The sequence below is a fragment of the Canis aureus genome, chromosome 12 (genome assembly GCF_053574225.1).
Source record: "Canis aureus isolate CA01 chromosome 12, VMU_Caureus_v.1.0, whole genome shotgun sequence".
Classification (NCBI taxonomy): Eukaryota; Metazoa; Chordata; class Mammalia; order Carnivora; family Canidae; genus Canis; species Canis aureus.
This window is the reverse complement of record NC_135622.1, coordinates 60899792-61043970: the sequence shown is the minus strand read 5'-3', so window position 1 is coordinate 61043970 and position 144179 is coordinate 60899792. Positions and strand designations below refer to the sequence as shown.

General features: G+C 41.1%; 1 protein-coding gene and 2 long non-coding RNA genes across 9 annotated transcripts; 2 read left to right on the top strand and 1 right to left on the bottom strand.

Moving 5' to 3' along the window:
• Window positions 1-2917: 2917 nt before the first annotated feature.
• LOC144324733 (uncharacterized) lies at window positions 2918-18042 on the top strand. 3 transcript variants are annotated; one of them, XR_013390163.1, is made up of 3 exons: window positions 2918-3046; window positions 5170-5512; window positions 16418-18042. It is a non-coding gene; the product is annotated as an uncharacterized LOC144324733 (long non-coding RNA). The 3 variants fall into 3 exon arrangements; XR_013390164.1 differs by having other exon boundaries at window positions 16421-18041; XR_013390165.1 differs by lacking the exon at window positions 16418-18042 and adding an exon at window positions 7230-8748.
• A 32546-nt stretch (window positions 18043-50588) lies between these two features.
• LOC144324732 (uncharacterized) lies at window positions 50589-123227 on the top strand. 5 transcript variants are annotated; one of them, XR_013390161.1, is made up of 8 exons: window positions 50589-50644; window positions 57013-57069; window positions 65697-65758; window positions 67461-67664; window positions 70551-70769; window positions 102042-102171; window positions 108649-108779; window positions 123009-123227. XR_013390161.1 is itself a non-coding variant. In XM_077916053.1 (8 exons), the coding sequence occupies exons 1-4, from the start codon at window positions 51119-51121 to the stop codon at window positions 67599-67601; spliced, it is 312 nt and encodes a 103-aa protein (XP_077772179.1). In that variant the 5' UTR covers window positions 51079-51118; the 3' UTR covers window positions 67602-67664; window positions 70619-70769; window positions 102042-102171; window positions 108649-108779; window positions 123009-123227. The 5 variants fall into 5 exon arrangements, 3 of the variants coding, with proteins under 3 accessions (XP_077772179.1, XP_077772177.1, XP_077772178.1); XR_013390162.1 differs by having other exon boundaries at window positions 50601-50644; window positions 57013-57065; XM_077916053.1 differs by lacking the exon at window positions 50589-50644 and adding an exon at window positions 51079-51170 and having other exon boundaries at window positions 70619-70769.
• On the bottom strand, window positions 88373-99673 carry LOC144324731 (uncharacterized). Its single transcript, XR_013390160.1, has 4 exons — window positions 99516-99673; window positions 93343-93484; window positions 91933-92002; window positions 88373-88455 (listed from the first exon to the last, which is right to left on the bottom strand). It is a non-coding gene; the product is annotated as an uncharacterized LOC144324731 (long non-coding RNA).
• Window positions 123228-144179: the final 20952 nt, after the last annotated feature.

Genomic DNA, 144179 nt, shown 5'->3' with positions numbered 1-144179 from the left:
GCAAATGGAAAAGCTGATCTGGGCCCAGTGACTGACAATCCAGGTGGCATCTCCGCCCCACACTAAATCAGGGTAGGTCATTAATATGCTAAAAACGCCGCAGCCAATCGGCTCCCATGGTGACAGCTCGGAAGCCTTCATGAATAATCCATCCAGCACCTGGAGGCATGAAATTTTCATAGGCAGCCACTGTCGCTGGTCGTAGGAGGGCGGGTGTGGAGAAGCCGGTGTCCCCGCCTGGTCTCCGAGGGGGCCGGGGAGGGGGCCCGGAGGCCAGGGCCGCCTTCTGACCCTTGGCGGGGCGCAGGGAGCCACAGAGTCACATGTGCCTCCGTCTCTGCATTAAAAACCAAAGGAAAAAAACCCTGAAATTTTATTTCCTAAGCACAGCTGGGAACCTGCCTTCTGCAGCGGGGCGGGTACATCCCCTCTGCGTCCCTGGCCCAGCCCTGCTCAAGGTCACTGCTCTGCTCAGGGTCACTGTTCTGTAGGCAGGCCCTATTCCGAACGGCTCCTCTGGTAAGTCGGAGACCCCTGCTTGCAGGCCTGGCCCTTCTGCCCTTGATCCTTGTTTGACTTCTCTGAACCTCCATTTCACTCTTTGTAAAACAGGCCGAGACCACCTGCCCTGGGGGCAGGGATGGGATGATGGACTCAGAAGCCTCCGCAGGCACATGTTTCAAACATGAGGTCTCCTTTTGCTCCATCATCTGTTACCCAGGAAGTCTGTCCTGCTGCCAGTTAGGCCCGCCTCTCTCTCCTCGAGGAGGAAAGTCTTTTAAATCAGAATTTGACTCCAGACTCAGTCTGCTTGCTGGGCAGTGGGGTCTGAAAGGGTTTTAAGTGATTGAAAAGTAGAAGGTGGCTGTTTCCAAGAGAGTTAAAACAGAATTTGGAGTCTATCACATTAATGAGTATTTGTATTTAAGTGTGTTGAGCTTTTATGTTCAGGTGCTGATTTAAATCACTGCTAGTCTCTCTAATTTGCTCCATTATCCCATTAATTCTCCTTTGGTTTAATGATTCGTTTGTTTTCTCCGTTGTTCATTTTGACTTGATGTATTTTGATATTTCAGGGGCTTGCATCCTTTGTTTACCCACTTCAAATTTTATAAACACAAGTCACTCAGTAGATGGGGAGTGCCTTCTATTTCCAAATGAGAGACTGTTCTGTAATGGGAGCTCCCACCACCACCACTCTTATGTCTCTAGGGAGTAAGATGCAGTTTGGGAAATATGAAACTGAGGCACAAAATCATTTAAAACACATTAGTTTTATAAAAAATGTTGTCTGTTTACCAAATACAACTATTGAAAGAACACTAACTGCTTTGGGTAGAAGCCTGGGGGTTGTCAGGGAGAGACAAGTGCGGGCCACTCGGGCTTGGGGATGACCATGTTTCTATTTTCTCATATTTTTCAGCAGCTCCCTCCCAGATTTAGGAAGAAACCATTGTCTTATATGCACCATCTAGACAGCTTCTCCCATCCCTTATTGTGGGACTCTCCTTGGCTTTGCATGGCATTAGGTCAATCTCCTGGACAGAGTCCCAGAGTTTAGCCCCTGAGGGTCCACCTCCCAGGTTACAGCTCCACTATCCACTCAGTTGCCCGGGTCAAATATGTGGGCATCATCCTGGCCTTTCCTTCATTGCTGGCAGATGGTAAGTCTTTGGGACTTCACTCCCTGAATATTTGACATAATCTCTCCTGTTCTCACTTTGCATGCTTCCTCCCCTTTACTTTCTCAGGGACTACCAACTGTTGTTTGCACAAGACATATATTTATCGTCCTCTTTACTCAACCTTGTGATATCCATTCTCTCTTTCGCTGACAGTCATGTTTCTAAAACTCAAACTCAATCCTGTCACTTGCTTGTTGAGAGTCTTACAAAGGTTACCTTTTATCTTCAAGAGAATCCAAAAATCCTGAGCGGCCAGACAAGCCCTTTCTGATCTCAGTCCTAATCTTGGCTGTCCTTACCTTGGCCTCTGTCACACTCTGTGCCCTCAGCATAATCTTCCTACTGCTTTGGGTATCCCACCCACCCACCCCCAACTGCTGGCTGGCAAACTTCTACTCAAGATCTACCTCAGGAATCAGCCCCCTCCCCAGGTCCTCCAGGTCCTCACTGACACCCTGCCACCTGTTTCACACAGTCCTTTGGTACCCTCTGCTTTCCTTTTTGTTTTACATACTATTTAAGTGTATTTTTTGTTTTAATTTACTGAACATCTCACTAGAACCTGAACTCCTTAAGGGGAGTGACGATCATAGTGTTTCCCCTTTATTCCTGTAACAGCCCGTTCCTGTGGGAGGTTTTCCATAAATATTTGTATGAAAGAATAAGGCAACATGCTGAACATCATTAATGTGAAGGACATTGCTTATTTTGGGTTTCTTGTTTTGTTTTGCTTTCAAATACTTCATCACACTTAACCTCTCAGTGGCTTCACAAGACCTCTTCCTCATTCTAGTTTGAGAACTGGGACAGCTGAGGCTGAGACGTCATGTAAGTTGGCTACTGCCATCCAGGTAATAGTACAAAGACCCTAGCCCACACTTTTTACACGGTATCAAAATATGATACAGAGTATCTCACATTTTTCATTAGTATTTGAAATACTTTAAGTTGGGATCAAATAAAAAAGTCTAATTTGGGGAAAAGGTGAAAATTCAGCTTCGTTGGAAGAAGAGAAAGCATGACTTCATGTTTAACTAATAATTATCCATTGCCCCATAATTAAATTCAATACTCCAAGCCTTAGTGGCTTAAACCTACAACAAACACTTATAGACGTGCAAGTTTCTGTGGATCGAGAATTTGAGAGTTGCCATTTTGGGTAGTTGTGACTCAATCTTTCATAAAATTGAAGTCACAATGTTGGCCATAGCAACAGTCACTTGACAGGGACTGGAGATGCTGCTTGCTGGAGTGCTTATTCACATGACGGCAAGCTGGGGCTAACTATTGGCGGGAATCTTGGTTCTTCACCACATGGACCTCTCCGTAGGGCTAGCTGAGCATCCTTATGATGTGATAAGGTACGGCAACTGACTTCTCCCAGAAAGAGTGATGGAGAGAGAACAAGGTGGAAGCCACAATTTCCTTTGTGATCTCACCTTGCAAATCTTATTCCATCATTTCCACAATGTTCTTGTAGTTTAACAGGTTGGGTCTGTTCAGTGTGGGATAGGAATATGTAAGGGCGTGAATACCAAGAACCAAGAATCCTCTGGTGCCATCTTGGAAGCTAACTACCCCTCTATGAGAAGACTGGAGAAACCATGAGAGACAATGACAGCAGCCAGTGCTGCAGGTCCCTCAGATCCTATAGATTTTCATTCATGTGTACACACGTATTCAATGGTGAACACTTCCCACCTAAAGCATCATTATGTTAGAGCTGCTCTGAGTTCATGTACCATGTGGTGACCAACAGATTCAGTGAGCTTACAGTCCAAACAAAGGGAGGTGTGGGCACAGAAGGGATAGTAGTCATTAGAATAAATGGCTCAAATTAGATTTAGAGACTTTACGGTATTGCTTTCTGGTTCATCTTCCTCGATGAACTGAAAGCAAGGATGACATGTGGAATTTGGTCACTAAACATATGTACTGATTTTTTTTGAAATTCTTATTATTTAAGAATTATGTGGACAAGATACTGTGTCCACAATTTCTTGGTAATAAGTCTATTTAGCAGGACATTTTTCCTTCTCTTTTTCTTTTCTTTTTATGTGGGACACATACAAAATGAGATATCTAACATGTATACATTATAATAAATTGAGACCTCTAAATCCCATCACACAAATTAAATCTAAGAAAATTTTAATACATGTGCCTTTACTTGCACATTCCTCCAGTTCATGACTTCTTCCACGGGGGGCTTATGTCATGACTTTTGTATCTGTTTCTCTTGGAGTTTTAAAATATCTTTATGGATGTATTTATGTTTATGCCTTAAAGGAATATTTGTTTCATGCATTTAGTTTGAGATGTAGAGTTTTGTATATGCTCATTCAATCCAGTTTGATAACTGGATTATTCATATCTTCCATAATATTACTAATATTTTATCTGCTTGACTTATAAATCAAACTTAGCCTGAAAATTTCTAAATATGGTCCAGTCAAACAGTTATTATAGCTTTATCAATGAAAGAATATATTTGAGGGTGCTGGGGTGGCTCAGTGGTTGAGCCACCTTTGGCTTAGGTTGTAATCCTGGGGTCCTGGGATTGAGTCACATCAGGTACCTCACAGGGAGCCTGCTTCTTGCCTATGTCTCTGCCTCTCTCTGTGTTTCTCATGAATAAATTAACAAAAATCTTTAAAAAATATATTTGAGACTTTTCTGAAGTACATTCAAGTTTAGCATTATTATATCTTAATTTAAAAAATCTTCTATTACTATATATTCACTTGTTATACCCTTAATTGTGTATATATAATTGCATAATTATAGTTATAATATATATATATATGCATACACTAAGACTTACTTGGTTTGACTTTAATAAAATTATCCTGAATTTCTTTTGTTCTTATTTTCTGTTATAAACATTTTCAAATTCTTTTTCTTTCGAACTTTCTATATAGTCTTTCTCATAAACAGAAAAAAATGGATTTCTTACATAACTTGAAGTCTAAAAATATATTCTAACCAGTAAGTTTAGGCAATTTATATTTATCAATAAAATTATAAGTAATAACATTTTGAATGTTTCTTCTTCATTTTTGCTTTCTACCTCTGTTTTTAATTATTGCTTCTTGCTTATTTTCCAAATTATTGTTTTTATTTTCTTTTGTTATTTTATCTTTCTTATTTCCTTATTCCATATTCCCTCATGATGATTGGATATTTATGTACTCCACATCTATTTTTCTAGTGGCTACTCAAATTTTTACTCTTAATGTTTCAGTTAAGAGTATCCAAATTTATGTATACCCTAAAAAAGAAACTTAGAGTAGTCTATCTCCCTCTTCTTGACTAACATCTATTATTGTCATGTATTTTATTAGGTTTGCAACTGCAAGTGCATAATAGTATTGTCATATTATACCTACTTTTTTGTTTTGTTTTATACATTGCCCCCATTTCTTTGTAACCCACCTCTTCTACCTCAGACCTTATTCTGAGTGCTTCCTCTTCTTTTTGACAGGTCCAGGCAGCTTCCAGTTTGATTCTTAGACCTGCTGCATCAACACTATAAGGGAGCTTGCTGGAGACATGATTTATCAGCCCCTAAATCTAGTGAAACAGATTCTCACAAGTGGACCCGGAAATCTATGCTATTATAGTTTCACAAGCAGGCTACATAATTTGTGGAACCCAATAGAAATGAAAATGAAGAGCTTCCCTTTGTTCAAAATTAAGAATTCTGAGACAGTGGCAGAGGAGCATTAAACCAAGTGTGGGGTGCTTGTAAGTGTAAGGACCAGTTCTGATCTCCACATGATATCTACAATTATTCAATTAGGAAGGTTTGTCTCTTCTCCTTTCAGGTAAGTAATTGTTTATTTATGTCACTATGGACTCATTATTTATTTTGTCATTTCATCTATATTACATTTCTGTTATTATTTTGTGCCCAAAGTTGTTCTAGCTTGGGTCATTGGGAGCTTTTCCCTGTTATTCTTCCATAGTCTTTTAAGGTGAAATTAGTGGAGTAAGTTGGAGTCCTTTGGAGGGTCTTCCAAACCCTCCAGCATTCCTCTTCATATAGTCAAGGTCACCGGACACACATAAGAGAGAAGGCTAGAGTTTTCAGGAGTTTTCTGTCACATTTGCAGGCAAGATGAGGCCTCCAAGGCCCCACATGAGAAGTTTATCCACAATCAGGGTTATTGCACCTGTCCTTCCCCAACATTCCCTTGGGTCAGCACGAGTTGCCAGGAACTGCTTTGGTGTTAGGTGGAATGCTCACCTATGTTGTCTAGCATCTGCTGTCCTTGACAGAGTCCTAGTAACTTGAGGTGACACAGTATTGGAGGATCTGCTGGCTTCCATGATGCTCTGTGTTGCACCTTTTCAGGAGCTGCTGGACTAAGTAGGGGACAGTGTGGCCAAGGAATATTATATCAGGTCCATATCCCCATGGATCTTTATGGGATATGGGGGTGGTGACAGTCATAATCATGTTTTTAATTATTAAGACACTATTTTACTCAAGAAGAGGCAAACTAGCTATAGAAATTCCACCTTCCTGGAAAAAAAAACAATATTTTTTAGAAGTTCAATATTTACTGAAAACATATTAGGTATCCAAAGGAGTTGAAAACAGATGTGCACACAAAACCCTGCACACAAATATTTATAGCAGCTTTATTCGTAATTCTCAAAACTTGGAAACAATCAAGATGTCTTTTAATAGATGAGTGGAGGCACCTGGGTAGTGCAGTCAGTTAAGCATCCAAACCTTGGTTTCAGTTCAGGACATGATCTCAGGGTCAGGATCTTGGGATCAAGCACTGCATTAGTCTCTGGACTCAGTGTGGAGTCTGCTTAAGATTCTCTTTCTCCCTCTCCCTCTGCTCCTCCACCTGTGCGCTCTCTCTATATAAGATAAATAAATAAATCTTAAAAATAAATGAATGAATAATTAAACTACTGCGTAGCCAGACAATGGAATATTATTCAATGGTAAAAAGAAATGAGCTATTAAGGCAAGAAAAGACATGGAGAAAACTTAAATACATATTGCAAGTGAGAGAAACCAATCAGAAAAGACTAAAAACTGTGTGATTCCAATGACATGACATTCTGGAAAAGGCAAACACATGGAGACTGTAAAAAGATCAGTGGTTGCTAGAGTTTATAGATGGGGGAGGAAAAGGGAGGAATGAAGAAATGGAACCCAGGGGATTTTCAGGGTAGTGACACTCTTCTATATGATGCTATAATGGTGGATGCATGACATTATGTATTTGGCAAAACCTAAAGAATGTACAATGCAAAGAGCAAACTCCAATTTATAAACTTACTTAATAATAATTTATCAATTTTGATGTTCATCAGTTGTAACAAATGCACCATACTGATGTAAGACAATAATCTGGGAGAGTGTGTGCATGTGGTAGAAAGGGAGGAGGGACAGGGAGTGGATGGGAAATGTCTCTACTTTCTGCTTAATTCTCCTATAAAACTAAAGCTATTCTAAGAAATAAGTTTACTAATTTTATTTTTTTTTAATTTTTTTAAATTTTTATTTATTTATGATAGTCACAGAGAGAGAAAGAGAGAGGCAGAGACATAGGCAGAGGGAGAAGCAGGCTCCATGCACCGGAAGCCCGATGTGGGACTCGATCCCAGGTCTCCAGGATCGCACCCTGGGCCAAAGGCAGGCGCCAAACTGCTGCGCCACCCAGGGATCCCATAAGTTTACTAATTTTAAAGGAAAAAAAACATACTTGGAAACTTCGAGTCAACTTCAGTGTAAACTAAACCAGAGAACAACTCATTAGAAACAACTAAAACATCAATAAGGAGCTAGAAATCTCCCTTTACTTGGGTTTAGCATAGACACCCTTTGAAAAGGGCTAGAAGGAGACAAATCTCAACACTTTGAACACATTGAGTAGATGACTGACATTACAGGGAAGTTTTAGCCTTTACAAGATGTATCAGAACACATCCGTTTCAAATAGCTGCGATGAAAATATCCTCCCAAATCCATCAGATCAATGAGGAACAGTTTCCCACAGCAGTGAAAGAGGCTTTGGAGGAAAATCCCAGTGTTCTGGGGGAGTCTAAAGCTGCTTTCACTAGAAGCTGAAGGATGGAAAAAGGAGAGTGAATGAAGTTATTATACTGAAAAAAAAGTTCTAAAACTCTGAGGAAAGTCAAATTGAGCCTTTGGATGGATACTTGCAAAAAATTAGAGTTTGGGCTGCTGTTCTTGGAAAAGACAACATGGAGAGTGGGAACCTGAAAATAGATGTAATCAAGGCTCCAGAAAAGAGAGCCCTCCGAGAAGATGAATCAAAGAAATTTCAAAGAAACTGATTGATGCAGCTGAATTAAATATTTATTTTAAAACTTTTGAAGAAGAAACCAAATGTATACCAAGTTAACTAAAGAAGAGGAAATCACCAATGCACTTAAAGATCCCAAGAAGTCTCCAAACTGAGAAAGCACCACTGTAGTTAGAAAAAGAAAAAAAAAAAAAGAAAAGGAAAGTAGAAGCAACCACTCCACTGGAAACTTCAAATCTTCTCAGAAATGCATCAAGAAGACAACATGAATTTTCACCACAAATCCAATTTAAGAGAATTTGCTGTGTAAAGATAAAGGAAAAGAAAAAAAAGAAAGAAAGAAAGAAAGAAAGAAAGAAAGAAAGAAAGAAAGAAAGAAAGAAAGAAAAGATGTCCAAAGTCAGTGAAATAGCAGTGCATGCAAAAATCTGGATATCCATAAAACACAAGCCATTTTTTTTTACAAGCCAAAATTAACTCAGAAATACTTGAAAGCATCCCTGACTTGTACCAAAGGCAGCTTACTTCTCATGGGAGAAAAGATGATGATAATGTGTTGAGAGTTCTGTTAGCTGAGAGATATCTCAGTTATCTTAAGTTAATTAAAGAGTGACTCCTGAGTAGCTCAATCTGATAAGCATCCAACTCTTAATTTCAGCTCAGGTCATGATCATGTGATTGTGAGATCCAACCCTGCATCAGGCTTTGCTCTCAGTGGGGAGTCTACTTCTCTCTCTCTCTCTTTTTCTCCCCCCCTTCATCTGCCCCCCCCCACTCAAGCATGCTCTCTCTCTAAAATAAATAAAGCTTTTAAAAATTTAAAAATATTATTAAAATGCATCAAACAAGGTAATATTAAGAAAGAGTGAAAAATTTTCAAATAGTATCCATAAAGTTGATATTACAAATCAGGTATTTGGCAGCAAGGTAACCCTTAGTTTGATGAGATCCCCAGAAAAGAGGAGCCCCAAGCTGTGATGGTTTCTGAATCCAGTGTCCTTCTCCCCACGTGGACCAGGCACTACCTTCTCAGAACCTCTGTCAGGTCAACCCCATCCTGATGGATCAACTCTCCCACAAGAGCAAAAAAGAATTTGTTCCAGTGCACCTGCCAATGGCAGGGACTTGGGTCTTTCTTTCATTTCAACCTTCCCACTTGAACAGGGTGCTCCCAGCCCAGGCTCAGGTCCTCCCCTTCATCCCCTTGTCAGATATGTCAGAGAGCTCCCAGGGATCAGCACCTGAGAGTAGGACCTCTCTCCATCCCCCTATTCCAGAAATTGAGACATAATGTCTCCAGGTATGCCCTCCACTGAGGGGCTTGCTTAGCTTGCACATCTTCCACTGGTCACATGAGATGACTACACCAAGCACTGTTCACACATCCTGAAAAAAGAAATGAGCCATCTTCACGTTGATCCCATCTCTAAAAGAATCTACTTCTAAAAATCCAGAACCATAGCAAAGTGTTTTTTCCTCTCACTATTAAAATCAATTAGATTTTTTTCTTTTAGTTTTGTTGCTTTTAAGTGATTATAATGGATCAAATGGAAATATGATAAGATTATAGTTATTAGATAATGTTTTAAGCTACAGTTTTTAAATGTGACTCTTATAAGTTGTTTTCATTTATTTATTCTTCATTTAGGTAAATATACATAGTATTTTTATTGTGGTCAACAAGTCCACTAATAATCTGAACACAGCAAGATTTCAACATTGTATTTCTTACAAAATAATTTTGATTTTTTTCTGTTTCAGTTTTATTGGTGCTATTTAAATAATGGCACAATATCTCAAGTGGAGACATATTAGAGAAGTTTTTGTAAATGTTCATTCTGTAAATGTGCATCTTATTAGTAAAATGGGTTGGTTTTGTCTCTAAAGAATATAAATATTGCATTTTTGCCATTGATATTTAATAATATTTCTACTGACCTAGAAACATAAAGATTATTTTCTTTTTAAGCTTTTATTTATTTAGGGATGCCTGGGTGGCTCAGCGGCCGAACATATGCCTTTGGCTCAGAGCATGATCCTGGAGTCAGTCTCTCTCTCTCTTTTAATTGATCTAAAAGAATTTTTTTTTAAGATTTTATTTATTTATGTATTTATGAAAGATACACAGAGAGAGAGGCAGAGACATAGGCAGAGGGAGAAGCAGGCTCCATGCAGGGAGCTCAATGCAGAACTCGATCCCGGGACTCCAGGATCACATCCTGTGCCAAAGGCAGACACTAAACCACTGAGCCACCCAGGCATCCCAACATAAAGATAATTTTTGTCTCCAAAAGTAGTTTCAAATTTTCTCTGATTTAATTTCATGATAGATAGTAATTTCATAATTACTCAAGTGAAAACTCTATTGAATTTTAATTCTTAGGTTAGTGTTTTATATTTTATCTTCCTTAAATGTGAATTTCATGAGTAAATTACATCTTTTTCAAATTTTGTCAAATGTTTTTTTTTTTTCCAGCTGTTGATATAATTATATTTTTTTTCTCCTTTTGGAGAAATGCATTAATTGATTTATAGATATTTGACTAGCCTTGATTCCTATAACAGGTAAATTAGGCTAAGATGTATTATCCTTTTATTATATTACAGGGTTTAATTGGCTAGTTTTTAAAGATTTTTTTTTGTTGTATTTTCATAAAGAACATTGATCTCTAGTTTTCCTGTAATATTTTTGACAAACGTTGGTCCTGGGTTACAAAGCTTTTTAAACACATTAAAAAATTCTGTATCTACCTGTATTATCTGAGTTTGTGTCCAAAGTTTAATATTTCTTCCCTAAATGTTTGAAGGAATTTATAAAGATTCCATCCATGCCTTAATTTTTTGAGTCCCTTGAATGCTTTTGATTTAGAGTTACATTTCTATTAACAGACAAGGGAATATTCAGGCTTTTAGTTTCTTCTTTTGTCAGTTTTAATAAGTCATGATTTTTAAGGAATTTATTTTTTCTGCAATTTTTATATTAATGTTACATATTTACTTATAATATTCTTTATCCTCTAAACTTTGTATAATCTCTAGTGCCATCTTCTATTTTATGCCTCATGTTAATTTTCTCTGTTTTTTAATCCATCAATCTCAATTAGACTCTACTATTTTATTAATCCTTTTATGAAACAAACCTTTGGCTATCTGAAACCTCTCCATTTACCTCCTTTACCTAGAGAAATCCCATAAATTCTCCTGCCCCACCTTCCTCTCTATGCTCTAGCTCCAGACTCTGCCTTGTTAGCTGAGACCTCTCTGTTCTGCTTGGGCCCCTTCCTCCACATCGGACAAGTGCTTCCAGGGAGAAATCCTGATCATTGGCCTCACTTTCTGTATTTCTTCACCCTCATAGATCAGAGTCCTATGCTGCCTGTCACCCAAAGTCTAAAACTGTTGCTTCATATTTTTTCCCCAATTGCATGGTTGTTTACAGTAGAAGTAACAGTTAACTTCATGGTGGCTAGAGCTAGAAGGTTCTTCCTAGTACTTGTGGGTAGTCTCTTGTTTGCTTGCTTTTATGACTAGGCTTTTATTATTTTTAAACATTGCATACATAAATACTGATACTCTATATCTTATAATTTTAACACCTATATTATCCGTGATCTAAAACTATGAGTTCACATTTGATTGACTAGAATATCTAAAAATCCCAAGGTCTTAAACTGAGAGTGCCTTCTTCCAAAAGAAAATTTTTGTATCAGAGATTCTGCTCACCTAGGATCACATTAGACTACTTCTAGGGTCTCAGGCTCAATGTAAGAATCCTAAATTCAATACATCTATCTATGGCCCAATATTCTGGTCACAATCAGAATCTGACACTGGCATTTGCCTTCAGTATAATCTGTTCCCCATTTGGCTCAATGCTTCTCCTTGGAGAAGGTCTACATTTGCCCTACGTTCATTTTAACCCACGGGTAAGGGAGATCCTTAAAATCATTTCTTACTTCCTGAAAGCCCAATGGTCTGTCTAAAAGCATGTTTGATCAAATGTTTAGTTGTTTTATACTTGGAGAACTCCTTCCAGTCTCAAATAGACCACAGAAAGGCCAGAGACAGGAAAACCTTGTAGCCTCAGTCAATGTAGGTACAATTACCATGAAACGGGAACATTAGATAACTTGCTCATATTTGTCTGCTCGAAAGTTCTGTGGTTGCATTAAGTTAGTTTGATTCCAGATCCTATGATTTAATGACTACATTGGAATGCTTTGTGTGGAAGGCATGCTCTATTAATGTCTATTGAGTTAAAAAACAGAATGATGGATGAATAGATAAATGTTTCCATATATAAATCCTGTCATTGAAATAACATAAGTGCATGAAGAAAGAAATTGGTTCTTTTTAATAAATTCTTCCACAAGTAACAAGATTAACAAAGTTGATAAAACACCATTGTACATTTCACCTGGAGGCATGCCTAACTACTAAATACAGTTTGTGGATCAGGAGAGTTAGAGGCAAAATAAGCACACAGTTGATACCAAGCAGACCCTACAGTCAATCTGTGATGGGGATGCAGGAGCGTGCTATCATTACACAATTTATGCTATAAATAAACCACCAATTACACTTCCCTTGTATTTCCTACTCCGTTTATTTTCCCTACATTCTCCACTCTTGAACATAAATGTCCCTCTGCATTCCTCAGTGCCCAGGCACACAAGAGGACACTCCCTCCATTGTGGTATACACTTTCTATTTTGTCTTATCTTGATGCTCCGATGAGGGCCAAGGCAAAGTTAGCAGGGTTACAAGTCATATAAAATCACAGCTGTGTGTATGAGACAGTTTAGGGTGTCCCATCAGCAAATATGGTGGAAAGGAACAGTCATCCATGAAAGATTCAGCATGACCACCGCCCCTGACACTGAGTCGGGCACAAGAGGAAGAGGCAATAGGGAGCAGTGGTAGCTTGGACTCAGGAAAGGTCTGGATTTGTGGCTTGCCTTGGGTGTTCAATGAATCTGAGTGTGATTTGGGCAAAGACATTCTCTTTCTCTGGTGACGGTTTAAAAATTACAGGGGTAGCAAGTCCCAAAGTTCCATAAACATGAATCCTTTCTTTCTTCTCCACACAGAAATTGTATTTTTTTTTCTACCAAACAAATACCACGATTATTTTGTTTGCGTTGTTTTTTGTGTTTCTGTGAGTTAGCCTTGGTACATTAAATTAGTATGACTTATGTCAAAGGCAAAAATGTCTAATGTCTTTCATCATTGTTTCATCATTGTTCCATAACAACTCAAGAATAGATGTTATGTAAAGTAAATTTCAGCATTAAATACTCCATTTTTGTGACTAGGTGTAACCCAGACTCTACGGTGACTATTGTATCTCTATCCATTGTGTAATTCATAAAGGCCCTTTATGAGATTAGCTAAAGTTTTATCTACAATCATGAATTTAAGTGAGCTATGCATTATTACCACTCAACATTAGTCTTTTTAGTAGTTATGTGACTTACTAAAAGTATCATTCCTAACTCAATGGCAAACCTGAAGCTAGAAACCATGGGTCTCATTGAGAATTAGAAGTAATGTTTCAAAATCATTACTTATTGAGTCTCTACTAGATACCAGGCACTGTACTAAGGATTTTCAAGGTTTATTTAATTTATTCCTAGAAATTGCAAGGTGAATGGCATCATCGCAGTATTACAGGTGAAGAAATTGAAGTTTAGAAAGGTTAACTAGCTTGCCCAATGGCAGGGTAAGGATTTGAAGCCAAATGGATCTGACTATAAAACCTATTCTCTTTGCATTTTGTCAAGCTGTCTCTAATCCAACAGTACTTTCATTGATTAAATATCTTCTCTTGCGTCGTTTGATTTTATTTTGTGCCAGGCACTTTCACATACAAATAGGAATTTCACTGAACCCCAAGGAAATACTGTGAAAATAGCATTACCTCACAATTTCCAGATAGGAAAACTGCAGCTCCATGAGGGAGGACTAGGTTCTGAACGTCTAGTGACTATGAGGTAGTGAAGCCAAAATTCAGACATCGCCATCCTATAATGCACTATACACTGCATCACATGACATTTTCTGTTGTTTTCTACTCATTAGTGCAGGTCTGTTATTATATTGTCAGAGATCGTTGCATGCAGAAAATGTCATCCAGCTTAATGGTGAATTCATCATCGATGTTCAGTAAGCAAACGGGAAAAGTATAGGGCTGAGAAACCCTTTTCCAAAAATGTCCAAGAAAGGGATCATGTGCAAGATATCTTGCTCCCTGCAGACTCTCTCTGTCCATGTCCACACTGCTCTCCACCCCAGGAGGCCGACCACATGGACTCCATAAATCAGCCCTCTGGCAGGACCCCATCTTTGCTTTGTTCAGCCCATGCCCAACCAGCCCTTTCCCTTTGGCACTGCCACAAGCAGTGGAAAGAACATTAGTTTTGAGTTAGACACACCTAATTCTCTTGTCAGAGATCGATGCTCATGGGCCAACCATGGACCAGGCAGTGTGCTGGTTCCATTGCTGTGAAATCAATAACTCATCATCCCTACTTTCTGTAAGCTGGAGGTCTGCCTAGCACTGCCCAGTAGAACTGGAAAGCAAGCCACGCATGTAATGTTAAGTGTACTAGGACCTACAGTAAAAGAGTAAAAAGCAAGCCCAATCATTTTAATGATGTATCTTATTTAACCCAATAGATCCTAAATATCACTTCTGTGATATCAATATAAAATTATTGATGAGATGTTTTAATCATCTTTTCATGCCAAGTCTTTAAAAGGTGGTTTGTATTTTACATTTACAATCTGAGTTATCCACATCGAAGGGCTCTGCGTGGCCAGTGGCTACTCTATAGGACAACACGGTTCAGTGGGAGAAGAAAAACACATAAACACATAAGTGTAACATATGCATGCTGAGACAACTCATATCTTTGTGTTGTGTTGTACATTAGCTCATGTACGTTTGGTAAGGGAGAGAATATTACCAGCATAATATTCTCTATTGGTTCATATTATTATATTAATAATACAATATTATGGATTATATTGAATATGAATAATATAATTCATATTATATATTGTGAATTATATTTTTCATATTAATATGAATAATATATTAGTAATATTAATATTAATATTTGATTAATATTATATATACTATTCATGTAAATTATACTCATATAATATAATTTTAATATTAATATTCATAATATTCCTTTGGTTCATATATAACTAGTGTTTGTGGTGATACAGAATGAGAGGGGGCAAGCTTACAATTAGAGATGCTTAACAAACATGGAGACTAAGGAATATGCTCAAAATCCTCTAGAATTGCCTCCCTTTGGTACAAGCAGCATGTGGCTGACTGGCTCCAAGCACTGCTCTGTTTTCCATGTTGTTATGTTTTCTAGTAAAGCTGAGAAGACATTTCGCACATTGTTTAAAAAAGTAATAAATTCCCAGTGGAGACATAATTGTGTGTGTGTGAGTGTGTATGTGTGTATGTATGTGTGTTTACTAAGATTGCTGGAGTTTCTTTTTTTTTTAATAATTTTTTTAGCTCTTTGGTTTGAAGCTGCATTGGTGCTGGGTGTTGGGAACACCCACACTGACATAATCCCTGTTGTTTTTACTGTACAGTTTTATGGGACAAGAGATTTTTCAGTAAGGCAAACTGTATTTAGTAGAAACACCCGTGTTTCAAGCAGGATGGTAGAAACACATTGGATTTTATCTGTAGGTTCAGGAAATGTTTCAGACAGGAGGACACTGTTCAGCTAAACTTGACATGGGATCAAATCCTAGCTCTACCGATTTCTACCTAAGAGGTGAGGGCTCATTTCATCACCTTCCTGGGCTGTTTTCCCATTTGTAAATATTTTCCTGGCAAGGTTTGCCTCCTGTACAGGATAGCTATGAATTAAATGAAAGTCTGTGGGGCTCCTGACCCGGTGTAAATACTTTAAAAACGTGAGTTCTCCTTTCCCGGTCCCCACGGGAGCCCAGGGCATGTCACACCTCTGCCGCTCACCCACCTCCCTCGAGGGCAGAGGCCAGCCTTACGCAACTTCTTCTTGAGCCATTAGATTAGGGAGGTCTGCTCTATTCCATAGCATGGTAGAGACAGAGGTCACCTCCTTCTGATAGCCAGCACCAAGCAAACTCTTGGTTTGATTCTGTGTGATTGCACCAGAACACAAACACACAAGAAGACAAACAAATTTAAAACACACACACGCACACACAGCTTCTTTAGATATTTTGTATATTTGTGACCTTCCAAAAGTGTGGACAAAGAAGGAAAGTGCAGATCTAGGAATACGTGCTATTGCTCTTGAGCAAATAGCTGGAACTGAGTACATGGTAGGCACCAGGGGAAACACCATTTTTTTAAAAAAATTCTCATGAGTTGTGTTTCATTATAGTTAACTTCTGTCCCTAATTCACCCCTAGCAGCAGATCAGGCTGCTCGAAATTCAAAACAATGGTGCATGGTGGCCAACGACAGAACCATCAGTGCTTCCCACCCTTGCACAAGATGGGGAAGCTCAGATGACATCAGTGAACACAGGCTTGTCAGCTAGAGGACAGGGCACTTTCGGAAGAGGACCCTGAGGCAGAGAGCCCTGGAAAACACAGCTGGCTGCAGACTGAGGAGGCTTGTTCTCCTCCCTGTGGATGCTACTCCCCCAGAGGATCCAGTGTTGTGCCGTCTCTTCCTTCAGCCAAGCGTCCCAGCCTAGCGGGGACAGGGCCAGACTCTACAATGCAAACACAGCATGATTGGGAAGACCATGGTGTCTCCTCAGTCATCCCCCAAGAACCATTTTCGGGAGTTTCTTATCTGGACAACTGTTTTAATGATTTTGCCCCCCTGAGTTCAGACTTAGTAATCAATTCAGAGGCTTCATTAACTATTGTAATTATCTATGCTTTGGTTGGGGTTGAGTGGGGGTGTATTCAAGAATTTTCCTTCTCTCTATTGAAAGCTCGAGGAGGCTCCTGGGGGTGGTTTGTGTCTGGCCTGTGAGAAGAGCCTTCTCTTGTGCCTGGGGTGTGCTGGCTCTGAGCTTCATAGGCTCCAGTAGTTGGCAGGTGAGCTCCTCGAGGTGCCAGGAGCTGGGAACCAAAATGGTCTGAGTCCTGCCCTTGCTTGTGCGCAAAGCAGACCCTGTCAGAACCTCCTAGCTCTTGGCTCACTCATGACAGAAGACTACAAAATGTCATCTTGACCTTTGCTGTCACCAGGAGGCACTCCTTGACTAATGTGCAAAGGCAAGAGGGCTCCTCTGCCATCTGACAGATGCTGCAACAGTGGCCCCTCTGGTGTCGTCCCCATGAGTGTCTTGCTCCGGAAGCCCCACAAGGCCCTGCTAGGACCCCAACAGGCAGCTCCAATGGGGGCTCTGTCTCCGCAGACAACCTCCCTGTGATTCTTTAAGCATTTTTGGAGGTTCAGGCTTGCCTTTGGTCCTTAATCCCCTCATTTAATTAGTTTATTTAAATCTTGAACTTCTCTAGTTATTAAAAGTAGTAGTAATGACAGTGGGAAATTAATCCAGCCGAAGAAGAAAATGTAGAGAAAAGTTGAGCTTCACTTTCAGGGCATTAACGTTCACAGAGCTCTGCATTCCAATTATCCATAATATGATTTTAATTTTTTTAAAGTTTATATCTGACTTAGTATTCAAGGCAGACAATGGTTCTGTGGAAGGAAAAAAAAAAAAAAGAAATGTAGGACAACTATAGAAGTTAGTACAGGCCCTCAGGCCCAAAGTCTTTCCAAGAAATTAGGCCAGGCTCAAACAAACTCAGGCTCTGGAAAGGTAAGAGATAAACAGGACTGTGAAAATGCATCTCTGTGCTCAAGCACAGTAGAAATCCCAGCTCAGAATCACTGCCAGGAGAAGCCACCTTGCTTTTTCTTGATTGTTTAGTTTGTTTCCTCTTATTTCCCCATTGTAGTTACCAACTCTTAAAATTGTATCATGTAGCATTTGTCTTGTAGCATTTTTGTTTTTTGTTTGTTTGTTTTTGTTTTTAAATTTTCAGAAAATTGGTTGAAAAGGAAGCCCTCTGGAAATTGGGGTGAGCAGGGAAGGCATCTTGCACAGGTCTCCCCAGAACTGTTGTTCTCGGGCCTCTTAGGCACCTCCTCGAGGTTTTCACGCAGGATCTCAGGCACACAGGTATGTCTCTCCATGCGCCTATGCTGCTGTGGCCTGACTTGGCCACCCCCCAACCCAGCGATGTCCTCTCCTCTGAACCAGCACTAGTGACTGACTCTCAAATCACATTCACAACTCCTGTGCACAGTCTCCATGTTGCAAGCACCTGTCTGGCTCTCGCGATGCTGGCACTAACGCCTGTGAAGTGGTGTTTCCACCATTTACAAACATCTTTCATGTCATCTCTTTGGATAGTCTCAACTCCAAGAGTTGAGGAAGGTCAGAGAACTACCATAAAGTGTAGCGGTGTACATAGCGGCCACGCTTCTCTGGCTCACACATCTATGATGTGGACAGGGCTGAGCAAGGCAGCTGGTCTCTGCTCCAGTCGTTCCAGTGGGGAGGGGAGGGCTGAAGGGGACTGGAGGTCTCCATTCACTCCATGTCATTCAGTGTATGGTCCAGGCTAGAGTGCAGACCCCATGGTGTAGAAGAGCAGGAGTAAGGTAGGCAGCCATCTTTCACAAAGCCAGTGCCCTTAGCAGGTATTCATATATACCCATTTCACTGATAAGGAGATCAAGACATGGTGCAGGTAAGGGGCTGTTCAAGTTCCCTCAGAGATAAGAAAACATTCAAACTCAGATCAATTTGCTTCAAAGAGTTCCCCCCTTTCCTTTCACTTCCTTTGTTGGTTTTTGGACTATTTTTTGTTTGTTTGTTTTATTGGTTGGTTTGTTATTGTTTCTTTGCATCATGACACTGGCAAGTAGCCCTACCAGGATGTAAACTATAGTTATTCTGACACTGAATCCAAATGGACACTTGAGATCTAGACCATCTTCCTTATTTTGCAACTGAAGGTAGAGACATTTATCAGAAGCCAAAGAGCCTACCTTTTGTCATGTCCACTTTGTCTCATGGCCCTTCCTGCTTAGGGGCAAAGGCTGTGTCTTCAATGGCAGAGCACAGGTCTAGGGTCTGGACTTGGCTCAACAGGTCCTGGCTCTGACTCAACAGCCTTAGGTAAGTTATGTAACTTCTCAGCGAGATGGATGGGCAACCACAACACCTACCTCCTCCCTCTGTGGGGAGATGGAGGACTTCACGGGGGAGCCCAGGTAGTGCCCTCTGGGAGGCTGCATTCCATCCAGCACAGCGGCTTCCACAGCTGCTTCCACAGCAGCACATACCTGCACCTTGACCTGTCAGAGAAGAACCAGCTGCCTTCAAGGAGCTGTTCAAGCCAAGACGAGGAAGATACCAGCAGTGATTCGGATGGGGGAGACAGGACACCTGCCAACATCCTCAGGGCCATGCAAGTTGCCCACACACTTATTTGATTCTCTTTGTAAGACAGAGGAACTTGCAGAACGATGGAGGTTGACTATCCGCATGCCAGGTAGGAGTGGGTTCATAGGCAGGTTCAATTTAATTTAAAGGAAATATAGTCATGAGACTTTTCTTTTTTGTAACCATATTTTACGGTAAGAATCATGCAGTGGAGTCATCCATACTTCTCCACTAACATCACAAAATATCAGGTCTCCTTGAAAAGCAACTTTTGAAGTCAGTGACAGAATCATAACTCTGACCCCTGTACATAGGTTGTTCCTTGAGTTTACTGTACCTCGTTTACATCCAGATTCATTCTATCCTTCAAGATATGTACCAGCCAATCTCTCAATATATATTGAATCTCTCTGTGGCAGGCAAAGTGCCAGATACGTTACTTATACTGTCTCATTTTGTCTTTGTGGCAGCTCTGCAAAGGAGATATGATGCTCATAATATAGACACTAGACAAGGAAATCAAGGCTAATTTCAGCTGAATGGCTTGCCCAAAGTAATGGGTGTAGAAAGAAAAGATTTAGACCCCTTGGGTCCACAATTCATGGTCTTTTTTAAAAAGGATCTCTATTACTTACTTCCTTTATTTGAGATAATTTCCCACCAAACTGTTATAGACCATCTTGAGTCAAATAATATTTAGGAGGCTCAGCAGCCCCAAAGAGGTGCTTATACATGTGCCTGGTGGAGTGAGGGTGGACGATTCTGGGGGTGTAGGCAAGGCAGGAAGATGTGGATTCCACATACAGGTTATAGGTTAGTCACTCAAGAACCTGGACTTCACGAAATTTAAATTCTTTGCATACAAATTCTAATTCTGTGACAAGTATTCATCTCCACTTGGACCTCACCTGGGCCTCATCTGAGCTTGAAGAATGAAGCCATCAGACATGGGAAAGGTGGGAAGTGCCCACCCCTGGTGGGCCCTCTCAAGACCTGGGCAGATATCTTGGGATGAAGCCACCAATAGAAGACCCCAGTATAACTCTCTGAGAGCACTATAGCTCCTGTTTCTTTCTTTTTCCTTTTTTTTAAATTATTTTATTATTTTTTTTTATTCATGAGAGACAGAGAGAGAGAGAGAGGCAGAGACACAGGCAGAGGGAGAAGCAGGCTCCATGCAGGGAGCCCGATGTGGGACTCGATCCCCAGTCCCCGGGATCACGATGTGGGCCAAAGGCAGGTGCCAAACTGCTGAGCCACCCAGGTGTCCCATAGCTCCTGTGTCCAACCCTGTCTGGGCCTATTTTCTCAAATCCCTGTGTGATCCTGTCCCCTTGCTGCACCCATCCTCAGTCAGGAGTACCATAGATTGTGCAAAGCCAACTCATGTTAGGACCGCAGCTTCCCCAAGCCCTGCTTCCACCTTCACCGGTGTGTTCTGCCCCAGCCTGCAGAAGAGGAGGGAAGCACACTGTCTGCCAGGTGACATGTTTTTGGGGACTTCCTCCTCATAAGTCCTTACAACATCCCTTCCACATAAGCAGATTGAGTATCTCATTTCAGACATAGGAAACAGTCTCCACACGGTGAACTGAGTCTCTCAGCATAACCCAGAGCAAGGGGCAGAGGTGAGGTTCAGAACCGCCTGTGTCTGGCACAAAGCAGCTCCTCTGTGCTTGGCTAAGCCCGCCGAAGGGCCGCGCCAGTGGGTCCCTGCAGTGATTACTGTCCACGCACTGATTTTAAAGCTTGATTAAGGACCTGCTCTCTAATTACTACACATATTTAAGTCTTTTCTCCTCAATGAGATAAGGAGTTGAAGCAGATATTCCCACGATTGCAGATTTTTCTTGAATTCTGTTCTTGGACTCTTAGCTGGCCATAGTGCAGTACTCAATAATTATTCATTATAGGGCCACTCAGGTTTTTAAATGGCTTTCTTTTAGATGTGAAGAGGATTTTTGCTATCCTCCAGGCACTGCATTTAAAAAGTCAAGTGTCTGTGAAAGATAAAATAAAAAGAAGTGTTATTATGTCTGCTTCCCAGTGTGCACGGCCAAAGCACCAAGAGGTCAGGTGGCATGCCACGTTGACCCAACAGCAAACAGATGTTGCTTTCTTGCCCACTTCATCACAGAAAGCCAAATAGCTAAGTTTATGAGGCCAATTATAACTCAGAGTACTTGCAGAAATTATTGACAAAGTGTTCATCCTTGGCCCTTTGTGTTAGTTAGAGTTCATTTGTCATTAGTCCGTGTTTTGCCATCTTCAACATTATTTATCCAGAACAATTCTTTCCTCTAAGATGAAGGAATCGTTGAAGATGTGATAGAGATATATTTAAACTTCCTCTGCCTTAGTTTTCTCATCTGTAAAGTGGGGGTCCTTACACCTGCCACCCGGGCAATAGAACCTACTTTGCGCAGTTGTGAAACTATATGCATAGCCATATGAACATATGAACACAATTTAGCACAGCACCCAGAGTATTGTGAACATGAAGGAAATAGTTGCTCTAAGGTCTCGTTCTATGTTTGCCTTAAAGCACTGAGTAAGCATTAACTCTGCAATAATTTTTTGAGATGAAGACATTACTTTTTTTCCCCCTCCTTATATTCAATTATTTCTTTTTTCTCCTATTAGCATCTAAGCTTAGGTTTTTTTTGTAGTTGTTAAACACGAAGAAGTAACCTTTTCTATCACATTGAGAGATGAAAAGGAGCAGAAGACAACACAAATCAGGTTGAGATATGCATGCTATCAAGCCAGGTGGGTTTCTTCACTACTCAAGTGGATTTTGAAATAAAATGCATGAGATCCCCCAGTGTACAGCTGGAAGGAAATAACAGGAGCACTATGCATACTTACTTCCATCCAATGGCTGAAAACACATTGAGCTTACTGAGAGCTCATGTATAGATTGATAAAAATATAGGTTGAAAAAGAATGAAGGAATAAATTTATGTATTAGGAATGTATGCTTGTTCTGTCTTCACTCCTTGAGCTGCATGACTTGTCTGAGGATTGCAGACCAGAGGGATGGGCACTCACCCTATGGGTGGGATTCACACTCACGCTTTGGCAAAATGGCACAGATGCAGCTGAGTGCCTAGGTCACTGGTGGACATGGTGAGTTCTGAATGCTGCTTTGCAGAGGTGCTATTTTCATTACGATCCGCAAGGCCATATGTTAAGTGCCCTGTGTTGTTATTTTTATGTCAGTTTCACAACATTTATCCAATGTTATGCAACATTATCCTGTTTCAGGAGAGGACATTAAGGTCCAGGGAGATCATGGGATTTCCTCAACTTCCTACAACTCCTACTGCTCTAGAACTGCAGCTGAAACCTGTGTGTCAGCTCCACAGGCCAGGTTCTCCCAGCTTCACCCCTCACACAAGTAGAGCCCGAGCAGGGAAGGAGCTGCTGTACGGTAGACTCGGATATGTGGTGAGAAGGCCCTGAGTGGTCCCATCTACTCACTGGGCTACCTGGAAAAGTTCAAAATCTCCCTGACCTTCATAGGACTGATTTGCGGATTAAATTTAAAACAAGAAGCATGTATGATTGCATTTGGTAAGTTACCCCCTGAGCCCTTCTTAGCTCCAGCCATCCCGGCTTGAAACTGAGAGAATGTAGGCTTCAGAGCACAGACCCAGGTGCACCTGGATCGCTGCCCTCCACTCACTTGGAAACCTGAGTCTTTCTTGCTTTCTCAGCCTCTGAATGACGATAATATCTAGCCCATAGGTACTTCAAGACAATTCAAAATAATACAAGCTCCTTATATATAGCAGATCTCTGAAAAATTAAATAACTACTATCCCATTTCATCTTTTTTTTTAAGGCAAAATATGTTCTCACTCCAGCTATGATAGTTACTTCTTGAATCATGGAAGACGAGTGAGTTATTTGCAAAAGCCAGAAATCCTATCCCAAGTGGAAAGGCTCATGACTCTTACTCTATGTCCCGTTCTTAATGCCTCTAAATAAATTATAGACCCAAAGGGGACAGTGGGGACCCTAGCCCTTCCTCATTTCTCATCTTCAGGAATTGAGGTCACAGGGTCTATGTCTCCTGGCCAGAAGCCCCGATGCTGGGACTCTTCCTTCAGATGGTTCTCCTCTCTCCCCTCCTGCTCCCACTCATCTGCCTCATTCCTGACTCTAGGCTTGCTCACCTGATGCTTGTTCCCTGTCCACCTGTCCTGAGACTCCAAACTTTCAATGAGCCATCGCAGAAAGTGACACGCATGGCGCCCCATTAATCCTCTGCTAGTGTCTCCTGTGGGCATCTCTTGACCATTGTCTTTATGCTTCCTTCCACAGCCTCTGCTTTATGATCCAGGACCTCTTGGGTCCAAACAGTTCCCGATGGTGTGTGCAAACCACTTGGAAACGTTTTAGGACTTGAGTGGACTTCGAGCATGCATACACAAAAGCACACACAACTCACACATGTGCACTTACACACACATGTACACGCACATCCTCACACACACACAGCTCATATAGGGCACACAGCATTCACACAGCACAGACCCACAGGTACTTTCACATACACAGCTCACACAGCACCCCACACACATACAGGTGTGCATACACACGTGTGCATGCACATACATACACACACACACATGCATGCACACTGCTTCCAAGCTGTGTTATCTACATTGCAACCTAGCGGGAGTGATGGATTAGATGAAATAAAAATCATGTGGGGGCTCTGTCTCGTCTGAACACTACCTATGAGACACAATTTCCCTGAGATTTTGAAACTGTCTGCCATCTGCAGACTTTGAAACCACTTATAGATATTATAAAACCAGCTCTGATTGTGTCATGATGATTGCTGACATTTAGTGTCTGTCAGCCAGGGGGAAAAAAAAAGATAAGAAAAGAAAAGAAAAGAAAGGCTTTGCCCCCCGCTAGGATTTCTCCAGCTGGCGGGGCTGAGGCCCTGGCTGTCAGGGAAGGGCTCTCCATCTTGTCCGCCTTGACGCTCCACTGAACCCCTCCGGGCCGCTGGCTTCTCATTCCCCCTTCCCACCCCGGTTCCTGCGTCCCTCACACCTGACCCTTCTGACTGACGAGCTGCAAGAGTACCTGGGAACAAAGACAGTTACATAAAATCCAAGGCAGCATTATTAATATTTCATTAGCATTTCTTTTCTCTCTGAGGCTGACTGGCAGCTCAGTCAAGATAGTGGCAAAGCTGATTTTAATTATTTTTTTTCAACCTGCATAGCTCCTCACTGCCTCTTCCTGCTGTAAATCAGTCAGAATGTTTTCCTTCGTTATTACCATAAGCGCTCAGCAGTCTCTAATTACTCTAAAGAATTTCTTATCTTTTATTGCTAAAGCTGAAATTTTAAAGAGAGAGGGAGAAAGAGGGAGAGAGCCATAATTAACCATGCAGCTGTTGGTAGTCTGCCCGGGTCTAGAAATACGGCGGGCCCCCCTCCCGGTTTGAGCGGCTGCTTGGGGAGACAGGGTACAATAATGACATGACTGTCCTCGAAGCAGGAGAGCAATGCATGCGACTCAGAATACTCGGGGATGCTCCCCAGAATCCATTTTTGAAACTGAGATGATTTAGGAGCAGATTGGGAAAGCGTGGTGCACTGGTGCCCACATGCATAGCACCCATGGCCCTGGTCCCTGGTCCCTGGTCCTCTGCTACCTAGCAGTCTCCAGCTGCAGGTATGAGGCTATGTGCACCTTTGCAGTCACTCCCCATCACCTGAGATCACAGCCTGGAAACCCAGCTGAGGGCGTCCCATGCCATGAGACCTTTAGGAACACCCATCATGGGTGTTTCTGCTGGGCAGACCTCAAGCAGTTTGCCTCCCCAGGAAACGTTGGTCTTCCCTCCTTGTGAGAGTACCAACCAGAGAAGGAGCATGAACATTTCAGATGAGTGATGAAAAATAGATAATCTCACAACCCTGGAGGCATATAGCCTTGTCATTAGATATAAAGAGCTTCTTTCATGGGGACTGCATTAGCTTCCTGGTATTATGACTTACAAGGAGAGCAAAATGCAAATTGAGGGTTTTCATGATAACTGGTCTTTTCTATATTTCCCCAGAATTAAATCTGCCTCTGGCTGGCTCTTTGAGTTTTATTGTGTTGAGGAGTCTCAAAATGATTATTCCTCAGAAACAAGGAAATAAATAGAAGCGAAGATAGAACACAGAGTATACAACTAATAGAAATATTACTTATACCCAGAATCCAGAGAATGTTTAGTTTCATGTTCTCTTTTGGGTGACACTCCCATCTGGGCAGCTGGGGTCCGTGTAAATGGAAGAGATGAGAAAAGCTCTGAAATTAAGCCACGGGTCCCTTCCAGACCAGCTGTGCTATAAAGCGGTTCAACACCAGCGGCCCTCGTACAGGCTGAATAGGAGCCTCACTTCTGATGTGGGGAGGCCACCTGCACTAATGAGCCAGTGATTATTCAGCCCCTTGAATGGCTCACATGGGCATCCCTTCTGGAGAGCAGTGCTGGGTTTTAATGAAGGATGTGCTGAGGATTTATGATGTGGAAAGCACCCCCTCAGGGATTAGCCAAATCCCTGCAACTCATTCAAATCTTGATGACCAAGGGTTCAAAATGCAGTTTGAAAAGGAGAGGCCACCCTCACCTCTCTGATTTCCTGGCCAGCACATGGAAAGGCACACCTAATGGATCTGGGCTCCCATTGATGCTATAAGCCAGAGCGCCATGTCAGTTATATATACCCCCAGATTCAGGAATCCTTCTGGGTCCTCATTTGGGAGCTGATCAGAGTTCAAGCTGCAGAGTCTGTGGGAAAACCAAAAGCATGGTGGTAGGGAATACAGGACGTCTCACTCTGGCACTAACTAGGCACATGGCATTGGGGAAAGCCCCTCACCACCTTGCTCTTCTCTTTCATTCCTCAAATGAACTAGGTGCTGCCACACCTGCCCCACAATGTACATGTAAACACCATGGGACCAGAAGAAAAGACAGTGCAAATAAACATCGTGGATTTTTACAAATAGAAAGTTATATAGACTTGCCTCCATGCAATGTTTGGTTTGAATCTACACATAGGTAAAGGCAAGCTTGATCTTGGTAAGATGATCTTATTCTCGGAATCAATCACCTTGCTATTTAAAGAATATGTTCTTATCTATTCCCTAGTCCGCTGAATTCTTGTTTAATGAGATCCTGTGCCTTTACTAGGATCTGGGGTACCATTCCTCCTAAAACCAGTTTTGATTTGATATATGACATAGAAATGTAATTTCTCACTCCTTCATGAATTAAGCATAGTGTCTGCAGAACTTTCATGAGCACACAGTTCCATAGTGGTTGTAAAAAATAGCATGATCGGTTAGGGACTCCCTGGCTCTCCCTCTGTGATTTAAAGGCAGAGGCACTGACCCGGGCATTAATAAGCTGATGAGTCAGCACAGCCACGTAGAAAGGCGAAGCTCTGGTTTCTCCATCTGTAAAATGAGATTGATAACCTCTTGCAACCATTACTCCTGAAAAGGATGTGTGAGCATGACAGAGATGATATCTGCTGAGAGCTTTGCCTACTGGGAGAAGATATGTAACAATGTCCAATGGGTCCAGCAAACTACTAATTAACATTAAATATCCATAATAGAATCAGAATAGTGTAGCTTTCACCTGCCTAACACTTCAGTGGTTTCCAGAGCAACTATGCCTGTATCTGTATTTATAGGGAGGAAGTGGAGGTGGAAGGAGTCTAAGTCATTTCTAAGGTGATGGAGCTGGTAAATGGCAGTCCACAGCTGGTGTCTAGGAAGTCTACTCCCCCCACTTGGTTTTCCACCCTGTTCCATATTATGTCCTTGTTCAGGCCTGACTCTGCCAACCTGAAACATTTTCTTGTCCTCCTGGGAGACTGGAGATTGAATCATAAGCCAGGAGACCTATTCCAGGAGTCTATTCCAGGACTTTCTTGGGAAATCTCTTCATATCTAAAGATGTGAGGCTGTTCATCTATAGGAGTTCGATTCTATCTGAAATTCAAGGAGGCTCTTCTAGTTCTAAAAATGCATTCCATGCCATCAGATAAGAATTTTTTAAGAGGGGGGTAGAATGAGATGCCATTTTTTTGAAACTATTGTATATGAAAATTTTACTATATATTATTTTCTTCTATCAATTAGATAGTATGTAATATTTACTACATTTAAAAATATTGTATATGTAGAGCAAGATTTATTTCTGAGAAGAATTATTTCTAAAACCAAATAACAAAACAACAGAAAAACATGACCTGATTTATAAGTGTGATTTAGATTCTTTCAAGACTATTATTTTTATTAAGGGACACAATACTACACTATGGATAAGGAAGGCTCTCAGGCTAAAAGAGTGATGGACAGCTTTTTTTTTTTTTAAGCTAAACTTAGTTTTTAAATGTTGACAAGTTTCCATTTTTAAAAACAGGTGTTAAGATATTCTAATTCCAGGTAAGAACAAGCAGATTGGTATAAAATATGCACCAAAAACATAACTATCTGAAAATGTCTTTCTTACTTTCCAGAAAGGTGTCCCTTTTTTTTCACTGTTAATTTGCTAAAGGCCTTCTGTCTTTCAAGATTCCTATCAAAATGCAAATCTATTATGTGAGAAGACTATACTCTCTCACTAGATTTTCCTATCATTAATTTATCATATTCCCTGACCATTCACTGAGTTCTGGGAAAACATGTTCACATGTTTTAAGCTAAACTTAATTTTCACTTCACCAAGTGATTGGTGAAGAAGAAGGTAGAGAGAGAAGGAAATATTGGGGAGGGTAGAGCATACTGGAGTCCAGGTGTTCTCAGCGGGCAAAATGAAAGCCTGAGAGAATTGCTGAGGGAGGGAACTCACCAAAATTCCTTCCCATTTTCATCTGGAGCTGAGCTTGAGCTCCAAGGTGGCAAAGCACTTACAACACTGAGAATCATAAACAACAAGACTTATGTAAAAGAGCTGATTTTCTAATGGGAAAACCAAGATGTTTACAGCTATTATCCAATCTTTTAAAGGAAAGGGTTAAATTAGAGTCAACTCAAGACTGTGTGCTGTGCACATGTTCATGACTAGAGTTGATGACAAAGGCCATGCTAGAAACAAGAATACAAAGACACAGGTGCTTTCTCACCTTCAGGTTTCAGTTCACAAAGGAGATTGAAAAGCATGCTCCTGTCCCACTGAACACAGTGTAATCAGCTCTTTGCCCTTTAATTGCTTGTTTATACTTGCAAGCTCCTGGAAAACAAAGATCATGTTTTAATTTTTGAAGCCTCTGTCTGCTGATTTTGCTGTTCCATATACTAAAATACAGTTAATCAATATTGTTTTTTTCAATGTTGGAAGTACTAAACCATGGAACATAGAGTTGAGAGCAATTAATTAGGTGGGACAGATATCATAGAACTTCCTCAGGGGTCAGTAGTCACTGGGGTGGGCTTTAAATGCTGTGTAAGATGGCTGCTAGCAAAGCTATGTGGGGTGGGGTATCTATGCTCATATACAACCTCAACAGTTTCTTGACAGGGATTTTTATGAATCACTAAACATGGAGTGTTGCCTCTTCCTTTTCCCAAGAAACAATTTTTAAAGCTTCAATGTGTCTAATCTAGAAGAAACCACTACTCCTACACTTCAGTTAGCCGAGCTACCAAGAATGCTTGCCTGGAGGCCAGGATGGAAAACTCTTCCCCCAACTTTGTGCTTCCCACATCTTCAGTGGTGGTCACCCAGGCAAGTAAGAGGATAATGTAGGTGGCAGATCTGTTAGTTCTGGTGCAGCTGGGCACTGGTATCTAACAGGGAGGAAAGATGTCAACAATTTGTGAAGCATAGCACCTGGAATAGGGATCCAGCTGCCCGTACTTAAAGTCTCAACAGGAATTAAATGCATGAAACAAATATAATAACACAAATTTCAACTGGTATAAACCCTTTTCAACACTGAATCTCACACTGCTTGAATGCTCTCCAGCTTTGAAAGACAGAGAAATAGAAGCATAGAGAATGATTTGAGAAACGGAATGCAAAGCAAGCCAAGTGTTCACAGAGCTGTGAAGCATCATGGCTGAAAATAATTCTATGGATCAGTGTTTCTCAAAAAATGGATTAGAGACCCACATCATTCTCACAGGTTTGGGTCCTCCCTACCCAGATTTTCTGGCTCTCTCTAAAAGGTGTAACAAACCTGGGGTAGGTCCCAGAAATCTGCATTTTTAACAAGCCCCGTTTTTTTTCCACTGATTCACCTCTCTCATATGGTAGAGCTCTGTGAAATTTGATGCCCAGCGGGGAAGTCCATTCACAGTGAGGGAAATGGGCTTTGGAAAAGCTCGCCATATGAAATTGATTATGGACTAGGGCAGTTGTATTGTACTAAGAGGTTTCCCAAAGAGTCATCAACATTTACCTCAACGATGAGTGGCTTTAATGGGAACAACTTACTGGATTTTCAAGCTTCGTCAGCATTCAGAACAGAGGGTGGGTAGCAGCATAAACTAGAATACACTTTTCATCATACAGGCAAAAGCTACGCCATAGAAATGGTGTGAGTGTTTTAGAACATGTAAGGTGTTGGGGAAGCAGCTGCTCTGGAATATAGGATATTAGCCTGGTCTTTCTATTAAGGTGTGGCTGCTAATTCGTAAACAAACACCTGACAAACAAAGAAATTAAGAGGTGACTTTTTTATCTTTACAAAGGTTCAGATAGTGAATCTTTTAGATGTTGAGTCCATGTCACAACTGCTCAATTGTAGCTTGAAAGCAGTCATACATAATACACAAACTGACAAGTGTACCTCTGTCTCAATAAAACAGTATTTACAAAAACAGACAATGGGCCAACTTGACCCACAGACAATGGGCCAACTTGACCCATGGGCTGGAGTTTGACAATCCTGAATTTGTAGCTTTAATACCATAAGCTTGGGATCCCTGGGTGGCGCAGCAGTTTGGCGCCTGCCTTTGGCCCAGGGCGCGATCCTGGAGACCCGGGATCGAATCCCACGTCGGACTCCCTGCATGGAGCCTGCTTCTCCCTCTGCCTGTGTCGCTGCCTCTCTCTCTCTCTGTGATTATCATTAATAAATAAATAAATAAAATCTTTAAAAAAAAATACCATAAGCTTTTATAGTCTGTTGTTCTTCACTTGTCTGTTTAGCAAAAAAAAAAAAAAAAAAAAATGAGGTTCATGGTTTTACAGTATACCCCCACCTTTTCTTAGAAAGAAAGGCATGACGTGTTAATAATATCATGAATGGGGACACCTAGGTAGCTCAGCAGTTAAGCTCCTGCCTTCAGCTCAGGGCTCTAGGATCAAGTCCCGTATCAGGCTCCCTGCATGGAGCCTGCTTCTCCCTCTGCTTCTGTCTCTGCCTCTCTCCCTCTGTCTCTCATGAATAAATAAAATCTTAAAAAAAATAATATCATGAATGGAGCCAAGCCTTCTTACCTGATATTCTCCATTCTTTTCTTAGTATCTTAGACTATGGGAACATCTTTATGAATAGATTTTGTTCAAAAATAACTAGCATAAGCCTTTTAGTTTAAATCAATATATATAAATTTGTTCTGCATGTGTTATTCCATCAATTTTACTAGCTTTCCTCAAACTTTTCATGCAAGAACATGTCCACTTCCATAGCCCTCCCATCCTAGACTTTTCTGAGTGACTACCTCTCACATGCTTATGTGTACATTCGTTCTACAACTAAATGGCATCTGGCAACTCCCTGCCTCTTCTGCTCTGGTATTCACCCACAGGGTACTTCATGTTGACCACTGCAAATGGGTCTTTATCTCTTTGCTACACATGGACATGACCTATCCTCTGAGCACCAAGTCCACTTCTGCTGGGAATCCCTACTTTGGTTTGATAACTGCACTTCACTGAGCATATCTTTTCCTTTCACTTTCACTGAGTACCTCCATTGCCATCTTGGTTGGCTGAGTTTGAGGGGCTACAAAATGGTCTGAGGTAAAGTGAGGAGGATGTCTTTCTGTTTTTGTGTTACAATCTGTCCTAAAGGTTTTGATAGAGCCTTACATCATGTCTGGATATTTTCCACAGTTTTTAAAGAAGCACCTTCTTAGCTTTTACCAATAGCACTCTCCTTCTCTGTGGAATCCAAACCTTGACAAATATAATTTTGCACCAAGGCAAAAACTATTTAGAAACATTTTGATACCCTCCCCTTTTCTTTTTTTATTCTTTTTTTTTTTAACCCTCCCCTTTTCTGACTACATCTTTGCAAATGGTGGTCAAGCTCGCATACTCTGTAGTTGTTTCTCTGAGGAAGAATTTTCATTTACAAGTCTACTCAGCTCCTCTACAAACAGGTGTATAGTGCCTGTTCCAGACAAGGACAGACCCCAAGATTCAGCTTCACTGACCATTCTTCTATTCAGAAGCATTTCCTTATCCACAGTCTGGCTCCTTTGTGTCAACTTTTTTTTTTTTTTTTTTTAATTTAGGCTTTCTCAGGCTAAAGCACCTTTCTCAACCGCATTTACCTGGAACTTTCTACTCACTCTTACTACTCAAGATTAGTTCAAATATTTGCTTACTTGAAAAAAATAGATTAAAAACTACATATTTCATTATTGTTACTGCTGTAGTTAAAAAGTAACACACGGGGTAAAGTATGCAAGCACACACAACAAAACTGAGTGGAATTTTTCAAATGACTCTTTTTATTTTATTATATTGTTTTCTACAGTAAGTGTATATTAGTTATAGGACATATTTTAGGGTTCAACTTAGGAATTTTAAATCCCGTGGAGGCAATTTCCTCTGAATCTTGATTTAACCCATCCCTAATTTTTATTTTGCATACTTCCTCAAAACTCCTCAAAGCCAAAGCATTCTGAGCTCATCCTACTGTAACAATTCATTATTACTCTGTGATGGTTTCTCCAAAAGTCTATTTTGGTAGTCAGACCATGCGCCCAGTTAGGGACGGGTACTTGTTTTTCTCCTGTGCCAGAGTTCTGGCACCTACCGTCGTGCCTGGTACAGTACTCAGAAACTGGTGAATAGAAGAATGACATGCAACATGAAAACCTACCAGAAGCAGGGCCAGCTTATACAAGAGTGTCTTTTCCTATCCTCACCTGGATGGGTGGGCAGAGGGTAGTTTCCACCCAGACGAGAAATCATTACCATCACCATCCCCAGCACAAACATCCTGGCACTCTCAGCATGAAAGCTGTCTAGGAAAATCTAAGTAATAGTGGAGTGTGGATAGATCTTATGAATATTCATGAATCAAGGGTCTCAGCAGCCAAGCTAAGCACAGAATTACAGCAATTATCTGAATGATTTACACACACACAAAGCCAGCCCTAAGCAAAATTGTCAAGGAGGCTGGAAGTCGGCTGTCCCTCCTGCCTGGCACGCCCTGCTTCCTTTCAGTGTGCCCGGCAGGGGCTCATGCTCTCTGCCTGCCTGGGAGTCCCTTGTGCCAACCTTCTCCAACCAACCCTCTTCCCATAACCACCCCTACTGACAGTTCTCATGTGACTCAAGCCTTTCCCTCCAAACTCAACTGGCTCTATTCCCTCAGAGCTTAAGTAGTTAACCAGCCAACTGGCTAACAAATCTGACATTCCAGTTCATGTTAAGGTATAAATCTGTCTTGCTTTTCCATCTCACTATCTGTTATTGACATTTAGCCTTATTTAAAGGCCTTTGGTTATAAGTTTCCTTAACTCAATTTCAGGTGTAGAAGACTGTAAATAGATTTAGTAAATAATTAAATAGATGTTGAAGGGTGGCAAGAGCCTGATGATGTACCTCAATATCACAGATCAGGGAGGAACTATATTTAATTCAATGTTCCCCACATTAAGTTTCATGTGACATTAGTAGATGATTGAGTGAGTAATAAAGTATCTATGACCAAAGCAAAAGGGCATCTGATAGGTTAAAAGTTATTTACAGAAAGATTATTAAAATCATTATTGTGAATCTCTAAAATGTAGGCATATCTACATTTCCTAAATTTGAGTTAATCATGTACACAATAAACTTGTGTTAATCATTTCCTAAATTTGAGTATAAAAATTCTTCATCACAATATAGCTATTACTTTAAAAAATTCTCTTCTATAGAACTCTATTTGGAAAATGCTATTTTAATCCAACTCTTTATTATCTAGGTGAGGAAACACACTAGAAAGGGAAAATATCTGACCAAAGGAACACACTTGGGAATAGAGTACAGATTACCTGTCAAGTAGATGCCCCATCACCCCATCCAGCCACTGTTCTCTTTAATTTGCTTTATTTTAACAAGAGATTTAAAGGCCTTAATTTAAAGTGTACATTTGTGACAAAGTCTGCTAGTTGTACTCCCAAATCCATTCTCTTACTTAAATGGTACAATAACATTTTTCTGGGCACACAGTCACCTTGACTACACTTCTTAAGCATCTTATTACCAGATGGGATCTTGTGACTAAGCTGTAACAATCAGATGAGAATGGGAATAACCAGCCTGACATTGTAGTTATTTCATCAAAAGGAAAGAGCACATCTTCTCATTCTCTCTTCCTCCTGAATGCTTCCTGGAATGAAGATCTATTGGTAGAAGCTGGACCAAAAAAAAAAAAAAAGGAAACATATGTAGGAAATACAGAGAACAACAATAACAAAAAGGAATCTTGCCTAACAGTTCATTTGGTTAATCCTGGCTGATTTTAGCAAAATCGTGTAAAAGAAAGATAAATTCATGTGAAATCTAGGTGATCTGTATGCAAAGAGTAAATGCAATGAAAAAAATATGGAAATGTTTTCCTTTTGCTTCAGATGGCTCCAAGTTAACCATAATTTAGTGATGAGACGTTGGGTAGACAGAATTCAGAGACCAGTAAATACAATGAGCCAAAACTACAGCTCTATCTACCAATGGGTCTTGACAATAATTACTGCATGTGGAAATTACCAGAAGAAAACAGTCCAGAAGATGCCATTATGGGTTGAAATATGTCTCCCTACAAAAATTCATACATCTATGTCTCATCCCCCAGTACCTCAGAGTGTGACCTTATTTGCAAATAGGGTTCTTGCACAGGTAATTTGTTAAAGAGTTATTTATTTGAGAGAGAAAAAAATAGAGCAAGTTATGGGGGGAGGAAGAGAGAAAGAGAGAGAGAGAGGACCTCAAGCAGACTCCCCACTGAGTGTGGAGCCTGATGTAGGGCTTGACATGGGTCTTGACATAGGGCTATATCCCACAATCCTGAGGTTGGGCCTAAGACAAAAACAAAAGTCAGATGCTTAACCAACTGAGCCCCCCAGGAGCCTCTGCAGGGATAATTGGTTAAGATGAAGTCATGCTGAATTACGGTGGGACCCTAGTCCAATACGACTGGTGTCCTTATAGAAAATGGGAATTTGGACATATGCAAGCTTTGGGTTAAAGTTGAATTGCCACAAGCTAAAGAACTAGCAGAAACTAGAAAAGAAGCCGATAACCAAGCCTTCCCTAGAGTTCTGAGAGTGAGCATGGATGACACTTGATTTCAGAATTCTGGTCCCCAGGTTTGTGAGACAATAAATGATGTTGTTTAACATCACTCAGTTTGTGGTACATCAATAAGGCACGTTGAGAAAGCTCCTACACCTACCAAGTTTTTGAGGAAATAATATTTTAAAAGATGAAGCCTTCACAAGTGTGTAGTTGGTGACAATGCACCTCTCAGCTGCCGTGCAACAGCAGTCAGCTTGGCAGATGGGGCAGCCCTTCAGAAGTGCATATTCCCCAATGAGAGAAGGAACTGGACAATGAGGAACTTCCCTGGGGGCAAAGCTAGGACATCAAAGGATGACTCATACATTTGTTCTTTTCAGTGAAGTACCAGGATCTTTCAGATGGGTTTCCCAAAGAGCTTTCTTTGCTGCCAGGCCAGGGAGTCATTTACAAGAGTGGCCCAATACAACCTGATTATAGTGATAGATAGTGACCACTATGGGTGTGTCTCAATGTTTTTTTTTTAAATATTTTATTTATTCATTCATGAGAGACACACAGAGAGAGAGACAGAGACACAGGCAAAGGGAGAAGTATGTGGGGAGCCCAATGTGGGACTCGATCCCAGGACCTGGGGATCATGACCTGAGCCAAAGGCAGGTGTTTAAGCACTGAACCATCCAGGTGTCCCTTAAAGTTTTCTTTTCTGAATAGGATTTTATATCATGAGTATTTCTTTCCTCATATGCCATGGACTACTGGATATAAATAGTAGATCATTGACAATTTGGTTTACAGCTGGCTAAATGTGAGAAGCCACATTCAAGCCATATTCAAGCTTGGGTAATGGACAATCCTGTGAGGATATTCCATCACCCAGAGACCATGGGATTTGATCTAGATGAAGTAGTGGGGTACTTAGGTGTTCTTTAGGGGAGAGAATGAGTGTGTCCTATGTGGAAAGGGGCAAGCATAGATAGTTGGATGGCTAAAGGGGTAGACTATGGTAAATACTTCCAATTGCCTCCTAATAATCCATACAGCTAAATCCGTACAGCTAACTAATCCACACAGCTTCTATTAAGAACTATATATGGCTTGTGACTTACTTACACTCCATGGGGCATGTGCAGAAGATACACATTCAACTACAAGATCCTGCCCTCATCTTTGCCTTGTATGAGCCCATTCTCTGCAATGTGGGCATGCTGGGAAATGCTGGAGTAGTCACCATGGGCCACAGGATAGAAATCAAGCACTAGGGGCACCTGGGTGGCTCACTGGTTGAGCATCTGCCTTTGGCTTAGGTCACGATCCTGGGGTCCTGAGATCGAGTCCTGTATTGGGCTCCCTGCAGGGAGCTACTTCTCCCTCTGTCTGTGTCTCTGCCTCTCTCTGTGTGTCTCTCATAAATAAATAAATAAAATATTTAAAAAATCAGGTGTTGAATCTGGGAGCCAACATCAGAGGACCCTATTCCAAAGCAATATTCAGAGGAGAAAAGATTAGGTCAGATGTCTCAACAAGGTTAAAAAATTGTCCATGCCAATTAGAAGTGTCAGACCTGGGTTGGACTCTGGTTCTTTTTCTTATTGATTCTCTCTACACCATATAAAGCAGTGGTTCTTCTAAAAATAACTACATCGTGAAAATGAATTTAAAGTGGATTCCAACATTTAAGAACAACAGTCTTTGAAAGAAAATATAGTCTTATATATAACCAATCAATGGTTATTTGTTATATACATGGAATTGGTGCATATGGAAAGTGCTAATTTTCAAGTAAGTAAGTGAAAATAAAAATATCTGAATAGGTAATTAACAACAGGAGAAACACAAATGGCCAATAAGCCTATGAAATATACAAAAATCTATAAACACAAAAATATCAATGTCATTGCTACTTATATTGACAGATAAATCGGAAATCATCTAAATGTCACAAAAATAATGCAATGATTAATTTGTGATTCACAGATGAATGCAACAGTATTTGTTTATTAAAAATATGGTTATAAAGACAAATCAATAATACAAAGAATCGTTTATCTTACGATTTTAAATGAAGAAATTGAAAAATAATATACATTACATCTTGTATGGAGTTGTTTTTACACCACTGTGGAATAAAAGACGTGAAGGGAAATTTCCCAAATATTTTGCATCCCCTAATGGTCTTACAAGGGGTTTTTATTTACCTCTGTCTCTATTTTTCCACATTTGCTGTAATAGCACATAATCAATTCATGTCAGAAAAACAATATTTAAACTCACCAATGCTTCCAAATTCAGAGCAAAGAGAATGTCACCCTGACATTTGGAGCTTTCACAGTCTGACTCCTACACGTTTCCCTCAGACCTGCACCAATCTCTTCCAGAACTTCCACTCCCCTGGCAATTATGCGATATTTGATCTCTACTCAGTCTGAACTGTCCATATGCTCTTGGCTGCCTCAGCCATCTTCTCTCCCCTCCTCTGAGGAAACTACTTGAAGGGTAATGGTCGCCAGGAAGGAAGAAGGAAGTAAGTGTTAAATATGGGAGGCAGGTGCCGTGGATCACTCTGGCAGCGCTCACTGTTCGAGTCCTTGTCTGCAAACCCAGCCTCAATGCTCCAAACCTAAGTGTGCAAGTGGGATTGACAGGTTAGTTTGACTCTAAACTCCAATAATGATGATGGCGGGGATGGTGATACAGTTAGTGCTCTGCCATTGTATTCAAATTTGAATTTTCAATATAGTTCATTGGGATTGTATTTTATAAGCGTTATCTGTCCACACAGACTGAAATTTAAAAATAAATAACAAAAGACTAAGGCACACACATACCTCAATGCAGATACTCAGAGGCGCAGCGATGAGAGCACCAACTTTGTGAGGCCAGAAGGAGGGAACCCTTCTGATTAGATGGCCCTGGGCCTAGAAGATGCCGCAGAGGACAACCCAGGCCAAGGAGGGCTGGGAGGGAACCAGAAGAATGTGGCTTTCTCGGGAGGCTTTTGCCAGTGGGCAAATGGGGTCTGACCAGCCATTCCGTTCAAAATAGAAATCCACTAGCAACCAAGGAATCTTTCTTTCCTTAACTCTTTCAACCACGTCTTTCTAAAAGCACTCTTTACCGTTGTTAAGAGTGAAGTGAGTGCCCAGATGTGCAGAGAGATCGGGTTACCCTCACAGCCCCCAGCACACACCCTGTCCCCTGGAAAAGTGATACCGGATGCCGTTCAGGGGGAAACACAGGAATGATTTCATGTTTGTGTCCCTGGGGCGCCGGCAGAGTAGGTGCTTCCTACGTGTTTGTTAAAAAGAATCTTCTATTTTAGCAAAAACAAGAAACACCAGCACTCTCTGTGTGAGCCCCTCATTTCCCTTGCACTGCACAATGGTTCAGTTAGAACACAACTAAGATTGTGTTGCCAAATCAAACTGGGAGAATGTGTAAGATTTTATCTTAAAGAAGAATAGTCAGAGCGTTATGACTTAACGATGGAGGTTTTCCGGACCCCCGAGATTGGAGTAATCCCTGTATTTTGTCATGGGATTAAGTGTGAATCCATATTCTTTGCTTCCTTTGGAGTTTTGAGGCATCACAGTTTTTGTTTTTTAGTGCCTACTTTTATCAGCTAGGAAGTATTCTAATGCCTTCTCTGCTTTCCTGTCATGCTGTCACTGTATTTAAATCAGTGAATTTTGTGTACCCCCTGAAAACTGGCAAGGGGAAGGTACTTGAGATTACACACACAAGTTGGGCACCAGTGGCCCTGACCCCCAGAAATACAAAGAAAAGTGTGCTAACAAAGGGCGCCTTATAGCTGGTCTGTCCCTTTCACCAGAGGATCAAGTTAATGAGTCCAAGGTCAGGGGATCAATCACCATATGAGCCACTTAAGCTGAGGCTGGAGCAGGGCTCTGTCCCCCAGCAAGAGCTGCGCCCTGTCATAGCCATCTTGTAAATGTCAGCCACCAGCCACAAATGGAACCAGGAAAGAAAACAAGGGTACTTTTAAACAGTTTCTAGCCAACAACTATGAGATAATTATAAAATAATAACCGTCACAATCATACTTCCTCCCAGCTACGAGATGTCCCATTTTGTAAAATATACGTGTACACATTTCTTCATTTTCTTCAGATACCGGCTATCATGATAGCCCCCCCAAGGAGGTAAGTGAGGCATTATTATTTAATTTAAGAAATGAAGAGAATGAAACAAAAGAAAAAAAAAAGGTTACTCAAGTGATAAGTGTAAAATCCGGGACTCCATTCACACACACGTGGATAAATATGGCCCAGAAATTAATGTTTCAGCAAAAGGAAAAGGAGGAATGTATTTTGTGCATTAAAGATGAATGTCTCTGGTTGGTACAGCTTTATCACAAGGCAGGTGGAGATCATCACAGAAGGTGAGGGGAATGTATGTCTGGGGGAGACCCTGTGGGCTACACGAGGGTGGTCTCAGTCACTTGACTGTGAGGGCCATGGATGGGCTGATGGGGACAAGAATTTGCTGCTTTGGCACAGATGGACAGGGGCATCCCGTAACTCCCCTTGGACATCGCTTCAGCACTCGAGACAGGGGGATCTGGAGAAGGTGTTCTTTCTAGTACTTGTCCCTGAGAAGTAGCTATAGTCCTATTTCTAATGTTCAAATAGGAACACGCAGGCCTGGCTTGGATAAAAAATTAGTATTAGGAGAACATTAATCACAGACTGGGCTCTCTGGAAGCCAACTCAGCATTTGGACAAAATTTCAACTAGGGGTCACCTTTGTAAAGAAGGGGGAGGAGCAGAACTTGGCCAACGAAAAAGTAACGCTCTCGGGCAAACATCACACAGCTTTGGCCAGCCCTTCAGGGAGCCCTGAACAATAATGCTCATTGTACTGAAATGCCTGGGCCTCTACACCCTACCAGTTTCAACCACCAACTGAGGACTACCCTGGGACACATGACCCAGATGAGGAAATTCTCCTTAGCTGAGGCCAATCCTGAAGGAGGAAAGAACTGGGGACTGTCGGCTGACCACAGTCACGTCAGGTGGCAACACGGTGGGATCCAAGCTAGCATGTCTCAGTGGATTCATCCCAACTGGTGGGGCAGACCTGAAGGAACCAGGAAGAACAAAATATTTAAACTCATATAAGTGGCAGAGAAATTTGAAAGTAAATCCAGACACAGCAAGATAAAATCTAGATATGCAAATCCAGGAGAGACAAAAGAAAACAAAACCAAGATTTAGTGGCCCCAGACAAAAGTTTTGGAAGTTAAGTCCAAAGCCAAGCCATGAACCATGGTAGCAAGACAGAGGGTCCAAAGGGATGCACAGGGCTCTTCCTCAATACAAAAATACCAAGATGTTTATGAAAACAAGCCTAATTTCTTAACCCAATCCCAATATACTCCCATCTTCATTGAGACTGGCTGAATAACACAGGCGCTGGAGCCTGAAAGAGGAGACCCACATGATAGAACTCAGGAAGCCGGTGAACAATGGGATCTTCTATTTTTTTTAAGACTAATGTAGAATATCCATTGCCATATTCTTCTTTATAGGAATAGAGAAGACGAGATCCATACATCTTTACCATATTTCCTTCCTTTCAAGAAGTTAACAAGTTATGATTTTTCTACTTAAGAGACTTACTCTAAGATCTGGCTCATGTTTCCTAGAAGGATCTGTCCACAGCCTGCAACAAGTAGAATATGTACAATTGTGAAATTTCTGTGAAACATTTCTGCCCTACATTGTGTCCACCAGCTATGTAATGTCGATTGTCATGAAACAGAGTAGAATCATGGTAAGCGATAAAATGAGGCCATCAAACTGGAGTTTACCAAAGTCCAATTGGACCTCATCACAAACTAACAACTTCGTCTTCAGAGAAATTGCACATGGGTTAGAAATTTCCCCCTTTTCTTCACGAAAATCATCCAATGCTGGAGAGAATCCTGTGTCCGTTATTCTTCCCCTTGATGAAGGAAGTGGAACATGCAGATCGTCTAGATTTTGGGATAATTTGCTTCACTAGCAGACAGAGGGCTGACATCACGCAGCCAAAAGCTAAAATCCATGGGGAAAAGCTGAAGGCACCTCTATTTGATTTCCAGGCAAAAGTTAATGGTCAATGGAGCAGCCCTTTGACAGATCTCTACATGTCTCTGAGTCTTAGAATTTCAATTATTTGGTAATTTTTTAAAAATTGAATTTAGTCTCATCTCTACAAGTGGGTAGCCTTTCTATTTGTAATCAAAGAAGACTTAGAGGTCATTACAAGAAGAAAATGTGCTACCACTGAATGAGTGCTTAGCAGATGCCCTTCAGAGTGCATAAATTCATTTGATAGATGTCCTTGAAAAAGGACTCCGCTCCATGGCTTCAATTTTCTATTGATCAAGCAAGCTTCCCATTCCTGCTTGTTTTTTAAGAAGTATTTTCCTGAGTGAATTGACAGCTTCACATGAGCATACTGCTCATTCATATTATTTGTTTTTAGCTAACACATACAGAATGCCTCCCATGTGCTAGGTACTAGAATAAGTGCTTTTACAGTGATCAACTCCAGGACCTACCTTTGAGGCCCTAAAACACTCGGTGCTCTGCACCCAGGAAAAAAAACAATGAAGAGTAACGTGCCTCACAAAATTTGGGTGGATCCAGACACCTGCTGATTCACATAAGTGATCATACAGACACATTCTGGTCTAAGTTTTTACAAGTCACACAAATACTTCCTCCCATTGCAGTACTTCACTGTCCTCTATCTTTGCCATAACAACTCACATCACATGTGGTTGCCATGACAAGCAGAGGAGGCATTATTAGCAAAGGTAAGAGCGGAGACCTTCACATCTAATTCAACCTTGATAGTTTATTTTTTTTTTCTCTTGAGTTCTTAGTGTTTTATGACCTGCTTCATTTGCCCATGAACTCCAAATGGTTTCCAGATGGATCTGGACTTTATCAGATATCTGGGCAACAAAGGTACTCCTCATTTTCCTGCATATCCCACAGCAATAGATAAAACCAGTACCGACACCACAGAATCTGTGGACCAATTATGAAAATGTGGTGCAAAATTATTATAAGACAAAAGAAGAACAGATTTAAGCACCATTGGCTTTATAAAGGTTTGTAAGGGGGTTTAATAATGGAAAAACAAGTAAGAAAAAATAACAAATGTTAATCAATAAAGATTTGGCTCTAGATTTAAGTAGGGAATTCCAAATAGCTCTTCTCAATTCCAATTAAAAGCACTTGGCAAATATGAATATGTCAGCTACTTTAATAGAGTAAAATTGCAACCCTGCAGCAAGGCTGGTACTGTCACATCCACCTTTAAGTAAAATAACTGTAGTTCAGGATACGTAAGCATACTTGCTCAGGATTGTTCCAGGTGACAAACAATAGACTCAGCTCTCCAGGCCCCGAGTCTGGCACACTGCACAGCATTTCCTGCTGTCTCAGCAATATTTTTCTTCATAGATTAATAATTTCCATTTGGTGCAAGGTGGTCTTTTGCCAGTTTGAATGGCATGAGCAAGATTTGCTTTTGCAAAACCATCCCTGGGGATGTCTCTGCCATGCAGAGCTGTGATATTACACTCCTTATCCAAGCTTCTGTAAGTGCAGCCAGAAAGGACCCTTTGCCTTGCACATTTTATCCCAAGTCTACTTGCTGCACATTGGAAGCACCTGTTAGGATCTAAAAATAGTGACTCCTTGGTCCTGACCTCTTAGATTCAGATTTAATTGGTATAGAGTATAGTTTGGGCACCAGGCTTTCTGAAAATTCCCCAGACAATTCTAATATGAAGCAAGGTTATGGAAGCATAGCTCCAAAAGTTTTAAGACAGGTTAGGTTCTATAATAGAAACTCAGAAGTGCATTGGAATCTCTGGGATACCCAGGAAAAATACACATTTCCAGGACTATCCTGCTGATATCAATTCAGTGGGCTTGGGATGAAAACCTGATGACTCTGATATAGCTACCCAATAGTTGGTATTTGGGAAACTAGTGATCTTTGGCTCCTAAAATGTGGACAAATTAGACACATGGATTATCTCAGATCCCTATAATCAATGGACCCTCATAATCACAAGGACTTCTAAGCAGGTTTATTTCTGAAACTTAATAGCAATCACACATACTCTCCTCATCATAACTTGGCAGATCTCTCAGAGAAGGAGTGTATCATGTACCCACCAACCAGCATGGAGAGAAACACCCTGTGCCAGCAGCTGTCAGTCCATGGTTCCTAGTCCATCCAACCCTGGAAAACTGTATAAAATCCACATCACTGCCCAGAAATTGCTTTTTCTCCAAAATGCTTGCTAATTTCCTTTTTTTCTCTCAACTGCTTCTTTATTCTAATTATTTTGACAGGAGCTACTAGTGACATTAAATTGAGGCAAAAATTGTGGCCAAGCTCATTATCTCTAAACAAAGACTTCTAGAACAAGAATCAGTGTCTGGATTGCTACTAAAATGTCAATTGAATCCTGTCAAAACTTGGGCAATTAAAAAGGTCTATCATCACCTCTGCTTTCTTTGCCTCTTTTATTTTTAATGTTGGAACCAACACGTGCTCCCCTTTCCATCCAGTGCCCAAGGCTGGATTAACTGATTTCCCTCATCAAATTAAAATCTATTCTAAAGAAAAGAGCTAAAACTTGATCTGTGATATGAGATCTTGAGAATAGCTTGAAACATGGCCTCTCTTGGTGAAGTTCACATCTATACTTAATTTGCAAAAAGATGTACAAGAAAGTTGAACACAAATTAAATATTTACTATGTACCAATATATACTGTATGAGAGACTAGAAAGAAAAGAATACGGCAAAGCTCTGTTTTCAAGAAGCTTACAACTTGCAGAAGATAAGTATTAAAGGAATGCATTCCATATGGTGAACTCAAACGGGAAAAGTTTTAAGGGCCGTGGTGTTTGGTCAGCAATATCGCTGCTTTCTCACCTTGGAAACCCTTGACTTCACACTGCCTCTGATCCTGTAAGATAGATAAACAAGTTTTTCTCCATGTAGTGTTCAGCACTTGATGAGTCAAGCTGCGGTAGGCCAAAAGCTCTTTAGAGTCTTGGGCCTGTTCTCATTCCGACTTTGTCCCTACTCACCCAGATCTTTTGATTGTATTAATCAAAAGACCATATCATCCCTTGGTCCTTTGGACTTGATGTCAGTATTTGGTACCCTAGCTTCTTGCACCTTGACTCCAATTACTTCCTCATAGACTTTGCTGGCAAACTTCCTGTACCCCTCTTCTTCCAGCCTTCCTAGCTCTTCCTGCAAGGTCCCCATAGGTTCCAGCCATGGTCAGATTCAAACAGCTCCTATTGGAGGATTGCTTAAAGGGTCTAGATAAGCACTTGTTACGGAAGTTGAAATAGGTTGTCCTCCCTTGCCAATTCAATTTGCAATAGAGGATTCCACTGAGTGACCCTAAAGAGGTCATTCCAATATGGAGAACCTGGGTTCTAGGGCAGATTTAGTGACCAAGGAAAGAACTTTTATCAATTAATTCAAATTATTTCTGCCCAAAACATACACAGATGTTCCTTAAAAATCTAGATGAAGGGGATCCCTGGGTGGCTCAGTGGTTTAGCGCCTGCCTTTGGCTCAGGGCACGATCCTGGAGTCCCGGGATCAAGTCCATGTCGGGCTCCTGGCAAGGAGCCGGTTTCTCCCTCCTCCTGTGTCTCTGCCTCTCTCTCTCTCTCTCTCTCTGTCTATCATAAATAAATAAATAAATAAATAAATAAATAAATAAATAAATAAATAGGTCTTTTAAAAAAATCTAGATGAATTACCATCTTAATGTTTTTTTTTGAATTCAGGAAATTCATGCTATATTATTATATCCTATTACTCAGAAATGTGACAATAATAGAGTAAATTACATCTAAAGCTAAAATACTTCCTGAGAAATGAGATATCCTATAGGATGAATTGTGCCCCTCCCCCTAAGATTCACATAATGAAGTCCTAACCCCCAATGTGATGATGTTTGGAAATGGAGACTTGGGGAAATAATTAGGTTCAGATAAGATCACGAGAGTAGGATCCTCATGAGATTAGCGTCCTTATAGTAGGAGACACCAAAGAGCTTGCTTTCTTTCTCTCTTTCCCCCATGTGTGTGTGTATGCGTGTGTGTGTGTGTGTGTGTGTGCAAGCCCAGAGATAGGGCCACGTGAGGACATGGTGAAAAAGTGGGCACATGCAAGTTAGAAATTGGATCAGGAATTGAATCAGCTGCCACTTTGCTCTTGGTCTTTCCAGCCTTCAGAACTATGAGAAATACATTTCCATTTTTAAGCCACTCCATCTATGCTCTTTTGTTATGGTAGCCTGAACTGACTACTACAAACAGTAAACAAAAGTCACATCTTCTGTGACAAGTCTGACTCAATTTCCAATATTCCCATTTATTAGAGTTTGGTGAAAATAGAACCTTTGGCGTTCTTTTGCTTTAGAATATTTCATTTAGGAACCAATGTACCTGTGCTCAGTCATATTGTACTGCACTCATTCATCACCTGTCTTTAATGAAAAAGAAATTTAAGTAAGTGAATGGTAAGATGGATCAAATTATTCTCTAGAGCTGTGGAGGGTGTTTCATGCTCCCTAGATGGTATATAAATGCCTGAACATTTGTATACAAATTGAGCAAACATGCAAATCAGTAATCTGAGACGAAAAAGACACAGAAATGATCTTGGAAATTGCATTTAAGAAAAAAAATGACAGTATCAAGTTGATAGACACAAAGGAATTTGATGAAAGCAGCTGTTAAATTGTTAATTTAACATAAAGATGGAGCTGATGATTCAAAAATGATCAACTAGGTTGCAGATATTCTGCACTCTGAATAGCATACACTATGCAGCATTCAGCCCCAGCCACTGCTATAATTTGGGGTTGCATTCTATCTGCATTAGCAGAACTGTTAATAAATCACAGAAGCAAGAAATGAGGAATTGAAAATCTCCAGGTGTTTGATAATGCCTCAAATATCCTCACCACATGTTCTGTAGGAGTCATGTGAGTTCATAGACATGACTTGGTGATTACTCTCTATATTGCTCTGGCTATTGCCTAGTTCTTCTCTATAAGATAAATTAAAATGCAGGTTAGGATGATTATGGTGATTTCTTTCGCCCAACTCTCAGGACATTCTTAAATCCTTTGTATACATTACATATCTGGGCCCACTGATCAATTCACTATTCCTTCCTTGATATTTTTCTTTCAATAGCAAATTCACACACACACAGAGGGATATTTTAGCTGAAAGTAGAATGGTGAAGGAGCTGGTTATAAGAGATGTGTTTGATGGAGAAGCTATTATTCAAAGAACCATACTTTGTGTTGTAATTGAGAAAGTAGGAGGTGAAGCCTGTGATTAGAATGTAAACTCAAGCCTTGGGACATGGTAGTAACTGATTAATTGGGCATCAGAAGTGAAAAGATTCCTCAATCTTACAAAGTAGGTATGGTTTTCTATGAGATCTGAAAGACAAGGGACATAGGGACATTTAAAATGTAAGTCTTGAAATATTGGGGTTTGGGTATGGTGTCTGATGAGTTTCAATATTCTAGGAGCAAAACATGGTAAGGGCAGAGATGACTGACCGTTACACGAAAGTGGTCTGACCATTAGGATGATGTTCTTATTCTTATCCAACAATCATGTTAATGGTAAATCCTCCTTTTCTTTCTCCAACCAGTTTCTGAATAGAGATAATCCATCCTTGTTCTATATTTCCCAATGATCTTTATTTAATACTTTTTAAATGACCAGGGAACAGGAGCATCCTTAATAGTTCTCGAAAAATGTAAAGATATATAAATCAACATTCTTGACAAGCTACTATACATAGTGCTTTCCACCAAGGAAGTCCCCACCAAGGAAGGGGACATCATGTAATGTTAGCACAGGGTTCATCCTGCCTTTAGACAGAGAGGGCAACTGCCAAATGCCTAGTTTTGAGAAAAGACTGGGGGTCCCACCTGTCCACAGCTGTGCCTACCAACATGTAGGTCTCAGCTTAGTCTTTTTCTCTTAAAAATTCCAAGACTTATAATAGATTCAAGAAGTGATGATATTACCACTGAAGGACCCTCTAAATTAATTGGAAGTGGAAGAAGGAGTCATCCTACTGACAATAGTTTTTGGTGTAGAAGACACTCAAACACTTCTGTCAGCACTCCCAAACGTAGCTGATGCAACTACCATTTTCCTGGTGGTATGACATATATGGAACAATGAGTGAAAGGTAAACATATTTTGACCCTAAGAATATCTCATTGAGTGAAGAGATGACTATGAAGAAGTTGTCAGGAGCCCAGGATTCTGAGGCAAACTGCTGGTCTTATCTCCCAAAACCTCAATATTCTCATTTTCTCATTGTAGAATGGGAACAATAACTGGTTTTGTATTATAAAGTGGTTGTGGGGATCATATAATGCATGTAAAGTATCTACTGCAAAAAAGTACACCCAAAATATTATTGGTGTTCTCTCTCTCTCTCTCTCTCTCAATTTCATATATCCTTTTGCTCTATCATCTATTTATTAGGGACAGATGTAAAATTCTATATTTAGTTGTGCTCCCCCAAATTACAAGAATACTGTCAAGATAACCATGTTAAGAAAAGCTAGGGTTCTATTTAAAAGAAATCATTTTGATGTAACACAGAGATGTGATTTTAGAAGTAGCCAAATATATGTGAATAGTATTACTAGCATTAGTAGAAAAATTGTATGAGAGCAATAGAAATGATAGTTCTCTTTATTTTAGCTAAACATATTACCTCAGAGTACTACATCCAATTTTGATTTCTACTTATTAAGATATATTTAAGAGATATCTGCAAGAGCATGTTCAAGAAGAACGATGACGATAATTAAATTTAAAAGCAAGATATGAAGAAACTGGTGGTGAGAATAAGGGTATAGAAAAATATTAGGAAGCACAATATAATTATTGAATTGAATGGGAGAATGGGTAGACACACTTTAAATGGTTTTATGCAGTAAATGATCTGGTGGAAAATGAAAGAAGCAGAAATGATCTTAAAATAGGGAGAATATTTCTAATATTTGAAAATATCCAAGATAATACAAGACACCTTAATGATACAACATCTGCTCATTGTCAGTCTAGGCAACAAGAATTTGTTGGATGCCTATTCTTCTCAAGGCACCAATTTAGCCACTGTAAGAATTCCAAGAAATCTGTAAGATATTGTTTTTGTCCTGAGGAAGTTGAGTCTTGCCCTGACATGGGCACTGTATGATTCTGTGATAAGGTAGGAGATGCTAACTGATGTACACAAGGTAGACAGACAGTGTTGAAGGAGTAGAAAGAAGATGCTTCTTCTTGTAGTTATTAAAATGGCATCATTCTCTCCCTAGTCCCCAAAAGAAAAGTCTCTGAATTTTAGGTGAGAAAAAAAATCATTTTATTTGGGATAGAAAAAGATAAATGCTGAAGTCAGACATAAGAATAAGACTCAACAATTAACAAGAATAGAAGAAAGATAAGTATCTTCTATTCTACATTGTTCACTATGCATTTTCAAAGAATGCCTTTCAAAGGCTGTAATTAGGGGTAATGAGGTGCAAAATTTCATGTACAAAAATGATCTTGTTAAGGGCAGTTTAGGCAGACAGTGCAACTAAAAATGAATTTTAACTCTCTGTTAACTCAATACCAATACTATGTACTCTTGACTTTTCCAGGTCCAGTGGGATTTTAAGAAAATCAGGACTTTAAGTAAATCTGCCATACTGCCATACAAATTTTCATCTAATCACAATTATTTGTCTGCTTTTCTTCTCTTTTTTTTCTAATTTAAGAAGTGGCCAAATCTTACTACAATCTTGAATAATCACAATCTTGAATTATACAATGCCTATTGTTCAACATGTATTGGCCATCCACTTTCTTATCCACATTTATCAAGTTCAAAGGCTTGGACAAAATAAATGCTCATCACAGAAATTCTTCCTCCCCAACTGCCATTATGGAGGAAGTCAGCCTGCGTAAATCCCTGGAGGTGAGCTCAACAACTTAACTCTCCATATCAAAAGACAGAATAACAAATGAGCTGACTCCACACAGGGATGATTCCAGAACTTTTAGTTTCTAAGACATGTATCTGGACTCTAACCTTGTAGCTTCTGCCAATGGAAAGCTAAATATTGCAACACATAAAGTCAAATTAGAATGCAAATAGTTTTAAGCATTTTAGGGAAGCAAGCAAGGTAGTAATGCAAGATTATAGAGGTAGGAACATGGAAAATGTTTTCAAAATACCTTTAGAATTCTCATATTAAGTTTAGTCTCTATCGTAATAAATCTAATGAAACCCAAAATGGTCCTTATTTTAACATTAATTTCAATAAAGATTTTATGGAATGTTTACAATGTGCGAGGATTTGCGAGGTGCCAGATAAATTCTCACAAATGCTTTTAGGCTAAGGAGAAACAAACAAGGAGACCAATGGCTCCTCTGCAGTATGGTTTGTTGTTCATCAGAGATTTCATACAGTGTTGAGGCAACAGAAGGGAATCTAACTCCCTTGGGACTTGTATGACAAACTCTCCTGAAAGTGGTTTACACACGCTAGCTTTCGGAGGTGGTGAGGGGGAGTGACCAGAACTTAAAAAGAAAAAAAAAAAAGACAAAGATGAGGGACTCTTATTCCTTCATGGACTATAGCCATTTCTGACTCAGAATATTCACTTGCAAAAATCACTATTTACTCAAATCAGATGGGACCCTGTCCTCTGTTTGTTAGAATGCATTACATTGGGGGAGGGTACTCATTCCAAAGATGGAGGCTGATTTTCATTTTATGATTTTGTTCATGGGATGACACACAAAACAATTGAGATGTAAGACTGTTACATTATATTTCTAATTATTTCATGTTTAGAATTACCTTATGTTTTAAATTATCTTGTATTTAGAATTATTTAGCATTCAGGATTTCTTATGTTCGAATTATTTTACATTTACATTTATTTTATTTAGGATTACTTTGTTCTGGATCATTTTCTGTTTAGAATTACTCTATGTTTAGAATCACTTTTGGGATCCCTGGGTGGCACAGTGGTTTAGCGCCTGCCTTTGGCCCAGGGCGCAATCCTGAAGATCTGAGATCAAATCCCACGTCGGGCTCCCGGTGCATGAAGCCTGCTTCTCCCTCTGCCTGTGTCTCTGCCTCTCTCTCTCTCTCACTGTGTGCCTATCATAAATAAATAAAAATTAAAAAAAAAGAATCACTTTGTATCTAGAATGCCTCTTCACGGCCAGAGTACAGTGTGTGCAGGACTGCTGAGAGAAGAGACTGGACAAGCAGTGCCAGGTGAGGTTGTGAAGCATTGTGGACTAAAGGTTTGGACTTTATCTAAAAGCTATGAGGAGGTAATGAGAGGAGCTCCAAGGCTGAAGAGCACTTCATGGCAAGTAAAAATAACTTCAAACTAAGACCAAATTGTGGAGATAGTGAAAAGATCAGTGGTTGCCAGGAGTTGGGGGAGGCGATGAGCAGATGAACCACAGAGGAGTTTTAGGGCATTGAAAAGACTCTGTGTGATGCCATAAAGGTGGATGCGTGTCATTATCCATTTGTCCAAACCTACAGAATGTACAACACCAGGAATGAGCCATTAAGTAAACTACGGACTTGAGGTAATTATGATGGGTCAATTTAAGTTCCTCAGTTGTAACAAATGTGATAATCTGGCAGCAGATGTTGAAAATGGGGAACCCTGTGGATGGGTAGGGCAGAGGGAATGTGGAAAATCGTAGTATCTGCCTCTCAATTTCGCCATGAGCACAAAGCTACTCTTAAAAAAAAAAAAATGTCTTTAAAAAGCAACCCTAAGGGACCCAGGGTGGCTCAGTTGATGAAGCATCTGCCTTTGGCTCAGGTCATGATCCTGGGGTCATGGAACCAAGCTCCACATTGGGCCCCCTGTTCAGTGGGGAGTCTGCTTCTCCCTCTGCTCCACCCCTCCCCTTCTCTCTCTCTCTCTCTCTCTCAATCTTTCTTTAATAAATAAATAGCAACACTAAATAATTTCAAGCTTACTAGAATATGTGCTCTCACTTTTGATTTGGAAAGCATGAGCTGCATGGCTGTTCTCCTTGACTCTTAGTCATATGTGCCCTGCTGCCTCCTTCAGATTCCCTGCTCCCTGCCCTCACCTAGGAGGTGAGTGCCATTCCCACCTACCAGTCTACCAGTGGTATATGGCTAGGATCCTTTTCTCTTCATGAAATTTTTTCCCTTGACTAGGTTCAGCTGATCATCTCCTTCACAAGCATACCTAGATGCGGTATTTTATGATTTTTGTTAACAATGGAAAACTTAGAGGGTAAAAATGTGGTTTTCTCTTCTCAACTGATCTGTAAGTACAGGTTGGAGGCTCAGTCTTTGGGGGGAAGAGAGATGGTCATGTTAAGTAGGAACTAAGATAGAAAAAATGCATCAACAATGTCATTTCAATAATATGAAGGTCGCCATCTCTAATTTTCTCCACTTGCTGTCCCTTCTGTGCAACTTGAGAAGAGGAGGAGGGAACATCCGAGCTGTTAAGAGAGCTCACCTGCCATGAGTGTCAGCTTTTTACAAATCGAAGCCATAACGACACATACAGGTTTACAGTAAAATATGTCCATCTTGGAAAGGAAAGAAGTTGACAGCCAACCTTCTGGCTGTGCTCACTGCTTGCTGAAATGTGCCTGGTATGGACATTTTCTGAGAATCTATAGAGTTTGGGTAAAATATGAAATGATGATGATTTCAAATCCCAGGAGACGATAGTCATGTGACCTGTGGATCCGTAGAGATAGAAGCCACACACCCAGTATGGAGAGGCTTGGAATGCACCAATATTTAAAACAAGCAGAGACTCAAATTGAGGCCCTTATCTGTCTTGCTCTGCCCTTCTCCCTTTTCAAGTTCAGTAAAGAGAAACAAACAAACAAACAAACAAAAAAACCAACAGGGTGACCTTGAGTTACAGACCTGGGTTCAAATAAAAGATCTGCTATACTCAATGCTATTGTGGCATTGTGCAAGTTTGTTTTTTTTTTTTTTTTTTTTTTTTTTTGGGATCCCTGGGTGGCGCAGCGGTTTGGCGCCTGCCTCTGGCCCGGGGCGCGATCCTGGAGACCCGGGATCGAATCCCACGTCGGGCTCCCTGCATGGCGCCTGCTTCTCCCTCTGCCTGTGTCTCTGCCTCTCTGTCTCTCTCTGTGTGACTATCATGAATAAATAAATAAAATCTTTAAAAAAAAAAAAAGATTTATTTATTTATTTGGAGGGAAAGAGAGGTTGAGAAAGAGCATGAGTGGGAGGGGCAGAGGGAAAGAGAGAGAGTCCTCAAGCAGATTTCCCACTGAGTGTGGCCCACTGTGGGGCTCAATTCCAGGACGCTGAGATCATGATCTGAGCCAAAATCAAGACTTAACCAACTGAGCCACCCAGAAGCCCCAACATTGTGCAAATTATCTAACCTCTCTGAGACTCGCCCCCCTGATCTGAGAGACAGAGATAATAAAACTTCTTTCAAAGAGTTGGTATAAAATAAAATAATGAGCTTAAGGAACTTAGAATCTAGAACATTTCAAGCACACAATAATTTTTAGTTTTCTGTCCATTTCTCTATACCTTTCTCATTTGCTATAACTGAGAACAAAGAAAGTGAAGGTTTTAACCTTGGGATATATAATTTTTTACAAGGTCTTTGCCCATTTGTTTGTTCTCGGAGGTATATAGAAAACAAAACAAAAAAGAAAGAAAGAAAAATAATTCTACTGTTTGCTTTCCTAGAAAAAAAAAATAAAATTCAAAACAAATTCATGGCTTTCTCTCCATGGGTAACCAAGTAGGAAGGATCCAGCTAGTTCTCATCTCTGGAGAATAATAGGTAGATCCACAATACCCCATAGTGACCTGGGTAACAATGGGCTCTTTGAGTGAGTACCCACTGACCCAATACAAGCAGTCATTGACCTTCAAAATGCTGCAACCCATGAAGAATGACTAAACTGTTGGGGTTTCAAGTAAAAATTAAACAAAAATAATTGTGGATATATTACATTATTCTGAGGAAAGCTATACATTTTTTTTAAGTTGAGGCATTGTTTAAAACGGACTGTTAATTATATTTTCAGTTAATCAATTGGAATATATTTTATATTGACCTAAACTTTGGGCCCCATTCCCTGGTAGCATCTCTTTGTATAAATTGTATAAATTTGGCATGTATTTAATACTACACGCTCTATAAATTCTATAAAATCCTCTTTTGCTAGCAGGATGAATGTATATTAAAACATGTATATATTTATAGCTGAATTAAGTGGAGTCTCATGCATTACCTTTTCTCTCTGGATATCTCCAGGAGGAAAATATAACATTTTTATAAACACACGCAATGTTTTACTCATCACTACAAACAATGTTAAGAATAAATACCTATTTTTAAATATTGTTTGTTCAATTAAAAAATGCAATAAGATGAGAAGCCAAGTATCTGTAGAACCCAACAGTGCTACAAAATTCATTTTGTACACAAACCACAGACCTCATAAAGGTTCCAACTATTCTAGATGCACATGCTGTGCATACCTGCCAAGACCCTCAGTGCCACTGCTTACTTGCCATCCACCTTCTTTTATGAATTTTACTTGCAAACATCAGACCTGTTTCAGTGTGAACTTTGGGTAGGGTTAAAGGTCTTTGCTATTACATTCTCTGGTTTTCTCACACACAAATTTCCAGAAATACAAAAATGCTCATGCTGAACTCTATGAATATCAAGTGCTTCTGTTAGTAGCATTCTTGGCTATCCATTAGAACTGTCAAGGGGATTCCAATAGACAGTCAGCTTTGAGGAACACTGATTTAGAAGAAGGAAGACAGACACCAGCTGGAAGACACCTTGGTACTGGTCACTCCTTCAGTCAAGTGGATCCCAAATATGAAGACCGAGCTATTTCTTTCAAAGAATGTTCACTGGTTTCATTTTTTATTTGCTTGGCTTTTAGTTTTCTGAAGGATCCCATTTTAAACCTAACCTTAAGAATCTATTTTGGTTACAAAGCTAAATTCACATTTTCCAAAGGGACTATCATGAAAGTATATTGATAGTGGTAGGCCTAAAACTAGAGATTAGAAAGAAAACTAGAGATTAAAAAAAAAAAAAAAAAGAAAGAAAAAGAAAACTAGAGATTAGATGTGCCCTTGAACTGACCTTCCTGGGTAGACCAAAGTGAACCTAGACACTGAGGCCTTCTAAAAGGTCAAAAGATTACCTACCGGAGACACTGCCTCACTGATGACGAATAAGATAAAATAGAATAGAACAAACTAATTAAAATGTAAAATATATACATTAAAATCAAGTCAAACCCCTCGGGCTGCCTGCAGGCCCCAGGATGCCAGGATAGAGAAGTTCCCAAGCCTGCCACAAGGTGGCAGGTGGGCCTTGCAGGCAGCCCTCCAACTGGTCCCCGGGGAGCATCCCAGCTAAAGAAGCCAGAAGTGCACGGGAAATTGAAGGACGCCCTTGGCAAGTCCCAGAGCATTGGTAACCAAAGAAGGAAACAGAAACCCTACCATTCTGCAAAGCAGGAACGAGAGTTAGAAGCTCAGGTCTGAGCATGCTACACTGGGGGCTGCGTGTTTTGGAAAAAACAATTTCAGTGGAACCGTGGGGATGGCATAGACAGGAGATGGGCTCAGTCCCAGATTCATCGTGTTTTTAAAGAGACAAAGCCCAAATGGATTAGTTCTAACTTTACTTCAAAACATAATAATAATATTAGGTAGATCTAAGTTTTTTAAACCTTTAAAGGGAATATGAGTTTGAATCTTGATTCAAACACCATATTTTTCCAAGTATTACCTAATAATCAGCACATAACAGAAGTTTGATTAGTATCTGGGCTTAAATGAAACTAGTTCCCAAAATACTACCATAACGTAAACAATGACGAAGGTATGATTTGAGTTGTCTTGGGCCAGCCTGAGATACAATTTAAAAACACATAAATTTTAAGCCAAGGTAGATTTAGGTTCTAATCCCTACTTTATCACTTATCTAGATCTTGGGCAAGATACCTAATGACCCTAAGATTGTTTATTTAGCTTTAGAGTGTGGGCTAGTATGTGTAATAATGCTGTATCTCAGACTTGTTGCAAAAATTAAAGAAAACAGGAGGCAAAACACAATAGTGTGTAGTAAGTGCTCAAAAACCATGAGACACCTCCTCTCCATAATTTCTACCTGAGAAATTCATTCTATCATGCTAAACAACCATCTTTGACTTTGAGGCCAGAGACATTCAAAATTGTTCTGTGACCTGAAAACACATTTCCAGATTGTGAGAATCACTGGAACATATGCTATGGTCATCTGGCAAATTCTCATTATACCGCATTTGCAAGTGAGTACCCCTTTTAGTACCTCAAAGAAGCCCTGGAAGTTGGAATCACACAGGTTTCCAACCAAGCATTCTATGAATACAGTGGGGTCAGGACATCCTGTGGAAAATCATGGTGTCCCCAGCAATTTGTAAAGAGTTAACCAAAATCTATGCAACACAAGTCTCCTGTAATCACAAAGTCGGACTGAGATGATTGGTTCTGTCAAAAGTATAAATGCTGAGGCTCTTCTATGAATAAAATATACCTTCGGTAGTTTCCATCTAATAAAATATTACATTCAAGAATTTAGAGGCTCCTGCATAATTTATCATTTTGCAAGTATAAGTGATCACTAATAATATTGCATTGTTATTTATTAACATTTATGCCCACCACAATTCTATTATGTAAATAATATAACAGATTGTTCAACTACATATTTAATACTTGGGGTATTTATTACTAATAACTGAGCATATATGACATGATGTTCAGTGAGGAATGAAGATGAATGAGGATTTCAGCCTAGTGAATGTTTTATAGATGCAACGTGCATTAGGTATTTTGGGAGAGATGTCTAGGCAATATCAATGGTGGATTTTGTTTTTCCAGGAGAGAAGTAAAAGACAAAGTATGATTTGTTTAAGAGTCATAATAAGTTCTACAAATACACAGGGGCATTATGGAAATAAAATATGGACTTTAGGTCATCAGTGTTATATATTTGTCATTCGTTCATTCATCCCAGGAAGTTTTACTTGTTATGGGCTAGGCACTAAGAATATAATAATTATTAAAACAGACAGAGTCACCAGGAAACACCAAATAAAATACGGAAGCAATGACAATAAGGAAAGTGAAGAAGATATGCAGAGGAACTATGGAAGGTCTGTGTGAACTATGGAAGGTCTGTGTAAGGAAGTGGCTGACATTTGAAGCATAGCTAGAGATGAAATAATGAAAGGAATAAGGAAGGTATGTTTCAGGCCTGAGATGGAGCACAGTGTCCTTTATTATTAGGAAGATCCAGACACACTTGGTTAAATATTATGTCCACTACGTACTAGCTTTGTCACCTAAAAACATACATAGTCTCTTAGCCTCATCTTCCAAATCTGTGAAAAACAGGACTGATCATAGCAATCTTGAAGGACATGGGGGATAATTCAAGAAAATAAGATGTACTAATTTGTCTAGTAAAATGTCTGGCACATAGTATGTATCCAGTGATGATTACTCCAAGTTTTCCTCCTTCCTAACTTCTTCAACCCATCCCTCATCCCCCACTACACAGCACCCTCCTTTTCTCCAGTTATTCACGTGAATAGTACATTTGGGCAAGTATGGAATGTGGATATTTCTCCTGTCTACACTTTCTATTGAGTTTCAGGTTAACCTTAAAAAGGCTTGATTATGCATAAAAGGCTTGTGATAAAGAAGAGAATTTGCTGATGTGAATTGCAGTATCTTGTGGAAGCCCACTTCCCCAGATGTGAATAAGCCATCCCTGTGATGAAGTCTGACTGCAGTGCTTCATTTGGGGGCAGTGGAAATTCATGCCAAGCCAGAGGGAGGTTTCCTCTCAGCCTCAGTCTCTCGGCTGTTTTATCACCTACAGGTCCTCACGGAGCTTCCAAGGGGCTGGTGGAGCCTGAAAGAAGACACACCAAAGTAGGTGAGCCTCCATTCAGTAGGGTGGGGTGGCCCTGGGCCACCTGCCTCTGTCTGACTGCTTGGTTGAACACTGGGTCCTCAGCTGGCTCAAGCAAAATGATTCTCAATGATAGAGTCTCAATTATTTCAAATGATCGGACCCACACTCACTGGAATCCTGGTGGTAGATAAGAAGGCCATCTTCCTCCAGCCCCTCTCCTGGGCTTGAAGACAGAAAACTGGTGAACCCTCTTCTTGGGCACTCCCTCATTCCTTCTTAGCATCAGGTAGACACTATTAAGCCCATGACCAAGACTCCATCAGCACCAGGCCAAGGAAAATGTGACTTGGCGGCTGCCTTAACAATAAATCAGACACCCACAAGCTGCAAAGTCCCTGAAAGAACCAAGTCTCTGCAAATGGAAACATAAAAACAAGTGAGCTGAGCGTAAGTTCTCTAACCTTTGGTGTGATGGAGGACATCTGCTGGCAGGATATCAAATTCCTTTTTTTTTTTTTTTTTTAAGATTAGTTATTTATTTATTTGTCAGAGAGAAAGAGCATGTGAGCAGGGAGGAGGGGCAGAGGAGGAAGCAGACTCCCCACTGAGCAGGGAGCCCCACATGGGGCTCGATCCCAGGATGCCAGGATCATGACCTGAGTTGAAAGCAGATGTTTCACTGACTGAGCCACCCAGGTGCCCCAGGAAATAAAATTCTGCATTAAAGATTTCTCTTTGGGAGATTTTAAAGGCATCAATCCAAGGCCTTTGACATAGTTAAATGGACTTATTTTGCTTGGGAGGGAAAACAGAGGGCACTTTGGGTGACACAGCATTCCTTTGGGGCTCCGTGTGCCCCACCACACGGGACAAGCATCCTGGTGAAGGAGATTTCTGTGTGTCTACAGGGGCATACATTTGGTACTGTGCCCTCAAATGGTTCAATATGTTACGAGTTGAATTAGGACTTTTCAAGTCCTTTTAGCTATATTTTTCCAGTACTTGATATCATATAAACTTTAAGTGATATGGTTGCTTCCCCCCCATCACTTTTGTCCCATCCAGACTGGTGCTATTTCATTGTTCTTTGTATTCCTTCTGAGCTCTGGTCCTACTCCTAAGGGTGTCACAGTTGCTGTGGCCATCCTGTTCTGTGCTTTTATTCATCATGGCTCATTTAAGGGAAGTGGCAGGAACATGCATGGCACCCTAAACGTGAGGGAGATGATGCATTTATTTTCACAAACTCAATCACTTTGTAAGGAGAATAAGGGGGCTGTGTGGCCTCCTGCTTTTCCACCAGCCTCTGCCCTCACTTTGGGATCTTCCAGAGGACACTCACTGCCTCTCATAGTTTCTTTTGAGCTAAGCCATGTGCTTCCACCAGCACCAGTTCAACGTGGCTTCCCTGGGCCATCCCCTCATTTGTTAGCCTTTACTCCATTGATGAAGTTGTGTGAATGGAGCAACATTTTCTCTTCTTGCTGCTCTCAGATATTTATAGTTGTCTGCCCTCTTCTTTAGCTTTTTACTGGTTCTTTCCCCCTCCTCTGTTTTTCTTACCCTTTACCAAAACTCCTGCAAATTCTCACTGCCTCATCAATTATTTGAGATTTCTGAAAAGCTGAGCAAGGTAAAGCAGTGATTTGGGTGTGGGAGGGAGGGCAGGGCCACCCAGGAAGGGGCAGTACTCTGAAATGCTAGCAAGTGGGGGGGGGGTCCCTGCAAGATGTAGAGCTGCTTTGTGTAAGATTATAGGCTCTGGTAATCCTGTGGTTTTTGAAATATAATTTATTAAAATGAATAAAATTTAAAATTGGGTTCTCTAGTCACACTGGTCACATGTGACTAAGGGTTAAAATTTTAGATAGTGTAGATCTAAAACATTTCCATCATCCCAGAGCATCTTATTGGACAGCCCCTGTCTGAAGGACCTGCCCAGGTAACACCATTCAGGGGCATAAGGACTCAGCGGCTGGGGCAGGAGGCTGCTGTGGCACCTGTGCTCTGACACCCTCAGCCACAGAGGCACAGGGATGCTGAAGGGATGAGGGGCAGGATGGATGCGGAAAGTCCTGGGGAAATGCTGGAGTAAGAAGAGGAGCTCTTCTGTATGGGTTTGGTGCCTAAGGCATTGCCCTATGGTGTACACGTTTGGGTGCAAGGGGAAAGCACACATCTTGGAATTTGTTTCAGAATTATGTCTGGCACAGAGTGGGTACTCAAAAAAATATCCATTAAACACAGAAGTGAATCAAATGAATAGATTAAATGCCTATAATACATACAGAAATGCTGAGGCCCTGGGGAATTTAAGTGTTAAAATCAGTTCTCAGGGTTTCTATGATCCAGTCAGCTTATGTGCTTGTGCGCTGAGTCATCAGTGTTGAAGGATGGCTGAAGCAGACTGCCTGGCCAACAGGGACAGCCTCAGGGACTGGGTGCTACTTTTGCTCCTCTTTTGCTGGTTTCGACTTTGACCTGTTTCAACTACTTGATCCTTCCTTCCTTCCTTCCTTCCTTCCTTCCTTCCTTCCTTCCTTCCATTCATTTCATAAATATTTAAGTACTGCACTTCCATTTATACCAGATAAAATGCAAGGCGGAGCATTCTCAGTTCATCTGGGCTCACTTGGTTTCTGTTTCCTGTTTGCAGCTTCTTTGTCTGAACATCACCACCAGATCTGGATTGCTCCCCAGCTTCTCCAGCAGTGGCCCCGCTAGGATTCCCTAGAAAGCAGAATCTGGGGGAGAGGTAGCATGGTCTTAGGGAGCAAGAATGAAGGAAGAGAAACATGCAGCCAAGGAAGAAAAATTGGAATAAAGGCACATTATTACCTGGTAGCCACTTTAAGTTGTTGTTGGGCACCCAAGGACACTGAAGCAGCACGAGCTGCTTCTCAAGACCACCCATTTGAGAGCATGGCACTTAGCAATACACAACCCAGAAGTGGGAGGGGTAGAGACACCAGATGGATAAACTCTTCCTTCCTTCTGCCCTCTGATGAGTGATGCTTGCTGTTCCACCAGGATGGAAGCCACAGGAAGGAAGTGGTAGGCAGCATGTGTCCAGGAGGAAGGATGCTGTTGGGACACACATGAAGTGCACGGTGGACCTAGACCAGTGACCAGTGCAAGGTCCTCACCTACTGAGACCTGAGACATGAGCACACCACTCAGGGCTACTCTAGTAGATGATACACAACTAAATCCAGGTCTTGACTGAAAGGAGAATACCTGCTACTCCCCTTCCCTGAATTCCACATCAGCTGGGCCCTCTCCTTCTGCTCTGAGGAGCACTTCATTCTCTGTTTCTGCCTTTAGGAAGTTTTGCACCATGTCACTCATGGAGGCAGTGCATAAGCCAACAAAGATGGCAGGACAGTCCATCATAGTGGTGCTGACTGACTGGTGCAGAAGTCAGAGTGGAAGCCAGCATCTGGCAGGAGACCATCAGAAGGAGGAAGGGATCAGCTGGGTGATCCCTGTTTCCTCTCTGACCTGCCCCTCATCCCAGAGGGCAAAGGGCAAGCTGTGTTCTTTGTGGACACTTCTCCATTTGCATTTTCTCACAATCTATATATATATATATTTTTATTTTTTAATATCTAAAAATAATGACTTGTTTTGCAGTGTGTCTAGGCAACTTCAGAAATGGGCAACCTTTACTTTTTAAAAATAACTTTATTCTCCATAGTTAGTTAAATGGGAATTTCAGGAATGCTAATTAAAAAAAAAAAAAAAAACATAGTAAACTTCTTGGGCCTCATTGAAGAAATGGCTAGATCAGTGCCCTTCTGTGTGACCACACAGCTTTGTCGGGCACACCAGGCTCTTGCTTTGTGGTTCTGCTGCCAACGGTTCTGGGATGTGTTCTGTCCCCTGAGCCACCTACCAGAAGACCCCAGGCCACTCAGAGTTGGCTCAAACTCTGAGATTTTGGGGTAAACTGAGCATGGGAAATCGTAGCGACCAGAGTGAGACGCATCAACGGAAAAGGAAAACTCTTGGTCTCTGGGCACTCTGGGCATAGGAATCAGGGAGAAATGTTTTTAAATGATTGGATCAGAAATCTTGCAGATCACTGGTGCCACTGCTGTCAAGGGTTTATCTGAATCGATAAGCCAGCCAAATTCATTAGGAACATGTAGCAAATGCTTATGAGGTGTTAGCATGGGGTGGGGCGGGGGTACTGGAGCCTCCAGCACCCTCATGGTATAGTCGGTGAATCTGAGAGTCAGCACAACAAATTTTCCAAATTTTCATTACGGCTCTTCAAAGGATCCTTCCAACATCAGAATTAAGAGATTTTCAGCCTGATGAATGGTGGAAATAGGTAACACTAAGTGCATTGAGTAAATGCTTCTTAGTCAGATTTTCCAAAAATACCACTATTCATTGTTTTTTTCTCTCAAATTAATAAAATACTATAAATCCATTATTAAAAGTTCTGGAAAATATAGACAATTATTCTTAAAACATAAAAAAGACCTATAATTCCACCACCACTAGGTAAGTTTCCATTTTTTGTTTCTATTCCTCTAAATATGTGGGCATAAAACCATGCTATATGTACAATTTTATATCTTGTCCTTTTCACTTAAAATTATATCACTAGCATTTTCCCAGTCAACTAAAAATTGAAAACTTCATTTGAATGTCATTTATGTTTTAATTATTTTATTTAGCAAGGATGTATTGATCTTCACGCATGTGTGTCTGTGTGATTTTCCTATGAGCATAAAGTTCTTGGACAATGAGTCTGGTCAAGATACCACTTCTTTTTTGGAGGAAAATGTGACCCAATAAGAAAAGGCAGCAGGACTCCCTTTAGGCTAACAGAGCAGGGTGTTTCTTCATCTCACAATGAGCCTGGACAAACCATCAAAATTTGGGAGTGGCACCAGGGAGAAATGCGTCCATTAGCATTGGGCAGGCTCAGGGCATGGGCGCAGCAGCCCGGGGGGCTCCCACATGGCCTCTCGGGCCCCATGCCACCCCCTCAGGAGCTCTAACCTCGTGGGTGCGGGGAGCTGAGACGGCTCGGTGGCTTGCACTGAGGAGGTGTGGGGACAAGCCTGCAGAGCCGCGGTGGGCAGACCCCTTCCAGGAGCCCAGCAGGGAGGAGTGGGCCCTGGGCGGCCTTCAGCGGCGCTACGATGGGCTCTGAAAATACTAAGAAAAACAAAGAACCATGCAGCCCTGACTCGGCGCCAGGGACTGTTCCAAGTAGCTTTGCAGACATGAACTCAGTTAATCCTCACGACAGTCCGCTGAAGTGAGTGTTGTCATGTCCAAACCTCAGCTGCAGAAACCGAGACAGGGAGGCGGAGGCGCACAGAGCGGGGAGGGGAGGGATGCCGGAGCGTGGTCCTCCCCCGGGGTTCTCCAGGGGTTCTCCTGGCAACCTCCCCGCGGTCCTCCCCCGGGGCCCAACCGGCCCCCGCCCCACAGTCCTCCTCCCGGGGCTCCCTGGTCCCCACCCCGCTGTCTTCCCCGGGGCTCGCTGGTCCCCACCCCGCGGTCCTCCCCCAGGGCTCCGTGGTCCCCACCCCGCGGTCCTTCCCCGGGGCTCCCTGGTCCCCACCCCGAGGTCCTCCTCTCGGGCTCCCTGGTCCCCACCCCGCTGTCCTCCCCCGGGGCTCCCTGGTCCCCACCCCGTGGTCCTCCTCCCGGGCTCCCTGGTCCCCACCCCGCTGTCCTCTCCCGGGGCTCCCTGGTCCTCACCCCGCGGTCCTCCTCCCGGGGCTCCCTGGTCCCCACCCCGCTGTCCTCCCCCGGGGCTCCCTGGCCCCCACCCCACTGTCCTCCTCCCGGGCTCCCTGGCCCCCACCCCGCTGTCCTCCTCCCAGGCTCCCTGGTCCTCACCCTGCTGTCCTCCTCCGGGGCTCGCTGGTCCCCACCCCGCGGTCCTCCTCCCGGGCTCCCTGGTCCCCACCCCGCTGTCCTCCCCCGGGGCTCCCTGGTCCTCACCCCGCAGTCCTCCTCCCGGGGCTCCCTGGTCCCCACCCCGCTGTCCTCCCCCGGGGCTCCCTGGCCCCCACCCCGCTGTCCTCCTCCCAGGCTCCCTGGTCCTCACCCCGCTGTCCTCCTCCGGGGCTCGCTGGTCCCCACCACGCGGTCCTCCTCCCGGGGCTCCCTGGCCCCCACCCCGCGGTCCTCCCCCAGGGCTCGCTGGTCCCCACCACGCGGTCCTCCTCCCGGGGCTCCCTGGTCCCCACCCCACTGTCCTCCTCCCGGGCTCCCTGGCCCCCACCCCGCTGTCCTCCTCCCAGGCTCCCTGGTCCTCACCCCGCTGTCCTCCTCCGCGGCTCGCTGGTCCCCACCACGCGGTCCTCCTCCCGGGGCTCCCTGGCCCCCACCCCGCTGTCCTCCTCCCAGGCTCCCTGGTCCTCACCCCGCTGTCCTCCTCCGCGGCTCGCTGGTCCCCACCACGCGGTCCTCCTCCCGGGGCTCCCTGGCCCCCACCCCGCGGTCCTCCCCCGGGGCTCGCTGGTCCCCACCACGCGGTCCTCCTCCCGGGGCTCCCTGGTCCCCACCCCACTGTCCTCCTCCCGGGCTCCCTGGCCCCCACCCCGCTGTCCTCCTCCCAGGCTCCCTGGTCCTCACCCCGCTGTCCTCCTCCGGGGCTCGCTGGTCCCCACCCCGCTGTCCTCCTCCCAGGCTCCCTGGTCCTCACCCCGCTGTCCTCCTCCGGGGCTCGCTGGTCCCCACCACGCGGTCCTCCTCCCGGGGCTCCCTGGCCCCCACCCCGCTGTCCTCCCCCGGGGCTCGCTGGTCCCCACCACGCGGTCCTCCCCCGGGGCTCCCTGGTCCCCACCCCGCGGTCCTCCTCCCGGGCTCCCTGGTCCCCACCCCGCTGTCCTCCCCCGGGGCTCCCTGGTCCCCACCCCGCGGTCCTCCCCCGGGGCTCCCTGGTCCCCACCCCGCGGTCCTCCCCCGGGGCTCCCTGGTCCCCACCCCGCGGTCCTCCTCCTAGGCTCCCTGGTCCTCACCCCGCTGTCCTCCTCCGGGGCTCGCTGGTCCCCACCACGCGGTCCTCCTCCCGGGGCTCCCTGGTCCCCACCCCGCTGTCCTCCCCCGGGGCTCCCTGGTCCCCACCCCGCGGTCCTCCTCCCGGGCTCCCTGGTCCCCACCCCGCTGTCCTCCTACCAGGCTCCCTGGTCCTCACCCCGCTGTCCTCCTCCGGGGCTCGCTGGTCCCCACCCCGCTGTCCTCCTCCCAGGCTCCCTGGTCCTCACCCCGCTGTCCTCCTCCCGGGGCTCCCTGGTCCCCACCCCGCGGTCCTCCTCCCGGGCTCCCTGGCCCCCACCCCGCTGTCCTCCCCCGGGGCTCGCTGGTCCCCACCACGCGGTCCTCCTCCCGGGCTCCCTGGTCCCCACCCCGCTTTCCTCCCGCGGGGCTTCCTGGCCCCCACCCCACGGTCCTCCTCCCGGGGCTCCCTGGTCCCCACCACGCGGTCCTCCCCCGGGGCCCACCCGGCCCGCATCATGCGGTCCTCAACCTCCGTCACCTTGCACAGACTTGAGGCTGGAGAAGCTGCAGGAAACAGGCAAAGGTAGACGAGATGGTCTGAAGCAGACAAGGGAGAAAGAACACCTTTCACAAAAGATCTAAAAATATCACCCCAATAATAAGGTTTAAAAATACCTTCACTTCCCTGTGGGTTCCTCTAAGTGTGCCTGTGGGGGAGGAAGGGGGTCCAGGTCCCTGGGGCCAGGCTCTGGCACAGGAAGGACGTTCTCAGACCTCTCCAATGCTGACCGTCCTTCTGGGTCCTTGGCTCTCCCTGGGGCTGTGGGGTGCTCCCTCTTGGTGCTCACAAACCCTGCTTGCTCCCTCATCTGCACACAGGAAAGGACAGAACAAAAGCAGAGCTCCCTGGCCCTCAGTCTCCCTCCACTCGCTCTTGTCCAGGGCTCCGTGCAAGAACTGATGCTCCCCCACCCTCCGGGGGGTTGCAGAGATGCCCGCATCTCCTGAGCAGAGCACAGCTGCCACGAAGTTTTGGTCTTTCAGCATGTCAGTGTCACGGCCTTAGTTATATGTGCTCTTTCGAAATTCAGCAAAAAATATTGTCACAGTCTACTCCCAGGGCACAGATAATTCTCAGTGACAGCTAATGGAGAGGCACTTTTCTTAAGGGATTTTCTGCATGGAGGTATAAAATGATTATACCCCATTCGAATCCAGCTCCCCACCTGCATCTCTGCCAGAGCATGAGAACAGCCGTCTGCTTTTGGAGTTTTTATTTTTATATATTACTAATTACATCATCAGCACATCTCCAAATTAACAGTGCCTGGAAGCATCTAGAGATTTACGATCAGCTTCCATTTAGCTTTCAAGAACAGAGATTCCTAACTACTGAAGGCTGAGTTTAATCTCCTAAAGCTCATCCCATGAAAAAAAAAAAAAATACAAGAATGCACCGGCAACTTTTTCCATTAGCAGCATTTATGTTGCCAAACCTGATTTCGACAGAAACTAACAGTATTGGAAAAATCAGCAAACTAATCCAGGTAGACTTCATTTTTACTGAATTATGGAAGGATAAATAAAACACAAATCCCCAAATCCTTTCTTATGGTGATGTAGTCCTGATGGTGGTGATGACATAAATGGTAGTGATTATCTCTTTGCTCCAGCTGGAAGAAGCTGCCGAGGCCATCAGGAAAGTGTGTCCCCAGACTTCTGGACAAGAACACAGGTGAGGAATCAAAGATGGACCCTTGAACCTGGGCGTGTCCAGACCACAGGCAGTATAGGAAACAGTGGGACTGAGGCAATTGCTGGGAAGGCCTAGGTCAAACAGAGTTGTCCTCCAATTGTTTCCATCTCATTCCCACTGCTCTTTCAGGGGTTTTATAATAGGTATGCAAGAGATATTCTACAAGTTAATATGCAATTTATTCAGCAAACATGCCTACCAAACCCATGGCATTCACCTCGTTCAGTCTCCATGAACATTCTGGAGGTATATAATGTGTAGGCACCTGTTATTTTGCCAAGGCCCCGGTAAGAATCTTGTCTGTAAGATCAGTGTGTGGGAACAGGTCACTCAGCAGCCGTGTAAGCCTTGGTCACCCATGCCCTTGGTAATTCCCTTCCGCTGTGGACACTTGTACACCTTGGTGGCACTGGTTAGATCAGGGTGGATGAGTCTGCACACTCCTAAGCTTTCAGGAGGCTTCCCATGAATACAAGCATTCCCCATAATCTACTCCATTCTGTGACAGAATGAGCTGGAGCCATGCTCCAGGTTTCCTTCCTGTTAGAAATGAAGTCTTGGCATCCATTCCCAAGGCCCATCCCAAGGCTCACAGGAAGGGAGCTGGACTATGTGTCTTGTGAACTGCAAGGATAAACACAGCACTTAGTTTGTCCCCCCGGAAACTCACAAATGAGTAGAAATACAACAGAAACAAATTTCTGCAACACAAAGTAAAGAATGGGTGAGGCTCTCAATAGACACAGTAGTAGGTGCAATGGATGGGCCATCCAGGTGCCCTCGACTGGGCTGCAGTGAGTGTCAGCCACTTCCTGGCTAGATGCCATCTCGTCCTCTGAAGAATATCTATCCCTCAGTTGAATATGCAGAAGGCTTGCTGTCTTTCCCAACAAGTGATGCAGAACCTAAAACCAATAATTGAGTGACTTCAACATCCGAAGACTGATACTCTTGCCTCAAGGCAGGATCAACAACGCAGTGATACAGTTAATGTTCCAGGACATCTTGTGTGACCAGGCCAGAGCCAGAGTCTTGCTGAAATCACACCTGTCATTAGCTCCTCCCCGGCTGGATCCCACCTCCCCAAGCCCTGCTTCTGCTGACATTCCCTCAGTCAATCATGCTCACCTGAATCTCCATTTCAAGCTTTGCTCCTGAGCAACCTGATCAAAGATAGGTCCAGATCAAACAAGAGTAGTTCTTGCAAAATGTTTCTGACAGTGAGATGAATCAGGGACAGTAGTTATCACGGAGGTGGGGTCTTTCTAAGATAAGAAGGATGTGGGTAGGGAGAAGGAGTGGAGAGGTCTTCCCACATTAGTCAAGAGGCAGAAACACACTGAAATCCCTGTAGAGAATGAGGACCATGTGGATTTTAGTGCTAATAGAGTGAGGATCGACGTAACTCAGTCTTGGAGCAGTGTTGAATTCGAAAGGGCACATTCTAGGAACCGAAAATGCTTTCATAACAGTTTGCCTTTTAATTGTTTTTCATAAACACCGTGAAAAATGTGAGTAGACCGGCAACCATGCTGCCTCATTTCTATTTCATTTCTCTCTTCCCTCCCCCTCCTCTGCTCATCTCCTTCCCTCTTTCATGCCTTCCCTGTACCCAAATACCCCACACCCCTTTCCATCCCAAGCCCTCCACCTCTCATTCTTATCCTCTTCCTGTTTTCAGGTTATGCTGCACCTGACCGAAGGGACCATGCCTGGTGAGACAGAGGTCACCATCGAAAACAAAAGAAGGAAACAGATCCAGGAGGTCAAGCTAACATGCTCCCTACTGGGCAAAACCAGGGAAAAGCCTAAGGACCACTAGATATGAGGCACGTTTGCTTCCTCATCCTTACTGAGCTCTGCTAGATGCCAGGCACAAAGCTAGGTAATCTATATACATCTGTACTTCATTACCTCCATTTGATAGACAACAAAACAGGCTCAAGAAAATTATTTGACGTTTCTAGGCCTTTCTGACTCATACCACTCTTCCTCTACACCAGTCTCCTAAATGTTTCTTTTTTTGTCTTACACTTCCCCCAAAAAAGTAATACCAATTTCACTGCTAGAGCTTTGGGCTGATTTTTTTCTTCAGTTGGAAAAAGAAAACAACAACAACAGCAAAAATCTATGTTAACATTTTTTAGATTAATCTGAGTAATTTCCATGTCTTAATATTTCCAAGTTTTTCATCATCACCGTTAAAAAGCTTCAACTGAGTGCCTGGGTACACATGACAATTTAGTGAACAACAAAGTAATTTAACCCTTTCCCTGTGGAATTTAGAAATAACCGCACAATGCTCATTACGGTTAACTACATAATTCAGTTTTACCCCATGACATCAAAAAAAAAAAAAATCATTAACTGTGATATTTTAGTAGACCCAGCATATAGAAAGCAATTGTCTTTGTGTAAAGTCAGGAAAACAGGTATAGTGTTTGATATTTTAAGTGGAGAATTTGTGTTTATTATTCTGTATTTGGTCGATCTTTTGTTACTGCTTCTATTTTTTGATGCCTACCTTGTCTCTTTTATTATATATTTCTACAAAATAAATATATATTTCGCAGTATTCTCAGTTCTTATCATAGGAATGAAACAATAAAGAAAGTACAAGTAAAGCATTTTAGTCTTTATTCCAATGTGGCATTTTACCAATATTTTCCAATATTGGTAAAATTACATTTATTTTATAATGAACATTTGCTTGTTCATCATTATTTTTACTTGGTCCAGTTTTGTTTATATGTCACAGGAACATTTAAAAATTATTTTGGAAATTTTAATATCATCTATTAGAATTTTTAGGTTCTTTTCTGAGCAATGGGTATGTTGTCATTGCATATAGAAAAGTCAATGTGAAGGAGAAAACAAATACTTTGTTGTTTTGGGTTTTTGTTTTTTTTTTTTTTCATTTTATGGAAATCTGTGAAACAGATTGTTAGTTAAAGAATTAAAGAGTTAGGATACTTGGTTAATGAGAAGTACTAGTTAAGCTCTACTTTTTTTATCTAAATATGTCATGTTTAAATGTAGAAATCATTTTATGATCAACTTAATTTTGTTCAGAGTGAGCCACTGACAGTGGATGATGATCTCATCACATAAGTAGAAAAAACGAAGATGTGTGTGCCTCTGATGCAGAGTATTTGGGTTAATAAGACATTCAAAACAACCAGGTCCCAGCCAGCTATAGAATAACCCTAGGATATCAGGGGGGCGGGCGGGGAGTTCACATTCATTTCTAATCAACTTAGATCTAATCAAAGGAATTATAAATTCTTGAAACACACTGAGAAGTCTAAAAAAATAATATACTTCTAAATCCAACCTGAAAAAAATCTAATTTTGTCACCACTATAAGCTCAACTTATAACATTGTCTGCTTTGCCCACACCCAAGTGAGGACTTCTTTCTCCCCAGGACCCAGCGTGGCAACCACCCTGCTCTGGGGTGGGAGTTTCCTGGGTCTTAGATCCAAGGCAGGAACATCTATGGAAGGGGTCAGTGAAAGGCAAGCAGCCGACTGGTGTGACACGGACATCTGGCAAATAGTAACTGCATTTAGGAAGCTCATAAACAGCGCATTTTGAATGACTCCTGAAATTGATTCTAATATGAGCAGTTGGGAGAGAAATAAGCTTTTAGGAAGGTCATTTAATGTCATATAGAGTCTTTCTCTATAACCCAGTTAAACTGGTTAGCAATTGACAAAACAAATCCCAGCCTGATTTTGATCTGCTAATTAATTGAGCCTCTAGTTGAGCAAAGTCTGTGCACAGGAACTGAATATGGCCATACTTCTTTGACCTTAATAATTCAGGATTTGAAAAGCAGACATTGGGCAGCCCCAGTGGCGCAGCGGTTTAGCGCCGCCTGCAGCCCAGGGTGTGATCCTGGAGACCCCGGGATCGAGTCCCACATCGGACTCCCTGCATGGAGCCTGCTTCTCCCTCTGCCTGTGTCTCTGTCTTTCTCTCTAGCTGTGTCTCTATGAATAAATAAATAAAATCTTAAAAAAAAAAAAAAAGAAAAGAAAAGCAGACATTGCACCACACATGCACGGGCTGGTTAGCCTTCTCAGGAGTGACACAGAAGCTTAGTGCTTGTAGCTATACCCCCTGCAAGTGTAGACAATTGAAATTCTCGTGTTAATTTTGCAAACATATTCTTAAGATTTGGGAAAGACTGAGGACATAAAGGAGGTCACAAGATATGATGAGCACTGGGTGTTATATAAGACTGATGAATCACGGACTTCTATGTCTGAAACTAATAATACATTATATGTTGATTGGACTTAAATAAAAAAAGAAAAAAATTAATAGATTTTTATTTTATTTATTCATGAGAGAGAGAGAGAGAGGCAGAGACAGGCAGAGGAAGAAGCAGACTTTATTCAGGGAGCCGGATGTGGGACTCGATCCTGGGACTCCAGGATCATGCCCTGAGCAGAAATCAGCTGCTTAACTACTGAGCCACTCAGGCGGCCCAAAAACTTTTATTTTTTTTATTGTTTAAGATTTTATTTATTTATTCAAAGAGACAGAGACAGAGAGAGAGAAAGAAAGATGCAGAGACACAGGCAGAGGGAAAAGCAGGCTCTCCTGTAAGAAGCCTGATGTGGGACTCGATCCTGGATCCTGGGATCAGGCCCTGAGCCGAAGGCAGACACTCAATGACCGAGCCACCCAGGAATCCCTTAAAAAAAAAAAAAAGAATATTTTAAAAAGAGTATAATTAAAATGGACTTCCGTGTGGTTTCCAGGTCCCAGTTTCAGGAGAGAATCAGATCTCTTACAGAAGTTTAATGCAAGGAACTCCCTATCTATATAGGGACTGAGTGAAGAAGGATGTCCCAGGCAGCAGGAGGATCTAGCAAACTCTATCGCCAGCAACCAGGAGAAAAGCAAGGCCTGGAGATGCCAGCAAACACGAGGAGCTCAGGAGTGAGATGTCACCATGTCGATGGGGATACCAGTGATAGGTAATGGTATTAACAATATATTCATGTTTATTAAAATACTTCAATCTGGATTATTGCTTTAGTGTTTGGGTTTAGGGAGCTCTTTGTTTTGGTTGTCCTCTCTGACTTGTCTTGCTAATTAATCAGCAAGAAGTTTTGAGGCTTTTTTTTAAAAAGCTTCATATGTGAAAATTGTTTATCTTCTTAGGGGATAGACGACAAAGTAAAATTTGAGAAAAACATTCTCTTCCATAGCAAGTCCTGGAAGGAGATGCAGGATTTTACGTAAAAAAAAAAAAAAAAACATGAATTTTGGAGTGAGATAGATTTATATTTAACATTGGCTCTTCTATTTGTTAGTTGTGTGACTTTAGACAAGTTACTTTTCTTCACTCAGACTTGGGTTGCTCCTTTGAAAACTGGGAATTTAACTATATACCTAATTGGATGTTGTAAGTACTAAAATGGGAAAATTTTTAGCACATGGCATGTGCTAGTTAAGGAGTTCATAATCTCTTTAACAGACAAATGTAAATTTTTTAAACTCCTGGGTCTGGAGCAATGGAGAAATGGAAAGCATTGAATTAAAGTTAATATAAAGAATGTGTGAAGTTGCACTTTTAGTATCTATATTGCAATACCATTCTAACACTGAATACATTCATTATTGAAAATAGGTCAAAATGACATAGAGACATATAATGAACTCTCAGGTGCAAAATATTTCAAAGAAAGTGTAGATGAAGGATTTTAGACATAAGTGCTAAGCACAGGAAGCACAGGGTGCTAAGGTCAGTTTTACATTTTCAAGGCTGACATACAGTTGGTGTTTTGTTATGTGCATTTGGACTGAGACAATGAAGAAAAAAAAAGAAGTCTCACAATTTAAAAAGGGCTGAGTATGAAGACAGAGCCAAACCCAGGCTGGGAGACAGTGCTGTTAGAATGACCACCGCCTGGACCAGGCTCAGGGGAGGCCGAGGACATGCAGCAGCCCTGCTCGAAACAAAGCACAGCTCAGTGTTCCCTCGTCAATCTTTTACGGCTCCAGAGAGAACGACCTTGCTTAATACCTTATTTCGCCATAAAAAGGGGTCATCCTAAGGTCGGATCATAGAAATCCCACGGCCCACTGACACAGAGGCAGCAGCCTCTGACGAGAAATGGTGGGACCCTCTCTATGATTCATCAGCTAGCCTAAAGCCCTCGGCTTCCTGAAACTGCTGATCAAAATTCTAAATCCTTGGCAATATTTTGAGTGTGTAATACTGTTTAATGTAAAGTATTCAGTGGAACAGTCATTACCATTCTGTCTGTAGTACATGTGGTAGTCACTTGTGATTTAATCTAAAAATAATTTGTTATAAAAATAAAGAACAGTTTATGAATGGTAAATAGTAAATTAGAAAATATTTAAATTTATTCCTATAACAGCATCCATTACTTACATTGTCATGTGCTTTCTTGAGTGGGAGAAAAATGGATGGGGTTTTAGATAGCACTGCAGGAAATGCACATATTCCAGAATCATTCTAAATGGAGCAAGTTGTGAAAGTAGAAGTGTTTTCACATATATGATTTGGTGGCGGGGAGGAGATGAAGGACACAATCAGGGCCTGTGGCATTTGTTATGGTTATTAGGCCCGCATAATTTTTTTTAATAATGTCTTAATATCACTGATGATTTACAGGACTAGATCAAAAATCATGATAGTTTTGGTTCATTCCTTGGAAATGATGCCTAAACTACCTCTGATAAAACACTGACAAGGATTTTACATTTTTACAGCTTTCAAAGAAGTAATAAAATCTAAAAGGCCAGAATTAAATGAGGCAAATGGGGCATCCAGGACACAGATGAGAAGGAGGAGCTCATTGTTAGATTCCTACAGGTATAGACCTTGAGCTTACAGGACCCCAAGAGAGAGCACCTTTTAAAATTTTGTATCCTGGGTACCTCTCTGGCCTCACCCTCATCTTCTCTCTTCTTGTCCCATCATAATGTAGAAGGAAGAAAGGGAATTCTGAATCAGGTCAGTATCAAAGCAGAGAAGAAAATACCAGCCTGGGGGATCATGAACCCTATTGGATTTAAATGTGCCTATTTGCTTGAGGCTTTCAGGTTAGCGGTTTAGACACTACAGTATAGACTGCTTTTCCGGAAGATAAGTGGCCTCAGGGAAAAAAGTTTTTCTCCCTGTAAAAAGTGAGATGCTATCAGATGATAATCAGTCCCATCTCTCCTGATGGGAAGACATCATTCACGTAGGGCAGTAAGGTGATGGAAGGGAGGGTGAGGAGGGCCACTAGTATTCACAGCTTTTAGAGTAAAGCTGGAAAGTGACATTTATAAAAATGGAAAAATTCCTTGGAGGACACAAATGACCAAAGATAAGTCTACAACCATTAGATAAACATTTTATTTATTTACTCATGAGAGACAGAGAAGCAGAGACATAAGCAGGGGGAGAAGCAGGTTCCCAGCAGTGAGCCTAAAGTGGGACTCAATCCCAGGACCCTGGGATCACAACCTGAGCCAAAGGCAGATTCTCAACAACTGAGCCACCCAGGCAGCCCAATAATGTGAGTAATCTTAACTCCACTAAATCGATTTAATTTGGAGTTAAAAACATTCCATAAAAGAAAACCCAAGACCCAAGATATGGATGAATGCACTGATGAATGCTACCAAACTCTTCAGGTAAAAATTACAGCACTTGTACACAAATTCTTCCAGAATATGGAAGAGGATGGAATACTTCCCAACTTGTTTTTTGAGGACCTCATTCTGCTGACACCAAAACCAAATATATTTCAAGAAAGCAAAACTATAGGACAAAATCACTTATGAATTTATTGGATGCAAAAATGCTCAACAAAATGGTAATAAATTTAATCCCACAAAATACAAAATAAAGGAAATAAATTTTTAAAAGAGACTATAACGTGACCAAGTGGGGTTTACCTCAGGAATGCAAGGCTGGTTCAACATTCAAAAATCAATCAATACAGTTCACCATATTAAAAAAAAATAAAGGAAAAAAACTAGAAATACATGATTATCATGATACATGCGGAAATAGCCTTTGATAAAACTCAAAATCCATGTACTAAAAAGTCAGTAAGTCAGACATAGAAGGAAACTTCCCCAAGCAGAGAGAAGTCATCTCCAAAACAAATAAATTGAAACAACAACAAAGGTGAAAGAACAGCACTTTTCCCCCAGAAGATCAGGCAAGTACGCCCCCTCTCACTACTCCTGGTAAACATGGGATGAACGCTTTACTCTCTGAACTCTACCACGGTTGGGAAACTCAGCTCCAGTGCTATCTTCCCATGTTTACTCTGTCATTTATTTTAGTTATCAGTAATGAAAATTATAGTAATTAGAATCACAGAATGCAAGAATTAGTAGGAATCTTGGAGTTATAGGACAACTCCAGTATTTTTTTTAATAGATATGGAAACAGGGACCCGGTGGAGGAAGTGAAGCCTATGTTTTATTTGTTTAGATGTCTTTGATCTTCTTGCTACACCCACAAATGAAAGAAATTCAAAATCATAATAATTTTGTTTGCTACATAATTAGTTGAATATCTCTGAGACAAAGTCATTGCTGGACCAGCGTTGGTTCAGTTTACTTTTCTTTGGGCAAGTAAGGAGAACATGTGGAGAGAAATCAGTCAATGATCATAGAGTCTATATCCTAGAGGCAAAGTGGATTAAATGTCACTAAATCCAAGCTTTTCTCTCCAGCTATTATCCTTATAGAAGTTAACTGATAGTATGACTAAACAATTGAACCCATTGATATTTACCTTTAGGAATGTGGGTTTTTTAATTATTAGAAATAAAATATAAACTGTATTTTAGGTAAATATGAAAAAACAATCTTGACATACCCCCACCAGGCAAGTTGAATTGTTTTTATCTTATGCATTTCCATGTATAATGGGACTTCTCTTTTTATACTTCATTTTCAAGGAACTGTATGCCACAAATATGTCTCTTATTTTTATAGCCATTATACTTTTGGATAGGCATGTATTATTTTTTTCAAGATTTATTTATTTAGTTTAAAGAGAAAGAGGGGATCTCTGGGTGGCTCAGTGGTTTGGTGCCTGCCTTTGGCCCAGGGCATGATCCTGGAGTCCCGGAATCGAGTCCCACATCGGGCTCCTTGCTTGGAGCCTGCTTCTCCCTCTGTCTGTGTCTCTGCCTCTCTCTCTCTCTCTCTCTCTCTCTCTGTGTCTCTCATGAATAAATGAATAAAATCTTTAAAAAAGAGAGAGAGAGAGGGAGGGAGAACATGAGCTGGAGGGGCAGAGGGAGAGGGAGAGAGAGTCTCAAGCAGACTCCTTGCTGAGCACAAACCTCTGATGAAAGTCTCCATCCCAGGACCCTGAGATCATGACCTCAGCTGAAACCAAGAGTCAGATGCCTAATGAACAGTGCCACTCAGGTGCCCCTAGGTATCTATTATCTATTTGTATTAAAATTATATAATGTACAGTAACATTCTTGTAATGTAGGACTGGAATTTATTGCTAACAGTTTCTTGGCATTCTAAATAGTGCTACACTGAACATTCTCATTCCTCGGATGCCTGGGTGGCTCACAGGTTGAACATCTGCCTTCAGCTTAGGGTGTGATCCTGTCCGGGGATCGAGTCCTACTTGGGCTCCTTGTGAGGAGCCTGCTTCTCCCTCTGCCTGTGTCTCTGCTTCTCTCTGTGTTTCTCATGGATAAATAAATAAAATCTTTAAAAAAATTCTCATTCCTATAAAATATGTAATTTTCAAAGATCACATTTGTTAAATAATAATCAGGAAAAAAGGAACATTATCCTGAAGGCTCAGAGGAAGTTCATATATATGAAAATAATTTGATGCTGGAATCATCCTCTCTCTCTCTCTCTCTCTCTCTCTCTCTCTCTCTCTCTCCTTTTTTTAAAGAACATATTGCATTGCTCAGTATGAGGAAAAACAAAAAGAGCTTCTCTTTGAAATTGGGATCTAAAGTCCCAAGGAAAGGAAAAATAGTAGGGGCATAATGAAAGCATAAAGAAAAGCATGAGAATTGAAACCTTCAGTGAAGACACCCAACAGTGGAATTGCAAAAATAATGAATCATTGATGTAGAGGAGAAACATGCTACTCTCCCTTCAAATATGAAGAAAGAAGGACAAAATATAGGAGATCCTCAGATAAAATGTGATAGATTTAGAGATTGCAAATGAAGATCCAATCTAAAAATTGAAGTTTTTGAATTAAAAGCCAGAACACAAAGAAATGAGAGTCAAAGGCGTAATTTAGAACTTTTGTAAGGAAATAAAAATGAGAGCTTTGAAAGTGGTGAGTGGTTAGAAAGCACTTAGGGCATTCTAGGGAAATTAAATAAACTCACTTGATCGGACTTCCCTCTCCAAAGTCTTGCACAATATCCCTCAGGTCCCACTGAAGTCAGGCACAGGTGGGGTGGACAGTTCTGTGAAAAACCAGCATTGGGGGGTCTTTCTGCTCTTCCCTTCTCTGACCTGCAAGCTTGCAGGGCCTGAAGAGGAGGGGGTGCTGACAGCTTCCTCGGGGCAACCTCAACAATGCGGGACCAAGACGGTGGTGCTGACTCCTCTGCATAATCCCCTGGCACAGGGTATTGAAAGGCCTCCAGGACTCATTCTGCAGAGGGAAAGCAGTCTGCCAAGTCGATGTTCAACTTGGGAATCGTATAGTAATGGGTCTCAGGACATCATCAGCTGAGCAAAGCTGCCCAGAGCCAGGAGCTGGGCTTTAGACATGGAATTGGCAATTCTTGAGGACTGGCCTTTGATCTGGAGTCATCTTCCCACTGATGAGGTTGGGGGTTAAGTGGCAGCTAGGATTTGCTGATTATCCTGACTTTATCCCAGAATGCAGGTGGCTTCATCTAGCCTACCCACAGGACCAAAGTCACTGAGCTGTTCTTTTTGTGTGCTCTCACAAGCCGGATGGAAGAAGACTCGCTGAAATCGTAAAATACTGAGAGGTGGTAGATAGTGCAAGCAGAAGATATAAACCAAGAAGATCAAGAGGACTTTCTCTGCCCTGCGAGTGCTGAAAGTGTGACAGACTCTGTTCTCAAACAAAAACACAAATCACACCTGACCCCTCTGAGCTCCTCTACCCACCGAGGAATCATCAGAGTTGTTTTACTGTATACCTTTAGACTGGAGTTGGGACTTATAATTGTTTGAACAAAGAAAATGATATATGAATACACATAATAAAAATCGAAATTCTCAAATATTGAAGTAGGCATCTCACAAATTGCCTCTTTATCAGGTCGCTCTGGCCTCATGAAGGTTGTTGAATTTGGCATTATTCTGAAAATCAAAGAGAATGATCTCTTTCAGGAGAATTTGAGTTTCTAATTTGTTTAACAGTTTCTAAACTATTTTTAATCACCCATATTTTCTTTGGCATCAGGCATATGGAGCATCCTTTGTTTCCCCAGTTTTTCAAGGAGCTCGGGAGCCCCTGCTGGTTCTCCTGATGTTGAGGTTCATGACCCCCAGATACCTGTGGCCCTCACCTCTCACCCCACCTTCCAGGTGGCACATTCAGAGGGCGAGAGAGATGCAGAGTTTTGCATTTGCTGGTCTCCTGCAATCCAGCGCAGCCCGGAGCCTTTTCACAGTTTGGTCTGTCTGTAGATTTTGCCAAAGACACATAGCTATTAATCCCATGTTCCCAACAGCGGCCGGCAAAACTATCTGGACAAAAATATATGTTTCAGGCAGCCCGGGTGGCTCAGCAGTTTAGGGCTGCCTTCGGCCCATGGTGTGATTCTGGGGACCTGGGATCAAGTCCTGTATTGGGTTCCCTGCATGGAGCCTGCTTCTCCCCCTGCCTGTGTCTCTGCCTCTCTCTCTCTCTCTCTCTCTCTCTCTGTGTGTGTGTGTGTGTGTCCCTCATGAATAAGTGAATAAAATCTTAAAAAAAAAAAAAGATGTTTCCTGCTTTCACCTCTGTTAACATGATTGTTAGCAAATCCCTATGTACAGGATGCTTTGTATTTTTCTTGCTTCTACCTGTGTAGCCTTCTAGATCATAACCCCTCCTCTCCTAGGCTCTCCCCCCAGATGCTCTCCCCCTTCCTCCTTCCATCCCATCCCTTTGCTAGGCAAGGACAGCCTGGTACCCCAGCCCCCAGCTATGCCCTCCCACATTGAGAGGGGTGTGCAGCGCTACAGAGCCCAGAGGGTCTTCCACAAGGGCAGCACTTAACCTCTGTGTGCCACACCCAGCATCAATCAACACTTCCTGCCCTTCCTTGGTGGAGCCAACTTTAATTTGGTGCCCACAGATCTGTCCAATTCACGTGCATTCCGCCCTCCCCAGCTGTCTCATTTCCCATCAGAATCTTCCCATCAGACATCCTCACCAACGCACTCAGGTAAGCAACGTTTGACTTCTTATGTTGGGGACTCGTCCTCCCAAATTTGGGAGTCCTTCAGGTGTCCTGGCCACACAGCTTCAACCAGAGATTTCCTACCATGAGACCATTCCGCCTCCTCATGTATATCTCTGCTCTTCTCATCATTTGGAAATAAGCAGTAAATAATTCTTCTGAACCCTCCTTTCCCAAGCACGAAGGTTAATGTCAGCCTCAAGTCTATGTGATGATCATCCTCTTGCTTGAAGTTCTTTCTGTCTTAGCCTCCCCCAAAGGACTCCTGCTCATGTCTTCTCTTACCTCCCACCCATCTTTCTTCTTCCTCTTCCTTCACTTATCACTGAAATGTGGGGAGTCCCACAACTGTTTCTCAAGCTTCTCTCAGACATCACAAAGGAATCCAGACATACTTTCATTGGGGTGAAAATATAATCTGATAATGTTAAGGCAATTTTTCCCCAATCCATTGCTTGCATCTTTGTTTTCCCAATAATATTGTATTAAGTGCCATTTTAAGTTTGATGAGATCTAATTTATTTTTTTCCCATGGGCCCTGTTTTGGTGTTGCCTGTAAGAACTTTGCTCAACTCAATGTCTTGAAGATTCTATCCTGTTTTTTTGCAGAAGTGGGGTCATTTTAGCTCTTTCGTATAGTCATGTGATTAAGTTAATTTTTGTGATTAATATAAAGGTCGAAGTTCATCTTTTTCCTTGTGAGGATCCAATTGTCCTAGTACCATTGGTTGAGCAGACTATCTTTTTCAAAATGAATTGCCTTGGCACCTTTGTCAAAAATCAATTGGTCATCAATATATGGTTTTATTTGAGGACTCTCAATTCTCTTCTATTAGTGTCTAAAAATTCTGTTCTATTGATTTATATGTCTGCCCTTACTCTAGTACCATGCTATCTTAAGGACTGTAGCTCAATAATAAGCTTGACATTATGACATGAAAGTACTCTAATTTTGTTCTTTTTCAAAATTGTTGAGACTATCCCAGGAACTATGTATTTTTTTTTCAAGCAGGAACTGTATATATTATATATGTTTCAATACAAATAATATGTTATATATACACTAAATATATTATAATATAAATAATACATTACATATATACAGTGGATATATATATATATCCCTAGAGAATTTAAATAAAAAACCTCTATACTTCATTTTAGAGGTGTTAGAGAATAGAATTAAGGAATATTTACTCAAAATCCCCACATTTTATTCAAGAAATAATAAAAAAACAAAGGCCTGCCCTATCCAATGTATCTGAAGCCTCAAGTCAATAGACATCACTCCCTCCCTTAACCTTGAGCTTCCAACACATTCATGGGCTCAGGAAGACTGTCCTCCCTCCTCCCAGACTCTGGAGGGAAAGAGACTCTTAGAGGAGGTCTGCTTGACCAAAAGAGAAAAATAAATAAGCATCATTAAACTAATATGTGCATTAGAGATTATTTAATGGCCTTGTGGTCAGGGAGCCATGAGTATACAAAACTGAGCACCCAATAAATTCATGTCAGTGATGTAATTGGAAGGAGTACACCAACTTCTGAAGTCATTCTTCTCTTCAGGGCCTAAATATTTTTTGATCTAGGAAACTCCTAGGTCCATGGAGATGATCTTTTCCAGTGTGTGTGGCCAGATTATAGTGTGTAGCTCCTTAGGCATGCACTTTTTCCCTATCCAATAAAGCCCTGTCACCCTAAATTTTCTGTTCTCCAGATAACTAGAGAATCAACTCTTGATAGCAGCAGAAGTCCTGCATCAAGGATGTCTATGTCTTTCCAGTAAGAAAAGTAAAAAAAAAAAAAAAAAAACAATTTATTCCTGAAGGCTGCTAGAGCAAAGGTAATGACTAGTATGGTATGGCAAAAGGAACACTAGGATTTCTTTGTCTGTGGAGATTGATTGTTCTAGGAGCTGATTTTAGGAAGTGCTCATTGGCTAGAGATCCCACAGCACAGCCAGAAAGAGGAAGTTCATTCACCTAACCAAAGGAGCATATGGGTAGGAAAAGGAAGTGGACACACATTTCATTGCTAGCTACGTGAAGGTTACCACCATCGGTAGACGTCCTTTCTGCTTCCAATCCATGTTTGGTCCATTCTACCTGAGAGGCATAGCTCTGTGAAGTATTAGTCTGTTAACCTCTGCACCCCTGAATTTCACAGCACATGTCCTAACACTCTGCTGCTAGTGTTGTTATGGACCTTGTTATGGACCGTGTCCTCCCAAAATTCACAGGTTGAAGCCTTAACCCCTAGACTGGATTTATTTGGAGACGGAACCTCTAAGAAAGTAATTAAGGCTAAATTGATATCATAAGGGCTAGTGTCCTTATAAGAAGAGGAAAAGACCAGAGGTTTCTTTCTCTATCCACACAAGTACAAAGAAGAGGTCATGTGAGCACATAGAAAGATGGCAGCTGTCTACAAGCTAAGACAAGAAGCCTCAGAATAAAACCTATCCTGCCAGGAACCCCAGCCTTCAGAACTATAAGAAATTAATGTTTGTTGTTTAAACCCCCTAGTCTATAGTATTTTGTTATGGTAGCCCTAGCAGAGCAATGTGAATGTTGAGTTGAAAAAATGGAATTGTCCGAATTCTGATGTCTGTACTTTTTCCATACCTGAAAATGTCCTTCACTATCAATACCCAAATGCAAGAATATATTATATGCAATGAGCAAATAATTAATATTGATCTTGTATACAATTTTAATCATTTTGTAGTATTTTGTCATTGGTGTGAATTTGGCTCTCACAGTTACGTTTTGTTTTTTGTTTGTTTTTTAGTATCTTTTGTCATGAAGCAGTGTTAGCACTTATCTAGCCTGGAATTTCTTTTTGAATGATAAAATGAAGTATTTGCAACTGTCCTATTAAAAAGAATAAGAGACCAGAATCAGGTAAACAAGATTGAAAGCACAAGTTTTAAATGGGTGTTTACATAGACTTTAAACAAGTATACATGCAAGAGATGTAAAAAAAGGAAGAAAAAATATTTCAAAATTTCAAGTTTGAGCAACTGACAGGATGATAGCACCAGTGGCAGAGAGCTGTAGCTATGCAGTGTGATATGCATCTGTCAATGGGCAGGGGAAGGTTGGGAAGGAAAGGTATGTGCAATGAAGTTGCCAGTAAATGGGTGGAGATGTGACATTGACGCACACCCCAAATTATTAAGGATAGAGTTGGACTTTGCCATTAGTAGATCTTAAAATTAGCTGTTGTTAAAAAAGAAAAAAAAAAGTCTAAGGAAATGAAGAATCAGCACTGGAGGATTCTGATATCTGACCTCTAGCAAGAATGGGAACACAATACAAAGGAGTAAATCATCCACCAAAACTAAAAACAGTTGCTTAAGGGAAGGGGTGGGGGACCATGAGCCAATGATAGTAAGAACTAAGAAAAGCTCTTTGACTTGGCAGTTCATTCATCATTAGTGCCCTGGAGTATGCAGACATGGCCAATGTGGGCATCTCCAAACAACTCTACACAAAATGCAATGTTGTCCTCTTGAGTCACCAGTGAGGTCATCCCGATGATGGTGGTGGAAGTCATTGCAAAGAATTTATTATGAAACCATGTGTAATTTATGTGTGGGCTATGGTCTCAAGACATTTGGTAACTTTTTTTGTTTTTTATAAAAAATGGTGAGTAGTTGGAAGCAAGAAGAGGGGAAAGATGTCTCACAGGATAGAAAGTATAAAATGCTTTTAAGCTGTGTGCAGAGAAATGAAGAGTCAGATATTTAAAACTTAAGAAGAGCAAAAAAATATGTAGAAATCTTACCACAAGTTCTAATTTAAGGTGTAAAGAAATTTACATCTATATGTATTTAGAGCCTATTTTTCAACATTACAATTTTCCTCTGAAAGGTCTTTCTCTTTTAGGGAGGATTTCAGGATCCCTCAGTTCTAATATTTTAATATTTTAAATTCTTGCTGTGATACAAGAACTTTGAAAAATCTCTACAAAACATCACAGAGAGAAACTATACTGGCAAAGAATTACTCTTGAACTCAAATGTTGCGGCTATTTAGGGATCCAGTCTATAATTGATAATCAGCTCAAAAATTAAACCACTTAGAAGTACAACACAGCTCACATTTTCCAAATAATCAGAAATTCTGTGAAGTAAAAATATGTGAATGCAGAACTAGGACCTTTGTGAGCTTCAAATGAATCTAGTCTGAACAGAACCTGGCCAACATGTATGCACTTTAACAAGGACTACTTTATTAGATGTTCTGAGTCTTCTTAATTTGATCATGCCTTTATGTCAATGACTATAAGACACTAGTGTATTGTGTCTTTGATCACAGCGTCAGGGTCTCAAAGATCTACGTGGCCTTTACTTTTAGAAAAGGCTGAAAGCTCTTCCCGGGAAAAGGTATCCCTGTAAACCAGCTGCCTTTCAAGTCAAAACAGAAGGGATTGTTTTCAGGCTGCACAGATAACAAGCCTCCATTTTTCCCTTTCTTATGGCCGTCCTGCCCGATAGCACTTAAGTGGTATAAAGAGTTTCTCCCGGGCTATATTACCTTGAAATGAATAAAACTCAATGCATTATTGTAAACATGGAGATGTTCTGATTTTGGTAGCATGAGGGCTCAGTGCAGAAGAATAAGAAAGAAATAATGGTAAAATGAGAGGGCTGGCCATAATGAATGAAGAGTCTAGCAAATTATTGTGTGAGAGAGGGACACTTTAGTGAGACAAAAGAAGAATTGTATTGGCTGAGTCACTTCAGATCTCGAGAGTAAATCATTACAATCAGGCCTCTGTCAGTGGATAATGTACCCAGCCTGCCTCAGGTCCAGGCAAGCCAGGAAACACCGTGTCTGTAAAACCCGTTTACTGTGGGTTTATACACCCCTAAGGCTAATTAGCTCAGTCCACTTGGTTATCCCCTACAAGGTGGCTATTTGGCCACTCCTCCTACTGGTAGTCTCCACCTCTTGCCCTTCACTACCTCTTGCTATTGTAGGTCTGACATGCCCACCCACCATTATGTTCCAGGGAGACTCTAAAAAGCAAGACATTCATGTTTCGCAAAGCTACCTCATTCTTGGCTTCATCCTGTGCAGACCTGGTTTGCTTTATCTTCCTGGTAGCACTCTTGACTCAGTTCACTATCTTCAACCCCGAATTAGCCACTCATCTTGACTTTTTTGCTTGTTTTCTTTTTTTTTCCTTCCAGCTTTAGTGAGATAGTACTGACAGACAATACTGTATAAGTTTAAGGTGTACCCCATAACCTGACATACATATTGCAAAGTGATGATAGCATTAGCTTACTTAACATCCATCATCTTACATAGTTCCAAAAAAAGTGTTGGTTGTTTTTTGCTTATGATGAGGATTTTTAGGATCTACTCTCCTAGCAACTTTCAAGTACACCATGCAAAGATGTGGACAATAGCATCCATGTGGTACCTTAAATCCCCATGCTTGCTAACCTTATATTTGGCAATCTTGCACCTTTTGACACCTTCACCCAAACCCACTGCCTCTGGCAATCACCAATCTATTCTCTGTTTCTTTGAGTTCTGTTGTTTTTGATTCCACATTTAAGTGAGGTCTTGAGTATCTGTCTGACTTATTTCACTGTCATGGCGCTTTTCTTGCATTCTGAGCTTTAGTGGGCTTCTAACTTCCAGCTTTGTTTCTCCCTCTGGCTGGGAGGTGTAAGCAGCCAAAATGAATTTCCTCACAGTTTTGGAGGCTGGAAGTCCAAGATCAAGGTGTCAGCAGCTTTGATTTCTCCTGAGGCCTTTCTCCTGGCCTTGCAGACAGCTGCCTCTGTGTCTTCAAATGGTCTTTTTTGTGTGTGTATGTGCCCCTGGTGTCTCTCCCTCTTTTCATAAAAACACCAGTCATATTGGATCAAGACCCATCCTAACAGCCTTCTGACTTACTTATCATTTTCAAGACCCCTTCTCCAAATACATTCACATTCTGTGGTTCTGGGAGTAAGGGCTTCAGTGTATGATTTGCATGGATACAATTCAGCCCATAACAGCGCCCAAGGTAAAATTCGAATTTTATCTGCATCTAACACCCACATGTTCTACCCATGATGCTTGGCTCCAGTGGCTAGAGACAGGTTTCTTCCTTTAGAGTTTAAGACAAGCAGATCTAGGGATGTCTGGGTGGCTCAGTGGTTGAGCATCTGCCTTTGGCTCAGGTCGTGATCCTGGGGTCCTGGGATCTAGTCCCACGTCAAGTTCCTTGCAGGGAGCATGCTTCTCCCTCTGCCTGTGTCTCTGCCTCTTTCTGTGTGTCTCTCATGAATAAATAAATAAAATCTAAAAAGAAAAAGAGAAAAGACAAGCAAGTCTATAGATTATCCTCTCTATTCCCTAAAACCTTCCCAATTAGTAGAGGAGGGAAACAAGCTGACATGTTATTCTAATGCAAAAGAAAATAAAATCATAATTAAATAGGAGTACTCAGAATATAGTGCAGCATATAGATCAAAATCCTGCATCTGAAGTCAGAATACTTGAGTTCTGCAATTCATGACAGTGAGTAAATTGAGAATCAGATCAATTTATTCAAAAACTATGCACTGAGAGCCTCTCATGTGCTATGTGTTGTTCTAGGCTCCTGGGACACATTATATCATTTTGAGTGATCATTCAGAGCACTGTTTGGGGAAAAAACGAGGCAATTTATACAAATGGTCCATGTTCCTATCATCCTTGTACACAATCTTTGTGGATAATCACAATTAGCTGATTTTTTTTTCTGAAGTTAGCTGTTTATGGGTTAAGACAGGGTGTTTAGAGTATTTATTGTTAATTTTAAATCCTTTCAAAGCAAAAATAAGATATCCGCAATTATACAATTAGAGCAGGTGAGACTAACCAACGCATTTGTAGGAAAGTTTTCTGGCCAACCAGCTTTTAAACGTGTATAAAGACTGACTTAATATTGGTTCCAACTATGAAGAATTTGAACAAAAGGAAACAGAGATCTTTGAGATAAGTAATCTGGTATGGCCAAGAAAATCCCGATCTGGTTCTCCATTCAGATCTGTGGCTCTCTCTCTCTCTCTCCCCGTGAAAACTCCAGCTCTTGGGACAGTCCTGGGGCCTTTGAGCACCAAGAACATTGTCAAAACGTTCTATAAAATGGGAGGCTTCATTTGATCAACACAGTAGCACAGTACACAAGTGAGTGGCAGTCCAGAGGCCTCTCTATGTGTTGGATGTTTATCAGTTTTGAAACAGATGCTAGGATTAAGATGTTTCACTAGGTCACTCTTTGGGGATCACTGTAGCCACCTTTTGTATGATTATAAGGGTATGAGACACCAAGCAGGTTTCCAGAATTTCAAATAAGAACATAGAGCCCAGGAGCTCTGCACAGCATTCAATTCAGCCATCTAATAAAACACTCTTCATAGTTGTCATGACAACATCCTCATTTTTCCCATGTGAAGTGTGCTTCTTTCTTCTAGATGGAAGTGTTTACTTGATATCTACTGGGAGGCTGTAATTTTTTTATTGGAAGATATCGTTAGAAAAGCACGGAATCGAAATTCACCGAGCTTTCTTTGAGATGACAGTATATGAACCACGCTCAGCCAGCACACTGCATCTTATGGAGGTCCTCGCATTGTGTCCTGTCACCTCTCATCTGAAGGCTTTGCTTATTCTCTTAAGAGTATTTTAAAAGGCCTAATTCAAAGCCCCAAGGATTAGTTAGCCTTGTTTTCAGTACTTTCAGGACCAGGTAATTCAGTTCTGGTTAATTAGTCTTCTACAGCTTTTTTTTTTTTTTTTTTTTTTTAAGATTTTTATTTATCCATTCATGAGAGACACACAGAGAGAGGCAGAGACACAGGCAGAGGGAGAAGCAGGCTCCATGCAGAACCCAATAAAGGACTCAATCTGGGGACCCCGGGATCATGCCCTGAGCTGAAGGCAGATGCTCAACCACTGAGTCACCCAGGTGTTCCAGGCTTCTACAGTTTTATGAAGAATGAGTCTTTGTGATTGATGCTGGCAAAGGGATCCCTAATTTATTTATCTGGAAATAAGCACCTGTTCTTACTCTTTACACTTCCATCAAGGACTAGATTCCTGCCCTGACAGAAAGATGGTTTGTGCTGGTAAATGTAGTTGGTGCTTGACACCGTGCACACCACCATGGGGCTCTCAGGTGTTGCCTGTTGGTCTATCCACCCTCCTTTAACTTGCTCACCCAGGAAACTTGCTCACCTAGGAAAACTTGCTCACCCAGGAAAAACTCAGTGTATTCAAAAGCAAATGCTAATCATGGAGGATCTTGCCCTGATTCCTTTTTAATCGTTGCACGTATAGTTAAATAAAAATAGTAAAATGTTATAAGAACAAACATCATAAAAAGAAAAGAGAAAAAATAACAAAGGAAAATTTCCATGTAGCAAATAAAGGTCTCAGGCCTTATAACTCAAATAACTAAATGAAATATCCACTTTCACAAAGTCAGCATGGAAACCAAAGATACAGCATTACAAATGATATTTGCCCTAGGACTTTTGTATAAAATAATAAGACTTTTATGTATAGTTATTCTTCATTCAAATCTTCTGAGGTTTATTTTAAAGGCTGAATTTTATAAATGCTTTCTCCTGCCTCTCTTGAGATCTTTTATCTTTTACTCCACTAATCTACTAATATATTGACAGAACTTTCTGGTACTAAAATGTTTTATTTGAGGGCTAAACTGTATTGGATAATTTATGTTCTTATGCACAATTTATTTAGCTAGATAATATTTTATCATACATATTTTTTTTTGCTTCCAGGTATATTTAGACTAAGTTTAAATGTTCATACTTGACCTTATTTTGAGCTAGTTTGAAAAATAGCTTGTTGTGTATTTATGTTCAACGTTTTTGCATCTCTGGAGAGTTTTGGTAGAAAATACATTACCTACATGAATGCATTTTTCTCTGTTTCCTTTTCCTTTACAAATATGTTAATTTTATTAAGGTATCATTGCATGTCATAATATGAATACTTTTTAAGTGAAGTTTAGTGAATTTGAAAATCTATCCCTTCTTGTGACCACCACAAAAATCAAGATACATTCCCTCACCCCAAAAATTTCCTTCATGCACCCTTGTGATGAAACTCTTTTCCTCCCCCCAGTCCTGGGCCACCACTAATCTTTCCATCACTATGAATTAGTCCCTTTCTTATAGAATTTCATTTCAATGAGATAGTATGGTGTGCACTTTTTATGTCTTGCCTCTTTTTTTAGCATAATGATTTTGGAATACATCCATGTGACTTTTATCATGCTCATTGCTAAATAACATTCCATTGCATGGACGTATCACATTTTATCGGTTTACATATTAATGGACACTAGGAATTTTCTAGTTTTTTGGCTGTTGTGAATAAGTCAGATATCAACATTCTTTGTGTGGTGTGGGGGCGAAGGTACCATTTCTCATAGGTAATAACCTTGGAAAGGTTTTATGCTCTAAGTGTTTGTTTCACTCTAAGAAACTGATGTGTTGTTTCTGTGATTCTTCTAGAGCATCCTTTGAATAGGTTTAGGGCATTATTGCTCTCTCCTGCACATATTTTAACTTTTTATGTTTGTATTTTTGTTGTTTTATTTTACTCTTTCTCTTTCTCCATGCCCTTGGGAAAAATTGTAGCTAGTATTACAACTTGCTGATTTGTTCTTTGACTCTTTAATAAACTCATCTATAGACACCTTTGTTTAACTACTATATTTTCTATACGTACTGTATTCTTCCTACTTTATAACTACTTGTTCTTGCTTCAAATATAAGATATTCTCCTTAAGAACATTTACTGTGAATTCCTAATCTCCCTGCTTTCATAATTATGCTATCTTTGGAATAGGGCATTCAGTGAATTATCCTTAAAATGCCTCATTATTTGTCTTTGAAGTTTATATTCACCTGAGATTTTTATTTTTTTTTATTTATTTTTTTTGTTTTTTTTTTTTCACCTGAGATTTTTAGTTATTTGGCTGAGCACCTATGACAGGGAAAAAGAGAAATGCTAGCGTGTGTCCTTCCTCGTCTAGGTCAGGAGAAGTGTAGGCAAACACCTGTGTGAAAAAGCCTATGGAATGAGCACCTGCTCCTGAGACTTCACTACTGTGTTCTAGAGTCATTTATCTTACCTGTAATCAAGTCTTACCTGCAGGCTTGATGCTCTTGGTGCTGAGGAGCAAATGCTCGGAGGCTGCAGGTTACAAACAAAATTTCTTTTTTTTTTTAAGTCTTGAAAGAATAATAAGATTGTCAGTGGCATCTCCAAATAACATCGTAAGGGAAAGGGACCCACCCACAAAGTGTTCTCTCACCTACTTCCCCACTGTGACCTGCTAGCCAATTATTCTCCCCTAATACCTCCCAGCCCTCGACACACACACACACACACCTTCACACTCACTCACACTTACACCAGAACCAGAGGCTTTTTTCTGACTTCTATTTAGTTTGTTGTACCTTAACTGACTGGCACTCATCTTTCCTTTGGAATTTCCAGAACTGAATGAAGGAGGTGATGGGGAGGCACTGAGATTTGACCTTGAAATGCACAAGCAAACTGCTTTAATACCTTCTTCACTGTTTATCACAGATGTGACATTATGCTAGGACAAGTTTCAAATCTCTTCAGTTTTCTGGAACAATTTTTTTACCTTCCTCCTTTTCTTTTTTCCTAACTTGTCCATGAAATTACCTATTTTTTTTTAATTCAAAACCTGGTTTCAAGAGCTGCCCCTGTCACCACATAGCTGTGTTACCTGAGTGTGAAATAATGGCCTCATATATATTCCATAAGTCCAGAATCCCTCCTTTACAATACGAGATTGATAATGTCAACCTCATTGTTTTGGTAAAATAATGCACTGGGCAAAATGTTGTGGTATGCTATTCAGACCTCCAAGATGAAGGTACGTATTTCCTCAGGCGCTGGAAGAACTGGCTCATTGCTAACAGGTAACCACCAATTCAGGAATCGCTGGGTCCCTGGGGTACAAACCTCTGGTGTTTTGCCTTGATTCAGGACGACTCCCTGGGCCACACCAGCTCCTGAGCTCCCTACATTATTAGCTGAGGTCTCTGTGGCACTGCATTGTAGCTCAATAGTGCTTTCTGTCCAGTATGCTCCCCTAATTCCCTGAATGATGCTGTTTCTGAATGCACTTCCCCAAAATCTCTTGCACAGAAATCTCTCCTCCCAAGTTCATTTTCTGGAGAACCAAACATAAGTAAGAAGTCTATACATATCAAAGTGCCATCTTCTATAAAGACAGTGCCACCTCCTGCATACCAACTGGCAAGCATCAGAAACTAGACATAGGAGAATCTATGGGAATATTTCCATGAAAGAATGGCCACTGAGAGTTTACGAATCCAGGCAGAGTTCACTAGGGATGTGAATCATGAGTCACAACTTTGAAAAAAGGTGAAAATCTAGATGAAGAGCGGAAAAAACAAACCCATGTTGCATCTACTTTTGAAGCTATAGTTCTAGCTACTTTTTTTTTCTAGCTTCTTGTTTCAATTACTTTGAGTATCTGACTCCTTTAAGCAAGATTGTGATCATTGGATTCATGACTTTAAGTTTGAACACCCCCTTTAGTTGAGAGCCAGCAAGGCTTGGACAGGGTCCTGTGAATATGACCTTTTTGTCAAAGCCTCAGATCTCAGCTAAATCTTGGCTACCATAAGTTTTTATTTTAATTATCCAACAAGCTGAACAGTATCTATCACAGCCCCACCAGAGCTCCCTTAAGCTGCTGCGTTGGTACCAAATCTGTAGGAGGTGGTGTCAAGTAGAAAGACTAACAAACAGTCTGAGCATCTGGGACTAATGAGCGATCAGCAAACACTTGGCTTAAACATGACCAATCTGTTTTTGAATACTGCAAGTGTTGACTGTATCAATAAAGAGAGGCCATGATGGGAAACATTTGCTATTATTCAACAACATGCTTGAGTACTTAGGTCAGAAGGAAGGGGACCACGAAAAGGAGGGCAACAGTGGAGTGTAAAAGGGGGCAGGATTAATGAAGGACGGCAATGTGGGAGGACAGGTGTGCGAGAGCTCAGACACGTTCATTCTTTCCTTCCATCATCTCTCTGTTCTTCCATTCTTATTTTCTTTCAACATTCAAAGAACATTGACAAGGCACATATGCTCTCCCTCAAGGAGTTTAGAGTATAGTAACATGATTAATTCTATATAATTTAGTTTATTTTACATAGTTGCTTTAAATAAGCATTCAAATCCTTTAATAGGTGATATTCAGACATAGTTGTATGGTGCTAATGAGGCAAGAGACTAAAAGAATCATAACAATGACTTCAGAACAAATACCATTTAGGAGCGCCTGGGTGGCTCAGTCCATGAAGCATCTGCCTTCAGCTCAGGTCATGATACCAGGGTCCTGGGATTGAGCCCCAAGCAAGGATCCCTGCTCAGCGGGGTGTCTGCTTCTCCCTCTCCTCCCTGCTTATGCTCCCTGTCTCGCTATTTCTCTCTCTCTTTCAAATAAATAAGTAAATAAATAAATATAATCTTAAAAAATATTATTTATGTTTATTCAAAATACACACTCTTATTATGAAAGAGCACATAAAAACAAAGTGACAGGCAAGAACCACATTTGAGTGGTTAAAAAAAAGTGGGAGGGATGAGAATAGATCATGAGTATCAGAAAGGATAAAAATAGAATTTTAAAAAAGGACTTTTGCACAAATCGATAACAATAGAGAACCATGAACTGAAGAGTATTATGAGCTCAACCTCTAGACCTGAAGAATACACACACACACACACACACACACACACACAGGAGGATTCTGCAGAGTTAAACCCAGATCCTCCCTCCTCCATGAAGCCAAATGCTATTGTTCTGTGTTGTCAATCCATTTCCAGGGAGGAAATTCTGTCAGAGGGATCAAGAAAAAAACAGATAATAAAGAAACAATAAAGCCACTGGGATCGGGGAAGGAGCTTCTCCAAAGAACACAGATATTATAAGACAACTAGAAAATATCCCTTAGCTCTCTTGCTTTTTCCTTGACCAGTCATTTATACTATTTTTTTCCTTCATTTGTGTTGATGCAACTTGTGGCCACCTCCAACCAAGGTCTCCCAACAAGGAAGGGTCCGAATTCAGATCACAGAGTGGTGAGCCCAGGAAGGTATCTCAAGCCAGATCCTGCTCTAGGGTGACTCTTCCGCCATTCCACTCAGGAAACTGTGCTAGCTAGTAGGGCTGGAGAAGACCCTCATCGTAGAGTTACTCATCTTTTCTGTTGTTGGGTTGGAGTTTCTTTGAGTTTTGTTGTGGTATAATTCATATGACATAAAATGCATCCATTTAAAGTGTGCAGTTTAGTGGCTTTGAGTATATTCACAGAGTCATGCAACTAGCACCACAATATAATTCTAGGATATGACCATCACTCAGAAATAAGCCCCTTTGCATGATCAGGTGTTCTTTCCACCTCTTCCTACTCTTTCTACCTACCCCAGGCAACCGCTAATACATTGTCTGCATCTGTATAGGTTTTCCTGGTACCTTCCATATATGCAAAATAATGCGAGATATGGCCTTTGTGATTGACTTCTTCCATTTGGCATGATGTTTTCAAGATTCTTTATTATCGTATCTGCTTAATGAGTAGCCCAATGACAGGACCAGCAGGTCAAGCACAGACTGTGTTTCTGTAATTGCTTACCTACTTTGTCTTTGTAACTTTGCTCTCCTTTTCCAATGATTTTGGTTATTTATGCCTCTACCCAGCCACTCTGAAAGAAGGAGAATACTTATGCTTACCAGCAACCCCAGAATCAAGCAACTTACCCTGGCTCGTATAATCCCTTTGAGTCTGTTAATAGCATGGCACATAACCACTTGGTAGAGGGGAGAAAGAAGAGGGAATTTAAAATGTGTTTTAAGTCATGGTTCATATATTGGAGATGTTTCCCTAGTCTCTCCATTCATGAGAAAACCAATGCTTCTATTTCCTCTGTTCCTTAGGCTAGGTTATATACAAAACACAGGGTTATTTTGTCCATCATGAAAGGGAATCTCTCGGTTTAATTTTCCTCCAAATGTGTTTTTTTTAAGACATGCTATAAATAAAGCCAATAGAAGAATCAAGTGTGTGAGGAGATGGAGTTCTAGTTATGTTCAAATGCTGAAATCATTTGCTACATACCTTTGACTTCACCCTTTATCTGCCAAACACACTCTTTTATCATAAATGCACACATTGAAACTAACCAAAAATCATGTGTTTCATTTTTACTCTGAATTCAAGTGACTGTGACCAATATGTTGTCCCAGGGCCTAAACATTGTCCTGTATTAAGCCTGGCACGTAGTAGATTTTCAACAAGTGTGGAATGAAAGATGAGGGGAAGGAGGAGAAGCGAGGGCAGAGGAGTAGATGAAAATAAAGCCTCAAACCAGTCAGCAACCTGAGACTGGAAGAACTCTTAAATTGGCTTACATATGAACATACACAGGTCTCATCTCAATGTTTTAGTTGTATTTATCTGGATGCTCTTAAGTGAGATATTTTCTCTTTCTTCCTGAGAAGGGTGAGGCAAATTAAACACTGAATATAAAGCAATTTGGTAAAGTGAATGCATGCAAACTACAAAACATGCATTTTTATGGAGTTGATTCATCCATGGCCTCTAGCTTTTCCTTGGCTACAAAGGCACTCAGAGATGTCTACACTTCCTAAAGGGTCCCTAGGTGCTAACTTCAAGTTCCCTTGCCTGCTCACCATTCCACTATGATATTCAGCTAACTCCAAGAGATCTCATAATTAGCATCTTTACGTGGATGGAATTTGTTTCAATACTGAATTGTAAGCACCACAGGTTTAGAGTTTGTGTTCTCAAATCTCTAGGGCTGCTAGTCTAATTGATTTTGCATGGAAGGTACTGAAAGCTTATTTTTAACAGCTAATATATACTCACCATCAACATTGTGCCCATTTTAATAATAACCTGAAGGGTTAACTAGAACGATTAGAAGCAAAACTGTTAATTTCATTTTAAGATCATCTGACAGCATTCATATCAGTATGAGAGTTATTATTAAGCTATTATCTTAAATAATAAATATACCCGGACCTCTAATAAATGTGGTGGAACCCTCAACTCCAGTGTTGATGAGAAGTGGACATTAATCTCAGCTCTCATGTCACGTACTACCTCTATAACTTTGAAGTGACATCAATGCTTAACCATTTAGTTCCCAGATATGTTAAGAGACCTAAGAAGAAGAAAGAAAATGTTTTAAAGATAAACTAAATGATACTATTTCTAGGCATAATGGGTTTGAAAATTTAATCTTATTTTTATCATCATCAGTCTACAATTAGGAAAACTGTTTTGATCTGACAATTGGCTCAAATACTTTAAAAAAAATCAATGAATACTGTTAAGAGAAAAAGAGGCTGAAAAGTTTATATAATGTGCTCTCATTTACTAAAAAGTAAACAAAAAAAAGTGAATGATAACCTTTTTTCGCAAAGCTTAAAATAAGAATAGCTGAAAAACTACTGTGTAGAGTCACGTATGATAAAAGTATTAAAAAGGAAAACAAGGTATATAAATATAAAATCTGAAACAATGATTACCTTTGGTGGGAACACAAAAGTGTGAGCTCCAGGAGGGATAGAAAGAGCGTTGGTAGGATTTTTCATAAAGGAATGCACAAGCACACATATTTTGGAAGGTATATAAGTAATTGCCGACAGTGATTGCCTCAGAGGGAAGAAGTTTGGAGGGTAGAGTAGAAAATTTAAGGTTTGGTGTATATTCTCAGTATTGTTCAAATACTCACATTTAAATATATGTGTTTTCAAACATTAAATAAAGAATATTAACCCATCAATCAAGGGAACTAAGAATCAGCCAATAATTATATTGAGCCAGGAATATAAATTTGTGCTAGTGGCCATGAGATCATAGGCATGGCAATGATACAACAAAACAAGATAGAATATCTAAAAATTGTTGAGAATTTATTCTGCCTCAGACATTATTCTAAACACATACTACGGATTAATTTTAAAAATCACCAAAACCTTTTTAGGTAAACAGTCCTTTATTTCTCATTTTACAAATAAAGAAACTGATATGGACACAATCATATAATTTGCCCAGGACCATGCAACTGGGAAATGAAAACACTGAGATGCTGAACTTGCCTGACAGTAACCATTATGCCAACACTCCCTTTAGACAAGGAACTGAGTTTCTGGAAAGTCATTTTTGTTGTTCAGATGCTCTGATAATGCTGTTGATTTTTCCACTTGAAGAAATGGCAAGGACCATTCCTCTCCACATTGTGTTCATGGGCCCCTCCCCAGTAGTGGAGAATCCAATCATTAAAAACAAAACAAAGGTAGAGAAAATCACCACAACATTGGCAAGCGTTGTCAGTCAACTCTGTAAACTTCCAGTGGAGAGCGAGCTCTACATCCTGCAAGGAATTTGTCAATGAAATGCTGTGGTTTGGCTGAATAAGAAAAAAAAAAAAAATGCCTGTGGGTAGGGGGTGATTTCCACCAGTTTGGGGAAAAGAATATGAACAAAAGTGTGGTGTGAATACAATGAATACATCACCATAGTAATTCATCAGCACAATCTTTGCCCTCCTAGAGTGTGTTTGGTGGGGAGGTAAAAAAGCATCACTGAATTTGACAAACTCCAGAAAATATCAACGATGTCTTTCAAAGATGTAACATTCTGGAGGCTTTACTATTACTCTATTACTGTCAGCTTTGCTTTAGCTTATTTACTTTTTTAGCTTCATTCTGCTAAGAATTTCCAGGAGAGAAATGAGAAGCCAGGAGAGGGAAAAGAGGTAAAGGAAGGAAAGATGTTGAGTTGAATGGTGACGGTTGGCCATGGTCCATGGCATGCCGACTTCTCGCCAACTCAGCCCCTCTGCCAGCTGGTAGCATAATTTGTGGGGAGGGCTAGAAGGTAACCCATGTGTCAGAGCACTTCCCAGACCAGATGGAAGGAGGGCAAAAGAAAAGAAAAGAGTCATGCATGGCTGGTGTCACAGTCCCTGTTCCATTTGGCGTGGAGCAGACATGGATGGATGGGAGGCGGACAAGGGTGGAGGGCCCCACACACATCTTAGCGACTCCCCGTTTCCCCGACTGGCCATCTGGGCAACCATCGTGAAAAATCTGCCCTCTGTTCTCTAAGAACTGAGATATGAGGGGTGATTATTTCTCCGTTAGCACCTCTTCGCATTGCTCATACTCTAATTTCTATAGCAGCCACATACAGAAGAGACTATTAACATGTGTACTTCCTCAATTCTTAAGAAAGTCATATTTGAATAATTGACTGCAATGTTACTTTTTGTCACATAAACAGTTTTGAAAAGTATATACTGTTTAATCACTACCCCTTGACTGCTTCCCTGAAGCTGATTTAGTCTATTGAATTCTAAATACATATGCAAGAACTAATTTAAAGAAATGGGTCCTTGACACAATGGAGCTTTGACGGATTTTCAAGTCTCCAGGGCTGATCTGCATATTGAAACATCTATGACAAACATTCCTGAGCATTCTTAACTGGCAATTCTCAATCCCTGTAGAAAGTGGCTTGGGTGGGGGTCACAGGGATTGCCTGAAGAGGAGTCTGAACTGGTAATTACCTCCCAACAAATGTACGCACTGGGGACGGCCGCGCCTCCTTGTGCACGGAATCGTGATAATACTCCACAAAATAGGCAATTCTGAAGAGCCCTGTTGTGGAGCTGTTCATGGAAATCCCTTCTTGGCTTCGTCACACACAAGCTCCCTCCTCGCCTCCTGCCCCACGTGAGTCCTCATCCCAGGGACAGCGGTGTGGCCCTGATGCTTCACTCCACCTGTTCCCTGGAACAAAGTCCCAGAAGATACAAGGAAGAGCGAGGTGGCTGGAACCGCCACGCACCCAGGGCCACCGTGTGGGTCTCAGGCTTCTGTTCTCCTCTTAGCCTGTATCTATTTTGTCTCTGGGGGGCAAAAATGCTGGCAATCAGAGATCAAGATTATTGAATTCAGGGTAAAATAACTGGGGCACTTCAACCTAAAAGAATTGAGTAATTTTCTACTGTTGGGACAAATGATCGCATAGAGGTGGCACAGACAAAAAAAAAAACAAAAAAACTCCAAAAAACTGCAAATACACGCCCCACGGTGGCCTGTCCTCTGTCCCTGTGATCAAGGGTAGCTGCTCAGTTCTACGAAGGCTGTGATCACCGGTGTTGTCCTGTGTTGCTGTCACTGGACCTGGGTCCCTGCTAAGGAAAGGATGTGGCACTTGAAGACATGAAGCAGATTTCTAGTTGCTAAAAGCACCGATAAATTTAAGGAGAGAGGTTTTGTGACTCAGAAAATGCCTTAATAGACGTCAGATTCACGATTTAGTCTGTTGCAACTTTGGGATAAAACAGGAGCCTCGGCCCGGTGTCCTGGGGCCACCTCGATGGTCTGCATCTGGACACCTGGCCTGCAACAAGCCAAGGGTGAGTGGTGGCGGTGTTCTTGACAGATCTGCATTCAGATGGGCTGTCTCTGTGTCACCACCTGCCTCCTCTCTCCTTCTCCATCCCTATCTCCTCCCTCTTCTCCCCTTCTGAGTCCCTATCTCCTCCCTCCTCTCCCCTTCTCTGTCCCTACCTCCTCCCTCCTCTCCCCTTCTCAGTCCCTACCTCCTCCCTCCTCTCCCCTTCTGCGTCCCTACCTCCTTCCTCCCAGCCTGGGCGCCTCTACCCTGCTGCCTGGCCCTCCCTCCCCGGGCCACCCTGGCACCTCCGTCCCACCCTGTCCCTGCACTTGTGCTGCCGCCCCGCAGGCTCCTTCCTCCTCCTTCCTCCCCTCCCCCTAGTTCCTTAGTAATCGTGCTGCTTGGCGAATGTCTGCCATTCCTTTCCTGGAGGCCCTGACCTTCAAATGATTGGGGCACTTTTCCTCCCGATTCATCTGGATTCCCTCTGATCTATTCAAGATGCTCAGAAATCCCCAGCCTCTTTGTAGTTGCTGCTTAGGAAAGTCTGTGGGAAGGGGAGCTGAAATAAGGCCCTGGCCCTCGCAGAAGAAAGGCTGTGTGTGTGATGTCTCAAACCCTAATAACCCCGGCTTCCTTTTCTCCTGACGCCTCCCTTCTCCCAGCACCCTCGTCTTCTGTTTTCTGACACTTTGGAGGGTTTCTTTCTTTCTTTCTTTCTTTTTTTTAACTGTAACACATGTTCTAAATAATCTTGATGAAGGCTGGACTGGGAAGCAGGGAGCTTCTCTGCCCGTGTCTTCACTAGGTGGGGTAGTGTCTTAAAAATAATGTGCCGTCTCTGAAAAGGAAAATCACAATGATTTTGGAGAGCAAAAGATGCTCCGGATGCCAACTTTTTTGTTCATTAAATGCCTGGGCCCAGCCTGGAGCAGCTGAGTGGCTCTTGGTTTTTGGAGAATATGGAACTTCCTCACCCCTGTGAGCCTATTCATCTGTGTCTAAATTTCTCTTTAATATGTGGTGAAATTTGAATTTTTTTGATGGTGCTACTTATAGCGGTATTGGTACAGCATCTGCTCTTGTAGGAGACAGCTAAGAATGTGTTTCACAGTACTGGCTACCCTGCCCCATTCCGCTCAGGGCTGCCTTCCAGCATGTTTCTGGGTGCAATTACAGGATTTTTGTCAACAAAACTCTATGTATTTAGATATCCTGTTACCTTCTTCTTTTTATTATTAAGATTTTATTTATTTATTTGACAGAGAGAGAGAGCACAAGCAGGGGGAGCACCAAAGGGAGAGGGAGAAGCAGACTCCCCGCTGAGCAAGGAGCACGATGTGGGGCTTGATCCCAGGACCCTGAGATCATGACCTGAGCTGAAGGCAGACACTTCACTGATTAAGCCCCCCAGGAGCCCCCTAGTTACTTTCTCAAGCACTTGGTCCACTCACGTGGCCAGACAGCCACCAGATACCACCTCTTCAGCTCTGCCAAAAGGGGTCATGAGAAAGGAATAGGTGCTCTTAATTTTTAAAAAGCTGCTATATCTTAGAGTTTGAAGATATTCGCACCCATATATGAATGCATGTGGTACCTCCACACATATAACTAATATGCAATAAATACAGACACATTTTCATCCTTTGGTTTAATTCAGAAGAAATCATTACTCCTCAAAACAACTGAAGCCAACTCTTGGTTATCTTAGTTTTTGTAAGTTAACATTTGAGGGAAATGTTTTTGCCTGGAATTCTGAGAATTTGTTGATTTCTCAGTTGGTAAAGATGTTAGTGAACACACTTATTTAATATTAGTAATAGGCACACTATCAAAGGACACATAAGCATGAAGGTTATAGAATGCTAGATCTTGAAGAAATATTGAGAGCAAAAAAATTATTTCAGTCAATATTTTAATGTAATTTCCATATAATAATAATATGATGAGTAAGTATCCAATTATAACAAGATATAATAAATTTCTTGGTATTTTAATGTACTTTTTTGCAGCTTACATATACATTTTAAAACATCGCTATATAAACATGTATGACATGTTTACTCCAATTCACAAAAAAAAACCCTTGATTCAAAAATGCATTTTAAAAGCCCATTGCAGGGGTGCCTGGGTGGCTCAGTCAGTGAAGCATCTGCCTTTGACTCAAATCATGAACCCAAGGTCCTAGGATAGAGCCCTACACCAGGCTCCCTGCTCAGGGAGGAGTCTGCTTCTCCCTTTCTCTTGTTCACTCTCTCTTTCTCTCTCTCTCTCTCTCATAAATAAATAAATAAATAAATAAATAAATAAATAAATAAATCCCATTGCAGGGGTACCTGGGTGGCTCAGTCAGTTAAGTGTGGAACTCTTGATTCTGGCTCAGGTTGTGATCTCAGGGACCCTGGGATCAGGGACCTGGGATCTCAGGGTCATTGGGCTCCATGCTGAGTGTGGAGTCTGCTTCTCCCTCTCCCTCTGTGCCCCACCCCCTGTGCACACACACGAATGAACTCTCTATAAATAAATAAATAAAATCCATTGCAATAACTCCAGATTCCACACTGTACTAGGACTTTGCCCACCGAGGAGTAAACATTCCCATACAAAAGCCAACTTTGCTCCTGTTTACTCAGAGGAATAGAGGAGGGACCCTAAGCCGCCCCCAGCCGGGTCCCAGCAGAGGTACAGGTCTCAGGAGAGGGCTCCACATCAAGCAGATGCAGGAGTTGCCCTGTTTTAAAACCTTCTGGGTTTAAGCCTCAGGCCTTCGAAGAAGTCAGTACCTTTCACAATTCACAATTTCACAGGCATGAGGACAGATCAGTTACAAGAACTGACATGGGAAAGCCCAAAGCATGGTATCCTTCAGGTATTTAAGGCTGATTTGTTGTTTCTTCTCATTCAGCTGCAAGGTCCAGTCAGTAGCCATTTTATCCTAAGGAGGTTGCTTAGGAACATAAAGGACAATTGTACTCCTGCCAAGTTACCAGGGGAACTGAGCCAGACAACATAACCAAAGGTCAGCCTGGAATCCTATCAGTGAAGATCCCACGGGGCTGAGGAAGGAGCTAAGCCCAAGCTTCCTGCAGTGGGGTCGCCCTGCCAGCTAGTGACAGACAGGGACTGGCTCTGCAACTCTGGACTCCTTATTCTGAACTTCCGTTAATGCATAACATTCATATGAAATATTATATCAAGAGTTACTACCCAAACAGCACCCACACCAAAGCACAGCTACCTGAGTGTGACTACATTTTTCAAGTTTATTGATGAGCACATCTGCAGAGATAGAATCCAAGGCTTTGCTCTCTTTGAGCTAGATTACATTTCTCACTTCCCTCTGATTTATCAGAGTTGTCACCTGGTTGTATAAAATTAGATCTGAATTTATTAAATCTCTTACTTATATTAAGACATTCTGAATTTTAACAGGAATTCGCCAGCCTATGCCACGCTTGGTGTGCACATTCCAAAGTGGTTTTCAGCCCATTAAGAAATGAAGATTTATTTAGCTATTACTATGAGCAAAACATGATCCTAGGCAGTTTGTAAAGGAAGGTAGATATTATATTAAAAATCCGTGTCTACACAGAGCTTTCGAGTTTCAGTTTAGGTGATAAATTAAAACATGGGGGGATTGACTGAATAAAAGAGAATATATACTGAGAACTAACAACAAACCTTCTATGATAAGATACTATACCTACAGCAAGGATCAACTACAGGAGAGCACCAATGACAAGTACTATAAGAATCCCTAAGAGATAGAGATTTTGATCAACATGCAAGAGAGCCCTTCGGGGGGGAGGGGGCATGAGAATTGAGGTAAAGTTTAAATAACGCATACGAGTCCATCTCAGAACCATATAGATTTTCTCTAGGCAGTAGGAAGATGTGGTTTTTCCAGATTCAACACGTAAATGAAAGTGAAGCTTCAGGCTTGAAATCCAGAGTGTTTCCTTTCTTCCTACTAAATAACAGAGAATTGATCACCTGTCTCCAGGAAAAGTGAGGAAATACTGGGGGATACTAGCCTCCACTCTGTCCAAATACACCATAGGGACAAGAGAGCATGCCTTCCCTTCCATTCTGAAATCTCAGGCTTCATGACAATCCTCCATGCCTTATGAAATATCTCTGTTGAGCTTACCAAACTACCCTGCCAGGTCCTCCTTCCTAGCACCTGTCACAGTGCTTATCACACAGCAGGCATTAATGCACATAGACATACCAGAAACAGCAAGGTCAGGATTCAATGCACAGCACCTCCCCCAATACCAACCTAAGAGTCAGGTTCTGCTCATGACCAGGGGTTCTCGAAATGCTAAGGATACAGTGGATGACCATATTTCCTGGTTTTCTAGGGAGAGTTCCAGCTAATGCCCATTTCCCTGCAAAACTAATAATAATGCCCCTCTTCACTCTTAAGGCTGTTAGAATTTAGAAACTAAAATATGTGATCACCTTAATTAAAGTTAGTTCTAAGATGAAACGTGCCATACATCTAGAGATAGCTGTTCTAAATATTTTAATGTGATATTTCCCATTAAACACATATATATGAAAAAAAAATCTAGGGTGATACCCTGTGTATAGTCATGTGTAATCTTATGTTCTCATTTTCTCTTGCTGTAAAATATCCTCCTGTTTGTGAAAGAAACGGGTGTGCCAGTGGTATGCTAGAGGCAAATAGGGGTGTCTCTTCCTAGTGATCCATTCACTGATGTCATGTTGATAACAAAATAAGCCATAGTTGGAATATTTACACCATGGAAATTGGTAAACACTACAAATCTGAGTTTGCTTTTGTTTATCTGTTTAGACAGTTGGTGGTTAAACTCTTACCAGCATAGTACTAACAAACAATTTTTTAAAAATTGCTCATTTATAAGCACAAAAAATAAAAAATCACCCATAATCCTACCATTTGGGGAAGCCCCTTGTCAATGTTTTGATGTTTTCCCTCTTATCTTTTCTATGCTAACACATAAACACACACATCAAAACACATAACCATTATAAAGCAATGGGATTTGTTTTGAACAGATGTCATAAAATATACCCATGTAAATGGGTATCATCCTTTGAAATAATCATCTGATGAGTCTGAATGTTTTTTTCTAAGAATGATTCCATTGCTCTAAATACTTTTTGGATCTCCTCTGTTTTGACTGTCAGAGAACCAGTTTAAGAGACCCACAATGAAATCACATCTGATTTTCTTAAGCCTAAATTAGAATTCCCAGATTTATCACTTAATTTATACATGAGACTTGACTCTAAATGAAATTTGATTTTTCCAAATATAGCCATAAAATGAAGACTGAAGCTATTCAAAATAATATTTCCAAACCCTGAAGACAACTTCTAAACAAAGAAGGCATGCTGTTTTGTGGTGATGCTGGTGGTGGGAGGCAGAGTCATGCAAGATCTTTCTTTGTAAGTTGTCCATTTCGAAAGGAATATCCTTTGGGATGTAAATTTCTATCCTGAATCTTGAAAATCTACCACATTATTTTATAAGTTCATCTTCTGTATGAGTATATTCTTGTGTATAAACAGTTATATATTTTAAGAGATAATTTTAGCCATGATTTATATATTTAATGCAACTCAAGTTATGTTTTACACATTTTAAGTTAAGTTTGATAAAAACTCAAATGTATTTTCCTAAAGCCCTTTTCTCCATAATTCTTAATCCCATGTGCATTTTAAAGGAAATGAATTCCGTGTGTTTCTTATTCCATACACTTAACTCGTCAAACAATGTTTTGTAAGGACCCTTTGATATCCAAGAAGCCCTTTGAGTCTTTTTATGAGACTTTTTAAGCCTTTCTCCTCAGAAACAGGAAGTCATGTTTGGCCAGGACCAAAAGAACTTGCATACCAAATGGTTTAAGTTCAATTTGAAAAGGCCACACCACTGGGCTTGGATGGGCTCTCAACATGGCCACACGTGTTCTCCAGGCCCAGAGAAAAGGGCCGGTCAGGGTTTGATCTACTCAGAACCGTGCACTGAAGAGCATCTATGCACCATGTTGGAGTCGCTTAGAAATTTTAAGAGATGGCAGGATCATTTTCAAACAGAAAAAAAAAAAAGGAATCTTTCTAAATTCTATTAGCTTGCAGAATTTTTATTTACTTATTTTTGTGCGTTTTACGGAAGGTGATGCTGGTGAGCATTGAGACGTCCCCTGCGTCTGGTTATCTACTGCCATCTGATTACATTTAGGCAGATTGCATCATCTAGTATTTCTGATTCTTTTTCTTCCCACACACTGCTTTCAACTTTCTGTTTTTCTGCTGCAATCACAAGCCAACACCCGATAGGGGTAAATTCTTCAGGGAATTGTGTTCCTTAATCCATGGATTCCTATAGCTCATTTAACAGAGACATCTGTGCCCAGACGTCAAAATGTCCCTATTAGTCTGTGGTTCCATAAGAATGCTATAGGATGTTGGGAAATCTTACAGGGATATGCACATAAACTAAGGAAAGGTACTTTCTCGAAGCCTAAACCACGCTGAAAAATAAAGTAGGTTTCTCTTCATATTAGGTGTCGAAATAAAGCATATGCTCACATCCTCAAAGGGTGAGGGATACATAAATAAACATATGTTCAGTTTAATACCAAATAATACAACAGATTTAAAAGGGAAGATTTATGCAATTTTATCATAAAAGTTGTATAGCAAAGGAAGAGAAAAAGACTACATGACATAACAGGCAGAAAACTTCATTTGAAGTTGGGAGGAAAAATCCATGAGGTTCCTGTTTTATACCTATATTGACAAACAGGAAGAAAACCCTGTTTTTAATACAATAGCATCACTGCAATTACTGCCATCCCTGGAGTAGAGCAACAACCAGTCTGCTTCTCCCCAGCGCCCCCTCTCTGGTGTAGTTACAATGGCTGTCATTAATCCTGGCAGCTTACATTTGGATATTTTCCAAATGCTTTCAAGTGTATTATCTCATTTGACCCTTATAAAAACCTCTAAGTGTAGATAAAACAAGTATTAATATTGCTACTTGACAAGAAGAAAGCCAGTCACAGAGAAGTTAAGAAACTGCCCTAAAGGTCACAAAGCTAATTAATGGCCAAAGGAAAAGGCTTTACGGAGTATGAGCACGGGGCTAGGCCCTCTACATGATTCCTTCCAAATGATCCCACACGACAGATGCTGTAGGCCTCAGATCAGGAGGCTGGCACTCTGAGAGCCCAAACGACTTGGTCAAGTCTAAGTCACTACAGACGACACCCTCACCCACGGCGACCTCACATCAAAGCTCGTCACCACATTCTCTATCTACATCTGGAAATAAGAACCTGTGCTCTTAATCTAGGAAGGTCTAGCTGACTTTTTACACACAATCGGCCAGTTCTCCTTCCCACTCGTGCCATGAAGGACCCAATACAAGCTGGTCAGATGGAGTTTAAACTGAACCCAGCCATGTACCCAGATAATGATATCAATTCCTTCTATCAGCTCTTTTTTTTTTTTTTTTTTTAATTTTTATTTATTTATGATAGTCACACAGAGAGAGAGAGAGAGAGAGAGGGGCAGAGACACAGGCAGAGGGAGAAGCAGGCTCCATGCACTGGGAGCCTGACGTGGGATTCGATCCCGGGTCTCCAGGATCGCGCCCTGGGCTAAAGGCAGGCGCCAAACCACTGCGCCACCCAGGGATCCCCTTCTATCAGCTCTTAATAAAACCAAGAGCAAACCAAGAACATTTTTATTCTTTAAGTGTGAACTGATACAAAACTATGTAAAATATATCATTAGATAAGCAATTTAGAGGAGAACTAAAGTTATATAAAATCATGAGTAACAAAACAGGCCCATCAGCTTAAGCTGGGGTGTGGGGCTGTGGCCAGGTCTGAGCTGGGGCGACTCTGACCAGCTTTGGAGTCCCTGCACTGCCCTCCCCAGCCTCATGTTACAGGACAAATCACCCACCTTATTTTGCTCTGCAAAATAAGAATTAAAAACATATATATATTTTTAATAATGACGTTTTCTCTTTCTTTTTTGAAAAATATTTTATTTATTTATTCACAAGAGACACAGAGAGAACAAGAGAGGCAGAGACACAGGCAGAGGGAGAAGCAGGCTCCATGCAGGGAGCCCGACATGGACTCGATCCCAGGTCTCCAGCATCAGGTCCTGGGCTGAAAAACCACTGAGCTACCCGGGCTGCCCTAAAAACATATTTTAATAACACATGGTAGGGTTATTGACACCTTTAAAAGAGAATTTAACTCTGTCTGATACAAAGAGAGTTCTAAAATAATTGTTACCAAAAGTTTTTTTTTTCAAGTGAAACTAAAATGATTAGATATCATAATATTTTATCCTTATTCAAAATAAGATAAAAGAAAAGGAACAGGGAGGTGGGAAGGAGCCAATCATGCATCTTACACAATTAATGCAGGTGATGGTCATCTGAATATGATGCGATCAGCCTGCATAACTAAGTAGCCAAGAAATATATCTTTAGGGAAACCTAAAATTAGGGTCTATCAAGGAATTTTTCCGCCAATTATATACAAGATGTCATCTCTCATGAAATAGAAATTAAAAAAAAAAAAAAGAATAGTCACAAAGGTGAGAAAGGATATCCTGTGGATCTCCCAATTAGGGTCCAGAGTAAATAGATAACTTATGTTTGGAATGTGTAAATAGGGGCCTTCTAATCCCAAAGTAGAACACAAAGGCACACATTCCAAAATATTAAAAAGGGGGAAAAAAAACAATTTGAAACATTTAGAGAGGCCAGTATACATTGGTGACAAGTCTTAAATATGGATTATTCTTTTTAAGGAAAAAAAAACACTTAAAAAAAAAAAAACAGGAACTAAAAGTTTCCCAGTGAAAATCTCATGTAATTACTATAAAGAGAAGGGGAGTGTGATTGCTTTGAAAGGAAGCTCTGTGTCGTGAAGCTCTGCGTCGTGCTGCATCCGTTCCAGCCATGAGCATCCAGAGTCCCTATGGGAAGCCAAGTCCTGGACCCAGCCTCACTGGGCGCAGAGGAAAAGGGTACAACAGGCCTTATGAGGAGCAGAACCCCTTTCGAGGAGCCCATGGGAAATGGGAGAGACAGACGAAGGAACTCAGGTGGCAGGTAATAAGTAGCCTCGTAAGGGTAAATTCAAAGTACTCAGGGACTCAATGGAAATAAAATCTGGTGTGAACCTTAAGTACAGAGCAAAGGTTTCCTGGGTTAGAAGGAAGGAAGGAGCATTTCAAAGGGAACAGTGCATAAAAAGGTACAGAAACAGGGAAAGGCATGGTGCGGCTCCTTCACAAAATGAAAAGTATCTTGGTATTGTTAAAAACAGGGTATCTGACAAGGAAAGAAGATAAAGAAAAAGTTATTCTGACCCTTATGAAGATAATAAAGAAGAGTTTGGTCAATACAATGCAACAGGTGGAGGGACTGTGCTGAGCTCCTCTTGGGGCAAAGAGGAGGAGGACTGAGCCAGGGAACAGTGAGAGGGGCCTGCCCACGCAGAATTGCTAATGGAGGACATCAGGGTGGAGGGTTCTTGCTAAGGCAGACCAAGGACCTAGACATGATGCAAGAAAGAGCAGAGCCTTCGCTGGGCTGCAGAACAAAGACGGGACAGAAGAATGCTCAGAGGGGCCTGATGGAAGTTTCCCCAATGTTGGCCAAACAGCAAGACTTAAATGTTGATGGAGAAAGTGTGCAAGGTCAGCGTCAGAAAGGCTGGGTGTGTTAAGAATTGGATTTAATCATTAGGGGGAAAAGTGAAGCCATTGCAACATTATGGGTTTTAGAAATATTTTTGGAAATTAATTTTTAGAAATGCCTTTCATATTTAAAATTATTTTCTTCCCAGTGATAATTGAGAAAAAGAAGAATTTACTAAACGCAGGTCAGAATCCATCACATACCATTGGAAACCTTTGATTGATTGAGAATCAAGCCTTTCCCATGTGTGCACTGGGAATTTCCCCCAAAATAAGCTGAGAAACTTTTCTGCAAATAAGTAAAAGTCTAGTCTCCACAGCTCTAAAATCCCAATGACAACTAACTCTCCACTGGCACCCTTGTGGGAACAGTTTGTTGCAGGCACAAGGTCATCTTGGAAGGTTGTCGAAAATTCATCTGGGAAGTGCCCCTTGTAAAGGCTCAGTCAACTGTGTGCAGAGGGGCTGTTAACTTGCCTTGATCCTACTGCTCCTGCCACTTTCATTTAAAAAGAAAAATGGAGGGTCTTCCCTGATCCTCTCAGTCCTTCCCTGAAGGTTATCCTTCTCACATACTGACTTTGACACCCCAGGTTCCTGGACAGTGGGAAGGTAGATGCCCACCAGTCTAGGAGGGCCAGACCAGAAGCCCATGTTAGTGGAAGCAGCTCACTGGATTAGTGCAAAAATGTGACCACCGAGGACACATACTGAACCCAAATGCATGAAGATGGACTTTTGCTGGCCACACTAAGGCTTATTCAGTTATCAGAAACAGAATATGTAAGGCAGCATTGGATACATCTATCTATCTATCATCTATCTATCTATCTATCTATCCATCATCTATCATCTATTTACATAGTATTTCTGATCCCTTATGCCATCTTCCAGCTCCACACCAATCCCGGCTGTGTGAATTACAGGTCATCAGCAGCTCTGAAATTTAGTTTCTTGATCTGTAAATGACAATAACTACCCCCAATTTGTGGTGTGTTGTGAGTAAATTAGATAAGCCTTCTAAAACCCCTACCACCTTGCTCATGATAGGCAATGAGCATCTCTTATACGTGGAGCTGGGCCAGATTTGAATCTATTAATCTTTTTGTTTGTCTCTTTTCTTTCAAGGATTGCATTAAGACTGGAAAAAAAAATCTCCTTACTTTTTTATGCAGGAGCCCAGTTTTCTTGTGTTCAAAGCCCATAGGACCCTGACTGAATCCTGGGGGAAGCAACTACTCCATTGTAAAACAATCTTCCCTCCTGGCTCTCACCCAGGGTGTACTTGTCCTAGAAAACAGACAAAAGGGTGCACCTGGGTGTCTCAGTGGTTGAGCATCTGCCTTTGGCTCAGGTCATGATCCCAGGGTCCTAGAATTGAGTCCTACATTGGGCTTCCCAAGGGAGCCTGCTTCTCCCTCTTCCTGTGTCTATTCCTCTCTCTCTCTCTGTCATGAATAAATAAATAAAATCTTAAAAAAAAAAAAAAGAAAAAAGAAAGAAAGAGAGACAAAGCTCTCACAACAATTGAAAACTACTTTTAAAAAAGAAAATAAACCAACCAACCAACCCACCAACAAACAAATAAATAAATATGAGTGCAAAGAGAAAGAGTCTGCACAATGCAAGTGTGTAAACTGTAACAAGCAAATGCAGCATTAACTGTATGGATAGTAAAAGTATGAGCCATGCTCTCCATACATTTTATTTGTCAGATCTCCCTGAAAAGGCCTATAAAAAGCTGGGAGCTTGGGCCACTTTCTCTAGGGGATCTGTAAGCTGTGGCAGCTGACACTGGTAAAATAGGTTATATGGAACTTTAGAAATTACAGCTTGATTTGGCTGGTATTTATTGCCTGGGTAATGCACAGAAACACTAAAACAGAAAAGCACACGTTTCCATCTGTGCCACATTATAGCACCATGCGTGAGGAGAAGAGACATTTTTCATTTAAAATGGCGGCAGTGGCCCCTCCTCCTCTGATATCCTACCCTACCACATATGACATAGCAAAAACAGACTGACTATAAATGTGAGTCTACCATCCTGAAAGCGGAAATATTCCAGCACTCACGTCTCCCCCCCAGTACACCTTCCAAAAAAGGAGTTGGATCAGGTGTTCCCATTCTCTCTCCTTCTGAAACTGATTCCTTGTTGCTTGCTTGCTTCTCTTCTTTCTCGCTTTTTCTTAGGGACAAAACAGCTACAACAACCATGTCTCCAAAGAAACCTCTGCAGTACATACTTCCCTGTGATACTTAAGGTGGAAGATAAATCGTTCTTCAAAACAAGGCAGGGGAATAGAGATGTGGTTCCTGGCCATGTAAGAGTTAAGTCTTCATTTCACATTCTAAAGCTCTGCTGAGTTCCTGACTTCTCAGATTCCCTCTAAGCCTCAGCCCGAGAGATAGGAAAGGAGCCCTATCCTGCCTTATCAACAGCCATTTGAAAGGTGATCGAGCTGGTTAAAGCAGATGGCCATCCCTTCTCAACAGGGATTTTAACAGCTTTTTTTTCTTGGGGTTGTTTTAGCAAGCCTGGAGGCTAGGCGGAGATTGTGAGCTTTGTTATTCCATCTGGGATTTCTCAAGGAATCCAGTGAAAATGAGAGTCAGGTTAAAACAAACAAACAAACAAGTTAAAAAGAAAAATCCAATCAATTAAGTTGCTGGGAGTGAAAGAGCTGGGTGGGGGCCTCCTCTGCTTACCTCTCCTTTTACCTCCGTCCTTCCGGAGAAGAGCTTCTTTCTTTTGCTAAAATGTGCTTTGTCTTTGGAGGAGAAAATCCTTTAATGTGTTTGAGACCTAAGATTTCCATTTTCATTCAGTTGAGTTCATGATGGCCCCTGAAGGGAGTTATTAGACCCAGGCTGTAAATGTCCCTGAAGATGGCCCCTGGAACTGAGGCAGAAAGAGGTTTCATTTACCCAAGGGCACACAGTTGGGAGTAGCAGAGCTACTGAGTTTTACAGCGACAGGGAAGAGGGGCAGAGGCTCTGGGATCAGTTGGAATCATTGGGTTAGCATCCACTGGCTGTGTGATCTCGGGGAAATGATTGAAATTCTCTGAGCTCTCCTTTCCTGATGCACAGCAGTGGGAGGTCCCTGCACTTGAGAGTTTGTTCTGTGTTGACAGGTCTTGGGACTATCTTAAGGCTGCAGAAACAGCTTTTAAAAATATTTCGGGTCATTCTAGTATTCTAGGTTGCATCTTCTAGGTTATTATAATGACATCTGTGCCTTTGTTCTGGGAGAAGGAAGCACGTTGATGGGCTGTAGCCTAATCACTCTTCTTTGGAACACTCTTTTTCTTGGGTTTTCATGACAATCCCCGTCCTGTGCAAAGCTGTCTTAGAACTAAGAACAAGGAAAATGGAAGCCGAGTTTAGCTTGTGAGTCCTAAAATCGGGAAATCTGGAAGCGGCTAGATGGACTGTCTCCAGTTTCAATGAATATGGCTTAGAGTGAAACTGTACCCGCAACAGCTGCAATGGGAGTGCCGGTCCCAGGCGTGAGAGAAAACAAGGCAGCCATACTCCGCAGGTGAGGACCCAGTGAGGACAGCCATAGGAAGATTTGGTATAGAAGGAATGGGACCACCAACCACTTGAAGGACACCAGGAAAGATAGAGATGCCAAGAACCAAGGAGCTGAAAAGCAGAAGTCAACCTGCCAGGAAAATAGAAATGTGCCCTAGGGATTCCCATAGGGGTCTGGAAAGAGTTTGGTAATCTCACCAGGAGATGGGAAGAAGTAAGAAAAATTGTAGTGGTTTCTAGGTTCCACTTTATTTATAGCATGCAGTATCCAGACACCCACAAAGTTTAGAGGGCAAGGTTTTCCTTAGTTTATTAGACTTTAATTACTTATTCTATATGAATAACATATAACATATGGCAGCATATGAAAAACCTTCACGTATTTGAAGATGACCAGGCACAAAGGAAGTCCCTGGCAAGAATCAGCAGAGAATATACAGAAGAGCAAATCCATATCCCAGTCTTATGCCACCTGAAATCAGTGTATCCGAATGTGAGGGTTCCCATCCTGGTTCATTAATATACTGTCACTTTTGGACTGAATGCTATTTGGTGAATTTCGCAGGTTTATTGCATCGCAGTCTCCTTGACTATAACACAGAGATTAATGGGAATATTTATCTCATAAATCTTAAGGATTAGATAATTAAGACATATAAACACATGTTAGGTCAGTGCATGCACTTGGTAAGTACAAATGCCCATAAAACCAGTTGTTTATTAAAATATATTTCAGAATCATTACTGGCATCAAGGGATAATACCTTTCAGCAGCAATGGAAACAATAAGCTGAGGTCTCAGGTGGCAAAAAACCTTCTGCCTCAGGTCCTTTGCAAGAGGCACATAGAACGACTTCCTGACTCCCCTTGGACACTACTTTTTGCCCCTCGAGAATGAGCCGAGCTAGTTCCTCCCAGGACACAGAAAAGGTCTTCTCCAGACACCTCTGGCACTGCTGGTCTCGCCCACTAGCCTCAGTAGGCTCTTGACTCATTGCCCCATTAGACTGTGATTTTTAAAAAATATTTTATTTATATACTCATGAGAGACAGAGAAAGGGGCAGAGACACAGGCAGAGAGAGAAGCAGACTCCCTGTGGGGAGCCCGATGTGTGACTCGTCCCGGGACCCCGGGATCATGACCTGAATCAAAGGTGGACGCTCAACCACTGAGCCACCCAGGTGCCCCTAGACTGTAATGTTGAAAATAAAAGTTGAATCTCCTTTGCATTTATTCCTAGCACATACTCCAAGGCTGACCAGACCAAGTGCTCAATAATATCTATTACATTAGTGACCAGTAGTATCCAAGAACTGAATACAGAAGATGGTGATTTTGTGTATGTGTGTGTTTGGGAGATGTTGTATTCATGCACTTCTGTGTGCAAGTTGTTTCACTTTTCTTTTTGGTTTTTGTTTTCCACAAGATGTTAGCAGAGACATGGTCTGTTGTCATTTATTTTGTTTTGTATAATCTGTATATCTTTTACTGATTCTGGTATAGTACTTTTCTTTTTTTAAAATATTTTATTTATTCATGATAGACACAGAGAGAGAGGCAGAGACATAGGCAGAGGGAGAAGCAGGCTCCATGTAGGGAATCCAATGTGGGGCTCGATCTTGGTACTCTAGGATCACACCTTGAGCTGAAGGCAGATGCACTTAACCGCTGAGCCACCCAGGCATCGCTGGTATAGTATTTTTCTTATGCTTACTGGCACTTAAAAAGCGTGGAGTGCCTTCATAAGGTATATATACATGTATTCCTGACATGTTCATATCAAATAAGCAATTAAACTGTAATTATTCTTTTCCTCCAAAATCTGTGCATGTTGTAGAGTTATTTGCATATCCAAGGATTAACTTGGTTAAAGTAGCATTTTGTCCACTCATCACAATTTATCGGTCCCTTATGCACTATGGTAAGATAGGAAAGAGGCAAAAGGATGAGTTGATAACCACCATTCCAAATGAAAGGTAGATTCTTAAGAAGCATAGACTAACAGATACATTACATGCACAAACATCATTGTGTTTAAAGAAGAAGCACTAGTACCTCCGGCCTTGTGGTGGGTGGTGTGGGAAAGAATCACAGGGATTATGATGATTAGGATTTTTTTTTAAAGGCTAAGATTCTGTTAGGTGGTCAAGTAAAGGAGGCATGGTGTGTCAGGAGCACTGCCAACATGTGAGTGACGTTAGGATGCATGGTGAGTGGGATGAAGGGCTAGGTGTGAGCACAGAGGTGAGACCTCACATGGCCCTGTGCACCATGCTGAGGGCTTGAACTTGACTTTCTATGGCAAGATGAGTGATGCGCAAGTTCTACATGATGAAATTATGTAATCAGTTTTGTGTTTTAGAGATATCCCTACTTTGTGGAAGGTTGTGTGGTGGGAAACAAACTGAAGTTAGGAGACCACCCAGGAGAGCTCTGGGATGCTACTGATGCCAAAAATTAACACCTCAACTGAGGTAGATGGAAGCTCAGAACCTTAATGTCTGGATAAATATTTCATGATAGCAGTAAAGAATCTTTTCTCTGGACCCTAAATAATGCTAGATAGTCCAATATCCAACAATTGCACATGGACCTGCACATGGACCCTGGCACTAGGACTATGAACATTCCATTCAAAAAATTCTGCAAGCGACCTCTGATTTGAACGATATAAAATTTACTTAAATTTTGGTTTACAAGTGGAGCACATCATATCATGGTCTTACTATAGAAATAGAGTAATTTTGTGATTCTCTATAGACAAAGCTTATTTTGTTTTGGTTCTACTTTGATACTATTTCGAAGAATTGTATGGACAGTTCTAAGGTGAGATCCGCAGACATGTTCTAGAATAAATAATATTTATGTTGGCCCCAAGCTTTCTTTTGTTAACATTATTGACAGGATCTGTCCCATGTATGCCACATGTCTAACAGGTATTTTAATAAAAATGTGTGTATCATGGCCTCAGTTTAATCAAAAGCCTAGTTCCTCTCCTGGTCCTCACATCTCCTTGACCCACTTGGAACAAAATGCTTCCTCATCCGTGTGCAATGGGAAAGACACGAGGAGATCTTCCCTTCTTCCTCACATTGGACTATGTAGGCAATTGCTCTTACATTGACCAGAAATAGTTAAGAGGAATCTGCTGACTGGTGTGAATGTGTCAAGATCACCTTCTGGCCTAGGATGAGGCAGGATACTAGAACAAATTGGAGTTCTGTTTGGAAGGAAGGAAGAGAAGATGTTGAATAGATATCACCTTGGACCACAACCAAGTATAGAGCATCCTAGACTACATTTAAGAAGGTCAGTAGGATAAGGACAATTCAAGAAGAGAGATCTAGCTAGACAGGCAGGCACAACCCTGTCCTAGGTCCCCAGCCTTTAGAGAGGAGGCTCTGTGGCGCCCATGGGAGCTCTACTTTGGACAGGATGGAGCTCCATTGTAAAATGTGCCTCTCACTGTATAGGGTGGATTCACTGTTTTTACATTTTGTAAAATCTAGATTTATGAGCCTTGTAAATATTAGTTTAGGCAGGTACATGGAATTGATGTGCTCTACCTAAATCCTAGGGTCAAAACACTGGCACTCAGCAGGCAAAAAATCAGAGAAATATAATTCTTCATAGAACTTGTAAAATTCTGTAGGCACTGCATTCCCTAACACACGCAGAAATGCAGTGAATGACATAAGATACAAATAGTCTTACCACCTTACAATTCATTGCCTCTGTTTTATAGTGTCACCTAATGTAAATATTAGGTGTTTACATAACTCACTTCTGTCTACACTGAATCCACTGTTCCCTGGTTTCAAACAATGGCATTTAGAATATTCAGTATATCACCAGCTACAGCAGAAGTCTCCAAGAGCATAGCACCAACTCAGTTAAATTTTGCCTTAGGAAAACCAATTTTTCATTAAGTCGCCAAGATCACACACATTCCAACATAGAAATAGTCTCTAATTTTGGACTTTGGAAACATTAGGATATAGTACTTTGGCTGCTATCAGATCTATTTAGATACCTTTCCTGCTTGCAATGACACAAGTTTTATGGCAACACACTCAGGGAGCATATTGAGGTTTCCCATCCCTTTATTCCCCATCAGCTGAATATATTCAAATATATTCAGATAGTGCCTAGGCTACTCTTGCTCTCTGCTCGAAGATGGGAATCCAATGATGCAAATGGTACAGGGCCCATGCCCTTATCTAATCACGTGGTCTCTGGAGTCAGATGACCTGGAGAAACGTGAAACTTTAGAGCTGAGCAATCAAAGAGCAAGGACCAGCTCTCTGCAAGCATGGCTGTGAACTCTTCAGTTGTCATTCTCAGAGCAGAAACTATAAGCCACCAAGGACTCTGGTCATATCCTCATTTCTCACAACTGAACGGCACACATTCTTTCTTGTTCTTTCTCCTCATCCAATTCTGCAAAAGCTAGCCAACATTTTTTTTTTTTATAACAACAATGCAAAGAACTTTACACAGGGAATTAGCAATTCTCTTTCTCTGTGAAGGACATAGCCTAGCTTCTGAGAGGAGTTGAACTTTGTCATAACACCTAGATGAAGAATAATAGACCCAGGTTCAGCTTTCTGTGGGAAGAAAGTCTCATTACAGGATGATGTCAGAGGGCCTTGGTTCTTACACAGAATTTTCCCTTGACGATTGCATCATATTCCCCTTACTCATTTATTAATTAATTAGCTTTTCTGTCAAGCAGGGGACCAAGCAGAGGAAATATTCTGAGAAATAACACTGCATCAGACCTGGTCATTCAAAGTAAAATGAAAATAGATCCCGGTTTTTATCCTCCTTGCTTAAATTATGATTGTAAATTTAGGATACACCAGCCAATGAGCAAAAGAAACTATCAGGAGCAAGAGAAGAATTTCTCCCTAGCAAACTGAAAGACATGACCCACAGTCTCAGATTGGTTCCCCTTTTGACCAATACAGTATTTAATAATTGTTGTTGATAAATTTTCAGGGGTTTTTGTGGCCTTTAATTCTTTAAAATTTTCAGGGGTTTTTGTGGCCTTTAATTCTTTACTTTGTTACAGAAACAACTCTTGCACTGAGGTAGGCTGCATATTATTTTGACTTGTATCCTGGTCACAAGTTTTTACCAATTTTTAAAAATTCTTTCTGAAGTGTCCTAAGAGTATACATCAGATACCCTCATGATTTCAACTTCTTTATTAAAAGTTTTATGATTGGGGATCCCTGGGTGGCACAGCGGTTTGGCACCTGCCTTTGGCCCAGGGCGCGATCCTGGAGACCCGGGATCGAATCCCACATCGGGCTCCCGGTGCATGGAGCCTGCTTCTCCCTCTGCCTGTGTCTCTGCCTCTCTCTCTCTCTCTGTGACTATCATAAATAAATAAATAATTAATTAAAAAAATAAAATAAAAAATAAAAGTTTTATGATTAATCACTTGTATTAAACATTTTACACCTAGTTATATCACCAAATATTTAAAGAAATGGTTCCATGAAATAAAATACAATAATTTTTAAGGAGATAGCTTGTACCTTATTAATTTTGTAATTAATTTGTAGCCATACAGCATCGAATGTGAAAAATATTTCTGCAAAAAAGTATTATTCTTTTATTTTATAGGTTAAATAAATAAGGTTAGATAGTCTAAGTGATAGGCTAGTAAATTCTAGAAATTGCATTTGATCCCAAGTCTATCTGACTCAATGATTCAAAACCTCCCTGTCTTTCTATGAAAATCAATGTTTCTGTTTATAACTAAGTACAGGAAAATCAAGTGTTTTATTTTGCTTTTTAATTCTTAAAAAGTGCTCTCTTGGAATACACTTTTTAGTGAAATATTTAAATTTTTTCTCAAGTTTAAATGGTGATAAAATGTTGATATACCTCAAAGGGATATAATTGCCCAGTTTTCTTCTAAGAATCTTCAAGTTTATACGTCATGGTTAAAGAAGTATGAATACATCATTGCTGCTTTTCCAGAAGAGGTTGAAGGATTTGGCAGCCACCAAAGGAATGTGTGTTTCTTTACTGTGAAATCTCCCAGTCATCCAATTATATTCAATAATCACTTATAAATTTGAGCCATTTCAAAGTGAGCAATAACACTAAAACTACGGCAGAAAAACTCATGCAATTTATCTGACTTCAACACACACACACACACACACACACACACACACACACACACATCACTGCCTGGATAAAGGATTGGCTAAATAATTAGCAGGACCCAGCGAAAAATGAAAAGGGAATCCCTTTGTCTGAAAATCATTAAGAATTTCAAGCGAGTGAGAGCAAAGCATTATGCAGTCCTCAGGGATGTCTGACCATGGGGTTTTGCGTGACTGCAGGTCACGTATCTTGAGGCAGACCCTGCCGTGGACTTGAGGTCCATGACTAGTTCTGGCTCCAGCGTGACCTCCCCCTGGCTCGATGACACTATCAGGTCACCAATCCCCTCCAACCCTCAGTTTCCTTGTGCACATTCTGAAAATAGAAATGTGTCCCTCTGAAAGTCAGTGTTAGGACTAAAATAAGGTAATGATGCAATGTTTGCTCATCAACACTGATGCTACACCTACCATAACTTTTGTCCTTCACACATTTTTTTTTTCCTTCACACATTTTGTATATGTTTTTTTTCATAATTTTAACACTAACCAAAGGAAAAGGCCAAAAGACAAGTCAGTGTTGTGTTATTCTTCTTTTCATCCACTGTCGGACTTATACAGTAGTCAGCAATAAGTCGGCTTGACAGAGTATTTGCTGACTTTTCACATGGCTTTTAGAATCTACTTGGTATCTCTATTTTTATAAAAATAAATATAGACCTAAAAGTTGAAATCCTACTCTAGCAATCAATTTTTTTACTTCATTGCTGACCTTTATAAAGTCACATTTTCTCTTCTACCCTCAGCACGCCTTTGGCTATCTTTCCAACTCTATTTTCTACCAATAAGCACAGTTATTTGAAAAGAAAGATCAGCAGACATACACAATCTCTCTGAGCGCAAAACCAACTACATTTCCTTTAAACCAAGCTTTTATTGAGAAATAACAGCTTCTGTAGATATGTGCACCCTGCTTTGTAAGAGGCAGTCCTTGTTTCTTTCTCTAACTACACTCTGAGAAATGCCGAGCTTTCATGAAGTCCCCCCTAGAGACAGCCTGCACACCAAGAAGATAGACAGCAGTGGAGACCAAGGTGGCAGATTTTAGGGTTTCCCACTCTAGCTTCAATTCATTTCATAGGGAAAATACCTTGAAATGTGAGCTGGAATCTTCCAGTCATTCAGTTTCCCTGGACCTATATACTTCATATCCCAGGAAGATACATGGATTCATCTGCTAGAGATGCCATGGCAAAGCACCAAGGGCTATTGGGCTTACACATAGGAACATGTTTCTCACTGGTTTGGAGGCTGGAAATCCAAAACCGAGGTATCTCAGGGCTGGTTCCTTCTGAGGACCAGGAGGAGGACTCTGTTCCAGGCCCCTCTCCTTGCTTGTGAATGACCATCCTCTCCCAGATTCTCCACATCTTTGTCCTCTCATCTATGTCTGCCTCCATATTTCCTGTTCTTCTAAGGACACCAGTCATATAGGATTGGGGCCATCCTCATGACCTCATTTTAACTTGATCAGATACAAAGATCTTTTCTCCAGATGAGGTCATGTTCTGTGGTACTAAGGATAAGGATTTCAACTCATAAATTTGGGGACACAATCCAGCCAATAATATGTCACAACAGAATCTCCAAAATTGGAAGGAATCAACATTGCTGTAAAATTTCAAAAGTCTAGTCTTGGATTAGAAGGAAGTGTAGGAGGGAAGGAAATTGGGACACAGGGTAAAAATTAAAATAAAAGGCATGGCTGGGAGAAACAGAAATCATTACAAAGCTGAGATTTGAAACTGGCAGGGTGCACAGGTGGTCTGCAGGGTCTGGGAAATCAGCACACTCAGGCCTGAGCAGAGCCCCCATGGATGTGGCACGCTGTCAGCATAGAAATGGTTATGTGAGAGGGTCTTCAGGAGTCTCTTGGAATTTCCCTCAATTCATCATGACTCAATGGCTGTCAAAAGCACCCCAAAAAGAAATATGTTCATCTCTTGCCCTTAATTTCTTCCTCTATTAGATGAAACAGCCACTTCATAAAGTGCTGTGATTCCAAATGTTCACTATGTCCTATGAAGAAAAGTCATGCTATGTGTCACCTGAGCAATCAGGTGTCTCTTCCCTTCTAAAACTAAATGCCAGTGGAATCATCTTTCTATAACCCAAGCTCTCTCTGATGTCAGTCTAAGGAATGGGAACTGCAGGTAGAAAAATATATCTATTAAAGGAAGTATTTAATGAACAGATTTAAGGATTCTGGGAAGATGCAAAGAGAATGGCAGATGGCAGGATGGAGAAGTAACACCTAAAAATAAAACAAGACAGGCAGAGGGAAAGAGAGACTAGTCAAGAAAAAAACAATGAAAAAATTCAATAGAGAAAAACCCTTTTCCATGAGAGGTAGCAAAACTCTCTCTTGACCAAACTTTATCCCATTTTCATGGAGCTGTCTTCTACAGGAGGCCTCAATCTTGACCTGTAAAGACCTAAACAAATAGGAACAGTTTCTAACAGCTGAAGGGCATGTCCCTAGGGCCACCCCAGCCTCCCTTAAATTGCCCGAGAAAACTCAAGGCAGACAGATGACCCACTATGTGCTGCAGCTGACACCTGAAGACAAGGTCTCATTGCCCCATCTCTGTGGAGGGCAGGAACCTACTTCAGTGAGCACCAGTTAGCACACCCAAACCACCCCCCTTCCAGCTCTTAATATTTTTTTCTTTCCTTGGCTCCATGGAGCTCCTGTTCACTTCATCCCAAAAGCCCAGTCATCTCGGCACCAATGGAAGTTGAGTTCAGCTCACAATGGACTCTTTCCCTATTGCATTAGTGTGCTATTGATTAAAATCTATTCAGTCAAGGTGCCTGGGTGGTGCAGTCAGTAAGCATCGAACTCTTGGTTTCAGTTCAGGTCATGATCTCAGGGTCATGAGATGGAGCCCAATGTAGGGCTTTGAGCTCAGTGGGGAGTTGAATTCAGATTCTCTCTTCCTCTCTCTCTGCTCCTTGTTCTGTGCTGTCTCTATCAAATAAATAAATAATTTTTTTAAAAAATTGTTCTGTCCACTTTAACAACTGTCCAGGTTTGTCTTTGGCAGTGGTCATAGAAAATCAGAGGACATTATTCTGATGGGGATGATCAGCCTCATAGCATCCAGATCTCTTCTTTATTTCTGTTCATCATCCGAGAGAGCAGACAGTGGGAAGTGGGAATTCCAGCCCTCTCTTGGCTATGACCACAGAAGGCTTTGCCTTTCATGCTAGTGACTCAAGGTGCTGGTTTCTCTGTGGTCAGCAGCTCAAGACTTGAGTTATATTGAGAAATTAACACTAAGAGTTGGAAATAAATCTTACAACTTCTGGTGTTTTCATTTTTCAATATCTTGATCTAACTTCATCTTAAATAAAGTGAGACATAAACCTGATTCAGGGTCATGTTTACATCATGCTTACATTGATTTAATACAAGTCAATGTCTTACATTCAAAAAGCACAATATATTTGGAGAGAAGATAGAGAAATATTCTTCCTCTAGTCTTTCATGCCTAAGAAAAACATGGTTCAACCCAAAGATATCAGCCCCACACCGTTACCACACAGCCCTGCTTACTAGAGGCCTTGTGTGCCCCAGGCAGTAGAGGCTTTGTAGGTGGGGAGTCATGCCCACCCTGGCCAGCTTCATAGGAGGAGTCACAATGGCTAGGTGACAGCCAGCTTCAGAATACTGGTCTCCAGATCTTCATCAGAATGCAAAGCCTCACAATTGCAAATGTCTCATTTCTCTTAAAGAGGTTATTTTTCAATAGTATTTTATAAAAAAAAAAAATGTAGGATAGTCACACCTAGAAGCATGTTAAAAAAATAGATTATTTAGTCAGATAGGAGAACTATCACACACACACTTGACTACCTAAAGAGATGAAACCCAGGGACAGATCTATAGTCTCCAGTGGATGGAGACATTAGACTAAGCCTAGAATATCAGAGAGTGCTGGATGTTTCGAATTCCCACCTCCTTGAGGATAAAAGTTCCAAAACAACCTTTTAGAACAGGTTCTAATGACCTAAATTATCTTAACCTTGTTTTCTTTGGTGGTGGTGATGTTACCAAAGCAGCAGAGTATCTCTGTGTCAGTGCATTTATATGGTGGTTTTAATTAATTCCATGTGTGGCTAATCTGATGATTCTTGCACATCCCACTCTCTCTCCTAGCACAGAAATATCTAAGAGTAACCGTCCAAGTCACTGTACTGTCATCATTCACCTCTGATGTATAAAGATGAGGTGGTAAAAACATATTGGACCCACAGAGGCACCACCTCAATGATATTGCTGACCATGAATGGTCTGCATCTAACCTCAGTGGATTCTGCAACCCAACCCACAATCCATCCTGCTACTTCCAGCACCTTCTTGTCTTTTATCATTAGTTTCAGAGGTAGAGTTTAGTGATTCATCAGTTGCATATAACACCCAGTGCTCATTCCATCACGTGCCCTCCTTAATGCCCATCCCCCAGTTACCCCATCTCCCACTCCTCCAGCAACCCTCTGTTTCCTATGATTAAGAGTCTCTTATGGTTTGCCTCCCTCTCAATTTTCATCTTATTTCTCTTCCCTTATGCTCATTTGTTTTGTTTCTTAAATTCCACACATGACTGAAACTATATGATAATTATATTTCTCTCACTGACATATTTCATTTGGCATAATACCCTCTAGTTCCATCCACATTGTTGCAAATGGCAAGATTTCATTCTTTTTGAAGGCTGAGTAATACTACATTGTGTGTGTGTATATATATATATATATATGTGTGTGTGTGTGTATATATATACACACATCTGTGATATATATAACACATCTTCTTTACCCATTCATCTGTCGATGGACATCTGGGCTCTTCCCCGTAGTTTGGCTGTTGTGGATATTGCTGCTACAAACATTGGGATTCAAATGCCCTTTCGAATCACTGTTTGTATCCTTTGGATAAATACCTAGTAGTGCAATTGCTGGGTCATAGGGCGGCTCTATTTTTAATTTTCTGAGGAAACTCCATACTGTTTTCCAGAGTGCTTTGCATTCCCAGCAGTAGTGTATGTAGTTTCCCCTTTCTCTGCATCCTTGCCAACATCTGTTGTTTCCTAACTTGTTCATTTTAGCCACTCTGACCAGTGCGAGGTGGTATCTCATTGTGGTTTTGATTTGTATTTCCCTGATGCCAAGTGATGTTGAACATTTTTTCATATCCAGCGCTTTCTTTTAATATGAGGTTTTCTGCAGATCTATTCCTAGGCAACCAAGCCAGGGCAATAGTCCAGGGCTATATTCTGGAATCCTTCAGTCATTGCCAAAACCAAGTGTTTAGGAAAAAAAAAAAAAAGGAAAAAAAGTCTAAGAGTCTAAGATACCACAGTTTCATAGAATCCAAGTATTGTGAAGGATCTCAGAAACCACCTATTCCGTAGCCCTCTGATCCCACCTGAGGCTAGAACCTACCACACAGCAGTGTGCCTAAGGGACCACCTGCTTCTGCTGCAATGGACCCCCTCCAAGGAGGCGACAGCCCTGGCCCCAGAGAAAACAGATGTGGTCAAGAGTTAATTACTTCCAGATGATGCTTTCCATATCATCTTCAGAAAGAAGCTTCCTACATCCCAATGGCTCATTGTCTCAGAAAGAGAGGCTTGCCTTTTGGTGTATTGGGGTACCTCAAAATTAAATGTGAATGAAGCTGGCGTAGGTGTACTATAATGTAGCCCTATAGGGTTAGTGCACTGATTGGGTGAATACAGAGCCAGGGCAAAGGTCAGAGGCATGCCACAGCTGAAGATTTAAAGGTGAAACATTCCTGAAGTCCACCTGAAGTACAGCCCTGCAAAGGTGGCTCCTGTGGTCTTATGAAGGCTGCTGCTTTTCGGTTCTCCCTGAGATCTGTGGTATGCAATCTGGCCCTGGCTCAAATAGTATTGATGTGGAGCTAAACTTTGGTATATTTTGGACTAGAACTCTGTGTTGCATCAATTCCTAACTGCATGACATGAGACTACTCCATCAAGCTTACTTCTAGTGGTGGTAACGATGACCACAGGGCCACAGAGTTGATTAGCGCACTGGCTGCTAATGCCTCCATTCCAACTGTGCTCATTTTACTCCTAATGGTCAGCGCAGCTTCCTGTGCCTTCAAGATGAGTGTGCTATCTATTGCTGGTGCACCACCCTCCACCTCTCTCTCTCTCTCTTTCCTGTTGAACAATTGTTTTTAATGTATAGTCCTGGAGGACTGGAGACAAAAGTCCACTTGTAAATAAACAATGCAATTATTTTGGGTTCATCCTACTTTGCATTTGGAGTGTGATACACTAATGCACAATCTGTAGGTTCACCTGCCCTAGCTTTTTGTCCTATGTTGGTCACTATCATCTATGGGTCTGGTTGGCAATCAGACCTTCTAGGGGGCCACACTTGAGCACAGGAATGTGACATTATCATTCCACAGAGTCACTCAGCATCCTGACTACAGAGCTGCATAGGAGCCATTCCCTTTGTCTCTAGGCAGCTTAGAGGACTGAGCCCAAATGACCTCTCTTCACACTGGGAGGTTTGGAGGGACAGGGAAAAAATTTTCTAGATGAAAAAAAAAAAAATTTTCTAGATGAAGCTCAGCCCTTGGGAGACAGCCTTTCTCTGTTGCCTTGTCCTATTTCCTAGGAGAGCCTTTCCTTCCCTGATAATTTCATCTGAAGGATTCTGTAACTCCTCTTCCAGAAGAAAATAATAATAATGTCACTCATTCATTCATTTTATAAACATTTATTTTTTTTCAGACTTTCTTTAATGCTTCCTAAAATCTCTGATTTTTGCCCACTTCCTTCTAGTTAATCGTCTTCAATGGGTTTGTCTCGATCCTGACACTAGCTTGCCTCACCTTCTTTATACTGCTGAACAAGACTGGCAACACCACTCTGCAGGATGAGCGATGCTGTCTGTGATCATGACATGGTGTGTCCCATGTGGCACAGGAAGGCACATCCAGACAATGAGTCTAATGTTTTCCTTTATAATGGCAACTTTAGAATCAACTATTAAAAAATAAGAATGGGATATACAAATATTACAAGCAATCATTATTTCTAGCTTTTTCCTTTTGTCCTTTCTGTGGCAATATCCTACCTAATGAGGCCCAATGTGCTACAGAACTTTCACTGTCACAAACAAAGCAACAGTTCAATACCACCCTTTCTTCCTTTTCTGGCCTCAAACTCAAGTCATGCACCATATTAACTGCAAACAGCAGGGTCTTAATCATTCTTAGTTGCCAAATAGCCTAGCAAATTACATATTGCACTGGCTCTGGGTACTGCTAGAGGAAACAAATGCCTATGTTTATGTGGAAAATATGACCATATAACATAATTGGGGGTATTTAAATTTTTTTCATGAATATATAATTTCAACAATGAGTACGATGGGTGTTGCTTGAGAATTCTTCAGATAAAATGAATAACAGATCTACCAAAATTGTTAGAAACTGATCACTGATTAGTGGCAGTTGCTTTTATTAACACAGAAATGGAGCAAAATAATCAAGGTATTCATTTGTTTTCACTCATTGAGTACCCATATGCTATTTCCATTAGGGCAGCCTAGAGTTACTTAGTATTTGATTCTGCATTGTGGGGCGAGCCATGATCCTGGGTAGGCACAGCCCAATGGTAAGGCATATGGGAGAGTCACTCCTTTTCTCTGAGCAGATGGAGACTAAGCATGTCATAGAAATAATGTGTTTTGTCTCTAGAGGGAGGATGCTGGCTGCTTCGTTCTTACAGGACATTGCTTGCCAAGCCTTCTGCTCAGGTTAGAACTTGTACATTTTGGGTTTCCACTGACTTTGCTTCTTTTGAAAAGAGTTTCCACAATAGAGATCCAGAAACACAAAACACTTGCTTCACAAAGTTCCAAGAGTCTGAAGTCCATGAACGAGCTTCGAACATTCCAAAGAGTGCAGTGTTTTCCCAAGAAAGGCCAATTTCATCTCATATACCCTCCGGAGGTTGGTGTGGGGGAAGGGAACAATGGGCCATCCTGGGGATGCAGAAGCAACTCGCCTGTCTTAGTCTCTTCTGGCAGATATCACAAAATAGCACAGACTGGGTGGCTAATAAACAGCAGACATTTATTTCTCAAGGTTCTGGAGCCTGGAAATCCAAGCACATGACATCAACAAATCTGGTGTCTGGCAGGAGCCCACTGAAGCTACTTTCTCACTGTAACTCACATGGGTGAGGAGGTGAGTAGTGTCCTTTACAAGAGGGCTAATCTCATCATGGGCCCTGCCCTCAAGACCTGATCACCTCCCAAAGGCCCTACATCCTACCACTCTCACCATGGGGATTAGGATTTCAACATAAGAATTTGAGGGGGACAGGCAGCAAACATTTTAGGCCACAGCATGACCCAAGGTCATGTAGCTGATCTGATCTAAAAACTTAGATTTCATGACTCTACTTACAATGTGATAAGATAAATTAGGAAAGAATGAACAACCTGCAAGTTGTGAACTCTTGGTGTAGGATGAGTGTGTGCAGATTGGGGCCCCAGTGGCTTTGGGCTGTCTTCTGCATGAAGCCAATGCACCTGCTACCAGTGCTCAGCTTTTGGACTGCGTCAGATCATATATACACCAGGCGTCATGTTCGCAGTGGCCTCAGTGCTTAGACTTCTGAGGTTAATTTCAGTTACAAACAGAATCACAAAGATGCATGGCATGATGCAAAGCAGAAATCACTCATGCAACTTTAAATGATGTCACATTCCCTTTGGTGAACACTTATTTGGGTTTCCTGGGGCTGAAGTAACAAAGTAATACAGAGGGAGAGGTTTCAACAACAGGAATGTGTGGCCTTACAGTGCTGGAGGGTGGGGTCTCTCTCTTTGTCTTGCAGATGACCGTCCTCTCCTGGTGTCTTCACATCAAACTCCCTCTTTGTATCTCTATGTACAAATTTCTCTTCTTCATAAGGACATCAGTCAGATTGGGTCAGATCCCACCTTCATGCCCTTATTTCAGCTTGATTCCCTCTATAAAGACCCTTTCTCCAAATATAGCCACATTCTGAGATACTGGGGGTTGGGGCTCCAACATATGACCTTGGCAGGGGGCACACTATTCAACCTAAAACAATTGACTCTGTTTTTAAAATTCTTTGCTATATGAATAGTTTTGTGACAGATACTCCGAGTGGATTAATATCTTCTGCCCCTAGTTGACAAAATCTCCCAGAGAAGCTACATGGCACAGAGATGATGGTGGGGTCCAGACCTAAGGTCGTCCCCTGTCTTAGGCATGCTATAACACAGATTGGCTTTAGGTGCATTTCTTACCCTTTGAGGAATGCAGTTTCTCATCTGTAAAAGGAGGTCCCAGTGACAGCTGCAAGAGCTAACCTGTCAATGCCAGGTACAGAGCACACGTTTGACAAGAAAGGATTCCTATCCCCATGCCTCAGTAAGTGGAATAATCGCAGCTACCTTTCATTGTGCCTGCCAGTTGCCAAGTGCTTTATATGCATTATCTTATGTAATCTTTGCAATCATCCAGCAAGATATACATTATTACATTATTATACATGAAGAAATTCAGGCTCAAAGAGATAATACATAATAGCTTATTTTCACAGATGGAGCTGGAAGAGGAACCTTGGTTTATAAAGCTGATGGTCTTCCCAAGAAGACCATCAAACCGAGGTTTGTTTTCTTTTTGTTTGTTTGCAAATTTTTGTTTGCTCCCTAGACCATGGCTTTCTAATGACCAATGACGTCTTTAGATAGTACCAACTTAAGAGAGTGCTACCCATTACAGGAGATTATATAGGCAAATTACACTACTAGGCATTTTAGGATAAGTACACTTTAAATGCACACACGTGCACCTGCCTGCACATATAGACAGACAGACAGACAGACACACATACACACACATGGACATTTAAACAAGCTTACAATACAGGGAGCTGATTTCCGGATGTGATCAGGAAAGCTACACACAGGGAAGATCCTGGGTGCACAGTAGGAATTTGGGAATGGGGAGTGGGTATAGGAGGTTTCAAGCAAGAGAAATGATGTGCATAATAACATCATTATTTAAATCTGCCTGTGGTCTGCAGATAAAACATAAATTTGGGTCAATTGGTGCAATCTTTTGAACACTAGAAACATTATAGCACATTTTTTAAGTGTGGGGAGCCACCAGCAGGTCCTACAGCTGCTCAGACCAATGGACAACGTTGCCCTTTCCTTTGAGACATCCACACACACTCCTCAACAGCTACTTTTGTTTAGTTCTGTAAACCAGAAAGTGAGGAAGCCCCTGTGTTTACAATTGTGGAGGTAAAATACGAGCCTCCGTCAGCTATATCATGCCTGGCACATACTGTGCCTTGTTTTAATCTTAACAATGATCTGGGAGGTACATTTTATTTATTTATTTTCTATTAGATTGTAAATTGTGCTTGGATATGCTATTTAATGATATAAATAGCTCGACAAAGGCACACACAAATCCTTCAAGGGGGCATATGTTGGAAGCATGAAAGCAAGCATACCAAAACATTCTCATGCCACTACCTATGAAGTTACCAGACAACCAACTCTGGCAGCATGTTAGTACGTTACAGAAAAATGATGTAGAAAGAAGATGCTACATATATACATGTAGACATGTCTTGAGGGCCCAGGAATTCTCCAAAATGCATACATGTACCATGAGATTGTATTTATGATACTCAATTCTGAACAAAGTCTTCCTGCCTTTTTGGGGAAGATAACAGTCCAGAAAGAAGCATTGTTTCCTAGTTTTAACTGGTTCTATGACTACAATGGGAATATAGTCAACGGTGGCTGAGACAGATGGAAAATGAGGCCATAATGAAGCCTCCTCATTATTCCTTGTCACTGCTGAGTTCCATTAGGAAAATTAATATATTGACTATTTCTCTTGAGATGAATCCCAAGAAAATGATCCATGCAGAGGGAGGTTTCAGAATGTCAAATATTTATGATATATTCAGTGGTAGTTTTGGCATATTCCGTGTCCAGCAATCCTGGAGTCCTGGTAATCTTGACTGCAACGTGCTGGTGCTACCACCAGCTCTCCTCCTCAGAATGCCCCTAACAAGCAGGGGTGGAATTTGATCTCAAGAGAATACGTTATAGTTGCTTAACTGCCACCAAAACCTCATTTATCATTTTAATAAACTTTCCAAGGGAGAGGAAGGATTTCCCCAGATCCTCTTTATCTTTGGCATGGAAGCGTAATGGGTAATCAAGTGTGGATCAGCATGGACCTATGTTAATTCCTCTAAATCCCCGTGTGAATATTTTATTTTTATTAATAATCACACTAAAACCACCGAGCATTTTTTTATTTAATGATGTGTTTGTTTGGGGGAGGAAGGGCTGGCCAAAAAACCCCCAAAATTTAAACCCAAAGTTCAGTTCAAATAAACTGAGGAGATCATGAAAAAAAGCAAAAACAAAAACAAAGATTACCCCCATACACGCACTCTGAAAAATCTAATAAGAATGTGGAGGAGGAAGAAAAGCTTGTGTCCTTCCCAAGCACCGGCAATGGATCATGTGCCTTACCATGTGACTTTATACCACAGTATTGTGGGGTGTGTATTAGTATCCAAATGTGAAGGTAAAGAGGTTCAGGTCGTTGAGCTGTGGAATTGACGTGTCACATTTGGACAAAGGTGTAATACTTCAGTCTATGCTCGTTCCGTTGTGTCTTGCTGACTTTTCAAGGGATGATTAAAAATATAGTTTTATTTCATAGCTATGATACCTTTTTCTTTCCATAATTTCCATACCCTGCCCCACCTTCCCACCCCCTCCATCCTGCTTCAAATGAATCATACCTCTATTCCTGTGAAACCATATCTGCTAGACTTTCTGGGTTTCATACTAATATATAGATCCACAAAAATTGTTAAATGTTTCAGAAAACTAGGCTGAAAAATGCAAAGCATGGTCCCTGAAAATTAAGAGCTAGTCCTATAGAAAGAACACAGGCTGAAAGGGTCTGGTACCCAAAGGGCCTTCCTTGAAAAATTAAAGGACTGGGTTTTCTGGGAAGTAAGCTGCCCCCAGCCTCAGGAGCTTAGGGTGGCCCATGAACTGGCTGTGCCTCCTCCATTCTGCTTTCTGATGGCCAGGACTATTCTTGGGTGAGCCCCTGGTGGTGGATATTCTCCATCTCTGCATCAAGCAGGTGTAAAGAGAAAGTCAGAGTCAAACCTAGGTAACCCTAGGTAACTGAGAGTCAGTGGTCAGGGCCAGGAAAAAAACAAAACAAACAAACAAACAAAAAAAAACAAAAACAAAAAAACAACAAGCTTAGAAGAAATTAGAGGAATAAGAGAAGTAGCAACAGTGGAATGGAGTGACATGGAGGAAGCAAGCCGTTGACATGACCAAGAGGGGCCGGGCCTCCCTGCAATCCTGGCTGGCGCACGTCAAGGAGCTAGCACAGTCCCGGGCTCTTCGAGGCCCCCCAAAGAGGAGTGGGTCAGGAGGGGTTCAGACAGTGAGGCAGAAAAACCAAGAAGACAGGGAAGATAACAGTGAAGAGAATAAAGTGGTAGACCCCAGGTGTACTTTAGATGGCTGAGCCTCTCCCTTGAAATGCTCCATGCTGGACATTGACTCCTGCTCCCCTGGGAAGCCTGGGTCCGGGCTGTGAAGTGTTCTCCAAACTACAGGTGCCTCACTAGGTCCACGTGTGCTCTGTGAAGAAAATTCTCAGACTGTTTCAACGCTCTCTGTAATACCAGCACCTTAGCAGCTGACAAATGAGGCCAGCTCTACTTTGTTACAATGAAACCCTACATGCTGTGACCTCCCATTTCCCAGCCCTCAAATAAGAAAAGGTTGGTCCTTTGCCTGTGAGCTACTCTGGGCAGATGGCTCCCTGCCACGGGTGCCGTCACCAGGCATCATGGAGGCAGGTCCTCTACCCTCCAGCGGCCTCTGGGTCTCCATGGAGCTCTGCGTGCTTGTCCTTGGCATCGGACGGCCTCCTTTCATACATGATAAGTTCGACTGTGTCTTTGGCCCCTGCCATTGAGAGCCGCATTTCATGGGGCTAGAAAAATAAATTGACAAAAGGAAGAGTCACATATCCCTTGCTGGCAATGAATCTTGCAAAACCAAGAGAAGAAGAAGAAAAAAAAAATGACCCCATTGTCCTGCCAATCAAGAAAAAAATTGCCAGTTTCCAAGCAACATTTATTATCATTTAATTAATAAACATTTCTCATTGAATTTGCAATCCTTCCCCAGTTATTCTTCATAACAGCACTCTGATATAAGTCACCACGATCACTGCACTCTACAGCGAGGGAGGTAGTTCCTCCCTGCCTCATCCTAATGAAAGCAGACAAAGGGTCTTCCTCTCAGGCTTGCCATTCTCTTCCCTGATGCTGCTCAGACCTCATCTCAGCAAATGGGAATCAAGGCTTAGCTGAATGACGAGGATTCAAAGACAAAAGGAGGCCAAGGTCCTCCCAACTACGTGTCCCGTCACTGCTTTCTGAGGGAGCCCCTCGTGTACACACAAGGGGGAGAACATGACCTAAGCACAATCCCGAAAGCCTTCCTGAGACAAAGCCTCACCGTGGGCACTATTGTCAATTGTGTGCTTGGAAAGGTGTCCTTCCTCTTCGGCACCTGTAAAGCAGTAGCACAAAAGGGAAAGCACAGACAGCTGACGGAAGAGCCCACCAGCATAAATATTTCCCCGGTGCATGTCTTGCTCACTGTCAGAAGAGAACTCTCACTCCATGGGACCTAACTAATTCTGAATTTGGACTTTTCTGGTAGTTAGCCTTTTGTTGCCGCTATTTTAATGAAGCTCTGAATGCATATCACAATGTAACACATTGGGGTGTTTAAGTATGCGTTAGCACATTTTAAATATACACATATGTCCATCATAAAAAGCTGTGAGAAAGTCATGTAACAAAAAAATGGAAGTAAGATAAACAGAGAAAAGAAATCTGTACAGATGTACCCAAAAAAGAGGTCTTTTCTGTACAGACTTCCTCAGGCAGCTAGAAGCGATTCGCTTTGGATAAGGCTGTCCCCCTTCATCTTTATTCTCCAGTGTAGGTTGATGAGATGCTTGCCAGACTAATTCTCTACTTAAATCATGCTGATGTCTGGGCCCAACCTGCAAAGGTTGACACAGGGCCTCCGCAAAATCTGTAAAACCGATACTTGGTGAGTCTATAACCAAGGATGAACTCAAAACAGAAACAGGCCACAGAGATGAAATACAAGAAGGTGTTTTAAGACCTTAAAAGAAGGGTTCTTTCCCTTTTTCATCTATTTCTCTGGTTTGTTTTGGTGATTTATAGCTTTTCTCTCTAGCCAGGAGGATTTGGTATTTATAGAGAGAGAGGCCAATTTAATGTTCATAAAAAGTTCGGAATAGACTTGTGCAGATAGCGGAGCTCTTTGCTCTGACCAGAAGAGTATATGCCGTTGTATGTGTGGTCCCTAACTTACTCTCTGGTCTTTGCAGTGACTTGAACTAGCTGTGAGGGCTCTTCGTCTTTAAGGAGTATAGCACTTCTCATTCCAGAGACGCATGTTGTACCTCCTCCATCGTTGGTCATTGGCAGCTCTGCTGAGGTGGAGATAGGAAGTCGAAGTTAGATACTCTTGGAAACCTAACCCACCGCCACCCCTGAGACCAAGAACTGCGCTTGATATTTAGCTACCAAGTCAAGCCTACATGATTTGGCTTTATTACTAATTCTACCATAGGTTTATTAAAAACAATTCTTCAGGATCCTTTTACGTTAAGAATCCAGTGTCAAGCAGTAGTATGAAAAGTGGATTGACGTTGGTGTTCAGTAGATGCTTCATGCACGACTAGCCCAATGAATAATAATATGTCACCGTGGAAGCATTTGGTTGGCACTTAACTGTGAGTAAAATGTTAGGTAGACACTGAGGTAATACTGAGATAAATCATTTACACCTTCTGACCTTGAGTTTCTTACAGTTTAGTCTTGGAGGCAGACCCAGGTGAAACAGGGAATTAATGAATGTTCAGGAAAATGTGGTGTGCGTGGTCTGAAAGCCATCGTGAGTTGCAGCCCGGGGGACTGGACAGAGAATGCCAGGTTTTAATCACAAGGTGACATGGAAACCTGGAGGGTGTGCTTTGAAAGAAGTTGAATGAGCAGCAGGAGTGGCTGAAGGAGAGCCAGAGGACCCCGCCAATCTGTGATCACCTCCAGAACAAACCTGTGAACTCTGCCCATATGATCTTATTAACAACTTTTTAAATGAAAGTCAGTCCTTTTCTTCTCTCTTTCACAGATGAGGAAACTGTCGAAGGTAAACAACTTGCCACAGTACTAAGTAGTAAGCCTGCAAACGAATCTAAGTCTCTCCAGAAGCCTGAAATGCCCCACAGGGGAGGGAGAAGCTCTCCTGTAGACTGGCACATGCTGGGAGAGAGCTGAAAGGGAATCCCTGGGCTCAAGAAGCTTCTGGTACAACTGAAGGATATGCACACGACGGATGATTTACTGCAAGGGCAGGAATGATGAGTGCCAAGCAGACAGGTGTGCCACATTACACCTCGCCAGCGCTCTGTGCCCAGAGGGCGGGAACCACAGCAGAGCAGGGTGTCTCCCTGTCCTTCCGGTCCTTCTCTTGGTCTAAAATGAGGAAATCTGACTAATCGATTTATATGGGTCTTTCCAGTTCCAGATTCTGAGTCTAAAAAATTTTCACTTTGGGTTGGAAGCAAGAAAGAAGGGTATGAAGGAAAGATGAGGCACAAGACACCATTCAGGGATAAGCAGGGAAAAGAAAAGAATATCAAACACCAAGAAGTCAGAGTATGTGCAAAACCTCACTTTTGTCTTCCTTCTCTCTTCAAAGCAAGTTTCTTCCAACTGACTCTTCGACAATAATATACTTGAGTGGCTGATTGTCAGGCTTCCCAACGAGGCTGGAAGCACCCGGAGTGACGATCACATCCTTCCTGCTCCCCTTTCTAGTTAGAGAGCCTAGAACGAATTTGGCCAGATATGGATCAATAATTCAACAAATCGTCATTTGAATATGGAACGCAATAATAATCATGGTAGTTTTGACTAAATGTAAGTGGACAGAAGATTAGCCACCTGATTCTTCAGCCATATAGGGACACTATTGGACAGACACAAAGTTCATTCAGTGAGAGGAATTCTGGAAAAGACCGGGCTATGTTTGCTGGGTGATAGTTGACACAGGTTGGAGAACTGGGGAAACAGCAAAGCTTTTTATCAGACATGCAGGAGAGGACTTGAGCGAAGGTTTTTGCAATTTGGCGGGGGGTGTTGCAGAATTCCATCTACCTAAACTGATCTAAGTTGCAAAACAAATTCTGAATGAATTAATTAGGTTACGATTTCAACCTAGAGATAATGTTCGAAAGAAAGGAAAAGAGAATAAAAAAAACTTAAGAGAAAGGAGGTGGGGAGGCTGGGCAGAAGGGAGAAAGGAAGAAGGAAGGCGGAATGTGATCCTGAGCTATTGCTGCTAATTTCTCTTTTCTATGGTGGAAGGACAGCACTTCACCTCCCCATGTAAGGCAGGGAGAGAAATAACAGAAGAATATTCCCTGTGCTTGTCACTGAGCTTGTCACTGTGATGTGTCCCCACATGTGCCCCAGGAAGAGCCTCTCTCTGGTTAGTTTCTCAGATGTTATTATTTTAGAGACCAGATCCCTTGCAGATTGTGCTGATGATTCACCTTCAGAACCAGACTCTGCCTCCTTAGCAGGCACTTAAACGCTTGGGAGAGGGGGAAAACGTTTGCAAATTACAAAAGAGAGATTGCTACTCTCAAACTATTAGAAGGTCTTTTACATTTTCTCAGAATCTATATGACAAAATCAGAGTTTCATTTAAATATGTTTCAGTCACTGTATTGAAAGCTGAAAACTTTCCAAATTTCCATTCAGTTCTTTATATCTTCCCTTTTCTTTTTTTATCTGCTGAGACTTTCTGTTTCTGGCTAAGATTCTGTGTTTATTTTATTTTATTTTTATTTTATTTGTGTGTGTGTGTGTGTGTGTGTGTGTGTTTTCTTATTCCCAGCATATTTGTAATTGGCTATTGACATATTTTAACAATGGCTGCTTCAAAATCTTTGTAAGATAATCCTGACATTATTTCTGTCTTTTCCCTCATCTATTGATTGCCTTTTGTTTGAGATCTTTCAGGCAGGTGGTATGACCTGTGATTTTCAATTAAAGCCTAGACCTTGTAGGAATTGTGCTGTGAGACTCTGGATCTTATTAAAGCCTCTGTTTTAGTAAAACAGAAAATATACCAGTGACAAATAAAGGCATTATATATTGGTTAAAAAGAGAGAGAGAGAGACAGACAGACAGACAGACGGAGAAGTTATAACTGTTAAGAACTTACATGCCTTTAACAATACAGATTTAAACCCTATAAAATGACAACAGAAATCCATAGGAAAATAAATATGTCCCTATTTTTACCTGAAAAATTTAATATATGCTTCTCACAAATTAATAAAAAAAGACAAATATATATTATGCTAAGCAAAATAAGTCAATCAGAGAAAGACAATTATCATATGATTTCACTCATATGTGGAATTTAAGAATCAAAACAGAGGATCCGAGAGGAAGTGAAGGGAAAATAAAATAAGATGAAATCAGAGAGGGAGACAAACCATAAGAGACCCTTGACTCTAGGAAACAAACAGGGCTGCTGGAGAGGAGGGGATGGAGGGCTGGGGTAAGTCAGTGATGGGCATTAAGGGGGGCACATGATGTGATGAGCACTGGATGTTTACATAGCTGATGAATTACTGAACTCTACCTCTGAAACTAATAATACACTATCTATTAATTAATGGGATTTAAATAAAATTAAATTAAAAAAGACAAATATAAGAAGGAGAGATAAAATTATCTAAATGGTATATAAATTATGAAATTTCAAATTTCAAACCATCGGAGCCTTTATGAACTCAAAACCAGTATCACACAGGCAATGTGTCAGGGCATAGTATAATAAAACTAGAAAACAAGAGCAAAGGATAGCCTTTCATGAAGGTACAGCTACCTGTCCACCAAAAATCCTTTTCCCTGCCTTCCTGTGTTCATGATTTATATTTCATATTCCTGTCTCCTCTGTAGGGCATGATTAAATCTCTAATGAGATAGAACCAGATATGGAGCATGCCACCATGACACTTAGGGCCTAACCTTGCAGACCTAAGTCTACTGTATGTCCTTCACTTTCACCTTCTTAAGTGGCCACAGCTCAGATGTGGGGGCTCCTGGGTAAAGGGATACCTCAAGTTCAGTCATGCCACTGGTAGCCCTGCCACAGTGGATGGTGGAAGACCTGAAACATATGCGGGTCTTGAAAGACTCCTGGGAACACATGAAAACCAGATTTGCTTGCCAGCCTAAAATGTTCCACTTTGCTGCTATGTGAGAGAAAAGTAAGCTCATCAATTCTTAAAGCTACTGTATCTTTCAGACTTTTTAAAATGAAAAATAGCTTTACCCTAACTAATAGCTATAACTAAAAAATCTAATATATGTCCAGCAATTAAAAAATCAATAATGTACCATGACCTAGTAGAGTTTGTCTCTGTAACACAAGATTCAATCAATCATTCAATGTAATGCACAATCTCAACAGAATAGAGAAGGAAGGAAAAAATATAGTTATAACAATCAATATAAAAATGGTGTTTGGCCAAACCCAACACTCTTTTATATAAATCTCTCAAGGAACAAGGAATAGAAAAGTCCTCAAATTGAGAAATGACATTGGTGAAGAACTTACAAGTAGCAACATACTTAATGTTGGTAGACTGAACACTGACTTCCAAAAATCAGCAACAGGACAATGATACCTGCTGTTACTATGTTTATTCAACACAATACTGGAAATTCTAGCAAACATGATGCAATAAGAAAAATAAATTTAAAAAAATAAAATAAAAGGCAAACATATATTTTCCAATATCTCAGCAAAAGACATGATTGTGAATATAAAAAAGTCCCTAAAGAATATATCCATAAAACCTACTGAAACAAACAAGGGGTTTTAGCAAGGTCACAGGATGTAAACTCAATATGAAAAAAAAATTATGTATACACTAGGAAGTAACAGTTGGAAAATATAACTTAAAATATGTTTACGATGGCTTTGAAAATATGAAACATCAGATCTTTTTTAGATATATAAGCTATCAAACTACAGAAAACTGTTGAGAAAAATTAAAGATCTAAGTAAATAGGTGGGAAGTAGATTAGTGTGTCCGGGGTTAAGTGTGGGAGGAACAATAGCAATTGTTTTTATGTTGTTTGTGGTAGTATTTACATGAGCATATTATTTTATCAAAGATCATCAAATTGAGGAGCTCCTGACTGGTTCAGTCAGTAGAGCCTGTGACTCTTGGTCTTGGGGTTATGAGATCAAGTGCCATATTGGGCCTGTAGAGCTTACTTAAAAAAATTAAAGGTCATCATATTTTATACTTGAAATACATGCCCTTTATTTATAAAAATTTTACTTCAGTATCATTGAAAATCAGTGCAGCAGGAAATCAAACACTTGAATAAAAAGGAAGTATTAAAGAAATAGAAATAGTTAAGAAATATATCTACTTTGTAAAAGTCCCAGACTTGTAAGAGATTGCTACCAAACCTTGAACCGAAATTTAACACTTGTCTTATAGAAAAAGTTTAAGAAAATGGTAAAAGAGTAAAAACTAGATAAGCTTGAATCCAAAACCATGGATACAATGAAACAAATATATATCTACCTCAATTATGAACCAGATATACAAATCCATAATAAACTATAAGTTAATCAAATCCAGCAATAATATGTTTAAGACACAACAAAATGTTAGTAGGATTCATCACAAGAATAGATATGCTTTAATATAACATAAACCTATTGGTATAATTCACTGCACTTATAGACTAAAGGGAAAAAAGAGTTATGATTATTTTACTAGATGCTTCCTGTGTATTTAATAAATTCAACAGTTGTAATAAAAAATACATGTGAAATAAGAAATAGAAGATTCACTTGCGGGGATTGTATTCAGCTGAATGTAAAATCAAGGAAAATAAATAAATAAGCCATGATATAAACTCCATAGAGCCCTCCTCCCTCCCCTAAAAGGGATCAGGCAAAAAAAAAGAAATGGCAGCTCATGATGCCAGGGACCCAGCACTCCTATTTTGTTACTCTGATGTTGTTCTATTCCAACACAGCACTTAAAAATAGACTCGGAAGGATGAATAGCAGTGGCTCCAGTCCACCTCTTCTGCTCCCCAAATAACCATCCTTCCTCTTGTTTTCACACAGAGTATGTATATACCCTCCCTAAGGGAGACAACCACAATTTCCCATCCAGGTACTTGGTAAAATCATCTGCATTTGCAAGTAAAGTGCTAACAAGAAGAACTTAAAAGTCCTATCTTTTAGATGTTCAAAGTAAAACATCTGTTTCCATGGAACCGCCATATTATTGTGATAATGTGTTCCATCTTATTTGAGCTAACTGTGTCTTTCTTTATGACATTATTTAAAATGAAAGGAAATTAACAACTCAGTGGTTGAAAATAATTTTGACTATAAAAACAAGGTAAGTACATGTATAGTTATATAACTTCCATTTATGTAAATTTTAGACTGAAAAGACCTTGGAAACCATGTAAAGTCTGCTCTATATTTATAGATTAGGGAACTGAAGAATGAGAAAATTACATTCCAAAATTCTACACAAGTTAATGGCATATCCAGCACTTGGGATTCAATGTTCTTAATCTTCGTTCATTGCTCTTTCTCTTAAAATCAAAATAACACTTTATAACAGAATTAACAACCCATTTCTGGACTTTCCAGCCAGCAACATGAAGTACAGTGAGCAGATTCATTAGTTTGCACTACCATTGCTAGTACTTAGGAGTGGCATTCAGAAAGTTAGGTCAATTATCACTTGTGTAATTTGCACTAAGTACAATTTTCCTTATAATTCCATATCCATGTCACACAAACAATTTTGCTTGGGAGTATCTATTTTCCTTTTACAGCAGTAGAGGATTTTTTTTTAAGATTCTATTTATTTATTCATGAGAGACACAGAGAGAGAGAGGCAGAGACACAGGTGGAGGGAGAAACAGGCTCCATGCAGGGAGCTCAATGTGGGACTCAAACCCGGGACTCCAGGATGATGCCCTGGGCCTCAGGCAAGAGCTAAACCGCTGAGCCACGCAGGGATCCCCTACAGAAGAGAATTCTTGAACATCTTTACAGACTGATCTGATCCTATGTGAAAGCCCTCAGTAATGATTTGATAAGTAATTATTGCTAATTTAAGAATAGACATTAATGGCTTAAATGGTTATAATGATGAGAGGAGTTGAGGTAGAAGACACAAAACCTCTCACAGGTGCTGCAAAACACAAAACATTTTCTGTAGAAATAAAGAGAGTGTTGTAAATTCCATGGTGATGATCATAATGGTTTCGAGAGGTTTCCAAATCAGTTGAACTCTGAGCTGTTGACTTTTCTCATAAAGAGAAAGGAAGATCTTAGTACATAGAGAACATGTATTTCTAATCAGACAGATTTTTGAAATCTTGGCTCTGCCACCAATTAGCTATGTGATTTTGGAAGCATGTCTGAACCTTGATGTCCTCATCCTGGATTTGATATATCACCACCTATTCAAGCTTGTGATGAGGATTAGAAGAATGTAAAGCACTTACTGGAGTGCCTGTCACCATTTGTGTCTGATAAATTATATTAATTGAATTCACAGTAGAGAAGTGATCCACACACCATCAATACAGAAACACTCCTCGGAGAGGAATCAAGACTTGAGTTCAAGAACCTGATTTAATAAGAAAGAAAAGAAGTATAGATTGTCTGAAATCACATTTCTTAATCTCCTCACACCCAATATATACTCTTTTCCTCAGAGGGCATGGGGTTAGGAGGTTCATACACATGTAGAATAGCTGAAGGCAAGAAGTTCTGAAGATCAACTGACTTCTGTTTCTAGTCCACAGTGACTACCTTTTGGGAAAAAAACAAACAAACAAACAAACAAAAAATAAACAAAACAAAACAAAAAAAAAACTTTCCAGGCCTTTGCCCCACCATCTTCCTATCCACATTAGAAGGGCAAGATGACCTTCCTTAGGCCCATTCTCTCCCTAGGCTCTGATGCCCATCCATCCTCTACATGCCCATAAAGGGGTAGGGGACCTCCAGCCGAGTATCTGAGTATTCAGTCCCAAGCCTAATCAGGTTTGAATGTAGCAAATCAACTTTAGCACCTGGGGTGTGTTGCTGAACTAAATCTCAGGTTTGTAACCTGATCTCCAGATTTTACTCGATTGCTGCTTTAAGTCCAGGTTTTGGTAATGATAACATTTATGGTAACTGTCCTAGTCCACATGGGCTGCTGTAACAAAATATCACAGATTGAGTGACTTATAAACAATAGACCTTTATTTCTCACTGTTCTAGAGGCTGGAAGTCCAAGATCCAGGGTGCCAAGTGGTTGGGTGAAGACCTTCTGGGTCAGACTTCCCACCATGTCCTCACCTGGTAAAAGAGGCAGGAAGCTCTCTGGGATGGCTTTTATAAGGTCATGAATCCCATTCGTGAGGGTTCCTCTCTTATCACCTAATCACCTCCCAGAGACCTCACTTCCCAATACCATTACATTGGAGTTAGGATTTCAACATATGGATTTGAGGGGGATACAAACATTCAGACCATAGCAATGGTCACTCTTATTCTAGAACTAGGGATCTGATGCTGAATCCAACCATGAGCTTTGGAATCGAACTTATATGAATTTTTATATTTGCTTTACAGCCTTACAGGTTCCTGATTCTAAGCTAATTTACTACAATGGGCTTCTGCTGGATAATTTCTAAGATGGAATAAAAATAACTGCCTCAAAATGTTTTGGAGGGGATTGTGATATTCCATGTAAACCATCTGGCATATCGCAGGTACTCAATAAATATTAATAGCCAACTCTCCTAAAGCTGTCACACACCTCTTCATGTTCCTGTGCGATGCCACCCCCACCTGCTGGAAAGACCAGGACCTTTTTTGATATTCCTGATGTCACTGGAAGGTGTGTTCCTTTTCCCCAACTGCTCTGTCATGCAGATGCCCTCATCTGGTAGTCAGATACCTGGCCATGTCATGAAGTAAGTACGAGGCCTGCCACTGGAACCATCACAATATCATCGGCTGCTGGGTTTTGCTTTTTTTGTTGTTTTTTTGTTTCTCTTTTCTTTAAATTCTCTGCGTCTGTATCAAAAACTTGCATCCTGTTTGTGTTGGCACACTTGCCAACAACTTCTCTGTGGCTGAGATAAGTCGCAGTGTGGTTTTCCAAAGTGTTAGGACATATTTCCTTATTTGGACGATCTGTTTATTATTGGTGTTCTTTTTTTTGATGATCAAGTATAATTTGGGGGCATAAGAATATTCTAGGCATCCTTACTAACACTACTTTAACTTCTCACCCTTTACAGTATCTATGCCCTTTGACGTGTAACTTGGAGTTCCTCCTCTGTAAGTGGAATATATTTCCCTGCCCTTCAGCTGGGGCTCTGTTCTGTGTCTTGCTCCCTAGAAAGGGGGAAGTGACAGTGTGTCAGTTCCACACTGAGACTCTAAGAAGCCTTGTGTTTTTCTATGTGCCCTCTTACACTGCTACCATCACCATGGGATGCATCCACTTGGGCTACTCTGTGAGTCTGAAGAGGATGATTAAAGACTCCAGGGCAAAGGTACTCTACTAAGCCCATTGAGATCAGCCACCTTCTGGTCAACCTACCAAATCTTAAGCAATAATAATATTATAAAATGTGATTTTAAGACACTTACTTTTAGGAAGGCTTGTTTAATAGCAAAAGTTAACTGACAAAACCAATATAGATAAAGTACAGTGTAGATTAAACATAATGTGCCAATTATACAGGAACTCTATATACTTTGCATCTATTATTGTTCCCACTAGTTTGGAAGGTAAATATAAATTTTGCAAGTATGATTGGGTTTGGTAGGCCAAAACAAAAACAAATTGGATTCTAATGGTCCTTTTTAACAGGAAGGATTTTCCTAAACAGTCAAGTCTTTCCTGTCTTTTCATTTCACTTGTATCTCCTGTCATGTTTCCTTCAGGAACACATTGAATGAACATAAGCTGGGGATGCATCTTTAAGAATAGAGTAGTTCTCCAAGGGCTCCCTAGAAAACTGAAGTTTTCCAAAGTGCCAAGCCAAGCTGATTGAATTGCTGAAAAGAGAAATGGGCTAGCCTGGCACTGTCTGCCTGTCTCCACCGAGTACAGCCATGATTGTGAAACAATGAGGAACAAGGGGACATCTTCGATTTTATTCTGTGCACAATTTGTCTTGAGGTTACAGTGATCACCCGAGTTCCAGCATTTTATGAGGACTTGCAGGAGAATACGTTCAAAGTGAATTCTAAATGACCAAAAGCCACTTGATCAGAAAAATTCAATTTATAACAAGATTCACCACTTCAAAGTCAATTCTATACCTTTTATTATCCAGAGGCTATGGAATGAATCATTTTCTCTGGATTGCAGCAAGTTCAGATGCTGGATACTTACAGGGTTACAATTATTAAGATCCACCGTCTGAAACAATTACCCCTAGAAACATATTTGGTTTCTCTCCGTGGCACTGTTGTGGTCTCAAAGCTGAGGTTAGTTTTAATTTTAAGTTTCCGCACACAAATTACTAGCCACTCCCTTGCTCATTACAATTCAACTCTCATACACACCCTTTCAGATACAGTCTATTTGCTTTACAGCCAATCCCCCTAAAATTTCTGACATTATACCAGATTTGTTCTTGCTATGTAAATCATGGCATGCATGACTGTATGCTTCAGTAGAACCTAAATGAAAATCCCTAAGGGTCACAACACCTCCCCACCAATTCCCTACCACACCTGACCCAAAGTCTTTGTTGCAAATCAGAGGACACACAGGGAAGGCAGAAGATTTAGACCAACAGGAGAACTGCGAATTGATTGAAATTGCTTGACTTTATACTTTTTTTAAGTCCTAGGTAATTGGGCAAAATATCTGTTGTGATTAAATTAAATCCAGTTACAGATACATAAAGTTAATATTTTTGCACATCGGCCTTGGTGTTTGAGCACTCTGCATCCACTAAACACATGATTCCAATGAGAATATCCTGGGATCACAGTTATTAATAGGAACATAAACGTCATTAATGCAGCATAGAGGAGGGGTCAGAAGTAGAGTGGTCAGGGAGGACTTAACTTTGGAAAAGTGAAAATTCTTCAAGTGGAAATGTGGCCCGGGAAGATTCCAAGCAGATCAAGCAGCAGGAATATATATACAGAAGAATGGGATCATATATTCTGGAAATAACTAGTAATTTGGTATATCTAGAGAGTGATTCTCTCCTTTCAATTTCTTCCTATCTCATTCCTTCCTCCATGCCTTAAGAGGAGCTGGAGCCAGAGCATCCCTCACAACTTACTGCTAATGAGTTGTTAAGGTTGGTGAAAAATGCTATTCTGGGAAATCTAAGGCTTATGCTTTCACAGCAATATCCAGCATGCCTATACCTACAAAATTAGCTTTACTCTATCTTAGAAAGGCACAGGAGTATGCTCCCTCAAGGTTGGAAAAAGAAAAAAAAAAAAAAGGAGAGATCAGAAAGCTTCATATGATGGTTCTCAAGTTTTTTCTTCTCAAGTACACTTTATATTCTTAAAATGTTTTTGGGGTCCCCAAGGAGATTGTGTTTATATGACTGATATCTATCGATATCAATCATATTCCAAACTGAAACATATGGCATAATATGGCTTTTAAATGCTTATTTATTAAGCAATTTAAAATAATGACATATCCATTACTGATATAAATAACATATTTTAATAAAAATATTTTTCAAATATAAAAACAATGGTGGAAATATTGGCATTGTTTTACATTGTTGCAAATGTCTTTAATGCCTGGCTTTATAGAAGACTGTTGGATTTGTATGTATGCACTCATCATCTTGTGATAGGTTGTTTTGGTTCCAATGTAAAAGAAACCCAGGCTCATGTAATATGTAGAGGGGAAGGAATATTTTAGTGGTCTTTTCAGAGAATGGTGGATGTTCTTCTCGAAAACCACACCTAAATTTGACAACTGGTAGTTTCTCAAAGGCCAATTCCTGTGTGGAATCTGAAACCATATCAATATATTTTTTGCAATAAAAAACTTTGTCACAATGAAATTCGTTGGTCTGTCTTGAACTTTGAATCGATCTTTGCCCTTGTTTGTGGGGTCATGCACTAGTTATTTGAAAATTTTCAGCTTATACAGAGTTTTAAGTCACATTAAAAGCATGTGGATTAATAACATTGTTAATCTCATGAGAAAAGACTCCCCAATACTTATGGGAAGCAGAATCAAGCATTATTTAAAAATCCTAATTTTCACTGTAGGGCTCAAATTTTCTTACCTGAAATACCATAATTTGTTTTCCTTGAAATATTAAGTTCCTTCTACTTATTTGTAAGGAAATGTCCCCCAAATGCTCTAATTTTAACAATTCACGTTTTTTCTACTGTCAATTGTTCCCTCAAATAAAAATTGAATTTCATGTAAAAAATAGTTTGGCTTGCAATCCCGATTGCCCACATGCTTTTCCTTGAAAGCACTATCATATTTCAGTATGTAGCAAAGCGCTTCAGGTATACCTTCCATTTCATCACATAGAATATTAAAAAGACATGCCCAGAGGGTCAAGATTTAATAATAAAATTCATCATTGTAACTTTTTAAATCAAGAATATTTTTTTTTAAATTTTTATTTATTTATGATAGTCACACACAGAGAGAGAGGAAGACATAGGTAGAGGGAGAAGCAGGCTCCATGCACTGGGAGCCCGACGTGGGATTCGATCCCGGGTCTCTAGGATCGTGCCCTGGGCCAAAGGCAGGCGCCAAACCGCTGCGCCACCCAGGGATCCCAATCAAGAATATTTTTGATAAAACATTTCTCTTTTCTGTGTATCTGTCATGAAAAATACAACTGTGATTGCAGTTTGCTGCTACTGATTGGTTTGTGCCAAGACACCAACAGAGTGCCCGTGCATGCATTTTGCATCATGACTGCAAATGTCAACATAGTGAAAAGGGACAGTAGGTACTTAGTGGTGTCAGGAGAATCACTGTGGCCTCAGGTGTCCCCTGGAGGTGTGGTCTATGATCTGTGGACCACACTTTGGGAATTCTCTTTGGTGTAGAGAATCTAAAGATCAAGGATTTTGGTGTAAGCACTGTGATGTACTGATGGGTAGAACATGGATCTGCTTCTCACCAGGACAAGCATGTTTGGCAGTGTTTTTTAGAGGTTAGAACTAATCGTTTTTGCCTTATCCAGTGGATCTCAAATTGAGCTGTGCATCAGCCTCATCTCAGGAACTGTAGAGGAAAAAAAATTAGGGAGTGGTCTTCTCCAGTGGATTTAAATTTAAAGTCCAGCATGTGTTCTTATTGTGTCTTTGGTGATGCCATTCAGTCAGATTATGAGATATATTTGGAACCCCTGGATCACGTGGCTATGGAAAGTCTACTGGGTGTTACAGATTATGTGTTGTTGTAAGAGTACTCATAGGTACATCCAAGATGCCAGCTTGACTTTTCTATTGTTTCTAGCGGTCTTGGAAACTACAGTTACCAGGGAATCAACCACAGGCTTAAACTGCAGTTTTTAGAAAATGTGAAGAGGTTAACAAGAAGAAAATTTCTATTTATTTTCTAGCCCTAGCATCATGTGAGTTTCCAATACGACCTTGTAGACAAGACAAGATTATGTAGACATCCTTTAAAGTCTTTTGGACAACATGGTTTTGGATTTTTTAAAATATCTTCC

Bases quoted from the DNA above. Each gene is read 5' to 3' on its own strand.
- LOC144324732 (XM_077916053.1), top strand. From the start codon at position 51,119: ATGTGCCCTGCTGCCTCCTTCAGATTCCCTGCTCCCTGCCCTCACCTA. The intron at 51,171-57,012 runs GTGAGTGCCATT...TATCACCTACAG, and splicing joins TCCCTGCCCTCACCTAGGAG to GTCCTCACGGAGCTTCCAAG. The intron at 57,070-65,696 runs GTGAGCCTCCAT...TCTTTGCTCCAG, and splicing joins AAGAAGACACACCAAAGTAG to CTGGAAGAAGCTGCCGAGGC.